This window comes from Polypterus senegalus, chromosome 3, assembly GCF_016835505.1.
Source record: "Polypterus senegalus isolate Bchr_013 chromosome 3, ASM1683550v1, whole genome shotgun sequence".
Lineage (NCBI taxonomy): Eukaryota > Metazoa > Chordata > Cladistia > Polypteriformes > Polypteridae > Polypterus > Polypterus senegalus.
The window spans coordinates 160,683,691-160,788,629 of record NC_053156.1 but is presented as its reverse complement, the minus strand read 5'-3'; the positions used below and the strand labels follow the sequence as shown (position 1 = coordinate 160,788,629).

Here is a 104,939-nt window from a genome sequence, read left to right as displayed (position 1 = left end):
AAGGAAGACATGTTGGAGAAATCCCACGTGGAAGTGTAAAATAAATATGCCTCATCTGAGAGTGACAATAGAAGAAGAAACAGCGATGACCAGAGCAATGTTTGAAGAGGGTGCGACTGTTTTCATCTGATTGTCAGCTAAAGCATTTTGTGAATATCAATTGCTAAATCAACGCCTCTCTGGGACAATCATTTTTGACTACATCACCACTTCTTCGTAAGATTTTTCTAAAGACTATATATCCATACTTTGCTATAAATCATCTTTTCTATACTTCTTGTTCTATTTGGTATTGTACCAATAAATACCACATTGTTTTTAAATTTCTATACTTTGTGTTTATGCCTAGAGTGATTGAAGTAATAAATTGAAAATTAAGACACCTTTATGGGAGGTAGCCACATTACCTTCCCATACCTGAAAAGAAAAGGCAAGTGCGGTAAAAACAGGACATATTGTTTGGTTGATATGAGGTATAACCAAAAGAGATGCAATTTTAATTGTGTCGCGCATACACCTGTATATTTGTCAGTGCTGGTGATATGTAAATTCTTAAGTAGAGACTCCTATAGAATATTGTGAGATATATTCAGGCTCCGTTGTCTAATTAAGGATATTTATTTATATAAAGACTCCTGCAGAATATTGTGAAACATATTCTCTTATCTATTAAAGGATATCTATGTGTGAATGTAAGGGGGTTCTAAGTAGAATATTACAGGGTGACTGACAATTAGGCTTTCACCTGAGGCTTTGTCTGCAGGATCTCTATATTTAAGTGTATCTGTATGTCTGATAATCTTAAGATATGAGAGTAGACCAACCTGGAAACGAACTTGGCAAGTCCTATTATTATCTTATGCAGACTCGCAAGCGTAATCCCAAAGTTCTATTTGAAACTATTCACAATATTATTTCTTCATCTTAATCTATTACTCAGGTTTTTTCTGATAGTGATTGTAATAATTTTCTTACATTTTTTATTGGCAAGGTTAATGTTGTTCGGGCTAATATTGTTCCAGCTGTGCCTTACCTAGTGCTCTCATTCACTCATGTTGTGAGTCTTTTCTGTTCTCAGAAGGTTCACTTTCGGATCTTTCTGACTTGCTCAGGAAGATGAAACCTTCATCATGTCCTACTGACCTGTTGCCAACATCATTAATGTTAAAATCTGAGTTTTATAGGTCAGTGCCTTTAGAATATCATAAATTGCTCCTTGAGATCTGGTATGGTTCCATCGTATTTTAAACATGCTGTAATTCAACCGTTGTTGAAAAAATCTAATTCTGATCCCTCTATTTTGAGTAATTACAGGCCAATTTCTAAACTGCCTTTTAAGGCCAAAGTTTTGGAAAAGGTGTTTGAACAGCAACTTTGTGCCTTCTTAGAAAAGCAGCGGTTCTTTGATTCTTTTCAATCTGGTTTTTGGAGGCAACATTCCACAGAAACAGCTCTTCTAAAAGTTTTTAATTATCTTTTAATTGCTGCCAATGCAGACAGGTGCTCTGTGCTTGTACTGTTAGATCTTACCGTAGCTCTTGATACGGTGGACCATCGGATCTTAATTAATCGATTAGAGCTGTTAGGTGTCTCTGGCTCTGCTTTGGACTGGTTCTCCTCTTATTTGTCGAACAGGAGTTTCTCAGTCAGTGTGGCTGGCTTTTCATCTGACTCTGCTCCTTTGACATGTGGAGTGCCACAGGGCTCGGTTCTTGGACCTGTACTTTTCTCTTTATATATTCTTCCTCTATCACAGATTCTTAACTCTTTTAAGAACATCTCGTATCATCTATATGCAGATGATATACAGCTTTATTTTTCATTTAAGGGTAACCAAATTATACTTTGGTCACTTTGGTTGATTGTCTGTCTCAGGTTAACGACTGGCTCAGTAGTAATTACCTGCAGTTGAATTCAGGAAAAACTGAGGTACTAATTGTTGCTCCTCCTGTTCTTCATTCTGAGATCAGTTTAAAATTATCTTCCGTCTCTCCTGTTATAAAGTTGAGTCTACGTAACCTTGGGGTTATTTTTGACCAGTCCCTGACACTTGATGAATATGTAAGGTCAGTCAGCCACTCGTGTTTCTTTCATTTAAGAAATCTCTCAAAACTAAGAAATGTTGTTTCAAAATCAGAATTGGAGATGCTTGTTCATTCTACTATTTCCTCATGGCTTGATTACTGTAATACTCTCTTTACAGGTTTGAGCAAGTCTTCTCTCTCACGCCTTCAGTTAGTTCAAAATGCAGCTGCCAGGCTCCTAACTCATGCTAGCCGGAATGATCATATTACTCCCATTATGTAAACATGGCAAAATTCATTTTAAAGTTTTTATTACTTACTTTCAGAGCTTTGCATGGACAGGCCCCTGAGTACTTAATCAGCCTGCTCCAAAGCCATACAGCTTGTCGGACTCTTAGATCTGGGCAACAGGGCATTCTAGTTGTCCCACACACTGGGCTAAAAACCCGTGGGAATCGTGCCTTTCAGTCTGTGGCACCAAGACTATGGAGTAGCCTGCCTTGAGTCGAGTCTGTTGATTCTTTTAAAAAACAACTAAAAACATTTCTTTTTAAACAGGCTTTTAATCAGTGCTGAATAGTTCCAGTTTGTTTATTTATTGTTTTTATTGGTTTTGTTTATGTTTTGTTTTAACTGTTTGTATTTGTTCTGTATTTGCTGTTCAGCGCTCTGTGTCCTTTTGTCTGTGAAGGGCGCTATATAAATAAACTACTACTACTACTATTCAAGTCCAAGATAATACAGTAATAAATAACAGGTAATAAACATATATTACTAAATTAAAACTGATAAATAAATAACAACTAATAATAAAAAAACAGTAGTAACAAATGTACTGCATATAATTAACTTCTAGGAATAGATCTGCTGGTAGGTGGGGCAACATAGAGTCCAGATGGCAAAGGGACAGAAGCTGTTGCAGAACTGGTACCTTTTGCCTTTTCATTTTCTTCCCCAAGAGCAAATGTCTTAAATGCTTATTATTAACACTATATTTACACATCAACAAAAAGATGCTTACAGCATTTTTACTTCATTTCTACATGTGAAGCACAGCATGGCATGTGCTCAATATCTAATGGACATTTCAAAGTATTAAAATCACTATTGTGGATTTCTTTTCACATGATTTCAACAGCAGACACCAAAATGAATTGCAGTTCAGTGTTACCTGGCCCAAGTCTGTTTAAATATGTAACATATAGTACTTCCATATGTAGTACAGCACCATATGAACTGCAGTATCTTTTGACCCATTTAAAGTGTCAAATAATGTCATATGCAGATGAAAAATGTTGCATGTCAAGCAGACTAATGGTCCCATTGCCTGACAGAATTGGCATATGCACTTATGCCCCTCATGTGCCATAAAGCTGCTGCAGATTGTCCAGAACACAGGAGCCCATCTTCTATTTAGCCAGCCAAGACGTGCTCTTGTCACTCCTCACTTCAGGCTGCTACATTGGCTCCCTGTAGCAGCATGTATCAAGTCCAAATCCCTGATGCTTTCCTACAGAGTAGTCAGCACCTGAGTACATGGAGACACTGGTGAGGTGCTATTTTCCTTCTCGCCCACTCAGGTCTGCCAGGGAACAGTGCCTTGTGATGCCACCTCTCTGTGTTATCAAGTATCAATCTAGACTATTTTCCTGTGTAGTTCCTAGTTGGCGGAACAGGCTACCCACCTCCATCCGAACTGCTGATTCCCTCAATGTATTTTAAGAAAGCATTGTAAACTCATCTGTTCTTTGAATACCTGTCTATCTTTCATATTGTTGGTTGATTTGTTGTTGCTTTATGTTTAATTGCTTTATCGATTGTTAATCTATGATTGTAAATGTATTAGTTATTATATCTTTTCACTTGTGACATACAACTTCTGTTACCTAACCTACTACACTTGCTGAACAAACAGGCTTTAGCCTAATGTTACTCAATCAGATTTACCTCTATTGTAAGTTGCTTTGAATAAAAGGAATATAATGCAAATGTTAATTTTTACTGCACTGTGTGCTGCTGATCCCAGTATTTAATGGGCTTTTAAAAAGTTAAATTGTATTTTGAGACTTTAATTGAACATGTTTTAGTAAAAAAATACTTTAATGTTAAAGTGCAGTTGATTGTACCTGGCTCAATGCACATATAGTAAGATATGCCTATTTGCAAATTGTACTGGAGTGGTAGATTTAAGCAGTCTGTACACAGTGAAATTGTTCATAATTTTAATGTATAACCAACAATAAAAATGTTAATGAAGTAAAGAATCTGTGTAGCCTGAGTCATTGTAAATGGCTTCTCAGGGCACTGATGTCTAGACTGAAAGTCTTTCAGATATCTGATAGCTGTGGAATATATTTTCTACATGTCTTTTTAGCCACCATACATGCATTAAAAATCATAAATGCATTTAAATCTATTTTAAAAATGAATTATGCAATTTTATCCTACACTGAATTTTGGTGCTGTAACCTCCTAGTCTAACGTCGAATTATTATGGTTAAAACATAACTTATACAGATGTGTGGTAATATTTGAGACACAAACATCTTACATAGTTCTGCAAATGCAGCTGTTAACCAGTGCTGACAACAGCAGGTTTACTTTTAAGTGACTCCTTTGAGCAAGTCCTAAACAACAGAAACTTATCATTAACTGATAATGTATAAATATGTTATGTTATTCTATACTTTAATAAATACCATGCTGTAGAGTTTTTATCATCCTAGTTTGAAGACCCCTTATTCTCTTGATTTGCTAATGTCCTGTGGCAGTTTTCATACCTGTTTTAAGGGCAGCCCATTCCTGTTTCTGACATTGTTGCCATAAAGAGAGCTTCGCATCATCAACTGATGCTTTGACTTGAGATTTGTTTAGAGGTAGTTTGAAGTAAAAAATCTTCTAATCTGTTTGAAAACCTGCTGGTTAATTTTTTTACTTGTTATTTTTTGTATTTTTATAATTTTAGTTTTGGTGTGGTGCCACCGACATGTCTTCATAAGCATGGCTATATTGTTTAGCAGTGTCAAGTATGGCAGCACACATTATATGTATTACAACTGTAGTATTCGTTGATGAGGTTGTCTGCTTTATCTTATCAGTCTGTGATCTTTGGCATGTGCTGGCAAGTTCACAGCTGATTGTCATATGTTTGGGATGAGATATTATTGTCCAGTCGTGGAAAATAGCAGGTACCTCCCTGCAAATAAGGGGTAAGCAGCTGGGCCAAGTGGAGCTTTTCAGGTACGTCGTTTCATTGTTTACTGGGTATAGTTCATAAATGATGACAGAAGTGTTAGTGAGATTGACCAATTATTCTTTGCAAATGGTATGATATTTATGAACTGCTGAGTTCCAAGATGGAGTTTTTGATTTTGCAATTTTTTTACACATATGGCCATGAATTCTGGGCAGTAACTGAAAGAATGAGATTGTAAGTACAAACAACAAATGAAGCTCCTATACAAGGTTGAAGGGCTCACTATCTGAGAAAGGGCAAAGAGCCCACCAATATTGGAGGTCAACAACAACATTTATTTATATAGCACATTTTCATACAAACAGTAGCTCAAAGTGCTTTACATAATAAAGAATAGAAAAATAAAAGACACAATAAGAAAAGAAAATAAGTCAACATTAATTAACATAGAATAAGAGTAAGGTTCAATGGCTGGGGGGACAGAAAAAACAAAAAACTCCAGACGGCTGGAGAAAAAATAAAATCTTTAGGGATTCCAGACCATTAGACTGCCCAGTCCCCTCTGGGCATTCTACCTAACATAAATGAAACAGTCCTCTTTGGATTTAGGGTTCTCACGGAAGGACTTGATGATGATGGTCACATAGACTTCTGCCTTTTAATCCGTCCATCATTGTTGGAGCATCATGAAGCTTTGAGTAGGTGGAGGTGGCGCAGGCCGGAAAAAGAAACAGAAGAGAGAGTAGGGGTCAGTACGGATTTTAGAGCCACCATAAATAGTTATTATGATGAATTGAACATACAGAGTATCAGGATTAAGTTAAATTGAAGTTATAAAAAGGCCATGTTAAAGTAATATGTTTTCAGCAGTGTTTTAAAGTGCTCTACTGTACTAGCCTGGCGAATTCCTATTGGCAAGCTATTCCAGATTTTAGGTGCATAGCAGCAGAAGGCCGCCTCAGCACTTCTTTTAAGCTTTGTTCTTGGAATTCTAAGGAGACACTCATTTGAGGATCTAAGGTTACGATTTGGAATATAAGGTGTTGGACATTCCAATATATAAGATGGAGCGAGATTATTTAAGGCTTTATAAACCATAAGCAGAATTTTAAAATCAATTCTGAATGACACAGGTAACCAGTATAGTGACATCAAAACTGGAGAAATGTGTTCGGATTTTCTTTTCCTAGTTAGGATTCTAGCAGCTGCATTCTGCACTAGTTGCAAACGATTTATGTCTTTTTTGGGTAGTCCTGAGAGGAGTGCGTTACAGTAATCTAGTTGACTGAGTCCTCTAAGTAGTACTACTTCTCTGAATCAACATGAGACTGTTGAGATGATTCGATCCATACAATTAGGATACCTCCAGGCACCTGCCATGGGAGAGTGTTCCAGGCATGGCCCCATTAGGAAGATGATCCAGAATACAGTCAAAAGATTGCTATTTTAATTTTTTTAAACATCTAGAAGATCCCCAGGAAGACCTTGAAAATGTTTGTGAGAATAAAATGGGCTTCTTTATGCAGCTCATTATATTGTTACCACAAACCAGGAAAAGCAGATAGAAAGTGAGGTGAAATGACAAAACATAAACAGAAACAGCATTTTCGCAGAAGGATAAACTTAAATGGTCTCAGTCTCTAAAAATCATCCTATATTTTATATAGTCCCCATTACCAAGAACATAATCATCAGGCATTTTACAAAACAAAAAAAGTACAGTTCATAGTAATTACAAGGAAAAACAGCATAGTCTACATAAGTGAAAGGACAATACAGTAGGACCAAGATTGGTCAATTTGACACAAAATACTCAAAGTAGATAAAATACTTACAGGCAGTGCTCATTAAAATATAAGAGAAAAGGAGGATTTGTAACCGTTACCTGAATTTCCCTACTTAGATAGCTTCATGAACAGGTCAGTGAATAAAAGCAAAAAAAGGATGGACTTTCACTGAAAGATGCGCAATTAATGTTTAGAATAGTTAGAATGCTAACAATCAAATATCTTGTGGGTCTAGCTGGTTGGTGTAAATAAGCAACAATGACTGGACGTTTGAGGTTTTATATACGTTTTTCAGCATAATGCAATATCATACAAGAAACCTTTATAGCTCAGCCATTTGAAAGGTAATTTTTCATTACATTTGGCTGATGCATTAATGTAAGTTGGTGAAGACAAGAAATATTATTTTACTCTTCTCCCTTGAGATGTAAAGGTAGGATTTGAAACTTAGATTTGGTAGAAAGAAAACTTGTGCTGGCGGATTCCAGGGTGTATAATACTATGGCAAATAAGCTTTTTTCAGTGTTGAATGTTTCAGTAAAACAATATAATCTTTTTGTGCATGTCATCTGAGTTCAAAGATTTTTTCAGTTCTTTGCATGAATTGACAAAGTTTTCTGAGGTAAGAGACAGATTTGTGTTTTTTTTTTTTTTTTTGGATAATCTATTTAACTTGTCTATGATGAAAGACCTTTAAAACTAGCACAGCTTGCAGACATTTTTCATCTTTGAATTAACTCAATTTAAGTCTCAAGGGTGTCAGCTTTACTAGGTTTAGCACTGGACATGGCTGAACAGTAATTAAAAGCTGTCATTCAAGTCAATTAAAATTATTTCACTGTTTTCTAATTCTGTCCACATTTATTGAAAGAAGGTGTGGTATGTGATCAAATTAAAATAATAGAAAATAACGGCAAACCTCAAAGATCTTCACCACCAACTTTAGATATACATAATTCCCCAGTGTATCAGACTTGGATTTACAATCTTTAAAAGTTTACTTCCACTTGACAACTGTCACTTCAAGAACCACAACTGTTAATGGTATAGTCAGGGTTTTGTCAGTGGCTTAGATTTCTTTATATTTAGTCTTTATATTGTGTTTTAAGTATTACTTTGTATGTTTTGTTAATTGTGTTTTTGTATATTAGTCCATTCTGTCTTGTTCGTTAATTTCAGAATACTGTAATTTGGCTACATTGTTTCCCTTTGTTATTTTTATTTCCCAAGAGAAACAGACCATCCTGATGCCACAGCTATGGGATAACCTCCAGCTTCCATCCCTAGCATTATATAAGTTAAGGGTTAAACACAGCACTAATGTAGTTTGTTCTTCTGTTTTTGGTGCTTTTCTTAGATTTTTGTTCATTGGATTTTGTAAGTGGTCATTTGCAATCTTCATATGAAGTATGGCATAGTTTAAAGGTTGAGCTATGAATTTGGTATTGTTTGTTTGGGTTTACCTTTTAGGCATATCATCTAGTTTGGTCTTTTTGATCTTCTTTTTGAATTTTGTTAATAAAACCTTTAAATTATAAAGGTATGTTGTTTTACTTTTTGAGACCTGGGGTTTACATGGTTCCCCCTTTTCCACCTTTTGATATGTATTTTCTCAGTCTGGTCTGTGGTGGCTTGTGCAGGCCAGAAGCATGCTTGTTGAGTTTGGGGCCAGGTTGATTCTTTGTTACTAAGCTGAAACTGGAGTCTTGCAGCCAAGTGTTTTGGAAAAAAAACCTTACCACAAACAGGTTATTCACCTGAAGCTAAACATGTTCGGGCCCAGCCAGTACTTGGATAGGAGGCCATCAAGGAAAAGCTTGGGTTGCTGTTGGAAGAAGTGTTGGCGAGGCCAGCAGGGGTTGCTTACCTTGTGGTCTGAATGTGGAGCCCCATGCCCCAGTGCAGTGATGTGGGCACAGTGCTATTAAAATGGAGCTGTCCTTTGGATAAGATGTAAAATCAAGGTCCTGACTGTCTGTGGTCATAAAAAATCCCTAGGCATCCTGCGTAAAGAGTAGGGTGTATCCAAATGCCCAGGCTAAATTGCCCACCACAGCCTATTCATTATGTCCCACTAATCATCCCCTGTCTGTAACTGGCTATCTCTCTCACCACTTCATCACCTAACAGCTAATATGTAGAGAGCATACTGGCACAAAAATGGCTACCATTTTATCATCTAAGTGGATGCTACACATTAGTGATGGTTGAAGTGGCTTCCAACTCTGAAGCACCTTGAGTAATGAGAAAAGCACTGTATACATGTAAATCATTATTATTATTATTATTATTACTAAGTTGTTGTCAGATGGAGGACAAAATATTCACTTCAAATGAAAGTCACTTGGGCACAAGTAATCCCAGAGTATTATATCTTCACAAGAAAGTACTAATGTGCTGATGCCATTTGTTTAGAATCAAAGCCATATGTGAAAAAGGCTTTTCTGTTTTTATGTTCATGACAACAAGGTTGCCAAAGACTAAATGCTGAAAACAGTCAAAGTTTCAGTGGTCTCCAGTTGCTCACAACATTCTTGAGATTAATGCTGAAAACCAGGCTCATCCTTCCTACTCACAATATTTAAGTTATTTTATTCATTTTATTAGTTTTTTAATATACATGTTGTGATGGGCGGCCATGGGCGCTGCCTGGCCAGGACGCTGACAGAGTGGAAGGACCAGGGGAGAGGGTATTGGTGAGGCTACCTCCCCTGGGACACTAGGGGGCAGGCCTCCTGTATGAATGTAGCACCATGGATTCCCAGAGGGCATACTGGGTGCTGATATTTGGTGCAATCCTGTTGGGTTCCATGGGTGCCGCCAGTGGGAACTGCAGAGCCCTATAAAGGACCTCCAGCACACCTGGAAGTGATTCCAGGTAATACTGATGAGCAACCTGGAACACTCCCGGGACTCAATAAGAGGAGCCACCCTACTCCATTCAATGGCCAGAGTCGGGATTAAGAAGACAAAGCCTCAGGAGGAAGTGGAGACGGATGGACTAGCGGCAAGAAGGGACTGTTGTGGTGCTGGTGTATTTGCACAGAACTGTAAATAAAAACGGGTGTAATGTGGCAAAACCTGTCCCCTGCCTGTCAGTGTCCAGGTTGGCTTCACAATGTACATACAATAGTGATATTTTTAATATGCCCTGTCACAGGGTCTATTGTGCTTCCTAATTCAAACTTGTTATTCATTGGACATGAGTATCTATATATATAATTCACTAAGGGCACGCAAGACAGTGTGCGCAAGCAAGACAGACCAACTCACAGAGCCCTGCCTGCCAACTCTAAGACCATGGGTGCTTGACAGATCCCCGCCCGCCAACTCTAACCCTTCTACCACGTCATGGGTTACGCACGACAGAGCCACGCACGCCAACTGTAACCGTCCTCCCGCGTAGAGCGTCGCTCTCGAGGCATGTGCACTGCCTGCTAATGTGCCCGCATGCAAAAGTCCACATGCACCTCTGAGCTACGTTGACTTTTCACCACACGCAAGACAAACAGCCACGACCACCAACTCACAGAGCCCCACCCATGGGTTATGCACGAAAGAGCCAAGACCGCCCACTCTAATCCTCTTCCCACGTCATGGGGAACGCATGACAAGGCCCCACCCACCAACTCTCACCCTCCGCAGGCTTCCAACATCACTCTCGAGGCAATTATATGGAGATATCGACTTCTCAACTGTCACTCTGGAACAACTCAGTACGCAAGCTATATTAAACGTCACCAATGAAGACTCACTACACCTTAATGAACAGGTTCTGAAACTTATCCCTAACGACGAAGTAACTTTCACCAGCGTTGACTCCATGACTCCATCGTCACAGACGATCCTGCGGATCAACTTGCATTCCCCAAAGAATTCCTTAATAGTCTTACTCCCACTGGTATGCCTCCGCATAAAACTCAAAATTAAAATTGGTTCAATCATCATGCTTCTCAGGAACCTCATGCCAGCAAAAGGTCTCTGTAATGGCACTAGACTTTCTGTTACCGGCATTCACCGCGGTGTACTGGAGTGTAAGACTATCACATCTGCAACCTCACAAACTGTCCTTATTCCTCAGATTTCCCTGACCCCATCAGATTCTAATTTGCCTTTTACTTTTATATGCAGACAATTTCCCGTTAGATTGGCATTTGCAGTGACTATTAATAAGGCACACGGGCAAACTTTCAAAAAAATATGCCTGTATCTGCCAAAATCTTTTTTCACTCATGGACAATTGTATGTTGCTCTCTCCAGAGTTCCATCTTTTCATTCACTGAATGTTGTATCCTCAAACCCTCCCCATTTGGACAACTGTGTCTTTCAGGAAGTGTTCACTCACCAATAAATAATTATATGCTGCGTATGCTACGCCGTGGGTTGGCTAGTTAGTTATAAATCCATAGAAACCACCCAAAAATATTTAATTATGTAATTAAAAAAAATGTTGTTTCTTTCCATTCAGATTTACAAATCATACCCACATCAACAACAAAATTATAAATGGGAAATGCTCCCCCAAAAGTATAGGTGTATGTGAATTCTTGTTATTTAACATGGCCTAAAACCTTTGAGAATCTTTCAGAAGACTGTTCAAAAGACTTTAATTTAAAACATATATATTTCAAGGGTATATGTTCACAAGAACAGCTATTTTCATGTATAAAACAAATCACATTATAGTGCAGTTGAACTAACAAACTTTTATCTGTTATCTTTCTGGCATTGCACATTTTACTTGTTTATGCTCCTTCAGTAAATTTACTTATTTTTTATGAATATCTCCCCTTGTCTTCCCAGGGCAAATTAAAGATGAGTAAGCCTTGTTCACAATATATCTTGTATATAAAATACTTTTTTTTTTTTTACTTGAAACACATTACTTAATTAATGTTTCTCCCAGGACAGGTGTAATTTAGTGTGTTATGATTTAAACGGACGGTATGAATGAATTTTCTAAAATGCCTAAATAGACAATTTTCTACTGATGAAATATATTATATTTAATAAAGAACAGAGAAAAATAATCAAAACTAGAATTAAACCAACCACAGGAAAGAAACCACACAAAAGCAAACAGGAGCTGTAATAATGAAACTAATATTTCTTCAGAATTTCCAGAGAATGATAATTTGACCACAAAAAGTACAAACATTTTTTCAATAAGAAATCCTGAGTATATCTAATCCAAAACCCACCTTAAGTAAAACAGCTGAAAATAAAAGCCTATAAAACATTCAAAGCTCTGACAGCTTGGTGAAGGCCAGGTAAGCCCTTAGGTGGAATGTTTAAAGACATCAGACTTGTTTGATTGTTCAAGGGCGTAATTGGGGGCCCTGCTCTTGGGAAAATTAGAAGGGCATACGCAACAACATAACTAACAAATAAAAGAGAAAACCCAAGGTTACTAACAAAACAGAATGGATACAAAATTAAAATATATCATAAAAACAGAAAAATCAAGGAACAATTAACAAAACTAAAACCCAGAATGAGAAATAAACTAAATCCTAACTCCTGTTATGAGTGTGTTTTTGGAAGTGCCTTGAAACTTGAAGATTCTGTAATATTAGTATTATTTCAATCTTTACCTATAGCATCAATGTTTTTTGTAGTGATGATGCACTGATTGATCGGCTACTGATCGAGACAAGGTGTTTTTCACCCCAAATGACTTCAATCAGTGAACAGTAAATTAGCCCATCTGAAAAAAAGATTTTTTCAGAACCTTCTTTTCTCAGCTTTATGTTAGTATATGGTATTATGGTAATTTAGTTGCAATGCTCATACAGTATATGTGAAGTATTACAGTATGTGAATACTCCCACGTGTCATTGTGTTGCTGAACTTCCTGTTAAAAGAGAGCAACGAGACAGACTTCAGGAGAGAGTGAAGACAGGAATAGCAGATTTTATATTAAAGAAAGTGGAGAATTATACTGAGAAAATGGAATCTGAGGAGTCATCCATTTCAGACCTTTCATTTTGTCTTGGAATTAAAACAGACACTCCTTGTCTGAATGTGGATGGTGAGTGAGTAAGCTCATGTTTAGTAGAGCAGCACACATTTTTCATTAGAAAAAGAAAAATTAGCTTAAGAGCAAAATGTGTCCATTTTATGTTTAAACTTGTTAAGTATGTTAGCCTTTTATGTTTTTGACTAGACATTAAGCCCGTTACAATAACGGGCGCTAGAACAGTAGTGCATAAACATTTGTATGAACAGTCAATATTAAATGGCAAGGGACCTTGTATGTGGCTGTAATATGTGTCACTGTATTGTGTGCCTTTAATTTTCTCTCTCAGTAATACTGGTTTGTATTTCTGTAAAATGCCTGTAATACAGTGGAACCTCGGTGGAACCAAAGAAATTTCCCCCATAGGATTGTATGTAAATACAATTAATCCGTTCCAGACCGTATGAACTGTATGTAAATATATATTTTTTTTAAGATTTTAAGCACAAATATAGTTAACTATACCATTGAATGCACAGCGTAATAGTAAACTAAATGTAAAAAAATTGAGTAACACTAAGAAAATTTTGAACAACAGAGAAAAGTAACACTGCAAGAGTTCAAACACTTTTTTTAATGGGTTTTAAGCACAGGGAAAAAAATGAACATTTGAAAAATCCGTAATCTAATAAACAACCAAGAAAAGTAACATTGCAACAATGCACGCACGTGCCTGTGTGTGTGTGTGTCTGACTCTGTTCTGGGCCTGCGTGTGTGTGTGTGTGTGTGTGTGTGTGCGTGCGTGTCTAGTCTCTGTGGCGGGCCTGTCTGCATGCGTGCGTGTGTGTGCGTGTCTGTCTCTTTCGCGGGCCTGCGTGCGTGTGTGTGTGCGCGCGTGTCTGTCCCCCATGTCGGCCTGCCTGTGTGTGCTTGTGTGAGTGTGTCTCTCGCGCGGGCCTGCATGCATGCGTGCATGTGTGTCTATCTGTCTGTCTCTCGTGCGTGCATGTGTGTGTGTGTGCGTGCGTGACTGTCTCTCGCGCGGGCCCGCCTGCCTGTGTGCGTGCGTGCGTGTGTGTCTGTCTCTGTCGCGGGCTGTGTGCGTGCGTGTCTGTCCCCCGGCCTGCCTGTGTGTGTGTGTGTCAATGTGTCTCTCACGCGGGCCTGCGTGCGTGTGTGTGCGCGTGCGTGCATGACTGTCTCTTGCGCCTGCCTGCCTGCGTGCGTGTGTGTGCGTGCGTGTCTGTCTGTCTCTCGGGCGGGCCTGCATGTCTGTCTGTCTCGCGAGCGAGCACGCACCTGTGTGTCTCTCTCTCTCTCTCTCTCTCTGAACACACAGGGAATGCACAGGAAGAGACTGAACACGTGCCGTGTGGCCCCGCGCATGCGCACTTCACCAGAAGACACACACACGGACACTTGGACGCACACAGGGGTTTCATTAAAGAGAATAGACATGAACATTTTATTAGAAATATGACAAGAATTTTTATTTTCTTTTATGGCATGTTTATTATGGGATAATATTTCTGTACATTTTTCATTAGTATATTTTAAGAGGATTTTATATATTTTAGTTTGTTTATGGTCACTGAACAATAAGCCTAGTTGTGGTTTGCAGTTTAACTGTAAAAATACCAATTTGATATAGAACATAAGGCTTCTACATGGCTGCTTAAAGAGTAGCTTAGTGAAAAAAAAATGATAGGATAAAGGAAAGAATTTGGAATCGGCCAATTCTATTCACATGAAATTGGTGATCAGTATCGACCCTAAAAAACCTGATTGTAACATCTCTAGCTTTTTATTACTTCATCTTATTGCATTTTGTTGTCAATTTCCTTGCGGGTGCACTCATTTTACATGCTGTTCTCATGGCCAACAGCATCTTTCTCCAGTCAAGTAACGAACGATGGTGATGTGCACAGACATGCATGAAACATGAAATGTTGGCATTTCAGTTTAAGTGGTTCATAGCCAGTATATTTCCCTGAAACACAGGTGATTGTGAGCGTCACACTCTACTTTGCATTAAAATCTTTATGGCTGTGTTTTGTCAGAAATTGATAATGTTAGAGACTATCACAATGACAGACCAAGCCCCTGCAGCAGATTGTTATATTGACTTTTTGTGATGTGAAAGTTGCTTGAATCTGCATGACTTGCTAGTCTGTAGCAACAGAGGGCATACTGTATATGATTAGTTAGGTAAGTTGATGTTAATGTTAGAGAAATCTGTACACGTAACAAAATGTTATGGTATAGCTACCAGAATTTCCCTGCAAAAACCTCCACTGGCAACATCATGGCAGCTATCTTATATAAGACTGCAGTGTGTTCACACCTTTTGTCTGGCCTTTTGTTACAAAATCAGACTTATGGACACTCAGTACAACTTTTCGACTCCCACTAACCTGAACCCTTTACAATTAGTCTTCCAAAATCACATAATGCACTGTACCTTATAGAGTCTCTCTTGATGTTGAACATCTTTACATGTATTTGTTTATATTTTTCAGGGGCAGCTACAGTACATAGTTTTACTTTTTTTGTACAGTTTTGTTTTTCATAAGTTTGTTATTTATCTCTTTTTCCATCCTTACTTCAACATCAGGATCATAAATTCAACACTGGGGTGATGCAGATGTTTGATACATGCAGATATTTTCCTTTTCATTTTTTTCTTTGTTTTATATGCACAATTAATTGCCATTATGAGTGATTTTAAAAGGATCATTTATGCGTTCATTAAAAATATTGAGAATATCAGGAACAAAAATACTCCAAGGCTGGGTTTGTACCTAATGGACAAACTGGTTAGCATGCACTTTACCTACTCAGCATTTCTTGAATTGCACATTTAATATCATATATTCTGTATTATGCCTGTTTCGTATCACTGTAATACTACTACAACTCCTACTCCTCCTCCTCCTACTTATTATTATTATTATTATTAGTATTAGTAGTAGTAGTAGTAGTAGTAGTCTGCGGTGGGTTGGCACCCTGCCCGGGATTAGTTCCTGCCTTGTGCCCTGTGTTGGCTGGGATTGGCTCCAGCGGACCCCCGTGACCCTGTGTTCGGATTCAGCGGGTTAGAAAATGGATGGATGGATGGATAGTAGTAGTAGTAGTAGTAGTAGTAACTTGAGTCATTTGTGGAATTATTGAACATTATAATGAAACCGCTGCCATGCAATGCTGTTTGTTGTTTATAGTTTGAAAAAATTTGAATTTCAGTTATTATATTTTAATAATTGTAAGTATAAATATATATAATATTTTTGTAATTATAATAAAGAACTTAAATAAGTAATCCATCCATCTTCCAAACCTACCAGGGCAGGGCTGCGTGAGCCTATCAAAGCAAGCATCAGACACAATGCAGCCGAAATCTCTGGACTAAGCATCAACCAGTGCAGCGTAAACACACACAAACAGATGAATTTAGCATTGACATTCCACCTCACTTGCATGTTTTTAGACTGTGAAGGAAACCAGTACTGACATGGGTAGAACATATAAATTCTATTCTTGGAGCACCCACAATGCAAACCCTGGTCTCCCTGTTGCAAATCAGCAGGTCTACCACTGCACCATTTATTTAATACTGGTATTCTGTTTGTAAAATGAAACTACCACCATGCAATGAACCTATATATTAATGTTATGCTGTTGTATGTGTATATTATTTCATTTGTGGTTACACATTTTCTAAATAAAATATACTAAGTTACTTCATTTATATTAATTTACAGTATGTAGTATCTGTGGTAGACTGGTAGTTTCTTTGACATAATTTACCAAGACTTCAGTGAACAAATATATACCTACAGTCCACATAAAATGTGCACATGAATGTGAATATATAAATAAGTTCCTAATTAATTTACAACTGCCATATTACAAGTAAACTGTTACATAGGTAATACTATTATCAGAGAGTAAAACGGAAATACTCATACATATTTTGATGCAAGTCCCAGTCAGTATAAAGACTGGTCAGGGCATGGTGGCACAAATGCTAGAGTTGGCTCAGGGTGGTGGTGATGACAGTCTCTGAGGAAGACAAACAGGTGAAGGTAGACAATTAAGATTATAAATGTTTTGAACTGAAGTGGGGCTGCACCAGGGATCTGTTATAAGTCTGTTTCTTTCCATATTGCATTTTGTGTATTTGTCGTTTCTTAAAAATGATTTGCCACTTTATTGGGTACAGTATTCATTTATGAAAGCCATAGGTCACAACCAATAGCTATTTTTTTCTTGATTTCTGAGGGCATAACACTAATACATTGCCTGAAGAAGGGGCCTGAGTTGCCTCGAAAGCTTGCATATTGTAATCTTTTTAGTGTGTTTAAGGTGTCATTTTGCTTGGCTTTTCTCTAAAAAAAACACCTAATTTTCAGCAATTAATTTATTTTCAGCACCCTTACAAGAATTTTACAAAATAATGAGCTAACTACAATGGATCTTTGCCAACATTCGTCTTTCTAAACCGTTAGTCAGTTGTTGTCATATTCACCGTTTTGAATAAGATCAATAGACAAAGCATCAGTTGCCTTTATTGCTGTAGGATTTTTGGTAATGTATAACACTGTATCGTTAAGTAATACATGTAGAAGAAAATCATGATTATGTTGATGTCGAAATACAGAGGATAGTTCTGAATGGCCAATGCAGAAATTTAGCAATTAATGTAATGTGTATTTTTTTTTAAATCATTTCTTCTAGAATGGCTTTCAAATGCAGGAAATAATAGCTCATCATTTTAACCATAATGCGGTATTCAAAATAAAGGCATGTGTCACTTTTGTGATAATACTTCCATCTGTTCATCTTCTGAAATTCACTTTTTTCAGTACAGGCCTGTGATGGAACTCAAGCCTATATACTTAAGGAGGTACAAGCAGTGACCTGGATCACTGCCTGGACAAGTCTCAATATAGTTTTTGCATCATCACATTAATACAGAAAATTTTGAATTTACAGTATGTTTAAACATTTGTAATCTGTACCTTTTTGCATAATGGACTTGTACTTCATAAACAATAACATGATTTTAAATTAATTCTTTGACATGTACTGTAAATATGCTTAAAGACCTTTGTCAGCTTCTCATCCCTTTCATGTTTTCTATATGAAAAGCATTTGAGAATAAAAAAAAGGCGAATTCAGTGTAATATGGCTAAAATACCCCGTGTATATCAAATAATAAAAAAAAGCTAAGTGAGTCAATATGACTCACAACGTGAAAGGTGCGTTTACTCTCTAAACATAATAGCAGTGCTAAGGGAGACAAGCAAAAAAGGATAAATTAAACAGGGAGATAAAAAAGCAGACTGTAATTATTCTCTTAGATTGAAGATGAGATTAATTATGGTCTCAAGGGCGATAAAGACAATTAGCTTAACAGAGGATAGTTGAAGTATATAAAAAAAGTACATTTATGTAGAAAACAGGCAATTTGATAAAATGCGGCTTTCTTTCTTTCTAATTGCCATACCACTGAGTTGGGAATTTTTACATCCTCTTCCTTTTTAATTTCATCAGTGATGGATTTACTGTGTTCATCATTTTGACTAGGGTGGCGCAGTGGTAGCGCTGCTGCCTCGCAGTTAGGAGACCTGGGTTCATTTCCCGGGTCCTCCCTGCGTGCAGTTTGCATGTTCTCCCTGTGTCTGCGTGGGTTTGCTCCAGTTTTCTCCCACAGTCCAAAGACATGCAGGTTAGGTGAATTGGCAATTCTAAATTGGCCCTAGTGTGTGCTTGGTGTGTGGGTATGTTTGTGTGTGTCCTGCGGTGGGTTGGCACCCTGCCCAGGATTGGTTCCTGCCTTGTGCCCTGGGATTGGTTCCAGCAGACCCCTGTGACCCTGTGTTTGGATTCAGCGGGTTGGAAAATGGATGGATGGATCATTTTGACTAACTTCCACACTTTTTGCTTAAAGTGGTATTTCATCTATTTTGCAAAGTTTCTTAATTTTTTTCTTAGGCTCAAGAAACATTTATGGAAGAGGAGCAGCATGAGCTTTCAATTTAGACAGGTGTGTGCTGTAGGTGTTTTAACTGACTAAGACTAAATCTGCAATCACATTTCACCTCATCTACCTAAACTACACAAATTCACTTGTTGGACACTGAGTCAAAGTTACTGATTTAACATCTGTCAACACCAATATCTCAGAATACCTAATTGCCTTCAGAACAGATGGTAAATCCACAAGACAAACAAATATTTGTATAAGCAACCAATTACTTTTAACCCCATAGCCAACACTGCAATAAACTATATACTGTACCAGTAAGACTCATGTCCAATGGACTTTTTGGCATGAGCACTGAGGTGGTGCCATACTAGCTTTTTCCTCTATGTGTGCAGACTTCTCTAATTTAAACATTACATTACCTAACTAACCATATCTGCTCCTCTTTTGCTAAACACTAGTTTATGGTTTATGTTTAAAAATCAGTGGAACATGCAGATTTAGAAACATTTAATGTAACAAAAATTAAATAGTGGGATGCTGGTGCCTCTTCTTTCTCAATTGGCATCTCATCAGTGTGATACCCTCCGACATCGTCATCACTGACAAGATTTTGCAGTAGTGAACTGAGAGACTCACAACCACAAGTTACAATAAAATGGAAACAATACACAGTTTACATATGTTGCATAACTTAAATTGCACACGACTATCTGATAGAGCCACAAACTGCCATGCTGCCAGAAAACAATTAAAAAATGATTTTTCACATGCATGCCTGTTTTGTCTGCACTAGGATTCAGCACTTCTTTAAAACAGAAGCATTCACAAGTGGAAGGAGAACATGTAAGCTTCCTCTCTGTTTTTTCAGCCCTCCTCAACACTGGATGAACATCAAGATACAGTGTAGAGTCTTGTGAATGATGCATTGCTGGTATTGATCTTCATTCTTTTGAAGTTACTATGGCAGCATTTAAGGGAGCTAGGGTGTCAGACTTTTCATACCTCTTTGATGGTGTATGTTGCATGGCTTTGACTGTTGTGGACCACCCATGCTGGCACCACCAGCTAAACCCAACACAGACAAGTGTGGGACACAAGTTTAAGGCACACACAAGTTTTTATTTTCTTTTACCCTGGTGGGAAACACCCTCACCCATTTCCCACAAGCCCAGCACACTCCAAAGCACCAACACAGACAATACAATAAGTCTTCCTTCACTCTATTCCTTCCCTTCCACTCCTGTGGTCAAGCTTAGTCTTCGTCCTCCCAACTCTGGCTTCCTGAGTAATGGCTGCTGGCTCCTTTTATACTACACTAGGAAGTGCTCCAGGTGCTTGATGACTCATTTCCGGCAGCACTTCCAGGTGTGGCAGAATAACTGCCCATAAGGGCTCAGTAGGTCCTGCTGCACCACCCCCTGGCGATGCCTGCAGATCCCAACAGGGCTGCACCAAACTCCAACTCTCATGAAGCCATGCGGGAGTCCGAGGTGCTGCTGCAACCCATGGGGGTTGTCATCTAGTGTTGCGGGGAGGTAACGCTCTGGCCATGTTTGCTCCCCAGGTCCTCCCAGTGTAGAGGCGTCCCAGCTGCAGCTTACATTGGGAATAGCTCAAACTGGAAGTGCAAACATGAAATAATAAAAAAAAAATAATAACAGACTATCATCATTTCAATACAGCTGATGACCTTCAAGACCCCTTCACTAAATTGGAAAGTTCAGGTTGGATATGCACACATGAGGATAAAGAACACTGCAGGGCCAATTAGTTCCGCCAAAAACAGGCTTTCAGTACTTATCAAGAAGAAAAACTTTCACATGCTACAAGAACCAATATTTTTCTATATAAGTAATTATATTAAACATATGCTTGAAAATTAGAGAAAATAGTTTTAAAAGATAAAACTACTACTACTAATAATAATACATTTTATTTATATTGCGTCTTTCCCATGCTCAAGGCGCTTCACAGAGTATCATAAAGAAACAGCAGGTATATGTGACATTGAATACAGAAGTTTCCTGAACAGAACATTAAAAACAGATAAGATACAAGATATGAAAGGCATTAAATAGAATAAAAGACAATAACCCAGAGTAATATACTAAATTCAATACTAAAAGAAAAGCTTGGCAAATAATATCATTTGTGATGTAACACTCACACACAAATTATACTGAGAATCTGGACAGAGAGGAAGACTCAAAGGGGAGGCAGAATATCAGGTTAAGCTAAAACCCTTCCTGAAAAGATGAGTTTTAAGTTGTTTTTTAAAAGAATGAATTGAGTCAGCTGATCTAATTAATGTCGGGATGTCATTCCAAAGTCTGGGTGCTATGGAGCTAAAGGCTATGTCACCCATAGAGTGATGCAGGTTAGTGTGGGGTATAGCAAGATTGCCAGAATGAAAGGACCTTAGTGGGTGAACAGGAGCATAGCAATGGAAAAGGTCACTGAAGTAGTCTGGTGCAAGGCCATTTAAAGCTTTGTAGGTTAATAATAGAATTTTATATTCAATCCTGTAAGACACAGGGATCCAGTGTAGGTGAATCAGGATGGGTGTTATGTGCTCATTGTTGTTAGTACATGTTAGGACTCTTGCAGCAGAGTTTTAAAACAATTGGACCTGTGATATAAGATTAGAAGCGGCACTTGCCAATAGGGAGTTACAATAATCGATGAGGAAAGTGATAAAAACATGGACAAGCTTCTTAGCATTACAAAAGGAGAGGAATGAGCGAATTTGAGATATGTTATGGAGGTGAAAGTAGGAAACTGTCTTAATGTGGTTTATGTAGGTGGAATAAGAAAGGGAGAAATCAACAATGATACCAAGATTCGTTGTGTTAGACGAAGGTCTGAAGAGATCACTGTCAAGATGACTGAGAAGGAGGTCATTTCCTTAAGTTGTGCTTTATAGTGCCAATTTGCAGGAGTTCAGTTTTGTTAGAATTTCTGCTCCAACCAGGTTTTAATATCACTGAGGCAAGTTGTGAGCTGAGAAAGCCCTGATGAAGTTTCACTTTTAACATTGAAATAGTGTTGAGTATCTACTGCATCAAAACAAAGTATTGTTATAAACATTTTAATAAGATAAATTACTGAGAGAGCCTAATTACTTATTTTGCACAGCATCTGGTGGAACTCTACCCAACAAGCTCTTAATGCAGAAACGCCACTGCTTCAAATTATATGTAAGCAGATATTTTCTCAAAACAAATATTACATGCTTTATTTACTGTTTAGAATATAGATGCTTACATTTATTATTGTATGGTAAATGTTTATTGCGAAAGCCAACCAAAATAAATTTAGCTAAAATAATGCAAATTTAATTTTTACAGCAACTTTAAAAAAAGATTTGCACCAAAAGCACAAAATGTGAAGAATAAAAAGTGGATGACAATTAATCTTGATGACTTTTCTACTCAGTGATCATGATATTTGGATTTTATCTAAACTAACAGATTGCCAATATTCAGATATACAAATTGGTTCAGGAATAACACTGTAAGCCTTATACCACACTTTTCAGTAACTTCGAAATAAAATTGCACTTCAAAACTTCATCAGTTGTTAACCAGGATTTCAGCAATGCAGCAATGTCAGAAAGTCTGTAGAAGTGGGCAGTTTGAATTTTTATGTAGTTAGCTGTCTCACATATTCCTTAAATGTGCCATAAAAATACAATCATTGGGTCTCATTGGCTCACAATGAAAAGATTACAATGCAATCCATTAGATGATCAGTCGTGCTAGAGAGTCTTACTCCTCATACTGAAATAAAGTAACACTTCTTTTGCCTTGTTATATATGAACATCTGTTTAGGCACTTTAAGCTCTTCTTCAGTGTAGAGCACTAAATCAGAATAAATGTCAAGCTAAGGTTGAAGACCAATGATTTCTTTCTTCCATTGGAGAAATATCCTTCATGCACTAACCCCCAGTCTGACTATAATCCTCTGGAATCCTCTTGAATGCTTGAATTCTTTTTAATTGATTTTACTGTGTTACATCAAATGCTTTAGTTATTTTTTTCCATTTATACATATCCCATTTTTTCCAATTCTAAATTTCAGATTTTTTTTTCATAGCCTTCTCATCCTAGTATCTGTCAAAATAATACAAGGGAACCAGGACATTTTTAATTTAGTTGAACTGCTCCTTTATTTGTGAAGCACTTTCTAAATGTTTAGAACATATTAGAGTATTGGTAGAATTACATGATGCACACTGTACTCTACAAATACTACATATCTGTCTTTTAAATCACATAATTGGAGAAAAGTGGGATATGAGAAGACAACATACAGTGCAGAAAGCGGAAATGAGTCAGTTAAAAAGGCAGGGGTTGATCAATCAGAAACAGGTACAGTTGATACATTTGAAATTCTTTATCAATTTTTTTTTTAGAATAAAGGAGTCATTTCTTTCTGAATTAAAAGTTAATATAAGGAACATTATTAACCCCTGTCCATATAAGATGTCACCACCAATTATGTAGGAGCTGATGCATGTGTGGACCCAACGACCAGTGTGGCTACCTGGAAGTGTGTGATAAAATAGTTACATGACAAGAAAAAAGAAAGTAGGATTCAAAGAATAAAAAACTATAAAATGCACTAAGAATGTGCAGAACGTGTCATGGATTACCACCAAATATGAATGCTTTCATTACAATTCCATAATAAACATTTTTCATTTATTGGTAATCACCAGATTGTAATACTAAATCCAGTTCTTATAAAAAAATAAAACTTTATACATAGCTAATGCTTTAACTAAAGAAGCTTGATGCAAAGCTCAAATTTCAAAAATAAATTTTTACTTCTAATGTTGATTAGTAAGAAGTGATATTAATAGGGAGAAAGTAAATTTACTAATTTGTCCTGTTTAACTCTTTTTTTCCAACATTCCTGTTAGCAGGATTTTTTAGAAGAGTTTCCTCTGCTTAGTTTTGAATATTATTGATCTATATAAAATCTATGTTTTGACTTTTCCATTTAATTAAATAATATTTTAGGTAACATCAATTGATAATCCACCTTAATAAAAAGATAAGTGTCTGTGTATCTGTGTGTCCATCCGTTTGCTATGACTCTTTTGTGGGATTTGTAAAAGCAGTGGTTATGTGCCATCTATTGGAATGAAAAATGCAATGCATTATACTACTACATGCATTACAAAACACATTCTAACAAATGGTGCACTTCAAACATTAATGCTGAATATGCTGAGGTCTGCGGTGATTACTTAGATTTCAACCAATCTTAGATGGGTAGCACAGCTACCATAGACATAATTTCATTGCTATAACTTCACATTACTATCATAATTAATATTTGACTATGTACTGTTATGACACAATTCTCTTTTGTACACTTGCTTGCTTACCCTTTAATAAAATTTGGTGTAAAAAAAATCCTCAGCTGACAGTGCTGAAGCTGAGTCATCAAGAATATGGCTAAAATCGACAGAATCTACAGTCTGTATTTGTTATCATGTTGTAAGGAAAATGAGTGATTGAAGCATGCATGGTTCTGTTTATTGCATGTTCTTTGCTCTCATTTAGTTATTAAAACTAAATAATACATGCTACTCAACTTTTCTCAAAGTGTGATGTTGACTGTTGTTGATACCCACCCTGAATCTGTTAATATCATTATTGTTACTGTTGCAAAGCACCTATGGTATGAAAATATTTCACAGTTCTAGAGAGAAGGGAGTAACAGTTAAATTGTCTACCATCCCATTCATTTTTTAAACTTCATAAATTCAGGACAAAATAAAAAACATAACTGTTTCAAAATTGTCAACAGAAAAGTGGAATGCTGTCACATGAAGTCTGGTTTATAGATTCTGGATAACAATATCTTAAAAAATAAACTGGCTCCGTAGCATGTTTGTGTAAAAATGTTTATTTATATATACTCTTACATGTTGCTCAATCAGACCAAATTTCCAAGTCAACAAAGGACAAAGAAAGTAATCAACTGTATAATACAATCATCACAACAAACTTCACTATATCTTCCACTCAGAGGTCCTGAAATGTCATCGCTACACCATACTACATATTGTCAAGCATATGGGTGTAGTGTGCCTTTTACAGGTACCAATCTGACAGGTGCACGGATGAACTCAGTCTCTTACATGTTTTCTTCATTTTCCCTCAGACTTGAAGGCAGTGATCCTGGCGAAAGGAAAAGAAGCTGTGACCTCCGTCTTTGTTCCCACCTCTTCTAGTCCTGTTGTTTAAAAGCTCCCCTCAGGAGGAAAATACCATTATTACTGAACCAACCATGGAGGATTTCACATTGGTGTTGGTAGAATCTGTGATTTTTTTTCCCCATGTATTTTCTCTCAAAAGATTGGCCATTAAAGAGCTGTTTTCTAGATCCCCAATTTCTATATGCCCTTTCTCTACCACATATTGATACACAACTGTGTTATGGGGTTTATAACCACATCTTCCCTATTGAACATTTACTACTGCACATTAATCTTTTATAGTATATACTTTACATACATTTATAAAACATATGAAAATGTAACTACATAATACATAATAATTTCATGTACTGTACCTATAGGAATGATTATAATCACTTGCCCTACTTTAACAAATGTTTTATGCATGCTTCTTTTTAACCCTCCCAAATGTCTTCTCCTACAGCAATTGAAACATAAATTGAATTCTCAAGCTATGCAAGCAATAACAATTTGCAGTTACTCTATAGAGAAATGCTTACAAAAATCAAACAACACGATAGAAATAAAAATTAATTAACAAAAAAGTAAATGACTCTTTTCTGTATATGAGAATGGAAGAGCAAATATAAATGTGTATAAGCACATTGTCATGTCTCGGCCAGGGACTGCGCCAGATTCCTCGCCAATCTGGGGTTAAAGTTTGTATTTGATGTCTCTTTTATTCATTTTTTATTATTTTTATGTTGATTATGTGCATCTTCCTTTATTTATTTATTTATTCATTCATTCATTTTTTCTATGTATGCAAGATGCCTGTGTTATGTTCCATATGTTTTGTGGCTGGGCACCCAAGAGGCAGTGCCACCTGCCAATCACTGCCAGGGCTTCCACCCTATAAAACTAGAGGATCTCTCACGGGAGTTGTTTTTTTGTGTTTCTTTGATTTATTGGATTTCTGTACCCTATTGCTCTGTTTTTTGATCTTGTTATGGATTTCTGTATTTGGGCCTTATTTGAATGGAGTACATTTTGATTTAGGCAACTCCATTTTGTCTTTTGTGCTCTATGGAGCTTCATTCTTGTTACAAGCATGTAAGTGGAAATAAACCTTTTTATGTTTGTAAAGATTCAATATTCCACTGTATCTAGTTGTAATTTGGCAGTATACGTACCTCTAGCGGGCTTATTTGGAAGTGTTTTTGGAACTTTCGGACTCCTAGTTCATGACATACATATCTTGCATTTTTGCAATGCATTTTGATATGCTGTGAGACAGAAAATTCTTTTTGGGAAAGGTATGTTTATCTTTGTCTCCATTAAGAAATATCATTAAAAATGGTGAATAATGTGGGCATAAAAACATAAAAAATACCTAAAAAAACTTAGTATACACAACTTTTTTTGTGTTTCACGGTTTATCTACTTTCAGAGAAGAGAGGAAAGGGAGAAAGGAGCACTTTTGCTGGAAATAAGCAATACGTTACTTTACCCTGACAGCGTCCTCAAGAGCTGACTCAATGCTGTGCTTTCCAGGTCTTTTTTGACTATATTCTGACACTGACTTTATGGTTCCCCCAGACATCAATTTTTTTTCACCATAAAACTAATTTATATTGACTCACCATATTAACCTGTAGTGCAGATTATTCAACCTTTTACCACAAAGTACATTAAATCCATGAAAGTCAATAGTGGGTCAAAACTGACCCAAAGAACATGGCACAACTCTAAAAAAATATGTAGTAGCTGTGACATCTGGAAACTTGTTTTGCTTTCTGTAAATTTAGGGCATTTTGCTAAAGGCCTCTACATGTATGAGCTGAAAATATTGCTTTTAGGATATCTTTATGAGTTGTGAGAAAGCAAAAACTTCTGTAAAAGGTTAGTGGCAGGTAAAAATTAACCCGAAGGACATGGCTGGGTTCAAAATGTGTAGTAGCTGCACAAAATGTGATATCTGGATACTTCTCTGCAAACATTTTTACTTTTGTAAAGTTATGGCATTATGCTAAAAGCCTTCATATTCCAGAGCTGAAAAGCTGACATTTAGGACATTTTTATGGTGAACAAAAAAGCACCCTAAATGAAGTGGAAAATCCAATAATGCCAATGGTGGACCAAAACTGGCCCAAAGGATATGGAAGTGTTTAACATGAGTAGTAATTGTGCAAAATATATGACATTTAGAAACATTTTTGCTTTGCATAAATTTGGATCACTTTACTAAAAGCATTTACATTTCTGAGCTGAAATGATGGGTTTTTATGGGAGGTGAACAACCAGACTTTTCTAAATTCAGCATTATAGTCAATGGTTGGTCAAAACTGACCCAGAAGACATGACCAGCTAAAAAGTATGGGATATTTAACTTGATTTTACTTTTCATTACTTTGGAGAAATCTATGAAAAGTCACAAAGTGTCACTCAGAACGGAAAAAATGTTCTTTACCGATTTCAAATACAGAAATTCGTCAAATTTGACATTAAGATGTTGAGGGAGTTAAACAACACAAAATTTAAGGACTATATTTCTTAGTAAGCAGTATGTCACTTCTCCTCACATTGCGGGAATAAGCAGTGTGTTACCTAAAATCTTTCCTTGTTGTAGTGGAAGTGAACTCGTCTGGGATCAGCAGAAGAAAAACAGTTGCATAATTTGCTCAGAGTGCGAGAAAGTGATTTGGGTCCACAGGAAAATACTCCAATGTTGCTGCTGAAATAAAACAAAAAAATGGTAAATGTAGACTTTTATTATATTATTGGATCATACATAGACACAAGACAATATCAGTGCTGTTATTTGACTACACAAAAGCCTTCCAAACAGTAGTTCACTTCAAATGAGTTCATTTTTGTGCATAGTTGACCTTGGAGTTATCATTGTTTTCTCTGCCAAAAGAGATATGGCTCTTTGGCAGAATGGCATAGAGCTGAAAAATATAATCATATCTTTTTGTTTTCCAAAGAATTTCTCTTTATAACACAAAGTATGAAGTTTGGCAGCCATTAACACCTGGGACAACATCATAGGGATGATCAGCATGCCACAGCCTTAATAAGTACTGTGACAATATTTCATTTGTTTGCACATTATGTCTGTTTGTTTAGCTAAAGAGGATTTAGATAAAAGAGGATATTTATATTTTTCTTTATCGTCATATAAAATAAACATTAAATTCTTTCTTGTTTCTTTCATTTTATTTAGTATAATCATGTCCTCTTGAAGCCTGTGGTTTTCAATTATTTTTAGGTGTGAAAATGAATGCCTTGAAAATGCATATAAAAAAAAATCGATGAAATTTACATTTTTTTAAGTGCAGCTGATGTCCATCAGTATGATGAGTGCAGCTAACATGGTTTTCTATATACTTGTTACATGATGACTTGTTTCACAGCTCCAAGTCAAGTAATTTATTTATATGCTCATTTAAAAACTACAGGAGTTGACCCTAACTCCTTTCCAGTTAAATACAATTAAATAACAAATACTACATACATTATAACATTTATAAATAAAACAACATAGTAGAATATACAATAAAATAACCTGAAAATTTACATACAAGAAGTAAGAAAATAAAATTAATGTAAATGTAATACAATAAACAACAGATTAAGAAGAAGAGGGTAAAAATTATTAAGATGAGTTTAAAAGTAACATATTAGTGGACTTGACAAAAACCCTAGGAGAACCTCAAAATGAAAAAGTTGGGTCTTTAATTTAGATTTAAACTCATCAATAGAACAGCGGGACTTAAAGTTGGACAAGAGACTATTCCAAAGTCTGAAGGCAGCTACAGAGAAACTTCAGTTGCCTTTGGTTTTGAGACGAGAGTGAGGAACTGAGAGGAGCTGTTGTGAGGATGACCTAAGTGACCGGGAGGCTGAATATAGAAATAGCAGATTTGAAATTTATTAAGTGCTTTAAAAAACAAGTAGCAACATTTTAAAATCAACTCTATTTCACAGGCAACAAGTGCAAATGAGCTAGAACAGGAGTGATACGTCGTCTTTTCTTTGCTGCAGTTAAAAGTCTAGCAGCTGCATTCTGTATTATTTGAACTCTAGAAAGTATGGAATGGGGCAGCCCCATATACAGGGAATTACAGTAGTCAAGCCGAGAGGTGATAAATACATAACTATTTTCAGGTTCCCATGAAATAAAATTGTCTTTAACTTGGCTATAGTTCTGAGATGATAAAAGCTGCCCTTTACAACACTGCTGACTTGTTTATTAAAATTCAATGAAGCAACCAAAAACACACCAAGGTTTTTAACCTCATTATGCAAATTTACGAACAGTGGACCAAGCACGCTGCTAAGAGTTTGGGGGGCCAAATATAATGACTGCAGTTTTGTTTTCATTTAGTTGAAGGAGGTTCCTTGCCATTCAGTATTTAATATCATTTAAGCAATTGAAAAGGTTCTTCAAATAGAAGGTGCTATCAACTATAACTGGTAGGTAAAACTGTATGTCATTAGCATAACAATGATACAAAAAATGTTTTTTTTTTGGTGATAGAGCCAAGCATGTATAGTGAGAATAAAAGAGGCCCTTAACTCAAACCTTGGGGAATGCCACATTTATTGGCAGTGGAGGATGAGGAACAGTTACCTATTCTGACAGAGAAGCTTCTTTGTTTCAGGTAGTAGGTAAACCATTTTAACACTGTGTTCTGTAAACCAGCTTCTGCCTCCAAGCATTTTAAAGGAATATCACAGTTGATTATGTCAAAAGCTGCACTAAGTGCTTCAGTATTTCAGCTACTGAATGTGTAGAATTTACAAGCTCTCTTTATGTCTACAGATGTCATGTTTTTTCCTGGTCCTTTTCATCTATAAAGTTATGCATGTTAGTTTGACTGGGCTATAATTCAAACAATTTTGAGCTCTAGAGTAGCTGTTTTGGGGTTCCTTTACTTCCACTTTTAAGATGCCAGTTGAGAGTTGCTCCTTGGGACAAGTGCCTTGTCAAGTGGATCAGAGAGCAGCATTCTGATAAATGAGGCCTGTAATTCTTGAACAATAATGAAAATCTGATGCTTAGCTTCAGCACAATGGCAATGCATCAATGAGCAGAGGTCGTTAGCCTCTCCTTAAGGCTTTCATGGTTGGTTTGGTTTCTTATGAGACTTCTGGCGGACTCTACATACGTACCTCTGGGTGTGTGGGATTCTGCTTATAGCACTGATCTACACTTTAAGTCAAGCATGCAAAGCAAGATTACCATTTTCTTAGCTAGCAAGTGGTGGTGAACTATTGGCCTGTTGAGCTGTAAATGTGGTTTGATTGAGTCAGAGAGGATTTACTCAGATCAGGTAACAATGATACATGGAAATTAAATACAATGTTTTTGATGAAATTGAGGAATCAAACATGAGACACCAAAACAAGGCTCTGATACACTTGGAATTTAAATAAGTGAAGAAATTTCAAGTAAAGCAACCACACCCGACATCCTGAAGCAGTAAACTCAAGTGTCCCCTGAAACAGAGATGTTCATTTGATAATTGAAAATCACTTGCAAATTATCAAAAAAAATCAAGGAATTAGTATTTATGCTTCTGTGAAATGATCTTCATGATTACATGAGAGATACCCCTTCAGTCTCAGCTTTTAAATCCGAGCTAAAGACTCACTACTATAGCATTGGCATACCATGATTAGAGCTGCTCAATAGGCTGTTCGTATTGCAATTTTTTGGACATCTGTTAAAAAATAAAACCTTAATAGTCTTTATGAACTATTTTGACCCTTCTCTATTCGTTTCTTTCTCGTTTGTATCTTGTTATAGCACTTGGTACCCTGTTTCATTGCCAAGCAGCAATTCTTGGCCATGAAAAGTGACAGCAGAGATACTGGGAGTTTTAGGATTCCACAATAATATGAATTGATCTTCTTCATATTACACTGTCTGGCAGGTACTCATGAGAATTGAAAAAAGGCTTCTGTTTTCTAGGAATGTTGTTTACTGGATTTTTTGTTTTCCTGTCTTCCATTGTCAATTGGTCATAATTCAATTATACATTTAATAGACTTCATTTTGTTCTGATTTGTTTGTTAATTATTTAATTCTATTGTACTGTGTGTTTAATATAATGTGTGTGTTTAAGTACATTGTTTTGTATAGTTTAATAATATAATGTTAATGCATTATGGCTGCAAATACAGTATGAGTGGGCACTCCTTGTCAGAGAATAGTACCACACAAAATTTATAAACTTGATTAGGATAGTTGTGCTGTGAAGTTAAATTAAAATATAAAAGAAATGAATTGTTTTTTTTCTTTGATACTACAATTTTAGCTGCATTTGTATATAATGTACACATTTTGTTGAGGGACACTTATTTTTGAAGGATATTTGTTGAGATATCATTGACATATCTTGAACAGATCATGCTGTACACAGTTTTAAAATTTCTAAATCTTCCATTGAAAAGTATTGGCAAACTTGCAAACTCCTCAATCCTAAAACGTAGAAGCATTATGTGTGACTTTAACATCAAATTAGATTATTGTTTCAATTTTACCTTGACAACAGGTACACCAACCTGTATATTTTCCTCTTTTTCACTTCCAGAAGGCATTACTGATGGCAAACAGATCTCCATTTAAAGATAATGAAACACCAGTATAATGCTGTGTGTAGAATTCACACTAAAACATATCGTATGGACAAAAGTGGAAATGTGCATAAGCACAAAAAAATTCAGATGCACTAAGCCAATTTCCACACACTTCCATTCCATAAATCCCAGTCGGCGTGAAAAGTAACACTTGTGCACATGCCTGCCACCCCATCCTGACTCCTCCCAGAATGACACCCCTTTGAACATGCAAATCAATATAAATCGCCTCTTACGTTCAGTGTTTTGTGAAAAGACAATTGCAAAAGCACAGAAAAAAAACTTTGGCGAATGCAAAGTGGAGGCAAGGAAAAGTGTACTGTTTGTTTGCTTAAGCAGTGTTATAAGCAACAAAAGGAAAGTGATGGAGTGATACAGCATGGTGGAGACACTCGAAAGTTCAAGTTCAGAAAGTCGCACAGTACCCTAGTCATAGCCCACTGTCAGAGTGTCATACGGAAGCTGATTAGGGTACAGAGAAAAGAAAAAAAATTTGAGAAACAGTAAAAAAAAAAGAAACCAGGTTGAAATGTAGACTTTAATTTTGAAATTTATGTCGTAGTTCATTTTGTCATTAAAGTTAAATGTTGTAAATTTCATCTTAAAATCGATGTTTAATTTACTAGAATTTTTCAAGTCCCATTGTAACCCAGTCATTAATCACTACATGCTTCTTAAAAAAAGGCTTTCTTTTTCATAGACAGGAGCACGCAGTCACTGATCATGATTACATTCATGATATTACAGCTCTTTGAACATTTTAGAACAGTAAGATGTATACTTGATATAACTGTCATGATGAAATGCATCCATCCATCCATCCTCTTCCGCTTATCCGAGGTCGGGTCGCGGGGGTAGCAGCTTAAGCAGAGAAGCCCAGACTTCCCTCTCCCCGGCCACTTCTTCCAGCTCTTCCGGGAGAATCCCAAATGCTCCCAGGCCAGCCGGAGACATAGTCCCTCCAGCGTGTCCTGGGTCTTCCCCGGGCCTCCTCCCGTTGGACGTGCCCGAACACCTCACCAGGGAGGCGTCCAGGAGGCATCCTGATCAGATGCCCGAGCCACCTCATCTGACTCCTCTCGATGCGGAGGAGCAGCGGCTCTACTCTGAGCCCCTCCCGGATGACTGAGCTTCTCACCCTATCTTTAAGGGAAAGCCCAGACACCCTGCGGAGGAAACTCATTTCAGCCGCTTGTATTCGCGATCTCGTTCTTTCGGTCACTACCCATAGCTCATGACCATAGGTGAGGGTAGGAACGTAGATCGACTGGTAAATTGAGAGCTTTGCCTTACGGCTCAGCTCTTTTTTCACCACGACAGACCGATGCAGAGCCCGCATCACTGCGGATGCCGCACCGATCCGCCTGTCATCTCACGATCCATTCTTCCCTCACTCGTGAACAAGACCCCGAGATACTTAAACTCCTCCACTTGGGGCAGGATCTCCCCCCCAACCCTGAGAGGGCACTCCACCCTTTTCCGGCTGAGGACCATGGTCTCGGATTTGGAGGTGCTGATTCTCATCCCAGCCGCTTCACACTCAGCTGCGAACCGATCCAGAGAGAGCTGAAGATCACGGCCTGATGAAGCAAACAGGACAACATCATCTGCAAAAAGCAGTGACACAATCCTGAGTCCACCAAACCGACCCCTTCAACACCCTGGCTGCGCCTAGAAATTCTGTCCATAAAAGTTATGAACAGAATGGTGACAAAGGGCAGCCCTGGCGGAGTCCAACTCTCACTGGAAACGGGCTCGACTTACTGCCGCAATGCGGACCAAGCTCTGACACCGTTGTACAGGGACCAACAGCTCTTATCAGGGGTCCGTACCCCATACTCCCGAGCACCCCCACAGGATTCCCGAGGGACACGGTCGAATGCCTTTTCCAAGTCCACAAAACACATGTAGACTGGTGGGCAAACTCCCATGCACCCTCCAGGATCCTGCTAAGGGTGAAGAGCTGGTCCACTGTTCCGCACCAGGACAAAACCACACTGTTCCTCCTGAATCCGAGGTTCGACTATCCGACGGACCCTCCTCTCCAGAACCCCGAATAGACTTTTCCAGGGAGGCTGAGGAGTGTGATCCCTCTATAGTTGGAACACACCCTCCGTCCCCTTTTAAAGAGGGGACCACCACCCGGTCTGCCAATCCAGAGGCACTGTCCCGATGTCCATGCGATGTTGCAGAGACGTGTCAACCAAGACAGTCCTACAACATCCAGAGCCTTAAGGAACTCCGGCGTATCTCATCCACCCCGGGCCCTGCCACCAAGGAGTTTTTGACCACCTCGGTGACTTCAGTCCCAGAGATGGGAGAGCCCACCTCAGAGTCCCCAGGCTCTGCTTCCTCATTGGAAGGCATGTTAGTGGGATTGAGGAGGTCTTCAAGTACTCCCCCACCGACCACAGCGTCCCAAGTCGAGGTCAGCAGCGCACCATCCCCACCATATACAGTGTTGACACTGCACTGCTTCCCTCCTGAGACGCCGAACGGTGGACCAGAATCTCCTCGGCCGTCCAAAGTCGCTCTCCATGGCCTCTCCAAACTCCTCCCATGCCCGAAGTTTTGCCTCAGCAACAACCGGCCGATTCCGCTTGGCCTGCCGGTACCTATCAGCTGCCTCCAGAGACCCACAGGACAAAAAGTCCTATAGGACTCCTTCTTCAGCTTGACGGCATCCCTCACGCGGTGTCCACCAACGGGTTTGGGATTGCCGCGACAGGCACCACCACCTTACGGCCACAGCTCCGTCAGCCGCCTCAACAATAGAGGCACGGAACATGGCCCATTCGACTCAATGTCCCCACCTCCCTCGGACGTGGTTGAAGTTCTGCCGAGGTGGGAGTTGAAGCTACTTCTGACAGGGGACTCTGCCAGCCGCTCCCAGCAGACCCTCACAACACGCTTGGGCCTACCAGGTCTGACCGCATCTTCCCCACCATCGAAGCCAACTCACCACCAGGTGGTGATCAGTTGACAGCTCCGCCCCTCTCTTCACCCGAGTGTCCAAGACATATGGCCGCAAGTTCGATGACACAACCATAAAGTCGATCATCGAACTGAGGCCTAGGGTGTCCTGGTGCCAAGTGCACATATGAACACCCTTATGCTTGAACATGGTGTTCATTATGGACAATCCGTGGCGAGCACAGAAGTCCAATAACAAAACAACGCTCGGGTTCAGATCGGGGCCATTCCTCCCAATCACGCCCTTCCAGGTCTCACTGTCATTGCCCACGTGGGCATTGAAGTCTCCCAGCAAAACGAGGGAATCCCTAGAAGGTATGCCCTCTAGCACCCCTCCAGAGACTCCAAAAGGGTGGATACTCCAAACTGCTGTTCGGGCGATACGCACAAACAACAGTCAGGACCCTTCCCCACCCGGCGGAGGGAGGCCACCTCTCGCCCACCGGGTAAACCCCAATGCACAGGCTCCAAGTCGGGGCAATAAGTATGCCCACACCTGCTCGGCACCTCTCACCGGGGCAACTCCAGAGTGGTAGAGAGTCCAACCCCTCTCAAGAAGATTGGTTCCAGAGTCCAAGCTGTGCCGAGGTGAGTCCGACTATATCTAGCCGAACCTCTCACCTCGCGCACTAGCTCAGGCTCCTTCCCTTCAGAGAGGTGACATTCCACATCCCAAGAGCCAGTTTCTGTAGCCGAGGATCAGACCGCCAAGGTCCCCGCCTCCGGCCACCACCCAACTCACACTGCACCCGACCTCCTTGGCCCCTCCCATAGGGCCCACCCGCATCCGGGCAAGGGAAAACATCATCCACAGTTTTTAATCTTCATTGGAGGTGTTGAACCGTTCTTTGTCTCATCCCTCACCTAGGACCAGTTTGCCTTGGGTGGCCCTACCAGGGGCATAAAGCCCCGGACAACATAGCTCCTAGGATCATTGGGACACGCAAACCCCTCCACCACGATAAGGTGACGACTCAAGGAGGGCTGATGGCTCAAGCATTTATTAAACATGTGGGGGCACAGTGGCACAGCGGTAGCGATGAGTTGGCGGCCCGTCCAGAGATTGTTCTTTCCTCCCCCGTTCAGGGATTGTTCCTGCTTCCCTCAAAATACTTGCTGGGACATGCACGACCCGGATTGGAGTAACTTAATGCAGCAGTACTGTCTCTGTCAAACATACTAACCCCCAATTCCTGTCCTTCCATTTTCTATCTCCACATACCCAATTGCCACCCAATGAGCTCTGTAATAAACGTAAATCCAGCTGTAAGCTTAGAACGTCTGTTCTTCAATACTATTATTGAACATTAAAAAATATTCATTATACATGTTTAATTATTCCATCCTTCCTGGGTCATGCCAGTCCCAGCAAGTATCAAGCGCGCAGCAGGAACAAGTCCAAATGGACTGTGGCATGGCTGAGTAGAATCCATGCAGATGTTTGTGGTTTTCTTTAGGCAGCGTGCACCATAAATGTCCTAAAGGGCTGGAACCTGTATCCCGATAATCCTCTGCGCTCTCAAGACAACCCGCCGCAGAGCTTCAGCAATGGATTGAAATACTCTGAGTGGTGCACTGACAGTAACAACACTAAAGCAGCTATGGTATTTAGAATAGTTTGTTCATTCCATGCACCTTTATATTGTTACAGAATGAGTACAATCAAGTGAATTAAATTTGTAAATGATATGCAGTTAATTTCAATATATGTGACAACTCCTGTGTCACTGATGTGAATCTGAAAAAAAAGGGAGACCACACAGAAACAGTAGTAGTGCTTTGATGCTGGGTGCTGACAGTGTGCAAAACTGAGCAGAAACATGCATACACAATGGGGTAGGCTGCTGTGAGAATGTGCTTCACGGCAAGTTTAGTTTTTATACTTTGCGATGTGAGCGTGGAAATGGGCGTATTCAACATTTTTGTGTGTCTGCACCGTTTATACATGAGGACCCAGAAGACTGTGTGTGAGGGTAGGAAGTTACCTAGCATAGAAACCTTTGTATCAGTGGATTGCTTCTGCTTTATGAAGCCTACCCAACAGCTTGAGTGCATGAGCACCTCAGTCTCCCGATGCTTTAAGTTGTATCAGGTAAGTTAAATGATATGAAATGCAAGCAAGAAAAACAAAAAGTTATGTAGCTATGAATGATTTGCCTTGTGATGTTATGCAGACTTTTTGACATTTAAGAAATTATTATAAAGTAAGTTATTGTCAATTTTGTACTTTCAAACTTGTTAAGTGTCCTGTATGGTACAAAGCAGCTATTAAAGGTTAGGAAAGAAACAAGTTACATGTACTGTATGTCCTCAACCATAACATGCCTCTTAGTTTAAGTCTGTAGTGTGCTGTTGTGCCATTTTTGATGCCTTTCAAAAATTCCAAATTTGTAGGGTATATAATATGGTACAAGAGGAGTCCAGGCTTCCAGACAAGTTATACCCTGGCAACCCCATTTCATTTCAACAAAAAATGCAGCCAGTAGTGGTTCAAACAAGAAGTATTAATTATCACTGAAGGTGGTGAATAGACTAATAGGAGCTCTGTCCTCTGCTAAAGTCAGTTTGGCAACTGATGCCATCTTCTGGGAACATTACAGTTTTAATGAGCTGTGACTGGAAGGAATGGAGTTTTCTTGGGGTGGGGAGCAGATTCAGTCACCCATCTTGGCTATTTTTTATTGGCTGCAGAGGAGGAGGAAGGAAACGATAATATTAGTGTCAGCGCCTCCTCTCGTCCCGGGGTGGTACTGCTTACCCTCATTAGATCCGGGAAGGTAGTCCCCAGACGGAAATGTGTGACAATGGATACAAGGGTATACACAACACAGAAAAGATCAAGATTTCTCTTAGATAGGTATCCTTGTAATTTTAGCATCATAAATCTACAAAAAGTACATTCTTCTACTTGATATATATTTCAAGAAGACAGAGGCTAAGCTGAACCCTAAAACTGCATATTGATTTATATCTTTTGGTTTTTACTGCAATAAAACCTAAACTTAACACTAATACTAAAACTTATTTGACTGGTTAGGAGTCACAAGGAGTCTGTGTAGTGGCATAGCAATGGATTGTGTCGATTGTGCAAAGCATAAGGGCCTACGAGGTTGGGGGGCCCACTCGGAGCTGTATAGATTTTTATTTTTTATTTTTAATTATTTAACTAAAACCTTGGTCTCAGTCTCAACAGGGATGTTCGGTCAGGGGAGTGAAAAAGAAAAAAAAAAAAACTAAAATGATAACATAAAATACATGTCTTCTGTATGATTTCTATAATTTTGATCATTTTTATAGTAAGAATCGCTGAATTGGCCCATTTCCTCACCTCGGACTATGCTCTCCCTCACATACTGGGTTTATGCATGCAGTTGTCACCTGCCTGTTGCTCTCTCTCTCTATGTTGCCAATATAACATTTGCAGACTCATTTATTATACACCCTGACTTTCCACAATCTGGATAATATCTTTACTGAACATGTGTGACATATTAAGTCTTGCTGATCGGACATAAAACAGCAGTGAAAAGGCACAAGGTGAGGCAGGCAGTACTGTGCCGCCCTGAAGGGGGTGCATGTGAGCCCAACAGGTGCTTGTTGCTGCTGCTTTTCTACACAGAGGCTCTAGGAGCCAGTAAGTTAGCGATATCAGAAAGTCAAGTGCACTGCAGTGGCCCATTTATTTTTATTTTTTGTTCCGACTGACTGACAAAATTTAAGATTAAGATTTTTAAAACTAAAGGAAAATAAGGAGGACTTTTACAAGAAAGTGACAGAGATTTTCATGGAGAAGGATAGGCGTATAGACTTCATTTAAAAATAAAGGTAAGACCATAAACAGCTTACAATTTTATAAAAAATGGGATCAGACTAAGAAAAAAACAATCCAATATTTAAATTTTGACCTTAAATAAAATATTCTTTTGTTTTTCTTGTTATCCTTTTGTTGAACAGTCTCTATTAAATTGATTAAAGTGTAAAAATTAAACGCTATTAAAAACCACTAAATATTTCAATTAAGGTAAAAATTTAATTTTTTTTTGTACACTACTCAATACTTTCATCTGGAATTGTGGAATTGCAACAGCAAATTTAGAACACATGGAGGGTGTAGAGTAAATGTCGCTCAGCCTAAATGTAATGTTCTTTCTTAGCCAAATATGTGCCTTACCTATGTGTGTGTAAAGCAGGGGTCCCCAACTCTGGTCCTGGAGGGCCCTAGTGACTGCAGGTTTTCATTTTAACTCTTTTCTTAATTAGTGACTTGTTTTTGCTCCTGATTAACTTCTTTTGAAATAAATTTATTTGATTTGCTCTTGAAGACTCAGCCCCCTTAATTGTTTCATTTTCCTTAATTAGCAGCCAAAGAATAATGAGATAGAAATTTAGCCAAAGCATGACCAGCAAATTGAGTCCATTGTACAATCATGGAAAATAAAGAAAGGTGAAGGTCTCGGGATTGCTGATCTGCTCAGGTCCACAAAACGTTTTAACAGAGCTCTCAAAAAAGAGAAAATCAACATTTTCAGAAATGTCTGCTATTGCACAATGAGAGCCATGGAATTAAAGAGCGGGTTTAATTAAAGAAGAGAATTGGCGACTAATTAAGCAACTGGTTGGAGTGAAATTGTTTGGAGTTTGAGGCACTGACTTGGTTGGTCTTCTGTTGGCTCAATCACTTCACATTTCAGTTCTATCTGGGTGCCATTTAAAGAAAGAAATGAAGCAATTCAGAGGAACAATGAGGAAATTTGGGGGAACAAATCTTAAAATTACAAGTCTATTGACATTTTCTCCAAAAGAAGTTAATTAGCAGCAAAAACAGTGCACTAATTAAGAAAAGGGTTAGAATGAAATCCTGCAGCCACTGAGGCCTTCCTGGACCGGAGTTGGGGTACCCCGGTGTAAAGAATGCTGATGAGATATGAAACATAACCAGTAGTCAATGCTGCCAACTGAATAGTGAATACGCTACTCCTTTGGGTTCATATATTTGTAAATCTGACTCTGAAGGAGTGAGTCAGTGCCTCACCAGCCATGAGCCTCACTGCACGTCACTGAGTCTCAATGCATTGGCTTCAATGTTCAATGTCTTGTTACCATCAACTCTGGCCTTGATGGCTGACGACGAATTGTATGCTGCTGCTGATCTTCTTGTTGAACACTATACTCTTGCACCGACATTTCACCGGCGTTTCCCACTCAATTGTCATTCCGTGCATGTTTAAAATTGATCCTGTCAACCAATTTGACTGTTTTCAAGCTGAATTGTTGCTGATAGATCACTGTGCATTGTCATCTACTTCCAGTGACATTTGCACGGCTTACATGTTACTGCTGTCTATATACCAGTGACTGTCGTTGCATGTGAACAATTGTTCTCCAAGTCAAAACTCATCAAAAATGACCTCAGAAGCACCACGTAGCAAGACAAACTTTGTGGCTTGTCTGTAATTTCAATGGAAAACGAGCATACCAGACAACCTGACGTGTCAAACATTGTTGAGGCTTTTGCACAACAGAAGGCACACAAGTGAATATTCTAAGGTACCCGCTGTGGCAAACCCTAATGGGAGCAGCCAAAAAAAGAAGAAGTAATATTATAAGTAATATGAGTTGTGAATTGTCAGTCAGTTCCATTTTTGTAAGCTTTAAGAGTTTAACATATCTTTAATCTGTTTTCTTGTGTACCTTAGTATGGCTTATTGTGCATTAGTGTCACCACTGTGAGGATTTGTGAGTCTGGCCACTTTATGGTGTCCATTTTTTTTAGAACTTATGTAAAACGGGTCAATTGTGTAGTAGCATCATGTCAGCCAGTTTTGTTTTAAGTTGTTACGAATTGAAGTTGTTTCATTTTATAGCACAGAACAATTTCTACTTTCTAGCTTACATTACATTTCAATCATCTTCTTTCACAAAGTTGTCTTGGAAAAGTAAGTGGGTCCACATTTTACTTTTTTTTTTTTTGAGATTTTATTAATTTAATTGCAATCATTCCATACAAATCAATCAATTATTACAAAAAGTAGAATTGGGAACAAGTTGACCCCCACCCCTGAGAGAGAGAGCAAGGCCAATGGAGTAAAATTTAAGGCTTGTAAACATACCTAAATTGAAAGTTTGATAAGCCAATAGAGATGAATGGAGAAGAAAAAGAAATACAGAAATAATTGCTTCCTCTGTGCTTTAAGAGCTTATTTTAAAATATTACTGATTAGATCCTGCCATGTTTTGAAACATTTTACATATTTTTATGTACAACTACTATTACCCACACCTCCAACATTCCATTCTCACAATTTATTTTTATTATAGTGGCTATAGTAAAGTGATTTAAAAAGTTATTACAAATTTCATTTAGAGAGCCGGTTTGTTTGTCACCAGCATGACGCCCCAACCCGGACTGGCCCCTAGGATTTTGTTGCCATTAAATTACTAACAGTTATGCTAGACAGGAGGGGCCCATCTCAAGGCACTGCACAGGGGCCTTCAGCAAGTTAGTTACGCCACTGAATCTGTGGCTGGGAAAAAAACATGAACTCACCCAAAAAAAAACACATAAAGTGCCCAAACATACTAAAGTTTAGCATCACTAATGCACATGACACTTATTTCTTAGATTATAAAAGGAAACCTTCTCAAATTTAAGGCACACACTGAGAAAACTGAACCTGGAACACAAGTAATGGAAGTTGGACACTAGCTATCCTTGCTTTAAGTACATTTTCTGAACCAGTTTTTTTAATTCAAGGTTACAAGAAGCTGAAGCCTATTCTAGCAGCAATAAGGAAATGCATAAGCCACCTCTAAATGGGGAGCCAGACTTTCCTATTGCATACTAACTGTGGTAATGCACTTTGGAATACGGTATTGGACTGTAGGAAAAAAGAAGACCAAGCCTGTAAAATCTTCACACGGGGCAGTCTAAGTGGGTCAAAGCAGTGAGCACTGTTACAAAACGATAATTAATAACACTATACAGTATACACAATGGAAAAATAAAGCAAGAGTATATGATTTTTTTAAGTGAAAAATGCAGTAAATCCTGTAAATTTAAGTGTAAAATTAATATGACAGAGACAAAAATCAAAGTGAACGAGTATGAATGAAATAAAGAATTGGAGGCTGTTGGTTTCAAATGTCATTGAACCAAATGTGATCTGCAGTTCTCCCTTAAATTCTAAGAGAAGAACTGCTGACAAACTGACAGCCCTGTCATACCACAGAAAGTCGTACCACGGATGGCTGTCAGCAATGCGTCTGAATTCAGCATTCCAGTTTGGCCTGCCATAGAATGTCTTCTGTTGTAGCCCAGTGATAACGTCTCTCTTCTCATCATAGTGTAGTGCGATATGAGCAGCCTGAGGGAGCAGAAAACACAAATGGGTATTTTATGAGATTTCACTATGCTTTTTGTTCTGAAGCATTTTTAAAAGTTTCATATTAACAGTAAAATATTCTAATACATTGTGGGTGGAAATATTTTAACCCTGTGCAAGTGTGAAATCTTGTATACCTCATCATTTATTTATACACAAGCTGGCTTCTCAACTGCAAAGCTTATGCAGTTTTCACAAAAGAGATATGTATCACCACAACAATGCTCTGAAACTAGTTCATTTGCTAATGTAAATTCTTATAGATTGTATAGGGCCACTGATTTTGATAGAATGAGATTTGTTTTAGCAATTAATGATAGTTGCCATTCTGTTGTACTTGTCTTAATGTGGAGTTTTACTGGCCTTTCATTTTTAATCTTTTGTGGCATCTACCTCATGTTTGGGAATTTTCACTTGTTTAGATTCATTTGCGTGTTATAATTACATTTCACTCCCTTGTTTACCGCACGCTTCTTCATGAGTGACATTTGTTCTCCTTTTAAACTTTGCTTTAGCTACTCTTTCTAAACTTGCTTTTCCCTATTTAGGTAATTCAATTTGTTGAGCTTGACACATTCCCATTGCAGTGCCTTTTCATGCATCTTTATTCATATTAGGCATCATTGAATGCCTAAATATACTTAACAATGTGGTCAGAGTGCTGAGTTTCAGCTAAACCTGCTTAACCTGGAAGCAAGATTCCTTTAATTGTAGGTGTTGGGAGGACAGCAATAGCCCTTTATTAAACCATTGTTAGTGTCAGGTTGTTGCTTCATTTATACAGCTTCTGCAGTGATAATGTTTGCAATACTCTATCTGTTTAAATGCCTTTTGTCCTCCACACCTCCCAGCAAGTTTTCTCCACCTCCACCTGACACTGGCTTGCTTGCTGGGTCTACAGAAGTCCTTTTTATAGTCTTCCACCCAGAAGTGCTTCTGTCCTTCCGTTGACAAGACTTGCTAGCACTTCTGGGTCAGAAGGAGAGCTCATGTCTCTGGGCTTTCGTCCATGTGACTGGCTAGTACTTCCGGGATGTGGTTGAGATGTGACTCCCCAGGTTCTTTTGCAGTGTCCCCTGGTGGCACCCACGGTACCCAGCAAGGCTGTGGTATTAAACTACATGTCCCATAGTGCCCTGTGGGAATCTTGGAGGAAGTAGTGTCCCAAAGAGGTTGCCTTCCCCCATCTTTCAACTCTGTGAGCGTACCGGCCGTCTATCATGATAGATAGATAGATAGATAGATAGATAGATAGATAGATAGATAGATAGATAGATAGATAGATAGATAGATAGATAGATAGATAGATAGATAGATAGATAGGGAGACGATCACAGGTCTGTTCTAATCTGAATAAAGTAGTTAGATTGCCAATTGCATAAAAAAATTATGGCCCCTAATGTGTGGAACTCACACTCCTGAAATTTTTTTGGAAGGTCTCTCATATATAATACCTTCAAATCTTGCTCGAAAACGTATCTTTTTGCATTGCTGTTCTTGATTTTATTTCTGACTCATCCGTACTTGCCATACCAACTCGACTGTAGTTTTTATTGATTATTCTTAATCTCCTCCATGTATTTTATGGTTTATGCTCTACTTGGCCACCAGTTATTAATTATTCCTGTCTTTCTTAAGTTGTATTCTGCTCAGTGACAGAATCTTACGCATGCAACATGGTAGATTGAGAGGGAAAGCCTGTTGTATCAAAATAAGTTCTCTTTTAGCTCTATTAGCTGAACAGATTTTTGAGTTGTTGACTATCGCCACTACTGTCTCAGAGAGGATGATTAGCTGAGAAGATGGGAGGCATCCTGAGCTTGTGTAAATACATATAAGTGAAGTCCAAAATAGGAATGTGAAGAACAACTTTCTACTCATTGTAAATGCTGCATGATTGTGGTCATAGGATGAACCCGCATGAGTTTTAGGAGCAGCAGTCTTGGCGGAGTTTTCATGTATTGCCTTGACACAGAAGTGTTGATAAAGGACTACCAACAACCAAACATCCAGCCAACTGCAGCTCTGTGGTCAAAAATTGATCACTAATGAAAGTAGTCAATGGAGGTCATAACGACTTGAACAGTGTAACAGACTAGTTTAGAGTCAGTCAGTTAACAACAAGTACACAATTGTCAAAAGAAGAATATGAGAATAAACAGCCTGCCATACCTTGTCATTAATAGTGTATGGAACAGTCTAACTGATTGCCATTCTGATTAGCAAAAGATAAGTAAATACAGTTGCATTGGAATAAAGAACAAAATACAAGAGGAATAGAAATAAATTGTTCTAATTGTTCTATGTATAATAATTCTTGTGCTTGCTGATTTAACACTCATGGAAAGACTAGCTTAAGTATCTGAGACCTTGCATCCACTCATCTATGGTGGTAGATGAATATTGGTGTGGCACACATTTTTGCCGTTTTTATATATGTTGAGAGCCTTGCTTTAAAAGACATAAAATATCTGAAAATTGTTGGTGATCAGGTACTTCTCTTTATAGAAACAGTTTACCCATCTACAAATTGGCTTTATCAACCAAGAAGTACTCCAAATGCAAAGCTAGAAAAGTTCAAAAAGGTTCCTGGCCTTAAATACAATGAAGCATCTGTCAAATTGGATGGTCTGAGCTGTTCATCATAGAAATGTACCACTAGTTTTCCTATAAGAACTGTGTCGCACATTACTGTTAATATTGACCAGCACCCCTGCACTATACTTTCGACACTTTGATAAGTTCATGGCCTAAGAAATTCAATAGAGAAAAAAAAGGAATCAACTCACTAATATGCAGAAGTGTATAAATTGGCCATTCGGTGTACTATATTATGTTCAGGTAGTTTAAAATGAAGGTAAAATGAATTGATTGGCAAATTATGAGCCCAGATGTAACACGTTAGAAGAGACATTATCAAATTTTCTATAGTACGTGACACTTCTAATGAATATTCCTGACTGCAAAATTGAATTTGATTGCATTAAATTACCATAAATTTACTTTTGATAAGCCACAGCTGTACAGCATAGTGCTAACTAAACATTAGAAGTAAAAACAGAATAAAGGTCAGGCACCTCAATGTCACTCCAGCCGGTAAGAAAAATATGGTAACTCAAAAAGTGCCTTTTTCCCTTTTCCGTCAGTTGTAATTCCAATGAGCGAAGCAGATCGGCAAACCACTCAAAAGCAGATGTATCTCGACAAATCCAGAAGAAGTAAATCTAGGAAGTGAGCAACCAAAATGGAAATTAAGGAGAGTGAGAGAGGTATGTCTTTTTTGCTTAACAAATCTAATTTATATTTTATTTTAGCTAATTCTGTACGATAACAGACATAATACATCCATTCATCCATGCATGGATCCATTTTCAAACCCACCTATCCAGATGAGGATCATAACAAGCCAGTGTTTATCTCAGCAGCATCAGTTGCAAGGCCACTGTACCCAATCATACATTTTTTGCATTCTGGCAAAAGAAAACTGTAAAACAACATCGGTGTATTTACTGTATATGGAAGCAATATTTTTCACTGTTTTCAGTGTTTCTTCTAAACAGTAAGCTGTTGTTGTTTTTACTTATTTTATGCATTTGATTAAATAGAATATACAAAGAAGTTAAGATTAAACATTGTTAGAATGAAACATTATTTTGTCTCATTGTACTGATCAAACAAGACAATTAAATCATGCAAATGTACTCATGTTGCAATTATGAAACAGAATGTAGTAATTGGTAGGTCCATTTAAAAGATTAGTCTTTGATATACAGTGTACAGTGTATTTAGTAAAGAAAAAAATTATCATTAATTTTGTTCATCTATACTCCGCACTAAACTTTTGTACTCCATAATTGAAGCAGGGTTGAAAATGGGTGGATGATTGTTCTCTGTGATCTTTATTTCAAAGCACTAAAACAGGAAAGTATTTTTTAATGTGACATTGTTTTATGCTAGAAGTAAAATCTAAATAATGTGCTGCTTACCCATCCCTGCATGGTTTGATTATACAGTGCCATTGCTGCAGTAATGACTTAAGTCTTTTGGTGTATGTACACCCCAGCTTTGTACACTATTTTGGAGTGATTTTAGTACATTCTTCTGAGCAGATTTGCTTCAGGTTGTTCAGGTTAGTCAAATGATGCTTGGCATCACAATTTTCAAATTCTGCACCAGATTCTCAAATGAATTGAGATCAGAGCTTAGACTGGACCATTGTAAGACATCTGCCTTTCCCTTGAGCCACCCCAAGATTACTTTGGTCTTACATTTGGGCTAATTGTCCTGATGTGAAACAAAGTTTTGCCCCTGCTTCAGTTCTTTAGTAGAGTGATGCATTTTTTCATTATTTGCTTATATTTTGTACTGTACTTTCTTCCTTCTGTTTTAACCAGGCATCCAGCTTCTGCTGATGAAAGTCAGCTCCACGACATAAAGCTACTGCCACCATACTTCACTGTAGGCATGGTGTTTCTTTGAAGTGTCAGCAGTGTTACATTTGTGTGTTACTTATTTCTTTGAATTGTACCAAAAAAGCTATATCTTGGTTTCATCTCACCACAAAACGCACTTGCTTTTACTAGGTTCTTTTTGAATAAGTTCTTCTTTGGTGCTCTCCTCACATACAAGCCAGTGTCTTTCAGAGCTCTTGATATTGTAAAGGTTTGTCTTTACTCCAGTCTCACCCACTGAACTCCATACTTTGTTCAAAGGGATTGTTGGATTATCAGTGGGAGTTTTCCTAGGTGGAGCCTAAGTGATTTGACGTAACTTAATCATTCTGATAATTGAACCATCAGCACCAACTGGAATGTCAAAACAATTGGATGCTGTTTTGTACTTTTTTGTTGTATATTAATGCATTTGTATTGTTTTATCTCTGACTTCTGTGAAACATCCTTTAGTCTTCATTTTCATATTTCTGCTTAAGAGTCACACACTGATTAATGATCCCTTAATGGTATATTTCATAAAGAACACTTGGCAGTTACTGTAATGATTCTCTGGTGAACTCTGCCTATAAACACTCCAGTTAAAAAGCAGGTCCAAAGTTGGGGTCCCAGTGTATCAGCATCCAAGGGAGGGCAGAGAGCCCTTGGGGTTGCGGTGACTGAATGAGGTGGCGACACCAGGTCCGTGGGCACTGCTGGAAGTGGCGGATTGAATGAGATGTGGGGGTCTGCATCTGGGGGATGCACGTTAGTCCTGTTAATGACAGGAGAAGGCATGTGTGTGTTTGTTTTTTGTTTGATTTTTTAATTTTCCAAGTTGGATTTTTAAGTTAAAAGTTAATTTAAGTTGGATTTGTTTTGAGTATTTTATTTTAATGGAATTAAAGTAATCTTACACTTTGCACCTACTCTTGTCTTTTTGTTTGCTTATTTGCCATGGCTCATCTCGGTTATGTTATCAATGTTTTCTGGTTCAAGGAATATTCTGGCAGCTGGAGTCAACCTGGACTGCCACACACACATTCTATTGAGGCATATTATTTCGTGGTAAACACAAATTCCTGAAATCGTTACAAAACAGCTACAAATGATTATCAGTACAACAATGGGGTTAAAAAACGCAAACAAACAGTCAAAGAAAGTAACTGACAGTGGCCATCTTGATGGATATCTCTCCAAATCTCTCCAAGAGCATTATATACAATTCTCAAACCTCCTTTAAGCAATTAAGATTCTTAAGTCTATCCCAGCACAACTGAGCATGGGGTGCTAAAGTATCTATGTGCTCTGCGCCCACTCATGCAGGATGAATTTAGACATTTCAATTAGCCTGACATTTAAAGTATGTCTTTACAACAGGGAAAGAAATATAAAGTATTGATGGGAATTGTTTAAGAAGTAGATGTGCTAGCATTCCTTGTAGCTGTGAGAAAGTACTGCGAATCACTGCACAAATGTGCCACCCATAATATATTATCAAGCTTACATAATCCAATTTTAGTATTGCAAGAGGCCAGCATGAAACGTGGGAAGAAAACCAGAGTACCCACAGAAAAACCCACACAGACACAAAGGGAACTTCCTGTAGAGTGTGCACAGGTATAGATTTTGAATGAAGGACAAAGGATCCAAGAAGTAGCAGTACTAAAGTTGGTATTCATGAATTCATCATTAGTTTGTAAGACTAGGCATAAAAATGAGATCCATGGTAGAGTAGCAAGGCATAAACCATTAGTCTCTACATAAATACTCATCTTGAGTCTTCCAAAAGTTTCTGAGTACAGGAACAGTATTTTATGGAGAGATTACTCACAAGTGACTTCTTATGGCCATTATTCACTTCATTATCTCTATAAAAAAATGAAAATCTTAATTTTACAGGAAGCATGGTGGTGGCAATAGTAGCCCTGAACTGATAATTGCTTTGCTGCAGCTTAACCATGGCTTCATTCAAAGAATCCTATATTCCACTTTATATAAAAGAAATTGTTCACAGCAATGTCAGTCAAGTTGTCTTTAAAATGCAGCAATGCAAGGTTTCACATACTTAAAAGAAAGTTTATATGAATGAATAAAATTGAATCTACACTGGTCAAAGTCATTAAAGTCTATAGAAGGCTTCTGTAAGACCTGAATGTTAATCTTGGAAATCTACAATGCCACCATGATGAAGCTAAAGTGAATGAAAACTCCAGACCACTTTAAAAGCTTGATTAATAACTAAAGGAAGTCTCTAGTGATTAACCAGTTACTGAAGTTATAGGCACTACTAATTTTTTAATGGAACCGCAGGGCATTGTATAGCATTCTTTAAGTAAATATGATACAGTAAGTATTAGTGGTGTTGTGTTATTTGCTCAACCAGTGCCTCTTTAATGTAATGTTAAATTTGTTTTCTGACACTGCTCTCAAAAAATATACAGTAATATGCATACTGGTCAAAGAGAAATACATTTTTGTAGCACTGTGTGTGCTTTGTTTAAGTGTCAACTCTGTGATTCAAAGATACTGTACATATTATTTATTATTCACTTACTCAACTAAATTCATCATCAAAAAGACAAAAATACAGTATAGTGTTCCTGTACTTCAAGTTAATTTTGGAAGATTTAAGGTGAGTACTAATGTATTTACTAGGGACTAACTCTACTATAGATCTTGTGGTTAAGAATATGGACTTGAATTTATAATTTTGCAGTTTCAAATTGCACTGTTAGATGATTGGATGACTTCATGTGAAATGATTTGTCCGACCTGCTTTCCACGTGGAGAATCATTTATCTTGGCTTAGGGCACAATTCACATAGAACGTTGCAAGTAAGACTTTGTCAAAAATAAGAACTGACATTTTTTTCAAGAGAAATTTTAAAAATTAAATCTTGGAGTGAAAATGCACAATCATACTTACTTTCTGAAGTTTCATTTTTTGGATTGGATCACAACACTTATACCAAATTGATTTTAAGACAGAAGCAAAAGGGGTTACACCAATCCCAGCTGCAATGCAAATGCTGATCCTGTAATCAAACACATCCGTGCTAGCAGATCCATAAGGCCCATCAAGAGCAATTCTGTGAAGCAAATGTTAGAAATCATTTTACTCATTACAGCAACGAAAATGAGTGTTTCCCTTTAAGGTTACTATTTTCATGCTTTTTTAGTTGTGTTTGCATAAAATTAGAAAAGTACCTACTGCAATCACATCTTTCTGGCTGGTTTTCTACAATGTAGTGAACTAATATATTCTTCAAGGACATTTGTCATTGAGATATCTTGAATAGAGTATGGTTTATACATTTTTTAAATTTAGAAAGCTCTCTTTTAAAAAGCATTGGAAAATTTTCCAAATTGTTTATTGTTAAAAAAATCGCTTTTTCAAATTTCCCTTGAGAGAGGTTATGTCAGCTGACATAGTCGCTCTTCATGACAAAACAGATGCCAAATGCACACCATTATGTTAATGTGCCCTGAAAACCTCTATGACATCAATTCACTTCATCTGCTGTTTAAAGTTGTACCAGGTAAATTAAATGTTAATCATAATCATAAATGTAAAAAATTAAAGAAGGAAAGCATAGTCATTTAAATTATTCAAAAATTAATGGAAATGGAAAACAAGATCCCTAATTGTGGCTCTGTCAGCTGTTATGAACACATTAAGTAGATATGTACTCAGCATTTGTGTTATACAAATACTTTTCTGGTCATCGACTTTTATTTATAATACATTTTGGCTTAGGCTATGTGAAATACTCTTGTTGTTAGTTCACCTGTTACGTTCCTTGATCTACAATTTTGTATTAAGTCCTTGCCTTTGTTCATTAAATTTCTTCACTTCTGGTGCTATCTATCACGGTGTGATACATTTTCTACACAACTGTGAAATTTACAGCAGGAGTGCTCTGAGATCTGCTAAAGGAAGCTGAAAATTATTGGTTTCTTCAAAGAGTTTTATATCCATTATGGCTCACCACTGTACTGTAGCTCAGAATATAGACTTAATAAATGTAATCTGCACATGGACTCTCCAGATCATAATAACTGGAAAATAGTTTAATAAAGCATACAAAAATTAAAGCAAAACTATGAGCATTGGGAGTTAGAACAATAATAATAATAATGAAAGCAAAATTAAAGCCATGGCTCTTTCAATATCTAAGAGGCAAATAAATAACCTCCCAGTGTTCTTGGAACATAAAGTCAAATGGGAAGGTGTGCTGGTCTGCTGGGTGAAGAAAAAATTTACAGAGGGTAGAAATAAAGTGAGCAAGGAAGAAGTAGAAAGTAAATATCTTGACCAAGCATTAACATTGACTCTCAAAAAGATAGGATAGTCTATTCAGAATCAGAATTAAATTAACATGTGCTAGAAAGAAATTGCTTTTTTTCCTTGCACTATGTGCATGGACACACATTACCAAAAACTTTTAAAGAAAAATGGTTTACAGAACTTCAGCATTCATGTCAAGGTTAAAAGGAAGTTCCTGATAGCCCACCACAAAAAGCTAAATATTTGTGTTTTAGTTCAACTTACTTTATAAAATCTGGAGTAATTTTGAAACCTTTCCCTTGGGCCAGAAAAATCTCTTTAAGGGCATTTGTCCAGTTGCCAACTACCCGCACATGCACACTAAAGTAATCATCCTCTGGTGCAGATGTGAGTGTAAATGGATGCCACTCAAAATGGGAAATCTGTGGGCACTGAAGGTAAACATACTGGCCAGGCTCCATCCTAAAGTCCTTTATTTTCATCTGTACTTCAATGACATCTGATGGGTGGGTCACTACCTAAACAAAATATGGAAAAAAATCCTTATAACAGTGAGTATATAACTATATAAATTACATAAAAGAAGATAATTCTGTCTTCCTGCATAGATTTCTGTATGCTTCCATATAAGAATAACAAAGAAACCAACTGTCAGACTACACGTGCAATCTAGTAGGCATTTTGTTTACTGCTGCTATTTATTAACTAAAACACTTAGACTTGCTTCAATTAATTTCAAATCCTATTTAATAAAAATTGCTTAATCACTTTTTAATTTCCCTCGCCTGTTTACATCTTAGTCTCGGCTCTTAAATCCCAGCTGAAGCACACTCAGACTAGAGCTGCTGATTAACTCTGTATATTGCATTTCTGTTGTTAGTCATTAGTGTTAAAACATAAGTAATATGAACCCTCACCTATTCGGTTTCTCTTCTCGGTACTCAAATGTGGCAGTTGTTGCCAATGCCCTACTGCCTAGTTGTTTGCCTGCCTATAGATAAGTCATCTCTGGTAAAGGAGCACTGGAATCATCAGATAGAAGAGTCTTTTTATCTGATTGGCCAGCCCAGCACTGACTCAGCTGTGGAATGGCCAGTAGGGTGAAGCATTTTGCCTTGTAGTTTGTATTATTACTATTGTACTATTGTATTTTATTTCAGAGGTGGCAAAATAGATTGGCCATCTAGATCTGTGAAGAGGATTACTTGTGTTCTGTTTTATGCATTATATTAGCCAATATTCGATCATTTTCCTTAATAAATCAATGACCATGTATAATATTTTTGTCTCATTTGTTTAACTGGTTTCTCTTTATCTACCTTTAGGACTTGAGTGAACATCTGATGATGTTTTAGGTCATATTTATGCAGAAATATAGAAAATTCTAAAGGGTTCACAAACTTTCATGCACAAGTGTACTCTATTTTTTGGAACCCATTGCAAGCCCATCCTACCTGGAAAAAGGTCTCTCTCTGGTCTGCCTTTCCCAAGATTTCTTCCATTTTTTTCCCTACAAGAGTCCCTTTTTTTCGGAGTTTTTTTCTTGTCTTCTTAGGGAGTCAAAAGGGTTGGCTGTCAAAAAACAGGGCCTATTTTTGTGTGATTTTGGGCTGTACAAGAAATATTGTTGTTGTTGTTGCTATATCATAACTATAAAATAGTACTTGCTTGCCTCTTCAGTGCAGGATAGTATCTTAAAGTTATAAGGTAAACACGTCATAATTATGACACAAGCCTGGCAGATTAAACTTGATGCAACACGTATTATGAAAAAGTAATATTTGCATTAATACTTCTTGAGACTTCCTTAAAGAATCCTTTCACAGAATTTGAGCTACCCTCCCAACCTCTTCCAGGTTTCAAAAGTCATTCCCAATTCTTTTATTCAACACCTCAACTATGGTCCTACTGGTCTGCCATACCACTTGGTCAACATTTCACCTAAGTTCTCTTTCCTTAAAATGTTGGTTTCCTTCTCAAACCAATGTTTAATATGGTAGAAACCATGGCAGCTATGAACTGCCTTTTGCCTGTGGTTCCCTGCAGCTGCCTCTATTCAAAATCAATGTCTTTGACCTCCACCAATATGTGGGGGAAGCTGATTCCGGGTGTGATTTGAATTCATCTAGAAACACCATCAGCTGGTTGTTCTCATATCAAGGAAATTACCAGTCTCCAAATTCAGATGACCGTGCAATGTTATTATAAAACTGGAATTGAATGCGCCTTTTGTTATTAGAATTATGTTGTCAACAGTTAGAAAATTAAAACATTAATCGAATTACAATTAACACAGGCCATTTACCATGAATCTCTAATCATTTAAGTCATGTGCTGCTAGATGTTTTCCTTAATAACTGCTTATATTACTTTACCCATTACACCTATTATTATTACCTTACCAGCCCGTACTTACTTGAAATTGGCCTGATCATCTTTTTTATATGCCGCTAATACTCAATACATACTAAACAATCCTTAACTAACCAACTCATATGTCTTCGTGTTGGTACAGGTCTCATCTGTTCAAAAAGGCACCACCAATTTCCTATAAATTTATACCCCTCTATAATAAACTATAAAATGTGCTCAATTTTACCTAAAATGATAGCTGGATAAATTCTTGCTCTGGCCACCAGCCTAGCCACTACTCTAAGGAGGCGTCCCACCAGTGCACCAGGAAGACTTTGAGATGATCCTCTGGAACATCTCATTCCTGACAACCAGCTCTGAATTATCAGAGTCACTGACAAGCTCCAAAAGGTCCTGAAAAAGTTTGGACATGTCCATCTCTGGGTTGATGCCCTGGGCAGTTGCACCGCCTATCTTGTGCTTACATTCTGTTTCTAATTTTCTGGAGAGTATTCTCCTCCTGTACAATGTTAGGGCTGCAATCTATCTCAATGAGATCTAGGAAAATTACTCAATTTCGCTTGTACAACACAGATAAGTTATTTCCTCCTGTAGTTTAGTGACTCTGAGCTTGCAATCACATTTCCCACAGATGTAACCCTCTGTTAGATAGCTTCTTTAAAGGAAGCCTCTGAAGAGTACCACATCATCCTGTAAAGGTGCTGGAGAGCTGCATCAGCCTGGGGATTGTATCAACAATGAGTTACCAACAGTATGAGGTGGCATTCCATAATTAAAATGAGCAGCTTCAGAGCCTAGATGAATTCTAACTAATGCAGCAACAGCAAGCTGAATAAATTCCTTTAAAATTACAATTATTTATGTGTGTTCAAACTAATCATTAAATAATATTTGTTTCCTGTTATACTTTTTAATCACTCATTTTTTATTCATTATCCAGAATTTTCACAAATATTTTGTAAAACATTGTTTATTATTTACTTTTATGCATTCCCTTAAAAAAGTAAACTATATTTAGTAGCTCTTTAAGTCCCCACAGTTGTAGAACCTCTTATGAAGTTTTTAAGCAGAGCTCTGTACAGCCAAGAATAACCTTATTCATCAACATATCTCTGAAGATGTTTTAAATTACCTTTGTAATTACAACCGTTTTCATTGATCGATAGTAGCGAAGGATTCTTTCACAGATGTAGATGATCAGTGGAACAATAACCCACTTCCAAGTCTAAAACAGAATTCAAAAGCCTCCGTGAATGGTTAAGTCCGTTTACAGTTCAATACAGCCATATTTATCCTCGTGGTGAAATTTCTTGTAAGCATACATGCAAAATAACAAAAATGAATAAAACATTAGGTTGTAACTATATATGTCAACACTTTACATATTTCATATCTTTTATAACTATTTCAATCTAATGAAATACTGTAAATAAGGCAAACCTTTCACATGCCAAACGATTATTTGCTCTCTTTGAATAATTCTATAGAAAACAAAATATGATCACAATCTTAATGTGATCTTAATTTTTTGCAAATGTACATGTTTTTCATGCAAATGAAAAGATATTCAGTCATTTCTAACATTTATATTATGTATTAACACTGCTCCAGTGTTATTTGACCAGTCTGTCTTTTTAGTGTAATGTCTTACAAGAGCCTGAACATGCGACTGGCACATTTATTCTTCAGCACACTGAGGTCACCATTCAAATCTTACCACTGGTTTATTCCCTGCAAACTCTGGTAAAGGACACATGGAGACATTTCCCCACTCATACAAATGATCTTTACAGTAAGACACATTGTGTTTCGATAGGCTTGGTGATGTCTGTCCTCGAACAATTCCCCTGAAATACAATATGGGAATGTTAATTTTGTAAAGCAGTTTATTTTGATAAACTAACAAATCAATTTTTCTTTCCTTTTAACTTTTCTATTAAATGGGAATATACTTGATTTTAATGAGGGATGGATAATTAATCCTTAAAGTAGTTAAAAATAAAGAATTGGTTTAATGAATGATATCTTTGGGATATAACGCATTAATTTGATAGTCAAAAAAAATTTGTATAATAGCATAAATGACACAAATTTACACTAGAAGGGTCACATGTTAACTTTGTTAATAAATCATACAGGGCAGCTCTAAACATATGCACAGTAGTATGAAAATAGGACCTCAGTGCTGACTGGTACTTTCCTATTATTACACAGATGGTTAATGATTATAAATAGTAATTTGTAAAATGAATATGGTTTATTTAAAATAGCATACAAGGAAATGAGTATCAAAGAGACAGCACAAAGAATCAAAGAAAATCAAACAGTAAACAAGCCCCGTTCCCACTACTGGCCTGCTTTTGAAGATATTTGGCCTGGCTGTCAGGTGGATTATTTTCCTTATGTCCTTATATTCTTAGGACTACAGAAACAGTAACACACTCTCTTGCAACTCATCTTTCCCTCCGTCTCTGTCTTTCTACCTCTTCCCTCCATGTCCTCTCCTTTTCCCTATCTTTAAGTCTTTTGTCCAACTCATCTCCTAACTGAAATCTCATGGGACCTCTGGAAAGAAGTGACCTTTAAACCTCCCCTCAATGGTGGAATTGGTTGTGAGGTTTTTCTGGAATCTGCATGTTCTCCCCATATCTGTGTGGGTTTTCGTATGGGTACTCTGGGTTCCTTCCATAACAAGATAGGATGTGTCATAAATCAGTTTATATAATTTTGGATCCTCCTGGACAAGTGTTCTCTAAATTGTCAGTATATCTCTTACTGCTAAAAAGGAATGTTAGAGTTTTAACTCTTGGCATCATCTTAGTGTTGTTAGTTTTTACATGTGACATCATTTTGAATAATTATTTGATAGTTTCATCCATATCGTTTATGGTTATGATACCCATTACAAGTCATGTGACACAAGCATTGGTATGCATTATGTTATCAGCCAGGATGCATTTAGGAGCAACAGCTTTGGCATCAAGTTTTGGGTTAAAATTCCTCAAAATCAACTGTGCATTTAGAAAATTTAACTAAGGAAACTATTACACATGTTTTGACCCTTTCTGCTCTGTATTTTTAGCTTGGTTCATTATTTCTTTCCTGGTATTGCAACCCCTGGCTTCTCAGTAGTCAATGCCTTTGTGTTTGTTATTTTCCAGCCAGAGTACCTCTTCTTGCATGGGGTTCAAAGTCTTGTTTTATGTCTTTTTTGTTCATTGCTCACTCTTTGATTTTTATTAATGCTACTTTTGTTTATTACTTGCTTTATTACTTATGCTTATGTTATGTTCCTTTTGTTTTGTGGCTAGTTCACAAAGAGCCTATCACTGCAGGGGACTGCCCTAAGCCCTACAATGGTGGGGCAACCCACATTCCCTTGTGGTTAGTGAGTATTTCTGTGCTTTTATGATTTGTTGGATTTTTGACCTTTTTGCTTTGTCCTTGACCACTCTTTGGATTTTGTTTGCCTTGGATTGTCTTTGCTGGCAAATTCTTTTTCCCTTTTGTGCTCCATGGAGCTTCGGTTTTGTTCAGAGCATTTTTCGAAGAATAGACACTGTATTGTAAAAAATACTTTTTTGTTAGTGTCGATTCTGTACTTGCCCTTGTTACTAGCCAGGTTTGACATTTATTCCCCTCTAGTAGGAATTTTTGGGATACTTCAGAACATATTGCTCTCATGTGTCATAACTGTTCCCTTTAATTAGTTATCTTTTTAAATAACTGGCTCATTGTTTGAACAGATTAGCTGGGTAGAATCCTCTCAGGGTGACTGGTAAGTCCAAGTTGGCCCATTTGAAGGATGTAACAATTAGTGCTGCTGTTGTCTATATCAATCAAAGTCATTTTATACAAATGCACTCAGTTTATTGTGCCTCTGTCAACATCAATTGTATTCTAATAAGGGATTTAAGTTACAGTGCAAGATATTCTATTCTTTATTCATTCGCAGACTTTAAACCTTTTCCAGGATTTACTCTCTGTCTCATAGTTTTTGATAGCCAAGCACTCAAGTAAAGACACATTTTAAACTAAAATTTGTATTCATTCTGTTGGTAAGAATATTTATTTTATCTTTTTATTTGCAGTATATATAAAAAATTTCCCTTGGAGTACAATTAATTATTTTGTGCTTTATTTACATTTGTCATTTGTCATTAATTTAGACCACTTTGCAGAGATTTGTTTTCACTTTGACATTAACACTAGAATTACCAGAGCCTACCTTAATTCCGTCCCACCTTAAATCGCTTCTTAAATCCCTTCACACCTCTCCGCCAGCGTCCTTTATCCTCTAAATGTGTTGATAAAGAGAAGCTTGGAGCAGCCGGCTATTCCATCCCCCCACCAATTTAGAACGTGCACGAACTTCAGCTTGATTGAGTATCTGGGAGTGAAGTGGAGTTTTAGAGTGGAAATAATAGATCGTTATTTGGAACACACGCATTTCATGTCTGTTCCGTTTCTACAGTAATCTGTGTCAACACATTGTTAAAACAGAAACGTTTTTATATTCTAGTAGTAGATGACAAAATGTAGGCATAAACTATATAATGTATGAAGCCTGAAGTCCAAATAGCAAAGAAACATTTTCACAAGAATAACACAATTGCGCTTTTATTCAAAAATATAACTGCAGAAACAAAAAGCCGCCTTAACATGCGACATTGACAGCAGCTTATTGTAACTGCTTCTGTGGTTCAATAGACTCATCCCCCGCTTGAAAATCAAGAGGTCATGAGTTCAATCCTGCGCCCCTCTGTTTTGAGAGAGTAAACTGCTCTTAGTCTTACTGTTTTAGAATAAAAGCATACATTTGATTTCAGTCTGTAACAGTCGGTGCAATTTATGATCTTTGTAAAGGTTAGCTTTTTTTTTTTATTCACTTTTCATTCTGTCAGTTGCGTTCAGAATCAATCCATACAACCCCATCTGACACGGCTGTTTTCACATAGACGCGCTATAGCTCTGCAGTGTACCACGATGCATACTGACGCCCCATCCCCGGTTCTGACACACAAACACTGGCAAAGCTGCCTTCTTCGTATCTCACCGTCACTTGCTTTTCTTTTTATTCAGTTTTATTGAGTGTTCCTGCCAGTCCCCGCATGTTGCTGTATGCTGTTTCTTTTGTACTCCAGGACATGCAGAGGAAAGAATGGTAAAGAGCAGTAACTTCGGCGCTATATGCAATCATCAGACACTCCCCATCTGCCCGTGTCGCTCAAACACAGGAACATATATTGGTGTAAAAGTATAACAAAAGTGCACTTTTATTCAAGTGCACTTTTTCCATCGCCTTTCCCTGTAAGAAGCAATGTACACACTTCTCGGGGGGCGTTAGTATGCAACGTGGTACACTGCAGAGCTATAGTGCGTCTTTAGTGAAACAGCCGTGTCAGATGGGGTTGTATGGATTGATTCTGAACACGACTGAGAGAATGAAAAGTGAATTAAAAAAAAAAAGCTAACCTTTACAAGGATCATAAATTGCACCGACTGTTACAGACTGAAATCAAATGTATGCTTTTATTCTAAAACAGTAAGACTAAGAGCAGTTTACTATCTCAAAACGGAGGGGCGCAGGATTGAACTCGTGACCTCTTGATTCCCAAGCGGGGGCTGAGTCTATTGAACCACAGAGGCAATTATGATAAGCTGCTGTCAATGTCGCATACTAAGGCGGCTTTTTGTTTCTGCAGTTATATTTTTGAATAAAAGCGCAATTGTGTTATTCTTGTGAAAATGTTTCTTTGCTATTTGGACTTCAGGCTTCATACACTATATAGTTTATGCCTACATTTTGTCATCTACTACTAGAATATAAAAAACGTTTCTGTTTTAACAATGTGTTGGCACAGATTACTGTGGAAACGGAACAGACATGAAATGCGTGTGTTCCAAATAACGATCTATTATTTCCACTCTAAAACTCCACTTCACTCCCAGATACTCAATCAAGGCATGAGCTGGGAGAAGTTCGTGCACGTTCTAAATTGGTGGGGGGATGGAATAGCCGGCTGCTCAAAGCTTCTCTTTATCAGCACATTTAGACGACAAAGGGCGCTGGCGGAGAGGTGTGAAGGGATTTAAGAAGCAGTTTAAGGTGGGACGGAATTACGAGTTTTTTCGTAGGCTCTGGTAATTCTAGTGTTAAAGAGTTTTTCTATTGATCAATGTTATAAAAACCAAATTAAAGCCACTATGATTTGATGTTGTGTATCAATAAAATGTGAAAACTTCCAAGGGGGTGAATACTTTTTACTGGCACTGTATAAGAAAAGAAAAACTGAATTCGTACCAATAGAAAAAATACATGTATGCGCATTTTAAAAGTGTCTTTACTTGACTGGCTGACTTTTAAAAACTATGAAACAGAGAGTAAATCCTGAGGAAAGGTTGAAAGCCTGCTAATGGCAAACCAATAGAATGTTCTTCACTGTGCTATCATTTTTAAGGGCTTTATTCACTAAGAGTGCAAACTATCTGCATTAAAACAAGATAAGTGCATCTTTTTAAAGCAATTTTCTTTCCTTTAAATGCCACAAGAAAACTAAAAAAGGTCTGAATTGTGCTACTGGAGAAAAGTAAAATACACTTAATGGAATTAATTATATACACGTTAGTTTTTATTTGGAACATACTCCATTTTGTATGGGATTCAGATATATTCAAGGCAAGTTACAATAACTTAGTCAAATCATTTGAACTAAATAATTAATAGGCAAAAAAAGCACTTCTGTTTGCCAAAGTAAAAGGTAAAAGATGATAAGGGAGGCAGAAAACAAGACAAGTGGAGCACACCATGGGCAATGGCCACATACAAATCCAAATAAATTCAGAAAATTTTCATTGAAGAAAAGCCTGGAGTGCTATTGTTCATCCATCCATTTTCTAACCCGCTGAATCCGAATACAGGGTCACAGGGGTCTGCTGGAGCCAACCCCAGCCAACACAGGGCACAAGGCAGGAACCAATCCTGGGCAGGGTGCCAACCCACCACAGGACACACACAAACACGCCCACACAACAAGCACACACTAGGGCTAATTTAGAATCGCCAATCCACCTAACCTGCATGTCTTTGGATTGTGGGAGGAAACCGGGAAAACATGCAAACTCCACGCAGGGAGGACCCGGGAAGCGAACTTGGGTCTCCTAACTGCGAGGCAGCAGCGCTACCACTGCGCCACCATGCTGCCCGCTATTGTTCATCAAATGAAAAAAAAGAAAGAACCAACTAAAGGGACAGTACAACATAAAACATTGGCATACATGAATTTCACAGCAAAAACGACACTAGAAAGGTTTCTTGGTTTGAAAGCATGTCAAACAAAGATAACAACAGGAACATGACATTTATCATGATAAAAAGAATGTCTGAAGAGACAATTTGGAGTACAATGAATTACACAATTCAACCTGAAAGCAGAGCAGCCTTTGTCTTCAATAATAACAAGGTGTAGCTGAGACCATTGTGAGAGTTGATTTTTACTATTAAATATGATTTTTGCTATTTATTATACGTATATTGATTATATTAAATGACTTCTATCCTTACTGTTAAGAGTTTGCCTTTAGCACTCTTAGGAAGCATTTGAATTAAAGCCTTTTGATCTGAGACCCAGTCCCGCTGCTATTACTCTGGAAAGACAAGTTTGATAAGAAAACCAGCACAATCTAGTCTAGCAGAATCCTGACTCTAAGGACCTGGGGCCTCATGTATAACGCCGTGCGTAGAACTCGCACTATAACATGGCGTAAGCACAAAAGCCGAAATGTGCTTACGCACAGAAAAATCCAGATGCAGGAATCTGTGCGTACTCCAACTTCCACGTTCTTCCGCTACATAAATCCTGATCAGCGTGAAAACTAACGCTCGTGCACACGCATTATGTAACGCCCCAAATCCTCCCAGAATTACGCCTATTTGAATATGCAAATCAATATAAATTGCCCTTAAGCGCAGCCTTCTGTGAAAAGACAATGGGAAAAGCACGGGGAAAATATAAGAATTTCAGCGAATACCAAGTGGAGGCAAAGGAAAAACATACTATTTGTTCAAATAAACCGTGGTATAATCAACAAAAGGAAGTTGATCGAGTGACATAGCGTGTTGGAGAAACTTGAAAGCTCACATTCACAAGTCGCACAGTGCCGGATAAAAAAGAAGTCACATATCAAAGTCGCCGTGAAAAGCCGAGTTGTAAGCCCACTGTCTGAGTGTCATATGAAAGCTTATTAGGGTACAGAGAAAAAAGCCACACAGTGGGGAAAAAGCACGAAATGTCCACTTCAATCTCGACATTTCCACTTTAATCACGTAGTTTATTTTGTCATTAAAGTAGAACATCATGAAATTCATCTTAAAATTGTTTAATTAACCAGTTTCTAAAATCACATTGTAATTAAAGTAGCACGTTAAATGCTTTGTTTTGTATTTGATTTTCTATGTGCTCTATGTGTGTGAATCACTACTTGTTTCTTAAACCGGCTCTCTTCCTCCAACTGGACACAGAATCCATTACATTTGTGATATTACAGCTCTCTGAATAACTAAAATACTGAGATGTATACGTGATATCATTTTCATGATGATAGGAGTTAAAGCACGTTATTAAACATGTGTTTCACTTCGATGAAATAATTTATTGCAGCAGTACTCAGGGGCGGCTCTAAGTTTGTGGTGGCACTGGGCAGAGGAAGAATCGGTGGCTGGCTCCTTCGCCCGCCAATGTCAGTAAAGTATCTTATGCACGGTGGATGGCCACGTATATTGCAGACACTAGCCGCCTCGTGCTCATGACACAAGCATTTAACTTTTGCCGAAATTTGTCGCTGCGTTTTTAGCTGTGTTGTTATTTTATCTTTCTCTTTTATATTCAATATATATTGGCGTAGCCATCACTGCAGTCAGTGCTTTTCTTTCCCCAAGTAACCGATCGCCATACAATCAGCTCTGTAATAGACGTTAAGCCATCTGTAAGCTTAGCGCCGATTCTTCAAAACGTTTAAAGAACATTGAAATATCTTCATAGTACATGTTTAATTATTCTATCCTTCACGACACTCCCAGTGAAGAATATAGATTATTTAAATGAAGTTAAAGTTTTATCTGTATAATTTAACAAACATATTTTGCTGCATTTCACCTTAAAAATGATATCGTCATCATATGTAAATACGCGCTTTATAAAGTGGCTCAGGTTGTGCGATATTATAACTGTAGTGCAAGTTTACAGTGAGGTGATTGTACTTATAAGTACAAACAGTTCTACAAGGAGCACTTGATTGGCTGCATTTAAAGTTCTTGGGATTAAACTGTTTTGAACCGCGAGGTCCGTACAGGAAAGGCTTTGAAACGTTTTGCCGTGATAGAGACAGCGTGTGCTTAATGCCGTATACCGATAATTCTCTTTCCGATCAGCTGCTGCTGTGATTCACACTCAGATACAGTGATATAAATACTCCGAGTGGTGCAGTGAGAGAAATATGGAAAAAGATGATCCGCTGTGGCAACTCCTAACGGGAGGAGCTGAAAGAAGAAGAAGAAGAAGAAGAAGAAGAAGAAGAAGTGAGAGTAACAACGCTAAAGCAGTTATGGCATTTGGAATACTATGGCTGTTCCCTGGACCATTATATTGTTACGAGTTAATTACAATCAGATGCATTACACTAATAAACAATATGCGGTTAGTTTCTGTGTATTTATAAAGCCGCGTCATGAAAATAATGAGTAATCACACAAGAACAGTACCATTGCTTTGACGCTGAGTGCCGCCAGTTTGCAAAACCAAGCGGAGAACTTGCGTACGACAAGGCATGAGGTACCGTGGAAAAGTGCGTGGCTTTACGCCAAGTGTAGGTTTTATACATCGCGATTTGAACGTGGAAAAGTTCTTACGCAACATTTCTGTGCGTACGCACCGTTTATACATGAGGCCCCTGTTTATTAGTAACTAACAAGGAGAGAAATTAATCTAATCATTGTAATTGATAAGTGTATTTAAGAAGTGTTAATAAAAGTATTCTTCCCATCCTGGACTGGCTTTCATGATTTAGATGACATCTACTTTGACACCATTTAAATGGTCGGTCATCTTATAAATAAGTATTATAGCATATAGCAGTCATATTGAAGGTACAACCTAAACAAAGGCAACATATTTTGTTTCAGCACTATCAGTGCTCTCTTTTAACCGTCAAATGTAATAAATGAGCTTAAAACTGAATAAATGGAGGAATTGTCAGTTTAGCTACATGACCTAAGTATTCTTAAATCCCCCCATTTATTTTGTGAAACTACTTTTTATCACTACAGAATTGTGAGAAGCATCAGTACAGTGCTGGGAATTCAATGTTAGCTAATAAAAGAGAACAATCACATGCACTCAGTCGCACCAGGTCAATGAATAGTTAATAGTGAACCTAACATGGGGCAAGAAACTGGAATACCAAAAGGAAACATGAGGAGAACATGCACGCTCCACAAGAACAGAGAGTAAGGAACTATGAAGCAACAGTGCCTACCAGTGCATACCAATATCTCTCACATGTCACCACAAGAGCTTCTTCTTATTACTATAGGTGGATTCATGCATTTGTGACTGCTCACTTTTTTGCTGGTAACCAAAATAATTATAGGTTTTTAGTAGACTAGCTGGCTTCACAGAGGGGACTGGGCGGTCTCATGGTCTGGAATCCCTACAGATTTTATTTTTTCTCCAGCCGTCTGGAGTTTTTGTTTTTCTGTCTCCCCTGGCCATTGAACCTTACTCTTATTCGATGTTAATTAATGTTGATTTATTTTGTTTTATAATTGTGTCTTTCATTTTTCTATTCTTTAATATGTAAAGCACTTTGAACTACTGTTTGTATGAACATGTGCTATATAAATAAATGTTGTTGTTGTTGTTGTTCACTCCCTGCTCACTTTGCTCGCCCAACCCCACCCCCCCCGCCTGCGCTACATGGCAACCACTTTGCGTCCCTGCCGCTGACGTTGTGATGAGTAGGGCTGAACACACTCCAAGGAGACTTGATCGCTCCTCCGACACCCCCTCTTAAATGGTGATACAATGGGAAACACATATAGTTTGTTTTTTACCTCCTCTTTGCTCGATTAGCTACTGGCTTGCTGCTGCTGCTGTGCCTCATGATCTTCATTTCATTTGGCACACTTCAGTTATATCACCTATATCCATATATTCAATCTCTTTTCGCTTTTACCTTTTCATCAATATTACATTGAAGTTTGATTCCGTGTTTGGAATTACATCGTCACAACGCAATGTATAACTACATATTACTGGTGTATGTTGGATTCTTTGATTTCCTTATCTCATCAAAAATATTTTTTATACAGTACTGAAAGGAATCAGTCACTTAACATTCCAAACAAATCTTTCTAATTTTCTTGATCTTGTTAGACATATAAAAACACACTCTTTTTTCTTACACGTAATATCTCATATACATCATCTTGAAGATAAGAAGACACTTGTCTTACTTAACACAAATAAACCCCTCTCCAGTTCCTCTGCTTGCAATTCAAACCACGTTTTATGATCTTACCATGTACACCATCTACATCAAAAACGTCTACATATAAATCAGATCCTATTTATTCTCAGAACTGTTCTAAAAGAGACAGAACACATTAGAGAAAAAAACTATCAAATATTGAAGCACAGCAATTGTAAGTAATGAATTTCTTCCATAAAATAGAAATGAAAGGAAAAAAGTATAAAAATAAAAGTAATCAATTCATCAAAAATACAAGAAAGAAAGAAACGAGAATGCTCATTTCTCAATAGTAAATCTGTGAGTATACAAATCATAAGCTTCCTAGCACCATGCTTGTGAGGAGATACTTCACAGCTTTAACTTACCCCACCCCATGAACCACCAGGCCAATGAAAAACACCACGAATAGGTGATGGGTGAACCAAAAAATCTCATAAAAGGATTTTCTTATGACTTTGGTTGAGGATGTTATCATCAGTATAAGAACAACAGTCATGATGACTCCTGAAAGCCCAGGTACACTAATTAGAACTTCCTTTGTAGTATCCTAGGGAAAAAAAATGAAGAAAATAATAAAGTCAACTTTGCACACTTAAACATTAATGCGCCTGTTTATCCATACATTTACTGAACATGCTTATCATATTCCGGATTGTGGGAAAAGGAAGACTGCAGCACAGTACTGAAAAAAATTTTTCTTTTTTTAAACAAAATCTAGAAAAAAATTCAAATATTATACAACAATTTTCTTATATACAAGGTCATCAATCAAAAATAAACATCTTGATAGATACAGAAGAAAACTGCATGTTTTTTTCATAATATATGTATCATACCCCAAGAGGTCTCTGCATGAGTACTTATTACAGTTGTATAAATGTGTTGCCCACTAAAACTACGAATAACACAGGTGTCTGGGAGGCTGTTAACCCTCAAAGTTCACAAGGAGAAATTGTTCATTTCCTAAGTGATGTAGCTATTTATTACTTGCAAACAAAATTATGTTTTCTGGATGAGATTGTCCGTCTTGACATGTTACACATGTATCACTTTACAACTAACTTTGCTCATCAACAATCTCTGCAACACTAGAAATGTACTTTTAACTTGATGTTTGCATTCCTTGTTTAAATGCGAGCTTGTTACACATGCATCTTGACCATACTCTTAAAATATAGGTGACTGGGTTCCAATCCCACCCTGATTTCCCTAAATGGTTTGTGTAGGTTTTTCTGTAGCTGCTGTGGCTTTCAGCCCGCATTCCAAAAAAAGCGTGTATAGAATTGATTTTCAACTCAATATTGGTTGTTCATGTGTAAGTGTAGGTGTGTGTGAAGGCAGTTATGCCTTGTAAGGACTGGCATGATAGAGAGCTTTAACTAGTATGTAACACACATGCAAGTAAGATTTTCACCATATTTTGTGGCAATAATAACAATGTTTTAATGATTGAACAAATTGGTGGCAGCTTTTGAGTAAAATGGTCACTAGGACACAAATTTCAAGCAAAGGGTCAGAACCAGAAAAATAAAAGCTTAAGCAAACGTTAATTAATACCTGTATCAAGAATAGCAGATTGATAACAAAAAATAAAAAGAGGCACATGATCAGTGCCAAATTGTTAATTATAGTTAAAAAGCAGGGAAAAAATATTTGTAACCAGGAATTCAAAAACAACAAACAACAAGGAGAGAATGCAAATGTCTTTTGGTAGAATTCAGTATTGAATAATCCTGAAATATATGGCCTGACTTTTATATTTTTGATACATGTTGCCTACTTCTGGTTGACCTTTGCTGGAAACAGCACTTTCAACAATAACTCTGAAAATGCCAGTGCCCATAAGAAAACCAAAATGACATAATTGGAGAATGAAATTTTAACATTGTTAGAAATGTATCAAGAACAGAAACAAATGTAATGATGAGATTATGACTACTAAAACCCCCTAAGTCTAAAAAATGTTTAGTGGCCAAGGGAATATTATAAAAACAAAACTAAAAGCCTGATCATGACATCTATAAACCTATAAACTCTTTGTTGAGACAGCATCTCTACAAATTATTGTGAGATAGAGAGGCACCAGGAGATATCAGACAGGATTGTAATGAGGGCGGGAAATATTCAGAGCTGAACAGAGAGAGATAAGTGATCCAAACAAAAGGGTGAATTGAAAGAGAAGTCAGAACCGAAATAAAACTTAACACTAGGCCTACTTGGAGAAAAACTAAATACACTTTAAGAGTTTTGTTTGGAAGAATGTTTCCCCCAAGGAATGATACTATGTTGCAGATCCTCTGTATTTAGAGCAAAACATCTGCTTATGTCACTGATGCACTGCTAATGATCACATGACACAAATTACATATCACATAAACAAATCATGGTAACAGCCAGAATAAAAAGAGGAATAATGTTCATTTATAAATGAATCCCACTCCAAATGCACACACTGCATTTGCAGCCAAGCGGCTTACATAGGAATAAATGATGAAATTTAGCAAGCAAACAAGGAAACATACATCCTCAAACAACATCCAAGACCACTTCTCATGGCCATACCTAGAACAGTCCAGCAAATATTCCACTTTTGTACCATGTATCCTGCAATTTTGCAATGGCCCTCCAATTGAACTGGTGGGGAGAGGGGCAGAAGCTGTAGAGAAACAGCTTGGAAAAACATGCTTTAACCAAGAAACGTGAAAGGAGGAATAAATAAGGACTAATAAATCTGGATCCAAGTTTACAAGACAGAACCTTTAGATAATTGTCCTGAAAAGACAGCCATACTTCCTGAGCCACAGAAACTTGAGGGTGACAATAACATTGCTTATCTGCATTAGCCTTCACAGAAGTAATGGAACTCAACAATGAAGGACAGACCACCTATTGCCCAATGAGGACAAAAACTCAGAAAGCACTGAAGATGAAGGATTACTGCACCACAGCACAAAAGGCTGAAAAACATATTGACACTGAAATGGGGATTTTTAAGGGATGCATTGAACAGAGTATTCAGGGAAACTCTGCTAAAGGTATCTATCCAGTCAGATTGAAAAGCATTAAGCATAAAATGTAGGAAATTCTGCAGGTCTTCTTTAATACATTGACACAACCCAATACACTCAAAAACCCCAAAAAACTCATTTTGACAAAATGGACTTAGGAACTCTATGAAGTGTAAAGTAATTTAGAATAAATACCTCAACTAAAGTCCTCACAGTTGGAAGAGACTTGAGATGAATAAAATAGACAACATTAGAAATCCAGTCCACTATAATCACAATACCAGAATGACTCTTAGAGAGAGGGAGATCAATAATCAAATCAACTAAGATTTCCTCTTTAGGTAGATAAGGCAAAGAAATAGGCTGTATGAACCCCCATCTCACCCCTGAATTAGAGCTTGATTGGTTACAGATGGCACAAGCCTTCACACATTCCAAAACATGCCTAACATGCCCAACCACCGAATGTACCAACCTAAAAAATCTTAGAGTCTTTGAAATACAATTGTGACCAAGAAAGGCAAAGATTGACCTCACTCTAATACAGTGGTATTAGTCTTGAAGGGCCACAGTGGCTGCAGGTTTTCATTCTAACCCTTTTCTTAATTAGTGACCTGTTTTTGCTGCTAATTAATTCCTTTTCCTTTCATTTTAATTGACTTGTTTGTTAAGATTTGTTACCCTGAATTTCTTCTTTGTTCCTCTGAATTGCTTAATTTCTTTCCTTAAATGGCACCCAAACAGAAATGAAATGAGAAGTGAGTGAGTCAACAGAAGACCAACTAAGTCAGGGTCTCAAACTATAACCAATTTCTCTCCAACCAGTTGCTTAATTAGGAACCAATTCTTTTTGTTAATTAAACCCGTTCTTTAATTCCATGGCTTGTTGCTGCTCTTATTGTGCAATGAAATACATTTCAGAAATTATTGATTTTCTATTTTCTAAGAACACTATTAAAAATATTTTGTGGACCTGAGCAAATCGACATTCTTGAGACCTTCATCTCTCTTTATTTTCAGATATTGTATGATGGACACAGTTTGCTGGTCATGTTTTGGGGGTCTGATTCTTCAAAAACAAGTCAATTAAAATTAATTCAAAAAAAGTTAATTAGCTGCAAAAACAGGTCACTAATTAAGAAATTGGTTATAATGAAAACCTGCAGCTACTGTGGCCCTCCAGGACCGGAATTTGAGACCACTGCTCTAATAATTGTCCAACTACATGGTCTATTAACATAAAAGTTTTCCTAAGGGGCATCAGTAGGGAGCTGAGAAAACTGTTCAGATTGAACTTTGTTTAATAAAAATAGCCTAAAATCCCACACAATGCATACTCCATAATAAAAAAAACAGTCATCCAGCACAAGGAATAATGTTAATTATGACACACCTATTTTTTGTAAAATCAATTGCACTGAATATGAAAATCAAGTCTAAATATTTCAATGGAAGGAGTTTATCTTTCAGTGTCTCTGATCATGAAACTCATCCTTCTGTTTATTTTACTTAATCAACTTATTGCAGAATGACTTCATTAAGAGAAGAGATGATCAACAAATATGAGGTGGGGTTTAAAAAGATGAGGGATGTGTTAAGAGCAACAGAAAGTGTAGACGAGTGTCTGCACAGTGCCTGTAGGAAGTCCCTACGTATTGCACGTGTCTCATTTCTGTTCCTTTACAGCAGGGGTGCCCAATGCGTTGATCACGATCGACCGGTAGATCACAAAGGTAGTGCAGGTCGATCGTGTTGCATTCAAAAAAATTTTTTTTAAACGTTAGCCTATATATCCTCCCTATGGCATTTGCCACTTGATTGACATACAGGGCGGCCAGTCTAAGATCTCTTGTCTTCTAACACACTGGTCATCCCGCACGCATGATCAAACGCAAAACTCCGGCTGTGATCTAGTTAGCCTTCCAATTTATATCAACTAAAGAAGGGATTTTAAAAAATGGTATGGGCTGGATGTGGAATTGGAAGAGGACTTTTTTTCTCACAATGTCACAATCGAAGTGCGTTTGTCTGAAGTTACGACAACATACATTTTACGTATAAAGTATACTCAGTGTGTGTGTGTGTGTATATATATATATATATATATATATATATATATATATATATATATATATATATATATATATATATATATAGTGGAGGATTGCCAGCTTCTGGTTCCGGTCCTCACCCCCAGGCCGCCAGGAGGAGCTCTCCCGACAGCAGGATCATGCCCTGAGTTCCAGCAGGGCCTCATGGACTTTGTAGTGTTTTATACACAGCCCTGCTGGATACCTTTGGGGCCACCAGGAGTCGCTGTAGGGGGGCTTGTGGGCTTTTTAGTGCCTTATGACCCGGGAGTATGTCATGGTCACGTGATGGGAAGGAACGACGTGCTCCCGGGTTGAAGAAAAGGACTGATTACCCTGACCCGGAAGGAATAAGGAACTATGGACTGATTGGGCAGGAACACCTCCGGGTCAGGGGCTATAAAAGGACTATGGCTCAGTCCAGATGCTGAGCTGAGCTGGGAGGAAGTTTGGCTAAATGTCTGGGAGTCGGAGGATTGATTAAGAGTATTGTAGTGTTGATAATTTATGAGTAGTGTGGAAGGTGCTTGGTGCACTGAGGAACAGAAAAGTAAAGAGTCTGGGACTTTTATCCAGTGTCTTGTGTGGTACCTGAGGGTTCAAGGGAGCACTAGTGCCCCCTACTGCCACAATATATATATATATATATATATATATATATATATATATATATATATATATATATATATATATATATATATATATATATATATATATATATAGTATTTTTAATGTAGGTAGATCATTTCGACCTGGTCATTTTAAAAGTAGCTCGCAAGCCGAAAAAATGTGGGCACCCCTGATTTACAGTTTGTGCACAATAAAAACTAATATAATGCCCACATTAGAATTTGCTGATTGACTTTTACCTACCGTATCATAAGTCCTAATTGGGTTTAAGTAGCTTTCGTTAATGTTTTTTCCAAGACTAGAGAGCGTCATCAGTAATTCTTGAGCCTCATATGATTGGCCTTCATGGTACCTTTCAATATTGAATAAATGTGCTACAACATGGATGACTGAAATGAGAAACACACAGATATATATTACTGCATTTTTTATTGCATTGTCTGCATTGTAAAACAATCAACAAAAATCATTTCAATAACAAAAGTGTTTTTTAAGTATTTTTCGGTCATTTATAAAATGTCACAAAACAACCTGAAAAATTTACACACTAAATAAAAAGTGAAATTTAAATGTGTTGAGTTACATTTTCACCCAAGTATTTGTGAAGGAAGAAACAAAGCATGCTTCAGGTTCATGTATTTTAAAATAGGAGAGTCAAATGTGCTGTAAACCCTCGATACTTTAAAGACTATTAAAACCACCAGGACCTGATGTGATTTTACCAGTTGTAATGACAGAAATTAAAGACATCATTTATAAACCCATATTAAACATATTGGGGAAGTCACTTGAGAATGGAGAAGTACTTGAGGGTTGGAAAGTTGTAAATTTGACTCCAGTCTTCAAGAAAGGAGACATAATGGATTCTGGTAATTAGAGACCAATACCTCTTACTTCTGTGCTTTACAAAAATTCAGAAAGTATAATAAGAAATAAACTTGAAAAGTACCTATAATAAAAAAATATACTAAATAGCAGGCAGCATGGGTTTATGAGAGGAGGATTTTTCCAAACTAATCTTTGAATATTTTTGAACATGCAACTGAAATAGTAGACAAAAACAAAGCATTCAACGATTTACTTAAACTTTCAAAAAGCCTTTGATAAAGTCTCACACCAGAGATTAATTTGGAAAGACTGTAGGCAACACAGGTAACCTACAAAACTGGATCTCAATTTGGTCAACTGGCAGGAGAGTTTAGATGAGAGGAGCATGCTCTATGTGGAGTGAGGTCCCTGTGGGGTCTGTCCTTGTACCGTAAATTTTTTGATATATCCCTTTATGCTGACTGTGTCTCTGACACTGACGTCCGAGGTTCGATCCCCGAGAAGGGGTGCAGTGAATGTGTAGACCTGATGAGCCCAGAATTAGGGCGAAACACGTGTTACGTACTCTTTGCATTATTTAAAAGTAAAGTATGCTAGGATACTGGATATTATTGACAAATATTTTGTTATGGTTAATAAACTCTCAAAATTCACAGATGATATTAAATTCAGAGGAATGGAGAACACTGTAGAGGCAGCAAAAACAATTCAAAGAGCCTCATTTGTTAAGCCTGCTTACGCATAAGAAGAGGCTTGAAATGTGCATACACAACTTCCCACACAAACATCAGGATTTATCAAAGAAAACTTGATGGGAGAACTGCATATGTATGCAATATTCCAAAGAAACTGGGAAATGATGACACCTTTGTTCAAGTAGGGAAAACTGGGAAATAATGTACATTAATGTGACAAACATATTACACTAGGGTTGCCAGATGTCCCTTATATATGGGACATGTCCCATATTTGATAATTTTGTCCCCTGTCCCGTACTGACCTTTCAGGGACACCCAAATGTCCTGTATTTAGTTCATTTTCAAATCTTGCAATAAAAATATATTTTTACTACCTTCTTACGGTACTTATTTGTAACTTTATAAGTAATTATACTTTCTTTTCCCAGATTCTCTTGATGTAATGAGGAAACTAGTGTTTGCTGCCTCTCTGCAACTTGTTCAGTTGCTTGGAAGCCCAGCCCTGTAGGGACCCGTGGCCACCGTCAGGCGGCGCCCCAGTGCCTGAATATCCTGGGAGCCTGGTGTGGCGGAAGTGCTGGGGGTAAGACGACAGGGGACCCCCAGGATGACTTCCGGGTGCGCAGCCGGCACTTCCGCCACACAGGGGCGTGGCTACAGGGGAATGCCGGGAAGCAGCTAGAGCCCATCCGGGTTCCTATTTAAGGGGCCGCCTCCCTCCAGTCAGGGGCAGAAGTCGGGTGGAAGAGGACGGAGCTGGAGGGAGGACTAGAGGCGGCCAGGAGAAAGGTACAGAGACTGAGAGGCCTGGACATTGGGGGAATCGGTGCTGGAGGCACTGGGGTGTGTGAGTGCACGAAAAACTGTAAATATTTGCAAAATAAACGTGTGTTGGGTGAACATAAGATGTCCGTCTGTGTGTGTCCGGGCCAGCATCCACAATATGGAATATATAGTAATACAGAGAGAGATTTTAAGAGTGTCCTGTATTTCTAATTTTCTAATTTGGCAACCCTATATTACACCTCAAAAGCAATGAATATGATGCACAGACTTTATTTTAGTTTCCTTTTAAGAGGACCAATGTTGTGTATCTGCACTGAAGAACCTTTGTGTTTTTTCTTCAGTTTATATTGAATACTTGTCATTTCTGGCCGAAAGCTTGGGAATAACCCAGCCAAGCTTCACTCCATCATCCCTGTAGTACTGGAAGCCATTAAATGACTGGCAAGGCACTATATGCAGTTTTCATATGGAGTCAGTGCACATACACAAAACATAACATTGTGGGGAACATAAAAAGGAAATTTGCTGACTGCATTCATATTGCAATAAGGGCACCTAGCAAGAACAAAGCTGTATTTGTTAACCATAAATAGTTGCATTCCATTAATCCACAGGCCACCTGTGATGCCAAGATGAGACTGATAGATGTTGTGGCTCAATGGCTTGGGTCAGCTCATTTTTCATTTGTTTTGAGGCAAAGTAATTTTTGGTGGATGTGACTGAACTTTACATGGTGAATAGCTTGTTCATAGGGTAATTAGCTGAACCCTCTGTTTTTCATGTGCCGTGTGCTATTCATTGTAACAGCAGTCACATCATTACATATACCAGGTGATAGCCCTCTCGGAGGATGGCGCCTTACCTGTACTCCTAGAGCAGTGGTTCTCAACCTGTGGGGCGGGGCCCCCTAGGGGGCGCGAAGTAACAAAAAGGGGGGCGAAAAGATGTGAAAAAAAGAAAACAAGAATCAAAAATATGAAAAAAACATCTGCTGAAACCAAAACAAATTAACTTAAACTAAATTCTGATACTAGAACAATAAATATAGAGTTAGATAAATGTCGATAAAAGTTAAATAGGTATAATAAAATATGCATCTACATTTCAAAGAAATGTTAAGGGGGGGCGCGATTAAAACTGTTATGAAAACTCGGGTCGCAAATACTTAAAGGTTGAAAAATGCTGTCCTAGAGTACAGAGGGGTGGCACTCTAATGCTGGGTATGATTGTGTCATCTCAATTGTGGAGCGCAGCCAGATACTCTTGAATGTGGGGGGTGAGGTCTTGATACATCAGGTGGGAGGCTCTCATATCAGCTAATGAAGTTTGGCAGCATTGTGACTGCATATGCTATATATGAGGATGATCAGCATGCTCCATAAATGGATGTTTCCTTACAGCATTGGAGGTGCATTAAAATTTACAAAATGATTGTGATTTATAAATGGTAAGTTATGCAGAAATATACATATGCCAGGTTTTATATATATGATTTTTTTTTTGATGGTACAGATTTTCAAATCTGCACAAAGTTTTATAAATGGGGTTCTTGGACAAGCTTCAGAACTGGGCAAACTGAGCTTCAGAAAAGTGCAAAATGTTGCATGTGGGCCACAGGAACGTCAATTAGCAATACAAGGTTGGAAGACATTGTCCTACAGGAAGCAACCTCTGAAAAGGTTTTAGGGGTTTATTTTGACACATTTTCATCATCTAAGCAATGCACAGAAGTGATTCAAAAGATAAAAGTATATTGATAAACTGTTCAATATAAATTAAGTGACATTATACTCAAACTATATAATGCACTAGTGAAACCGCATCTGATGTATTGTGTGCAATTCTGTTCACCACACTACAAGAAAGACATAGAAGCACTTGAAAATATGCAGAAGAGAACAGCCAAGTGCATCCCAGGACTTAAGGACATGTCCTACTCTGATAGACACAAAGAATTAAACCTGCTTAGACTTGAGGAGTGGACACTATGTGACGAACTAATAAATGTCTTCAAAATAATCATAGCCATTAATAAAGTAGATCCAACAGAATTTTTTCAACTTAAAGGTAAATCATGTACTTAAGGACACAAGTGTAAATTAAGGGGAATAGCATTAGTTACTGAAGCCAGGAACCAGTTCTTTACTTGAGTTGAGGGAATTTGGAACAACCTACTGAGACAAATTGAAGCTGAAACCTTTAAGTATAAGGATGACATTTTGGGACAGCTTAGCTATTAGCTAAACAAGCAAAATTGATGGACTGAATGGTCTCCTCTCATTTGTCAAATTTCTAGTGTTTCCAGTGTGGAGATTCAACCTCGACACATACAGACACGCAGACTCACAAGTCCAAGAAACTCACATTTATTATTCTTCTGCACACAACACAGTGCCCAAATCCTCTACAATGCTCAGTCCTTTACTTTCTTTTACTCTCATTTCTTCTGCTGCCTCCACACCTCTTTCACAAGCTCTGTCCTCTGCCACCTGACTCTGGCTCCCTGAATGAAATGATGCGGCCCCTTTTAAAATGCACTCGGATGTGCTCCAGGTGTTCCGTGATAATCTTCCTGCAGCACATCCTGGTGTGGTAGAAGTGCTGGATGGGCACTCTGGATGTACCTGGTTCCTGATCAGGCAGCACTTCTTGGTGTGGCAGAACAGCTGCAGTCCAAGGCTCTGTAACCATCCGGGTGCCCCCTGGCAATGGCCATGGGCCCCAACAGGGTTGAGCTTCTAAGCTTCGATCCCGTGGCTCCAATACAAACCAGGGTAGCTGCCCTCTCGTGTCCCGGGGAAGGTATTGCCCCTCTCCCGGTCCTTCCATCCTCCAGGCGTCCCGGCTGGCCAGTAGCCCCTGCAGTCCTCCACACCAGGTTCTATTCTCAGGGTCTGTCCAACCAGTTTCATAATCAGTCTATCACTCTTACATTTAATCCCATTTAGTCCCATTGTTTAGTTATCTGGCCTACAAATATTTTTAAGAAATTCATTAATATTTATATTCTTTGCCATAGCTTTAAATGCTTACATTTCTTGGGTGGTTTTCTTTTAATTTACTCTTTCTTTAAAATCACGCATAATCTCAACTTCTTTAAACTGACATAACTTTGTGTAGGGCAACCTGGGCATTGTCCATTCTGCTAGCCTTTCTTGGCACACCAGGCCTGTTAAGAAAACAGATTTAATAGGGATGCAGGCATTCAGCTGCACAAAACCTCCACTTGTATAAAAAAGTAAGTGACCAGCTTGTCCCAGGATCTGCCTGGACTTCATCTGATAACAAAGGGGGTAAATCAAAGTGGCACTGACATCTTTCCAGAGAGCCCCACCATAGACCCCTTGAGCTAGAAGTTGCAAAATAGACTCAAGCAAGGAAAAAGACTTATAATTCAAGGGATGACAACTAAGTCTAAACACTGGTTTGCTTATTATACCAGAAGCTAAGCATAAAAGAAGAGGTGAGGCGACCTTTTGCTGTTATGCGCCAAAAATTAGGAACATGTTACCGATAGATATGCTAATACCACTAATCAATTAAAAAAAAAACAATGAAAAACTCACTGTTTCAATTTGGTATTTTTAAAATTGTATTTCTGTTATAGTTCTAATAGATTATATATGTATTGTAATATCATATACTCCATGGATATGCTTTCTTTTTTAATCCCTACCTTTTTCTGTTTTCTTTCCCAGTCTCTCTGTGATGGCGTTTTATGCCTTCACCACCTTATCATATATGTGATGATGGAATGAAAGTAGATACTTTAACTATTTATAAGACTCACTTGCTTGAACTGTCTAAAAGGAAGATTACAAAAAATAAGACTGACTTACGCACTATTACGTTACGTAGAATGCCCAGTGGGGGTTGGACGATCTTTTGGCCTGGAAACCCTGCAGATTTTGTGTTGTAAATCTTCTTTAATATGGTGTAAAGCACTTTGAGTTGCATTCCTTGTATGAAAATATGCTATAGAAATAAAATAATGTATTTCTGTAGACTTTGCTCCCTTAATGATACCTGCATGTTGTTGAGTAACCATTATGCTAAATTACAGATAATTGTTTGATTTGTTTGGAGAAGATTAGTCAGCTTTCTGAATAGCGTTTTTTGTCATGTGTGAATCTATTACCATACCACATAGTGATTAAAATGGCACATTGCTAAAAATTGAAGTTATCACATCTCTAATGTGGTAGCCACAATAAATGTTCAGGCACTCCGTCACTCTCGTGTGCATGAATGACTCCTGCTGATGATCACTCTTCTTACTTTCACACTTCTAAACCTCTGATGCAGTGTGACATGCAGTACTGCCTCCTCTATATGAATAACACCACCTGGCCCACATACTGTAGTGTAACATGGTTGTAATGTCTCCCCTTTTGGATCAGATAAAGTTTATGGTTCCATTTAGTATGATAGGTGTGATGCTTCTGCCTTTCAGTTTAAAATTGAGATATTCTGCATATGTTAAGACGAAATCATTTAGTATAACAGGTGTGAGGTTTCTGTCTTTTAATTCAAAATAAAACATATTCTGGTTATGTTCAGACAAAATCTCAGTATAAAATAATTGATTTTCCTGCAGATAAAATTACTGAAAAAGAATTATTTACAAAGTAAATATAAGTAATCATATTATTGCATACTTAATATCTCCTTAAGTTATATTATTATTTTTAGGACCAACTGAAATAAATAAATGTATAATATTTAATAGAATGTGATTTAACCCGTATTATTTATAAGCCTTTGTGGAGCCGACCCGGACACAGACAGACATGTTGTTTTTCACCACCACACATATTTATTATATACACTATATACAATTATGAGGTGTCACTCAGACACAGAATAAAGTGCACAAACCCCAAACAGACAGTCCTGGCCACTCAATGCCTTTTCTTCGGGCCGCCTGCACAATCTCTGTTCCTGCCTCGTCCTTCTTCCACCCGACTCCAGCCTTGAATGAAGGGAGACGGCCCCTTTTATATGCTCCCGGATGAGCTCCAGGTGGTTTTCTCCTGGCAGCTCACCGGGTGTCCTCCTAATTCTTCCCCCCAGCACTTCTTGGTGTGGCGGAAGTGCTGAGGTAACAGGTCCCCAAGGCATTGGGGCGCCTCCTGGCGGTGACCACAGGCCCCTACAGGGTGGGGCTTCCATGCCCTCAACCCGTGGCCCCCAAAGCAACCAGGATGGCGGCCCCCACGTGATCCAGGGTGGGCACAGACCCACATCCGGTCCCTCACGGCGTCCCGGCCGGGTCATTGCCCCTGGCATCCCTGACACCTTTTTAACATGATTAAAATCAATGCAAAATGACAATAATATAAACAATATATTTCAACAGTCTTATTTTTATTAGTGTAATTGAAAAAATGTTTATCGATTGTGTCACACATGCATGTCAGAGTGTCACCCTCTGAGTTCCTCCTGGAAATGTATAGTTCCACCTCAGTCCGCTGCCCCTAACAGTTTTGTCTTTTCCTCCACAGCATGGAGAAACCACCCCTTCTAGTCTCTGAGCCACAAAAGCATGATCGCCCAGAAAGAGGCATCACTTTACAACTAAGCAACCAGAGCAAAGGAGCTCTTCAGTCAACAGAGACAGAGATTGCCTGTCAAGCCCACATGTTTTTGCTGGCAACTGTTCTCTTCTGTTTCACACTTTCAATGGTTTGTTTTTGTTCTTTCTTTTATGTAAATGGGGATAGCCAGGTTGGTTCACTAAAATGTATTTTCTGTCAAGCCAGTCATTTCCTTGGACAACCACAATTGCTATAGTTGCTTATAGTGAATACCTAAACTAAACTGTCACTAAAAGCAGCTTTAAAGCTAAGAGTACTGTAGTTTGCTGTTGGGGTCAAATGATTTCTTCAGGCATCTTGTGGTGACACTTTGTATGAAGTAATTATGTGACTCCCAACCACAACCCTACTGTCTTTGCTGTCTGCATGCATTTTGGAGTGCATCATGGATTTACAGTGTGGCATCTACCTTCAGGTTTAACTATATGGTTGTGACAGATGGATGCTATCCAGGGAAGTGAAGACTGGACTCCTTTGGTGCTGTGTCTCTTAAGGGAATCCTTGGGTAGCACTGGTTTGACTTTGTGTCAAACAAAGAGCTGCTCAAGGAGTCCTGAATGAAGCACATTACCTGTATTGTGGCAGAGCATCCGTTATGTCATTACGGCCTAGTGGCACAATTCCCAGAGGGTGATCCAGCTCTCAGGATCCTCATTGTTGAGGACCCGAGCCGCTGAAACAAGCCAAATGGATGCCCACCTAACACCTGATTGTGGGAGACAGAAGGTAATTTCCAAGAGGGTGGGACTGGACTGTGTGTTTGCCTGGGGGGGTTGCCATCTGGGATGCCGAGCTGTTTTGTGATGTGGTGGCTGTGGCAACGCGCTGTACCAGTGCATGCACCCCAACCTGACCTGACCTAATCTACCAGTAGCTGCTTGATGGGAACGAGCTGTTGATTTTGGCTTCAAGTAGAGCTGAATTATAACATAAAAATCTTTTCATTTATAGGTGCTGGGATGACATTCTATAGACAGAGAGTGAGGTGCTTGCCTTATGCACATCACTTTTATATTCTTTGTAAATGCTGTCCAAATATTATACCTGAATCTATATAAACATGGCAAGTTTGAATGTATGCATTAAATGAAACACAACTGATGTGTGACATTACTAACACATACAGTAAATGACCAGTACTCTACATGCAGGTATGGACATAATCAGTTATATTTAAATATTTTCTAATTACAGAGTGCACATTGAACAGTTTTGTAATACAATGTATTACAAATGGCAAACAGATTTCATGTTACCCTAGCTAAGTAAAGTGAGCTCAGGTTAGTAGTCTACCTTGTTCCAGAAAGCAACTTCAGAAAAATATTAGATCAAAATACTTTATGGTAGAAAGCATCTTTTAAATAATATCAATTTAATACATGTAATTTAAAGTGCGAGAAAAAAAAAATCTTACTGGTGTGCACAACAATAAGATATGCAACCATACGATGAAATGTGATACTCTTGTCCAGCTGTCTCCTCAATGCCCCTTGATGGTGCTGAGAAAATAATATAAAACATAAAGTTCATATTAATAATGCTTCCTGGCTACAAACAGCCATCCAAATATGCAAAAATATGAGTGTAACTTACAGTACATGAGCCTCTGAGAAATGAAATAAGATTACGACTGACAGGAAGAAGAATCAGCATACAGTTCAGGTTTAAACACATTGCAGATGCTCTTGCCCAGGCCAGTCCTGGCTGCAAAACATGGATAAAGTCAGTAAGTCTTGACAATTAGATTATACACACTGATTAACATAAAGTGGCTTCAATATGGGAAAAACAAAAAAAATCACTTACTCCCAGAATAATGCGTGTGTAGATATAAGCATCACTGTTGTTATACCACAGAAAGATGTTGACAAATAGTAAAGCATTCAGCCCAAGCCATATGACCTAAAAAAGTAAAGTTGTGACACCATATTTAATGGAAGTAGTTCCTGGCAATCTAGGTATTTTTTAATAACTGAATAGCTATTCATAAATGTAAAATGCATGAAGAGATGTGTATACTGTCACATTAATAGCCGACTGGAAAATATTTGAAATATTTGATTAAAGTTGGAGCTTAATGAAGTATTTCATCAGGCATTCGTATTCCAATTATGAAAGGTCTCATTTGTTAATGTGTATTGTATTTGTTTATCCCAATACAAGTATAATTTATGTTTATAATAGGCAGCATATAAATCTCTCCATACATCCATTTCTTGCTTGTCCCATTTCACAGCCACTAGGAGAGAATGCAAATGGTCTATCATCAAATACAGTGGGATTTTATTATTATGAAAATTGTTTTCAGACAAATTAAAAGATACGAGCGGAGGAAGGTGGCACAGACATTACCATTGGCTCATAATGAACTCTGGTTTCATTGCATAATTTATCACTTTATGGGAAGTAGTATTCAAAGCTGGATATGATTTCCACATGTTTTTGGCCACTAAATTACATAAAATAAGGGGAGCTTTTACAGTAAATACAGTATGTAAGTCAACACTCTTTCTGGTTTTCCTTCGTTACTGCAAGCTGTTGTATGAGATACCTCTTCTGATAATTGCATGTTCCATGATTGCCTGCATAGAAACTATATATGTGGCGGCCCACAGTCCTCAAAGGCTTCTGTATGGAATGTAAACTCTAAGATAGCTTTATATTGTACAGTAGCTTCAAAGCATTAGCAGGACAATAAAGATCACATCAAACATTAATAAAAATAAGATGACAAGCAATGGAACCGCACATAAATATTTTGAAATTACATGGGTAAATAAAAGCATGATGATCAACATCAGCCCTGGATGCTGCAGTGGCTACAGGTTTTAGGGATCTGTGGCAGCAATCAGAAAGTTACTGGTTTGAATCCCGTAAACATCAGAAGTGACTCTACTCTCTGTGGGCCAATCCACTCCATTGGGCTCTTGAGCAAGGCCTGCAATTGCTTCATCCTGGGTATGATGTTCATCTGCCTTCAGACCTGCAAGCAGGTCCTCCAACTTACAGGGAAAAACTTGGGGGTTGGTGACAGAATTGGCACTCTAGCCACTGTAAAAAACCTCACACTGTTCAAGTGTGTTGCTGAGGTGTCACCCACTTCACACGGGTCCCAATCCAGGTGGTTCGTTGTGTGGTGGGTGTGGCAATGTACTATCAGTGCATATTCCTAACCTCCAGTTGCTTCATTTAAAACCAATCCTTGCCAATCCCAGAACTTATTTAATGTTATGGCCTGTTAATGTTTTTCAAGGATATCATTGAAAATGATTTAAAGCCTAAAACGGATGAGTAGCTTTCAGTCCGATTCTTTTTTCTCTTCAGTTTCCTTCTAACTATTTTATTAAAGCAAATATTACACGATGAATCCACACAGGTGTAAATGGAAACAAGTTATATGGAGAACTGCTTTCCATCTTATTGCTAATAAGGATCCATTGAAAACAGAGAATGCAGCTGATTAAGACTGAAATAATCAATTAAGGGTAGTAAACTTAACAAAGGAGACCACTGAAATGAAGCATCAAAATGTTCCTTGAGCAATAAGTGCTTCATAAGTCCGCTGCGGCCCTCCAGGACCGATGTTGCACACCTCTGGCCCTTGCATTTTGTAGTCAACTGCATGTTTTAATTTTATGCTACATTTTAGACTTCAATGACCTTCTTTTATGATGGAGTTACACTTAAAACTCAGTGTGCTTATTGTTCATCAAGCTATAAATACTACGTTATGACTCTTTCTTTAGAGAATATTTCAGACAATGAAGTGCCAATCTGCTGCCTGCAGTGCAGAGGAGCTGCCATTTCATTTTCTAAACTCTCCTAAGCCATTTATAAGGTAAAGGCAACTACACGTATCCCTACAGCCTCATTTGGAAGCCAGCCACAAAAGGAGGCACAGTGAATTGCACACTTAACACTCCTTCTTAAAGGCTTCATGTAGAAATGAAGATGCTTATCGTTGGGATTCGAGAGGAAAGGATAGTCCCAGGAGAAAAACCTTGTGAAGAAGAGAACATACAATTTCTTCTCTAGATAAAAAATGCTTTTCAATTGAACCTCAGTCCCTATTGCTCAGTGGTCACATCCCTAATCACTGCTCCACCGCACTGCCACTGTCTTATCTAATCAATGGGATTAAAATAAAAATGTTATTTTATCATTCCATGTGTCTTCTCTTATGTACTCAAAACTCTCAACATTCTTCAGTATTTGCCTTTCATTGTTTCTTTACTTTGTACTGTTGTGGTGTGACTGGATAAAGAAACCTTAGCTACCTGTTCAGTTATCCAATTTGAACCAATTTCCTATTTTGTTACTTCAGCAGAACTGCAGTAAATAACATCTTTATCAGGTATTTATTAATAACATTTCTGAAAATGAAGATTGACTATCCCTTCATGGACCACATGTCTTAATATACCAATGCACTTTTTTGTATTATAACTCTGTTTAATCAAATAAGTAGCTCTCTTGAAAGAGCCGCTTGGATGCCAAGTTGTTATCACAATTATCAGTTCTTATCAGCATCGGATAAATGAGACTTCCACTATAGAAAGGAGGTTAATTATCAGTTAATTAATGACTAAAAGTAATTCTCCTAAGAATTAAGAACAACCAATTGTGGTATTAAAGAGATTTAATTATAGTTCACTGATGAGATATGTAATGAAATACGAGAGTATAACTTTAAGAACTAACACCAACCCAGTCCTAACCTTAGCTGGGTTTGCAAATTAAGCATATTTAAGAAAATCATTCATGACTGAGCTTGGAGAGTGAAGCAAACTGAAGTGTTGTGTTACTGGGAAAATGGAAAGCTGGGACTTTAAATCAAAAGTTCAGATATCAGTGCCTCATCTAACTAGCTTGGTAAACTTTTTTTAAACTCATTTAACGTAGCTGATTTAAAAATATAAATATATACATGTCATTGTATATGGCTACTACATAGAATAGAAGGTTAATTATTTTACTGTACCATAATTTGGATTTTTTTTTTTCTACAGTGTCAGGGATGCCAGGGGCTATGACCCGGCCGGGACGCCAGGAGGGACCGGAAGAGGGTCAGAACCCTGCCTGGATCACGTGGGGTTTGCCTTCCGGGTTGCTTTGGGGGCCACGGGTCAAGGGCATGGAAGCCTTTCCCTGTAGGGGCCCGTGGTCACCCCCAGTGCCTTGGGGAACTGTTACCCCAGCACTTCCGCCACATCAGGAAGTGCTGGGGGGAAGATTTATGACGTCGCCTAGAGAGCAGCCGGGAGGACAGCCGGCACTTCCGCCACGCTGGGGCGTGGCCAGAAGAAGATTGCCGGAAACACCTGGGGCTCATCGGGGTCCTCTATAAAAGGGGCCGTCTCCATTCATTCGAGGCTAGAGTCGGGTGGAAGAAGGACGAGGCAGGGGAGAGTGGAGGCGGCCCGAAGAAAGGCATTTGTGGCCAGGACTTTGTGTGTGATTTGGTGTTTTGTGCACGTGATTAAGGTCTGTGTGACCACTGGACTGGGTCTTTGTGACCTTTATTGTAAATAATTGTGGAAAATAAACATGTGGTGGTTTTAAGAGAACATGTCCGCCTGTCTGTGTCCGGGTCAAGTTCACAACAGATATATTGTTTCTTCTGGTATCTTTAATGGTTTGCCTTAACTCGATCCCATTCGCAACCACTTTTAAAAATATTTACAAAAGGCTGGCTTATTTAAAGATTGAAGCTTGGTATTTTGTTTGTTTCATTTTTTTGTAAATGTGATATTTGTTTACATTTGTGCATTCAGTAAATATAACTTTACTACCTACACATCATGGTTTACCATTTATTAAACGCCAGCAAAAGTGCATTCTTATCAGTCGTTCAACTGATGATAATAAAACTCCTAAACCTTCTGATATGCTCACCCAGACAGCCAGACACAATTGTTTCCCCAAAAACAAATTCTTAAAAAAAAAAATTTATTTTTTATATATTGTGACCGGGTGCAGGAATGACAGGTCTCAAAAATTAAAGTTTAGATGCCAACTTTAAAGTTGGTTGTCCATTTTAATTTCACTGAAAGTTCCAACAAAAACAATGACTCTACTGTAGTGTCTAGTCTTCTCAATCTCGGACTTTTAACTAAACAAAAGGATCAGCCATAACCGCAGGTTTGGGGTATGTCTGTCAGTAGCTCTGTCACAAAAGACGCCGCCTTCTGGGCAGCTGGGGTTCTTATGGCTGGGCAGGGCTAAGTGCCCTCACTGCGTGGTTTCTTACTGTTGCAGGGTGAGAAGGAGAAGAGAATGTTAGCAACAGCACCCCCTTCTTGTTCCGGCAGGTTATTACATAACTTGACTGAGCACATGACGAGATCCTTTCACGCGTATATGTGACTATATGTATATACGTTTGAAACTCATGTATATACATTTTCCAATCCGCTATATCCAAACACAGGGTCATGGGGTCTGCTGGAGCCAAACCCAGCCAACACAGGGCACAAAGCAGGAACAAACCCCAGGCAGGGCGCCAGCCCACTGCAGGGCGTGCACATACAATAAACACACACACCAAGCACACACTGGGGACAATTTAGGATCGCCAATGCACCTAACCTGCATGTCTTTGGACTGTGGGAGGAAACCCACACAGACACGGGGAGAACATGCCAACTCCATGCAGGGATGACCCAGGAAGCAAACTGAGGTCTCCTTACTGCGAGGCAGCAGCGCTACCACACTGTGCCACCATGCCGCCCTGAAACTAATATAACAGATTTAATAAAATTAGGTTTTTCTGGAAAAAAGTAAAATGTGGCATTTTTTTCTGGGGCAGCAATTTGTTAAGATTTTGAGTGGGACAAAATGGCATCAATAAATACTGTGATCCAATAATTGTGTTCATATTGATAGCTTCGCTGGGTGTTTACAATTTACATTTGCTATAAAGGTATGAAAGTGAGCTGATTTTTACATCTTACACAGTTGCTGTGAAGAAAAGAACCAGAATTTAATTTAATGGACACTTACAACATACACAGCTCTTCCCTTGGGATAATATGACCATTGTGTCCAAATCAAGATATGTGGAGGGAATGTTAGCCTGGTGTTGGCACACTGCATGTGTGATGTACCAATTAAATGGCTATTGTTAATTTTTTCAGGAGGAAGAGCCTATGGTCTGCTGTCCATCACAGTTTGTAGACTCACAGACTGTGTTTCTGATATGGATTGGGCAAAACTGGTGCACCACAAGGAAAAGTCCTGTCTCATTTTCTCTTCGTTTTGTACACTTCAGATTGTAAATCTAAAACCAGGTCATGTCACTTGGAAAAATTCTCAGTTGATTCTGGACTTATAGGGTGTATTGATAAGGGAGATCAGAGTACAGAAGTCATGTAGAGAACTTTGTTCTTGGTGCAAAGAGAATTGTTTGCAACTTAACATTAGCAGAAAAAAAGAAACTGATTACTGACTTTCACTACACCTAATGGCCTCTATGTCTGAACACTATTCAGGGAGTGGATGTGGAGGAGGTACATTTGGTACAAGTTTCGGCGGGTCTACATTAATGAGAGGATCAACAGGATCATAATTCTGTGATGGCCAGTGTGATTTTTCTATGCTGTGGTGTGCTTGGCTGGTAATATCAATTCAGAAGAGGTCAACCATATCAACAAGCAGATTAAGAAGGCAGGCTCAGTTATGGGATGCACTCGCAACCCTCTGGAGGTAGTAGCAAAAATAGAGAATGAAAACAAAGTGAATGTCATTGTGAGGCTCTAGTACCCACAGCCATGGGCAACACCCTCTGTTGGGACATCATGTAATCATGAGCGGAGATGGACTAGGGCAAGTGAGGGGCCAGAAAAGACCTAATGGTCAAAAATGTACAGAAATGTATTAAACAGTAAAGAATTAAATTTCAAAATTGCAATAGTGCATTCAAAGTTATTCATTAAATAAATTGTGCCCCTAAAAATCATGTCTTTAGGCGCAAAAGCTCCAATAAATAAATACAATAAAAATGCAAACAATCCTTGAGGTGTTCCATTTTTTTAAAAAGGAAATGATCCACCTGCCACCTCAGCTGGTCACTGTAGACATGATCTGCCACTTTGGTTGGTGCCCTGCACTTCAACAATGGATGCCACTTGGCTGTGTATCCTCCTGTCTGCTTTAAGTCCCCGTGGCGTCTCTCCACTCTCATCTGTTCACCTTTGCAGCTCAGTAGACACAATCACTGCCACAGCATAGGACCTCTGTACCAGCCGTCAGTCCTGCTTCTTTTGGTAATTCAAAAGAGCTGATGCTTGCCCATACTGTCTGCTATCTCCATAGTACCTCTCTACCTAATCTGATGAGTGATTGCTTTCCAACCCTGTTTCTAGAACTTCCAACTAGCACTAACCCCCTCTCTTTTATCGCCCTTAACTCCAACTGGAACACATTAATTACTGTGCAGCTTTCCCCGTAATTACATTGATGAAGCGAGTGCACATTCATGTGAGCATCTGTCACCAGCGTAAGTTAAGCCATCAGGCCGTGCTTAAAAGCAGTTAACAAATGAAACCTCTAAAACACTCCCAGACTTGACTTATCACTGCCATTATGAACAATGCTGCACATCCTCTCTGTGACGCACTAGCATTAAGTTCTTGTAGTCATGTACACTAAACAAACTGGTTTATAACGTACTGCGTCAACACAATCTGTTATGCAGTAAAACTAAAATAAAATGCACTCCACTATCAATGTCATTCATATTCTGGGGCATAGATGTATTTATTTTAATTCACTTAGTCTCTCAAAGATATAATTTTCCTTTAAGAGTACACTTCAGATTTTTTAATGAATCTCTATATTCCTCACGTTTTGGTCTAATGTATCCCAACACAACTTCTTTATATAATTAATGTATTCTTTGATGCAATTTATTCCTTATGGTTTTCTTTACAAGTGATACAAAAAGCACTGCATTGTTTTTAATAAATTATTTTTTTATTCATCCACTTAAATCTTGTATTTATACTGCATTTGCAATTTTTTGCAAGTATTCTTTTATTTTATTCAGTATTTTCTTTATACTGTCATTTTGAATATTTTAAAGAATCGCTCAGTCATTAACTGGTTTCTTATGTTTAAATAGATCTGTTTGAGGGATACTGCTGTTTTCAACTCATTGAGTAGACTGTTATCAAACGGCAAAGACAGAACCAAATCTCTACACAGTACCTTCAGAGCAACTTTAGCAAATTTTTATAGTTTGTTTCCAGTGATGCTATTTCTCCATTAGAGTAATGTGTTATTTAGCTTGCAGGTAATATATTAAATCTTTTGTATAGTTTGAATTGGGGGTTGTCTTGGTGCATAGTGGTTAGTGCCGTTGCCTACAACTTATGAAAACTAGAATTGACTTCCTGATCAGTTTTTCTTCATGCAGAATTTACCCCTTTGTTATTTTTTTTTCTTAAGGTACCCCAAGCCCCTACTACATCCTGAAGACATGCAGGGAAGGTTAGTTGGTAGCTGGCAAGTTTAAATATGCCCAGTGTGTATGACTTCAGGGATAAGCCTTCTACTGACTTTGCCGCTGACTTTTTCATAATGCTTCCCAGATTGGATACAATGCAACCCTTTGTGAACTATGTGGACTGGCAAAATAAATGTAAGGAATATTTTCTTCTATTACCTCTCTAAAAACAAGAATGTTTTAGTCTTATTGATCATTTTCATTTAGCATTTTCATTTCTGGCTTACAATGATAAATCACATTACAATTGCTTCGCACTTTCAGTTCCCAAATGTTGAAAACCTTAACATTCTGAGTTGTACGTAATTAAAAGAATTGAAATAAAAGACATCAGGATCAGCTTCTTTGTTATGTATTGATAACAAAAAAAATGTCAGAATTTGGCACAGTACCTAAAAATACAACTTCCCTTTATATTTATTCAAGGCAATGTATTAAGTACCAGCATCTTTTCAACAGAATGAAATACCTGCGTAAGAGCGAAAAGAACATATCATGTTCAAGGAGGTGATCAATGATGCAATTTTCCACCAGTACTGCAATATGACAAGCATCCCCTCAATCCACCATTACACCCAACAGAGGAGCACAAAATACAGTAAGTAGGGAATCATAGTGATGACAGAATACTGGCTTATTTTACCACTGACATTCAGATAGATAGTTTAGCTACATATCTTGCATATAAAACCAAATAAAACAGGACACAGAACACATAACAAAATACTACATATAGTTAAAGGATAATGAAAAATGTGTCATATTAATATGTTTCTCATTCCGCTTACCACAATGAGAAAGGAAAGCCCTTCGTTTACAAGCCAGTCCATGGTGCTTCTATTTCTGGGCAGCTACCAGTTGCTGGGATTCTTCTTGACAATGCAAGCCCTTGTTTTTCTGTCCAGGTGTGCTTCTTCTTGGCACAGCCACTCCTTCTAAAGTGGAGCCCAGATGCAAGTAGTCGCTTTTCAACATGAGTTACTGATGAAAAGAAAAAAAAAAAGTGGTTTGGATTACTTGGGGAAAAAAAATCAAATCAAGCTTTGCGCATTTTGGTGGGGAGCTGGTGGGCTGGGAGTCCGCACTGTGCCACTAATCTTAACCCTTAATTCTTCCCTCTTCCAATTCTTCCCTCTGTTTTTGGGCTTGCTGTGTTTGTCAGGCCCCTCACGCAGGTCTACAGAGACATTAGTTACTTTCTAGCTTTCAGGGACCCTTTTTACAGGGCAATTTTGAAACAGCAGGCTGGAGGTTTAGCCATGGAGAGGGAGTTGTTACTTACTGCCACTTCTGCTTTTCCAATTATTGATGATCGTTATTTGATTGTTTTGTATGAGGCTAACCAGTGTAATCTTGGTCAGGTTTTAATTTATTTTGAGGTCTGTTCACCCCTTTTCAACATTTTGTGTTCCTGAATCACGACAGGCAGTAAAATCACATTTACTGTCACACATAGAGTGAAATTCTTACTAGCATGTGCAATACATTGACACTCTCCAGCAGCCAGATTAATGAGTATTAGTTGGTAGTATTGTTGTTTTTTGTTGTTGAAATTAAATTTAAAAAAAAAATGATCACAAACAAATTATAAAAACCTTCTTCTAATTAGAAAAGCAAGTATGCAAGTAAACACAATCAGTTTCTTTGGTATGGGGAAACTATAAACAATTATAATGCAAAAGAAAATTGTAGTAATACTATTAATTCCAAAAACAAAAGAATTAGTGCTGCATTTCACTACAAATGAATTAGAAAGTATAGCTAAACATAAACCTACCCGATGTGGAGATGTTGTTTAGAAATGGCTGTGTAGGTTGGTTCTGAAGATAGGGTTGGCCTTATAGGCTACCTAAAAGTTAAATAAAATATAAGTCATAACCAAATTGGATAGCACTGTTAATAAACAATTACTACATGTAATATTATCATTAAGACAATTTTAGGTTGGCATGTTATAGGCTTGGGTGACTATAATTATTGATCTATCCATCCTGATATCTGCTTAAGCCATTTGAGTGTTACTCAGTTACTATTATTACCGTGTCTAAGGTGCATATGTGACAGTTGTTTACAGATTTTTTTTATAACAGTTGAAGTACAGTATAATAAATTACATTATTATTGTTAAAGGCTTCAGACATCCTGGAACAGTCACTCTTCTCACTCCTCGCTACTGGCAAATGGTACAGTACCATTGGCACTCACATCAGTAAATCTAGGGGCAAGTTCAGCCAATCATAAAGTAATAACAAATATTGTAACATAAAGCACACTGCTTACATTGTGAAAGACAGGGGGTGCGAATGAGCCCTAAAACCCCAGACATACCACATGACAAAAACAGTTCCAGGTATAAGATAAGCATTTTTATTTTACAAAATACATTTTTTACAGTCCCTTCCACAATCTTCCAAGTAAGAATAGTCTCTTTAACTCCTCCGGCGGACTTTACCTTCTGTCTCCCGACTCTGATTCAACTAGAGGAGGCTGGATGGCTTGCTTTTATTTTAGACCTGGGCATAACCCAATGGAAGTACTTCCAGGTCAGAAGGAAGCCTCATGAAATAGGGAGTTATCCTCCCTGCTGCGCCCTCTGGCAGCACCCAAGGACACCGATAGGGATGTCCCTCAGGACTGCCACTCACATGGATCCCTGTGGGTGACCAGACTGGGTCCATACCAGCGGAGCACTGCCATCTATCATACTGGGGAAGGAACTGCTCTTGATACAGAACCTCCACCATTCCATCCACTAATCTTTCCCTTTGAGTTGGATAGTGATCCAGCCCTGTCCTGGCCAAGTTATGCATCCTCCCATGCTGTCTCTCTGTTACGGCTACCTGGCCGGGCAAGGGTCCAGCATACCACTTACAACATGCATGCATATTTATAGATTTGCTGTATATGTGCATGCACTGTATATGTGTATGTGTATGTGAGTGTATGAGGCCTGTTTCTGAGGCTACCCAGTATAATCCTGGTCAGGTTTTCATTCATTTTGAGGTCTGTTCACCGTTTTTGTGGTCCTCGATCACAACAGACAGCAATTTCAGTGCAGGTTTACAGGGTCATTATTGTCACATGTACAATGAAATTGTTACTAGTGTGTGCAATACATTGACACTCTCCAGGACCCAGATTACTGAATATTAGTTGGTAGTATTTAATGTTATGATCAGCATTCTGTATTAATATTCTGTTTGTTTCCCCAGACAAATTTAATAAAAGTATGCATCTATTAAGGTGTTTTGAAAAATACATCTGATTTTCTCTACGAGGTGTTTTGAAAAAGTTTAAGCATTTCAGAATTATGTTGTGGCACCATCTTTATTTTGTTATGGTTGCCACCACTTCAGAGCACTCACATCAGGAGTTAACATGACAATATTACCGAGAATGATCCAGGAATAGTGACGCATGTGACATCACCGCTGCTATGTGTCTACCAATCATGTATTTTTAGTTTCTGCTTCTTTCTGTTTTTAAAAAACATTATTTATATATTTATAATATTTATTTTATGTTTGTAATATTTCAGTTTTGTGTAATTATGTTTCTGTGTGGGAGTATGCATTCTGTGGGTGTGACGATGTGGGTTCTGGCTCCACGCTCCCATCGCTATTCGGGAGCCCTTCAACCCAACACCGTCGGTAATGTCACCGATGAGCTAGACAGTGAGACAATAACAACTAAGCAAGGGGATGGTAAAAAGTAAAAAGTGCTTTTATTTAAAACAGTCAAAAAAAAACAAAGTGTGCAATAAATAAAGTGCAGTGCTTCTCAAAGTTCAATAAATAAATAAATAATCCATTAAGAAAATGGAGGTTTAAACCACTACAAAAAACAATCCTTTAAAAATGAGGTTAAAACGTTTCTTTCAGGAGCAGTCTTTAAAAATCAACAAGTTCAGTACCTTCTTTTAACTGGTGACTCCCCTGCTTCTCCCTGACTAGGCTTCGCAACAGGGGAGCCACTCTACCTGCAACTGACCTTCTTAGTGCCTGCCTCCGCTGTCAGTTGCCTTACCGATTCTTGGCTCCGGTCGGCTCCTCCGGACAGCGACTTGGGAATTCCACTGTGACCAAGGCTCTCACACAGGGAACACCACGTCCCAAGTCCCGACTCCCGCTATCCTCTGCGGAGAGTCCTGCGCCCTCTGGTCACTCCCGCCCTGCAAAACAAACTCTGCGGGAGCGACCACAACCACTACTTCTCCCGGGTGTTGGCCAAACACCCAGGCTGCCTTCAGCTGCCTGCGAGCATTTGCTCGCTCGCTTCCTGCTGCACCGATTTGCTCGCTTTCCTCCTCACTGCTTCCTGCTGCCAACCTCTGTTTCCTTCTCTCTTTCTCTGATCTTTCCTTCCTGTTCATTTGTTGTTCTCTTTTCTTTCTCTTTCCTGTTTGTTTTTTTTCTCACCCGACTCGCGCTTATTTTATATAGCAGCTGTAGCACATTAGCCACGGGAACATTCACGGATGTGGGCAATCCCTCACCTGTGCACTAGGTGAGAAACGTCCACACCGCAGATCGCCCCGTGGCTTGCTATGGCCCAACGCTCCCTCGCTAAGCCGCCGCGAGAGCGGTGATTATTTATTTAAAAACTGGCCTTTGCTAAATGAGCTGTGGACCCATAACACCACAGTGGGTGGTTCCCCAAGAGGAGGTCCATCTCTATCAAGGAACTACCCCAGGCCCTGCAACAGCTATGCAGACAGGCAGTTCAATGGGATATGCTGTTGAAGCGTTGTGTTGCTGAGTTCTCTTTGTGTTTTGCTATTGCTTATTTTGGATTACAAGCTTCTTTGCTCTGTTTTTTGAAGATTCTTTTCAAATTGCATTTTGGGACATTTTAGACAAGTCCATTTGTGCCTTTGGTGGTTTTTGAGTTTTTATTTGTCGAGTATTTAAAAAAATAAATTTGTTATTTGCCCTTTAATAACAAGCCGAAGGTTTACAGTTACCCTACAACTTGTTGGGCTTTTGTGATATTTTTTCAACTTTACTAGTTGTTTTGCTATCTTCCCATTATTGGGGCCTGCTTCAGCTGAAGCCAGCAGGTAGCCTTGGCACCTGGCTGATGTTAAAGTTACCTCTGCTAGGCAGACCAGATAGATTTCTGGCATGCTTCCTAGCTTTCATTTTGGAGGCATTACTGTATTATGCCTGGAGGAATCTCTCCATATCATGACAGCTGCAGTGACTGTATAAATGTGGGTGCATACATTATTAGATCATCTGAGATTATCGATAAATCCCTATATTAGCATGCAACTATTTTTCATAAAGTTCTTCCTGGTAAAGAAATTTCACTTCCCTGGTCCTCCCTGCGTGGAGTTTGCATGTTCTCCCCGTGTCTGCGTGGGTTTCCTCCATTTACTCCGGTTTCCTCCCACAGTCCAAAGACATGCAAGTTAGGTGCATTGGCGATTCTAAATTGTCCCTAGTGTGTACTTGGTGTGTGGGTGTGTGTGTGTGTGTGTGCGCGCCCTGCAGTGGGCTGGCACCCTGCCCAGGGTTTGTTTCCTGCCTTGTGCCCTGTGTTGGCTGGGATTGGCTCCAGCAGACCCCCGTGACCCTGTAGTTAGGATATAGCGGGTTGGATAATGGATGAATGGATTATTAAATACTTCGGGTTTTGGTGTGAATATTAATCTAGACCACAAATCAGGCTTTACTTTTGACTACCTCTTATCGCTTGGTGAATTTTAGACTAAGCCTTTACTGTCTCAGTCTGAGTCAGTACTTTTAATAGTAAATGGTGTACAGAGAAAAGCGTGGAATTAGAGCATGATTTCTTCGCCCTATAACAAAACCAGTTAATTTTATTTAAATTCCCCCCAAAGTCCAAATTCTTATAATACATACAGTACATTTGAAAGCTAGATGTAGAACTGTAAGTTAGATAGCACCATGTCCTCCTTCTTATTAGATGCCTGAATATTTATTTTTCTCTTTGGCTTCTTTGTATTCCAAATGAATGAGTACAAAGTTTAAACTTCACAAGCAAAGTTAAAATAGCATTTCACTTTTTTGGGATCAATTGTTATTCACTTATTATTATGAGAAAAAGTAGAACATTTCAGTTACATATATAGTTTTGCTCAGTAACAAACCCACCCCAAAAGAAAACCCAAACACCAAACACCTGTGAATGCAGCCATATTGTGATCTAGAGATCTAGATGATGTTCATTTTATTCCTGACTAGCAAAATACCCGCGCTTCGCAGCGGCAAAGTACTGCTTTTAAATTTTTATTAAGAAGAAAAGTAAACCTTTTTAAACTGAGGGAAAATATACCAATAATCATTTTTTAAGGATCTCTTTGTATACCACGTTGTCAGTTCAGCACTCCGGTTGTAATATGACCAAGCTGTGCGAGCTTACTCTTGAGCATGCAACGTATAGTTGGCCATGTGAAAAGCAATCTTGCCTCAAATCAATGGCAACCTTTTGTTGGATCTGTCCCTGAGACTTCTTACTTCTCATCGTGAAGCAGAGCCTTACTGGAAATTGGAGGCATTTGAATTGAAATGGGAGATCAGAGGGTATAACGGGGATGTGAGGAATAAAAACTCTCTCCCGTGAGCAACTGCCAGTAAAAATAGTTGCCTCAATTAGGTTCTTTTGCAGACACATGACCTGAAGTCTCGTGCCGTTACAAAGTTTCGGTGGCTGTAAGTTTTTCAGTAACATTATTGGTGTCCCAAACCTCAAAATTAGATTATGCTCAGGAGTGCCTGGAGGATTCAGAGTGTGGAGAAACTCTAGCGACAGCATGTCTATTAACTTGTGGATTTTTCTGTAATCATTTGCTGGCAGCGTCACAAAGTTGTTTCCGCAAGACCTTGTTAGCTGTGGAGCTCAGCTCGGAGCGAAATGAAGTGAATGAAATGAGGTGAATGAGAGGGGAGATGATGACGTGACTCCCCCATCCGCCTTAACTGTCCAGCCCTCCACAAACACAGTCTCTCGGCATGACAAACGCCAGTGGTAGCGTGTCTATGAACTTAATTTAAAGTTAAGCTTTACACCTTGCTTTCCTATTCATTTGCATAAGCACAGTCCTTCACCAGCAATTTTAACTCCGTTACAGCAATTTTAACTCAGTTACAAAGTGATCAAAAGTCTCGTTTATACCCTGCGTCTTCTCGTTAAACTTGTATCTCGTGAATATTGTATTTGTCGTAGGCATGACAAACGCCAGCGGCAACGTGTCTATGAACTTAATTTAAACTTAAGCTTCACACCATGCTTTCCTATTGATATGTCCTCAAAGGCTTGTTCAGCTTCAGAGGGTTGCTCCTCTCTTGCTGCATCAATAAACAGCTCGTCTTCCTCTTTATCTAAGACATCACACAGTGCATGCACGGGTTTACCTTTCCCAGTCCTGCAAACTACAGCGAATTCGTTCAATTTACCACATTTTTTACACTCTTCCTTTAGCTGGACATTGACTTTTTACACCGTGTGCTTTGTTTCCGCAGTAGCTGCACTTATGAATATGCTTGTACGTGTCAGACGTTTCATATTCTTTTGCTGCCTTCTCAATTGTGTAATGCGTTTTTTGTTCAGCGCTCTTTGGAGCTTTTGCTTGTTGTCTGCGTACTGCGTTTACAGTCAGTTAACGTGAGCCGCTCAGAGTACATGCATCGAAGGTTCTCAGCTGTGCTTGTGCTATCTCATGCGATCTTGGGATGTCCACGGCTTTATTTAATGTTAGCTAAGACCCGGCACTTAAATGTTTCTCTCACACTTTCGCTGAGTTTGTGCCAAACACTAATCTGTCCCTGACCATCTCATCTTCATTTGCATAAGCACAGTCCTTCACCTGCGAATATTTAGAGGCAGCGTGTCTATTGGATTGCTGCTGACGGACGGCCTTATATGGGCAGGCACTCAATTACGTGGGAGGCGTGATGATGCGGAACTCAACTCCGCCTCACACGGCGACCGAGCTGCAGGCTATGGCCGTATATATGTACGTAAGTAGGTTCCAGTTATAACCATTACGCATAGCATTTCGAAATGAAACCTGCCTAACTTTTGTAAGTAAGCTGTAAGGAATGAGCCTGCCAAATTTCAGCCTTCTACCTACACGGGAAGTTGGAGAATTAGTGACGAGTCAGTCAGTCAGTGAGTCAGTCAGTCAGTGAGGGCTTTGCCTTTTATTAGTATAGATGCAAGATATTGCAGAAAACTGCATTACATTTTCCAAAGAATTTTTAATGCTGTGGTAGACAGCTATGGTACTTGCCCAGCCGGGATGCCGTCGCACTGGAAGGACCAGGGGGAGAGAACATTCACAGGACATTATCTCCTCTAGGGCAATAGTGGTAGCCAACCCTGGGTTGTGGCGGTACCAAGATTTCTCAAGGGCTTCATGGGAATTGGAGTTCAGTGACTCAATTCTGTTGGGTGCTGTGGGTGTTGCCAGGGCTGCTGCGGGGAATGAGGAGCCCTACTTTGTGGAGCTCCAACCATACCCGGAAGTGCTCCCAGGTGAAGCCTTTGGGACACCAGAAGTACTTCAAGGACTGAGAGACACAGAGCGAAGAAAGAAGAAAAGTGTGCTTTTATTGTACTTATGTACTGTGCTGTAGGTGGGAATCAAAAGGAAAGCATTTCCCATGCTTTAATAAAGGACTTGTGTGTTGCTGGACTTGTGCCTGTGTCTATTACGCTGGGTGTTTGGGGCTGGTGGTCACAAAAAAGATTAATGATTTTGGGATAAAATTCATTTTAACAATATCAATTGTCCTAGCTAATGTAAAATGAAAAAATAACCAATTGATAATGCCTTGTTTATTGCATACCATCATGTTGCTAAAGTTAAATTTCAATAGGTTGTTAAAACATTGTGTACTTATACTTCCTACATACATTATGTGAGATAGTTATACAAAATGGATCTAAGATTATCCCCAGATTTCAATCCCATAAAGCAGTTTTCTGATATGGTGGAACAGGCGGTGTAAAATCTGCACAGACTGCATGATGCTATCAAGTCAGCATGGACTAAAATCCCTAAGGAATATTTCCAGCACGCTGTTAAATCCATCTTCAAAGAATTCAGGCTGTTCTTGTCATAAATGGGGATCCTACCCAGCACTAGTCAGGTGTGCATAATAAGTTACCACTAAGTCTATATGCATATATATACCACCTAGCATCTATTTTGTGGATTGTTGACAAAAACTGACGGTTACATTTCTGGTAGTCTTTGTAGATATGATGTGCTTAAACAAGGCTTGATACATGACAATTGTATCTGACAATACCTATTATAAATTGTGGACAAGAGTATTTCAAGCATCTGAAAAACTCAATGCATTATGTTATTGCTAGAGAAATGACTTGAATAGGCACTTCTTCAAAGTGTGCTCTTTTTACAATTCAGCACAAATCTTTTTTCAGGTAACAGTCATTTATTGCATATTCTTTTTTACTTCCTTGACTGCTTTAAATGTTTTAAAAAAATATTTTATTCAAATCTCAGCTCTTCTTAACAAGCACATTTTTGTCTAAAACTCCATTTTCTGCAAGCTCTCTAACATGCCCACTGTGATGGATGGCCGCGGCCCATGCCCGCCCAGGACACCCCTGCAGCATATGTACCAGGGGAGCAAGCATGGGAAACACAACATCTCCCCCTGGACACTAGATGGCAGCCTCCCTGGGTTGCAGTGGTGCCTCAGACTCCCCCAGGGCTTCATGGGAGTTGGAGTGTTGTGCAGCCCTGTTGGGTTCCCAAGGTGCCACCAGGGGGTGGTGCAGCAGGTGCTGCTGGACCCTTCTGGGCACTGGTTTTGCCACACCGGGAAATGCAGCCAGATGTCAGCAATCAAGCACCTGGAGCACTTCCGGGTGCCCAATAAAAGCAGCCAGCAACCACTACTCAGTGGCCAGACTTGGGTGGAGGAGGTCAAGGTTGCCTGGGAGGAGTGGTGGTGCAGAGGAAGAGTGGTTTGCTTTTGTGTATTGTGCTTGGGACTGTGTTGTAGCTGGGGGAGATGGGGAAGACGTGCCCTCCAGCTGTTTTGTTTTTATGTGTGCCTCTGTGTCTATCTGTGTTGGGTCGGGCGCCTATATAGCGCCTTTATTACACCACACATGGCTTGTCATTATGGGGTTACTGGGAACCTGAGTGCAAAGCTGAAACCACTCATGGATGTGCCAGCCAATCTATCACAGGGCACACTCATGCACACTTCTACACTGGAGCATTTAGCCTAACTTGTTTTAGATGTACCCAGAAAAAGGATATGCAAGCTCCCAGAGAGATTACAAGCTTCATTGAGAAAATTCATGTTATAAAGGTTATAGCTGCTCAACAGTTGATGATTAACATATTTTGCCAACCACTTCAGGTTGAATTTCTATACAGTATATCATTCATCTTACAGTATGTTGTATTTTAATGTTTATATTGTTGAAATTATTTGTTGTCTGGCCAGTCATAATGCTGTCACTAGTATATAATAGGCATGAGGTAAAAATGTCATTATAATGTATACATCATGACAATACACCTGAATTTGAACACAGCCAAGATGGCATTCAGACACTGCAGAGAGACATATAATGAAATAAAGGCTCCTGGAGCTTTGAGACTTTAGCGCTACCCACTGCACTCTGAAATATCTTTTGCTTGTGCACTGCTTTCAGAAATAAACTAGTTGCCTAGGTGCCAAGAAGGCAGAAAAGTGGTCTTAAACTCCATGTCCTTTAAATAGTCTCCTGTGTCATATGGATAGTTGCATACCGCTACCTTCGATACCATCCTTCACAGTTTGTAAGGCTTCATACTTTTTTATTACTTATTATATCTATTTTTAAGAGGTGCAAAAAATAATAGATGATTGATAAGTTTTTATAGTAGCACTGTAGTTATGGTTGTGATGACAGACTTTGTAATACTAATATTTTTCCTGCCATGGCTGCAAGAAGTTGAAGTTTATACTAACACCTCTAGAACATCCAAAATATTTTCATGAGAGCAGGCCATTCAACCCAAAGTTGGAAATCCTATGCACCTATTTTTTCTAAAATAACATCAAGTTAAGACGTGTAGGTCCCTGCTCTCTTACCATACTACCTGGTGATCTATTCCATGTGTTTATGGTTCTCTGCATGAAGAAAGACTTTGCTTGTGTAATGCTTGTGTGAAGTTTACCCTTAACAAGATTCCATCTGTGTCCATGTGTTTATATTGAACTCATTTTAAAATAACAGTCTCGATCCACTGTAATCTTTAATAATGTCACTTCTTAATCTCTGTTTGCTTACTCCGAAAAGGTCCAACTCCTTCGGTCTCTCCTCTTGATTCATCCCCTGTAGTTCTGGAATTGTTTCTCTTTTTCTAGCGCTGCTATGTGCTTTTGTAGCCTGGGAACCAAAACTACCTAAAGGCCTCACCCGTGGGTTATAAAGCTCCAACATAACCTCCTTTGACTTGTACTCTACATATCGTGCTATATAGCCTAACATTCTGTTTGGCTTCTTAATGGCCTCTGAATACTTTTAAGATGGAAAGTTTGAGGAATCTATTCAACTTCTAGGCCCTCCAAAGGATGTATTGGGGTGAATAAAGTGTGCTTTTTACGTCTGTCAAATTAGACTCATAATATTTAATTTATCTGGATACTAACCACAGTACCTTTTGAAGACCGGTAATAGAATGATTGGAAAATATTTGATATCTCTTGTTCTATGTGAACCTTCAGAGCCTTTTCTCTGTATTTGTGAGTGTGTGAACGTTCAATGGCGCTCACTCTCTCAGGCATGTTAGAGCTGGCTTGTCAGACACTCATTATTTTCGAGGTGCTTTTCTCACCTTATGTCTGGTTTTATACTTACTGTCTTTGAAAGCTACTTTCTTAGTGTGCCTCGTGTGCCTTTACTTTTCCTTATTCCTCCCACACTTGCTGTTCTGCCTCACATGTTGTTAGCTGTTAGCTATTATTTGTTGAACTGTGCTCCTCCTTCATCTTGTCATTTATTAACACACCTGTCAGTCACGTCCCACACTCACAGTGGTGTCATAAATGTCTATGAAACTCACGTAAAGCATGTAGGTCCCATAATAAACATTTGAATACAATACACCCCATGTGTCTCACGTAGGCACCCTTTATCTCTTGTTTCGGTCACGTGCAAAGCATATCTTTTTGGGTATATAAACCCCTAGGTCTGGTTAGTTGTGGTACGCAGCAATTTGAACCTCTGCCTACACGCTTCTCTTTGTCTTGATCCAACCGTGGACATCACTCGCCTTGTCAGTGTCTTTTAAAGCTTTATTGTTTAACGTACACTGTCTGCTATGTATTGCTTTGTAAACCATTCTTTATTGTCTTTGGTTGTACACCTGTATATACCTGTATGTTTCTTTTGTATATATTTCAGTTAACAATGTGGTACGTCCAGTAAAGACCTTCAAGAAAGCTCCCCCTTGTCGTTTTTATGTGGATATGCCGAGTTGTTTAAGCTGTCTGTGGCCACATTGCACAGACAGCGTGGAGTGAGGCAGAAAACTACTTCATCCTTGTGTTATCATAGCCAGACTGGCCAAACAGATTGGCCAGATGGACTGGACACAGACACCTTGATGTTTTAATATATTGCAGATAGATTTGAATTATTATAGGATTATTTAGATAGGAGGTAGCTTATAGTAGCTTAGAGTATAAACTAGGAAAGCTAACATTATTTTTGATGTGTTTTTAAACAAGTGTTTAGCCGGCAGGTGGCCTTGGGGCCTTGTCATCTATATTTTATCATGTTTAGCTGAAAGTAGCTTTACTGACAAGTAATAAGACTGTTGAATATTTTAACTGATGTTAGCTTGCATGGTCAGCCACCAAGGAACTCTATAAAGGAAATAATTTGGAAGCATTTTCAGAGACATCACAGCATCATAAGGAGACAGACTTCACAAAAGGAAAAGAGAGCACAAAAAGCCAATTAGCCATCTTATTTGAGGTGTGCTATGTGACTCTGATTTGAATCATTTAGGTTGAATGTTTTGATCCATTATTTTTTACAACATTTGGAAATATTATTAGTTTATCTGCAAATAATCAAGTTTAAATTGAAATAAAGTTTGGGTATTATTTCACTGAAAAGGCCTCAGTTTTTAATGACACCAACAATCTAATCCACATCATAAGTGTTCAGATGTTCAGTAATGTAATGAACTGCAATTTTTCAGGTTAAATCATTTCAGAGCTAGAGGACTAACAACAGGCTGTGTTTTGTGAACCTGGCAGGATCAGACTCGTAAGGTGTATTATCAAGTTTTATACCTCCCATTGTGAATTTTATTTCCTACATGCAATACCCTACATTTGCTTAAAATTAAATTATATCTGCTACAAATCTGCCCAGTGCTGTGTTCTGTCTACATCCCTTTGTATTGATTCAGCTGATTCTGGATTAGATGCCATCCCACCTAGTCTGGCATTGTCTGCAAACTTAAATAATTACAGTCCTATCCAGATAATATATATATATATATATATATATATATATATATATATATATATATATATATATATATATATATATATATATATATATATATATATATATATATATATATAGAAATGACCCCTAATGGACACCACATTTAACATCACCCAATTCTGATAAGGTTCCTTGCACCATAATCTTCTGCTTCCTATGTTTTAGCCAATTCTACACCTATGTACACACCATGCCCTGATTTCACATTTCTTTTAGTTTAATACTTAACTTCTCATGTAGGATTGTAGAACCAGTCCTGGACAGGTTTCCACTCTACTAGAGGAAACAGTTTAGCAATACTAAAAAAGCCTGACAGCATGTCTTTAAACAGTAGAAGAAACACAGAGTCCTTGTGAAAACATTGACATTAGGAGAGCATGCGCCTCTACAAAACAGATACCTCTGATGGGAAGCTAACCCATCTGTAACCCTTCAAATTATCATTCATTATAATTCCTGTAACATAAACAATTTATTGTCAAAGCTTCATTACAACACATGAATTACAGACCAGTTAAACAGAATTATATATTTTGTCAAACAAAGATAAAGTTAAAATATGAGTGTTAATTAGATGGGTGGTAGAATGAAAAGAATTGGTGCCCTAACAGGTAAAGATTTAATCCAGTGATAGTAAGCAAACTTTTTATAACATAAATACTTCTTTCTTAACCTTCCTAGTCCATTTAATAAAGCCTTCCTCTTTCCACATCTAGTAGCATATGTACAAAACACAGCAATGAGGTAAGCATTCAACGATATTAAAATATCAGTGGTTTTGCATGTTGAGTTAGTTGAAGACAACATTGACACATGTTTAAAAGATTCTAGAGAACTAATTACTTATTATAAACTGAATTAAATTTTCTACACTTTGTGTTATTGAGGGCTGGGTTACGATTTTGCAAATGGAGCAAAGCGAGATGGTGAACTGGTAATATGGTGTAAAAGTTACCACAATAGACTGTTCATTAAGAAATAAAATTTTGAGGATTCAGAATTATTGTAAACCAAAACTTGCCTGATAATAAACTAAGATTTAATTCCAATAGGAGTTGCCACCCAAGTAATCAGCTGCTTGCAGTCGCCTCTCATATATAAGACCTAGTACCAGATACATTTGGGAAATCTCAGTCACGAGAGAGTGTTTTCAGATTTATGTTTTTACATTTCTATTTTGTTGATAGCTGTTATTGGTAGGTGGTGTACAAAGTAGAGCATATAGGGAAGATTTAGTTTGGGAATTACTTTCCATTGCTTGCCAAGCTGTTATGAGTTGATTTCTGTTTGATTCCTTCCATGATCTTACAGATCACACTTTTGTAACCTGGGGCCTCATGCATAACGCTGTGCGTAGAATTCGCACTATAACATGACATAAGCACAAAAGCCGAAATGTGCTTACGCACAGAAAAATCTAGATGCAGGAATCTGTGTGTACTCCAACTTCCACGTTCGTCCGCTACATAAATCCTGGTCAGCATTAAAAGTAACGCACGTGCACGTGCCTGCTGTCAAAGAATTACGCCTCTTTGAATATGAAAATCAATATAAATAGCCCTTAAGCTCAGCATTCTGTGAAAAGACAATGGGAAAAGCACGGGGGAAAATATAAAAAAATTTCAGCGAATACCAAGTGGAGGCAAAGGAAAAACATACTATTTGTTGATTTAAGCAGTGGTATAATCAACAAAAGGAAGTTGATCGAGTGACATAGCATGCTGGAGAAACTCGAAAGCTCAAGTTCATAAAGTCGCACAGTGCCGGAAATAAAAAAGAAGTCACATATCAAAGTCGCAGTGAAAAGGCCCTGAGTGTCATATAATAGCTTATTAGGGTACAGACAAAAAAAATTGGCACACAGTGGGAAAAAAGCATGAAATGTCAACTTTAATCTCAAAATTTCCACTTTAATCACATAGTTTATTTCATCATTAAAGTAGAACATAATAGACTTCATCTTAAAATCATTTAATTTACTAGTTTCTCAAATCCCATCGTAACTAAAGTAGCAAGTTAAATGCTTTGTTTTGTATTTGACCTTCTATGTGCTCTATGTGTGTGAATCACTACGTGCTTCTGTTCTTTCTCTTTCTCCAACAGGACACAGAATTCTTTACATTCATGATATTACAGCTGTCTGAATAATTAAAATACTGAGATGTATACGTGATATCATTTTCATGATGATTGGAATGAAAGCATGTTATTAAACATGGGAACATGGTGGCGCAGTGGTTGTTCATGTCTCACACAAGATGCTGCTGCGCCATGTGCGACCTTAGATTAAATAATTTATCGTAGCAGTACTGTCTCTTTCAAATGTACTAACCTCCAATTCCTGTCCTTACTTTTCTTTCTCCAAATACCCAATCACCACACAATCAGCTCTGTAATAGATGTTAAGCCATCTGTAAGCTTACAACAATGATTCTTCAAAACTTTTAAGGAACATTGAAATGTCTTCATAGTACGTGTTTAATTATTCTGTCCGTCTATCCTTCCAGTGTCGCGCCAGCCTCAGCAAAAATACAGTGCAAGGCAGGAACAATATGTGAACTTGCTTGCGCTGCGGCACCATGTCCTCACATGTTTAATTATTAACAATACAGATTATTTAAATGAAGTTAAAGTTTTATCTGTATAATATAATCAACATAATTTGCTGCATTTCATCTTAAAAATGATATCATCATCATATGTAAATACGCGCTTTATAAAGTGGTGCAGGTTATGCAATATTATAACTGTAGTGCAAGTTTACAGTGAGGTAATTGTACTTATAAGTACAGATAGTTCTACAAGGAGCAATTGATTGAGTGTGTTTAAAGTTCTTGGGATTAAACTGTTTCTGAACCGCGAGGTCCGTACAGGAAAGGCTTTGAAACGTTTTGCCGTGGCTGAGGCAGCATGTACTTGAAGCTGTATACCGATAATTCTCTTTCCGATCAGCTGCTGCTGTGATTCCCCACTCAGATACAGTGATATAAATACTCTGAGTGGTGCAGTGAGAGTAATATGGAAAAATATGATCCGCTGTGGCAACCCGTAAAGGGAGCAGCTGTAAGAAGAAAAAGAAGGTGCAGTGAGAGTAACAACGCTGCAACTATTGTATTTAGAATAGTTTGGCCATTCCGTGGACCATTATATTGTTACAGGTTAATTACAATCAGATGCATTAAACTAATAAGCAATATGTGGTTAATTTCAGTGTATTTATAAAGCCGCGTCAGTAATGTGGATCTGAAAAAGAAAGATAAACCACACAGGAACAGTAGCACTGCTTTGACGCTGGGTGCCGCCAGTCTGCAAAACTGAGCTGAGAACTTGCGTACGACAGAGTATGAGGTACCGTGGAAATGTGTGTGGCTTTACGCCAAGTTTAGGTTTTATACAAAAAATGTTCTTAAGCAACATTTCTGTGCGTGCACACAGTTTATACATGAGGCTCCTGGTGGTTGAATTACAATAGTGACTGCTTTCCAAATTATTGAAGTC

At 38.3% G+C, this 104,939-nt stretch overlaps 1 protein-coding gene across 1 annotated transcript; it reads right to left on the bottom strand.

The window, feature by feature from the left end:
- Nucleotides 1-25,055: 25,055 nt before the first annotated feature.
- On the bottom strand, nt 25,056-88,757 carry LOC120525661 (NADPH oxidase 3-like). The gene is made up of 14 exons (XM_039748147.1): nt 88,706-88,757; nt 80,219-80,314; nt 80,006-80,116; nt 79,827-79,911; nt 70,747-70,892; nt 65,141-65,322; nt 54,964-55,093; nt 54,379-54,471; nt 51,138-51,391; nt 49,512-49,674; nt 45,230-45,376; nt 42,010-42,134; nt 27,757-27,883; nt 25,056-25,150 (listed from the first exon to the last, which is right to left on the bottom strand). The coding sequence occupies exons 1-13, from the start codon at nt 88,745-88,747 to the stop codon at nt 27,757-27,759; spliced, it is 1,701 nt and encodes a 566-aa protein (XP_039604081.1). The 5' UTR covers nt 88,748-88,757; the 3' UTR covers nt 25,056-25,150.
- Between the last annotated feature and the right edge of the window lie 16,182 nt (nt 88,758-104,939).

Bases quoted from the DNA above. Each gene is read 5' to 3' on its own strand.
- LOC120525661 (XM_039748147.1), bottom strand. From the start codon at position 88,747: ATGGACTGGCTTGTAAACGAAGGGCTTTCCTTTCTCATTGTG. The intron at 55,094-65,140 runs GTAAGTTAAAGC...ATTGTATTTCAG, and splicing joins CTGGTGGTTCATGGGGTGGG to GGGAATTGTTCGAGGACAGA. The intron at 45,377-49,511 runs GTAAGTATGATT...CTCACTTCCTAG, and splicing joins AAAAAATGAAACTTCAGAAA to ATTTACTTCTTCTGGATTTG.